Below are 144,179 nucleotides of genomic sequence, written 5' to 3' on the forward strand. Positions count from 1 at the left end.
ACACAGCTGTGTTGCTTTTGTCATCTTGTAAAACCACAATATCTGGCTCTTCTTGTAGTGACTGTATGGCAGCCATCTCCCTGCTGGAGATGTTTGGTTTCATAAGTCTAGCTTGCATCAGTGCACAACAGGTTTTGCAGTATACTTCTTCAGCTGCTTCAGTTGATAGTTGTATAGCTGCCCATTCCAGTGTGATGATGGCATCAGTGATAGGTGAGCATTTAGGAGCTGGTGCAAATTCTAGTCCTATCTAAAGAACTGAAGCCACATCCTCATCTGGTTTTTGGTCATGAGATTGATGATGATCTTGCAGGGAACATCAGAAAATATCTTTCTCATATACAATCAAATTTCAATGTTTGACATGCATTGGCTTGGTTTGTGCAGAGTGTGCTGTGACCCAGGTGATACCGTCAATATATATTCCCATGTCTAGAAACTGAACTGGTTGGCCAGATGTAGATGTAATTTCAGTAGTTCTTTGTTGGTTGAATCCAGGCACAAGCGAGTAAAGTGTACTCTCTCCTGTACCATGTCTAGGCTGACAAGTTCCTTGATTCTTATGGCTGCCATCAGGTCTATGTGATGCATTACCTTGGCAAATTTCGGCACCACAAATTCTTCACAGTTTCTCATACAGAATAAAATGACATTCAGCAAATGGCTCCTCTGATGGTGCAGCTTGTCAATTCATTTCATACTGTGATACATGTCCTCTCTGTAGCAGTATGTGATATAACTCTTCAGCTTCTCCCAGCATAATTCATGACTATAGTTCATGGGTGAATGGCTGGATGTTAGTCTCCAACAGACACAGTATTTCAACAAATGACCCCATGGGCATCATCAATTGCACTGATGAACTGAATGCTTAGGAACTGGCATGGGGCCTATACCTCCTCCCACCTCCCTCCTACATGGTGTTCTGTATGAGGTACATGTCCAGACATGGGCATGTGTCCAAATATATGTCTAGCACCAGCTCCTAGGCACTCAGTTCGCCAGCACACATGATGACAGCAATGTGGTCATTTGTTGAAACACCATGTCTGTTGGATACTGACATCTGGCTGTTCATGGATGAAGAATAACATTAAGCACTGAGAATGCTCCTCAGTGTGAAGATCATCACTTCGAGTGGTATGATAAGTGCTGGATGCAACACTCTGAGAAACATGTTAATGGTGATCTCAGTAGATCACTCACAAGAGAAGGATATTCACATGTGATTTGCATCAGATACTCCAAGAATGGCACTGAATACTTCTGGTAAGAGTATGCCTGCACATCCAGCTGCTAGAGGCATCTTGTCCAACAGAAGTAGTATCCATCCCACTGCAGGATTTTCCAATATGTTCTCTAGGACTTTTTAAGGTAAATTCATATGAGAGACAGGGCTGCAGGATAAATTAGCTGAAACAGTTACTTTCACACTAAAATACTGCAACTTGAACAAAACCAAGACTATTATAGTAAATGTATTTAGTTTCTTCCATCACAACATCAGAATCCTTGTTAACGAAGAGAATGAACTTCTCATATCCATACATGAAAACGAAAGGATAGATGAAGTTTCAGTAGACTTTTTGTGCATCACACATCACATGGAAATGACAGAAATTGAACAGCTTCATCCTGATGGATCCAAGGTAACCAACTGTGAAGTAATAAGACAAAATGGGATGTGGTTATATAAGCACAAAAAGGAGTTAAGTCTCATGACCTTCAGATTAAAGAATGCTGTATTGCAAAGTTTTTGGAATTCTGTGCCACAATGATGGATCAGGAAACACACAAGCTTGTAGTACTGACAGTTCATAGGCCACCATCACCTTCACAAGACAGAAACAGTTCTAATAAGGTTATGTAAATTTAATTGTAGAATCATCATTTATGAAGTATTGCTTTTCTGTCATATAGCACTTATTGAGAACACCTAGAGTGGTTGAGGCCCAGTCTTCAATTATTTTCAAGAGTTAAATTCCCTATGAAGAAGATTCATAAATATTGACAGTTTGTTTTTAGACCTAAAAATCTCCAGTGATTTAGCTTTAAAAACAATAGTCAGTGGATTATCTGACCTTGACGGTCAAATGTCAACAATAAAATGTACTAGTCAGTTAGGTGCAGATCACAGAAGGAAATTACCACAATGTGGAATCATAATCATGACTCAGTCATAGTGATTAAATGAAATTACAGGAAGAACATTGGAGAGAAATTTATAACACAAATATTGTTGATGGAAAGTTTAACTCTTCCTTAAACACTTACTTATAGCACTTTGAATCTTGCTCCCCCAAAACAAATAATGGCAAAATTGAAAAGAAACATGAATAAGCAATGACTACTTCATGGGATTAAAGTATCTTGTGTTAAGGGGAGAGAGCTGTCTGACAAAGAGAGCAAGGTATAGTCAAGATCTGAAACTCCATTGCCACCAGTATTGTAAAACCCTCCAGTCTGTAATTAAAAAAGCAGAATCATGTACACTCCCAGCATAAGACAAAAACTATTTGAAACAGTATTAAACAAGAAAAAAACATAAAAATTGAGACCCAAATGAAACAGAGCCCCTAGAAAAAAGTACCATCAGGAATAGTAACACTTTCAAATCATAAGCTACCAAATTCAATGATTACTTCCTCACAGTGGCAACAAACACTGCATCCAATAACAAACAACAAAATTCACATGCATTAGGTGTTCTTGTACAGACACTGCATGGACCACCCACATTTTCAAAAATACAGTGCCTAAGGAGGTTACTAAATTCAACAGGACAATAAAAAGTAATAATTCTTCTGGCCGTGACAATGTTTCCAATAGAATACTAAAACCTTATGCTCACTTGGTAGGATTCCCTTAAGCTAACTTTGTGACCAACCAAGAACTTGAGGCACACTTCCTGACAGACTTAAATATAAAACTGGTGATAAGAAAACCATCCCTCTATTTACAGATGTATTTCAATCTTTTCTGTACTTGAGAAAGTGACTTATGATAGAATTCTGACTCATTTAATTTATCAGAACTTGTTAACTGTCTCTCAGTTTGGTTTTCATGAAAGATTCACCACTTATCAATGTGAGACTTCAGAAATCAGATGCTAGAAGAACTTAACACAAAAATTATAATTACATCCTTCTTACATGGATGGGGCCTAACCTTCATAATAGAAAGCAGAGAGTCTCTTTAACAGAATGTGTTGCAGGAATAAAATTAACCTCAGAGTGGAGGAACATAACATGTAGAGTGCCACAAGGATTGGTACTGGGCCTATTCTTGTTTCTGTACCACACGAATGCTCTTCCACTGACTCTGAAAGGCAGTTCAAAAACTGTAAAGTTTATTAATGACACTAGCTTAATAATCAAGGCTCCAAACTCAGTCTTGGCAGACATAGCTCAGATGACTGCTGAACATGTCTAAAAATGATTCACAGTTCATAGTAAAGAAGACATGTTAAACTGTAGACAGGCACAATTAAAAGACACTTACATAGAGCTTTCGGCCACAGCCTTCATCAGCAGAAGAGGAATACACACCATTCATATGCACAAGCAAGCACACCTCATGCACACATGGCTGTCACCTCCAGAATTTCTGGCCAAAGATGCTGCAGGTGGCTGTCATGTGTGCATGAGGTGTACTTGTTCATGTGTGTGAATGGTATGTATTTTCCTTTTGCTGATGAAGGTTGTGGCTGAGAGCTCTGTGTAAGTGTCTTTTAATTATGCCTGTCTTCAACTTAAGGTGTCTTCTTTCCCACCTGGAGTTTCCACAGCTAATAGATTTAGTCTTACTCTCACCAAGATGCATATTACACAATTCCAAGATGGAAATAATAACCTGTAAGCATCAGAATAAGAGACTAATATCCATACACTAAATGAAACACATTTCATAAAATTCCTTAGGATGCAGTTGGACAATGAGTCAAAATGGAAACTAATAAAGAAGTTTGGTTCACTGTGTTTTGGCAAATTTTGTATATTTTCACACTCTGTTGTGTTATGGAATAAAGTTCTGGAATAGTGCACCTAAAGTAAGGAAAGTGTTTATTCAGCAGAAGCAAACAGTAAGAAGTAAAGTAGATAACCATATATCTTGCAAAAGCCTTTGTAAGGTTATTGGAATTCTTACACTCATTTCCTGATAGATTTACTCTTTAACGGTCTTTATTGCTAATAATAAGTGTCAGCTGAACTGTGGTTTACACAGTTACAATACAAGATGCAAAAATAATTTTCATGTAGACTTCACTTCCTTGTCTATGGTTCATAGTGAAATTATGTACTTTGATGGGAAGATATTGAAGAAGCTCCCATCCAACATAAAGCAAGAAATTAAGAATCTTTGTCAATTCAAAAAAAAAAAAAAAATATTAAAACATGTCTCATCAGCCATTCTTTCTACAAATTATTTGAATATCTAGATTCAAATCTGAAAAATCTCTGTTAGCTGTGAGGCAAGTAGCAGTGTTCATTGTAAAACTACACAATAAGACTCAGTATTTAGGACCATATTCTTTTGAAATATAGCATTGCAGTCAAGTAAATATTAAGCTATTAATAACGTAGTTTCTTTATAGTTTAACAGAGAAGGCAGCAGGTTTTTCCAAAGTAGCAGATTTCTTTCTAATTTACTGAAATAAGCAGTATAGACAATGTTGATTTTTAATACAGTATACAGATTAAGTTTCTATAGTTTCCTTGTGTTTTGTCAATGACTATCTTGGATTGACCCACATCCCTGGAATTTCTCCTTTTAGATGGGATCAATGGAACACAATGAATGAATGAACAAATGCTGGACACTGTACCACAAGATGCATATGGCAACCTTTGGTTCCAGCTTGATTGAGTGCTAGCATATTTCAGTGTTGATGTACAAACTACATCAACTGCTGCCTTGTGGAAAATTGGATAGGTCAGACAGGGAACATTTGCCTAGTTTCCTGTTCTTATCAGATGGCCTGCATATGATATCCACAGCTGGTAATAAAATTAGAGTGGGGGCAAAATTCAGTCCTTACCTGAGGTATCAATATAAGACCATTGACATTTGTCCTGCCCAAGTGGCTTATCATGAGGTATTATGGTTGCCCACATGGTCAGTGGTGTTTCTATGTCAGACTTTGAGGTCACTTTGTTAGCAGTCTTTCATCAGCTACTGTTGGCATACATCCATGCCATTTCCAAGAGTCAGGGAAGAGTGTATCAGCCTTTTCCAAGTGAAGCACCACTAGTTCTCTCAATGTGTACAGGATTTTCTCTTTAACAAGTTTCAGGTTCATTTGTCCCACAATGCAGCTAGTTTGTGGGTTTACTTGGTGGACAGTGCTGTAAATGGCAGTATGATGTAACTGTTGTGGCATTTGAGCAATTACAAGAGACATTAAACCAATTGTTCTTTCCTTTTCTAAAACTTATCCAGTTTCCTCACTTGGAAATGCATTTATCCCTGATTCAGGAAATTGATTGTGCCAATACTACATGTGATATTCACAACACTTTACACAATTCATAAACTCCACCTTGCATAGGGTGATAGAATGGTAAACTTTGACACGGTACCCCTCTTCACGTGGGTGCCACTGGATGAGTCCAATGTGGAGTCATGATGACAGAGTAGTTTTGAGCTTATGCTGTTTGTCAACAACAATTACAGAAAGGCAGACAGCATGATCATAGGACTGCCTCTACCACATGTGGAAGTGAATTTACTTGTAGGATTTATAGATGACATCCAGGAAAAAATATGCCATGTTGCCACATGGGCAGGAAACTTAAGACTAGTTTCTGTAACACATGAGCTCATTTCTTGCCTGCATATCGTTTGCCATGGAGATAAAACTCAGCCGAGTCTTCTGGTTCTTTGATGTCCTAAAGAAACAACAAGTTAATGCCACAATGGGACACAGGGTGTTAGAAAGCTTACACTGATTTGTATACATGCATCTAGCTGCTACCATATCCTATAGTATGAAAGGTCTTACACATATTAACACAAGGAGCTGAGTTAGCTATGTTGAAAAGAGCGTACTAGCAGAGCTCAAACATTTAAAGGTAATATGCAAAATATCAAATCTCAGATTTTCCATCAGATTTGCCAGAAGGGCAATGTCTACATTGACAAAACAGCATAAATAACTCAGGAAAGGTGCCATATATATACACTGATCAGCCAGAATATTATTACCACCAAGCTATTATCCATATAAACCCATCATGGCGATAGCAGTGTCACCTGGCAAGTAATGACTGCTCATCAGACACATGTTTAGTGCATTTAGTATCAGTAAGTGTGCTGACCATGTGTAGAATGGGAAAGGTGCACTATCCATGTGAGTTTGACCAAGTGCAGATTGTGATGGTCCCAAAACTCAGAATGAACATTTTGGAAACTGCATAAGTTGTCAGGTGTTCAAGGGGTGTTCTGGTGAGTGCCTTTAACAAGTGGTGAAACCACATCCAGATGTCATGGGATTGGACTTCACTCCTCATTACACATGTTGGTCATCATAGGATGAGCAGACTGGTAAAACAGGATGGCAGTGAACTGTGGTGGAAGTAACAACAGACTTTAATTCTGGGCAGAGCACAAGTGTGTATGAACAAACAGAGCAGCAAATACTCCTAATGATTGGCCTCCACAGCCAGTGATCCATGTTTGTGTCAATGTTAACACCATGGCATCGGCAACTATGACTCAGGTGGGCATGTGAGCATTGGCACTGAACATTGGCACAGTGGAAGTGTGTTGCATGGTCTGATGAATCCCAATACCTTCTTCATCATGCCAATGGGAGGATGCGAATCCATCATCTTCCAGGGGAATAGATCTTTGACACCTGTACTGCGAGATGGAGACAAGCTGGAGGTGGCTCCATTGTGCTTGGAGAACATTCAACAGGGTATCCTTGGGTCCAGTGGAGCTCATGCAAGGCACCATGATGGCCAAGGGGTATCGTACACTGCTTGCAGAACATGTACACCCCTTCATGACAATCAGATTTCCAGATGGTAGTGGTGTTTTTCATCAAGATAATGTGGTATGTAACAAGGCCAGGAGTGTGATGGAGTGGTTCAAGGAATACAGTGGTGAGTTCCAGTTGATGTGTTGGTCCCCAACTCAATAGATCTGAACCCAGTCGAACACATGTGGGATGTGATTGAATGTGTCATTAGAGTTCACTGCACCCTCCCTGGAATTTACTTCAATTAGGGGGCTTGTGTGGGCAGATGTGATGCCAACTCCCTCCAGCAACCTACAAAGGCTTCATTGCTTCCACGCAACAATCCATCACCAAGTGAGGTGGTGCAGTGGTTAGCATACTGGACTTGCATTAGGAAGGATGACGGTTCAATCCCGTGTCCAGCCATCCTGATTTATGTTTTCTGTGATTTTCCTAAATCTCTTCAGGCAAATGCTGGGATGGTTCCTTTGAAAAGGGCACGGCTGACTTCCTTACCCATCCTTCCCTAATCCGATGAGACAAATGGCCTCACAGTTTGGTCTCCTCCCCCAAAACAACCCAGCCCAACCCACAATGCATCACTGTTGTTTTCTGTGCCAAAGGTGAACATACTGACTATTAGGTATGTGGTCACAATGTTCTCGTTGATCAGTGTAAATGTCACACAGAACCAACCACAGAGGACATTACCAAGAATACTGACTGGAAAGTGGCCATGTCATTCAGTAATTAAGTGTGTGTGTGTGGGGGGGGGGGGGGGGGGGGAGAGGGCTGTTAAGGTAATTATCAATCCTCTTGCTTTTAGACAGTGTTAATAGCAGTAATTGTCTTGAATTGTAGTACCAGTAAGGGTACAAAATGATGCCCTGGTGGATTAGCTTGACACTCATTCACACTCGCCTCAAGATGACATTATGTCTTGATTACCAAATGTCTGTGTAGAAGTCATAAGTCAGAGTAGCAGAATGTCTAAGAAGACTGTAAGTTTTAGTGGGAAAACCTACACTTATCTCTTCTGGTTCCCTTCTCTATACATCTTCATTTGGACCACTGGATGTTACAGTTTCCAGTATTTATATGTTTCATTTTAAAATCTATATAAATTGTTCGTTGACTGATTGGGCAGGCCAAGGTATTATTAGTTAAGAATATGAGCTGTTTTTAAACTTTATGGCAGATTAAAATTATGTGTTGGTCTGGGACTCAAATCAGGAACCTTCACCTTTCGCAGACAAGTGCTGTACTGAGTGAGCTATCAAAGCGCCTCTTCCAGTGGAAGTGAAAGTATGAGGGTGGCTTGTGAGTCATGTTTGGATAGCTCAGTCAGTAGAGCACTTGCCTGCAAAAGAGAAAGATCCTACATTCAAGTCTTGGTACAGCATACAATTTCAATCTGCCACGTAGTTTCAGATCAGCACACACTCCACTTCAGAGTGAAAATTCATGTCAGAATGTGAGCTACTGTTTGAACACCTCATACGACTTAACAGTAGTATTTCATGTGATAGTTGATAGAGGTTGATGTTATAATTTTGATATCAGAAACAACTTTTTACACAGTTAAAATCAAACTGAAAGTCCCAGTAGGAATATCAACAATGTAGGAAAAAATAGATTGCTACTTACCATAAAGCAGACGTGTTAAGTTGCAGACAGGTACAATTAAAAGAAACTTACATAAAGCTTTCGGCTACATCCTTCACCAGCAAAAGAGAAACGCGCTCATTGATACATGCATTTGCGCTAGAGCTGTCACAGTTGGTAGTTATGTGTGCATGAGGTGTGCTTGCTTATGTGTAGAATGGTATGTGTTTCTCTTTTCCTGATGAAACTATGGCCAAAAGCTTTAAGTAAGTGTCTATTAATTGTGACTGTCTGCAACTTAAGGTGTAATCTTCACAGTAAGTAGCCATCTTATCTTTTCCTACATTGTTGATATTTTTACACAGTTAAAATTTCACATTGCCATGAACAAAGTTTTCAACCTAGCCTCTTTAGATGTGGAGTAACTTCATTTGGCACATAAAGTCCAACTAACTCAGAACTGTCAGCTTTGTATAAATGAAAATGCAAGAAGTCTTGAACTTCCATAAACAAAATTTCATTCAGGAGCAACAAGCAGTGGATAAAGGAAACTGTTTCAAAGTCATCAAAGCTGTGGGAGAAGGAGGTTCCACAAAGAAAAAAGGCTAAATGCAACAAGAAAACTAAATAATAACAAATACTGGTCAACTAGATCCATCCAGAGACTGTAGGTTAAATTTATCATCAAGAAAGAAAGGCCAAGCATATGTTTTTGTACTCTCCACAACTTTAGAACCTTCCTTATAATACATTTCTCTCTCTCAATTTTATCTGAAGTCTGGCTTTGAAACAAATTTTTACTGTTAATAACTTTTTGTGTTTATTTTTATTTCACAAATGTACATAGAAATAGCATGCATTCAGTTTTCATTACCACTTTGATTACAGTCTGCCGTTTATCAAGTTTGACTAATATTAATCTTATAGTCAAATTTAATTAGCTCATTATCACTTTCTGCCAACTATGTGGTGGATATAAACTGTCTGCTGAACTGACAAATGTGACATGTAACAAATATATCTCGTACAGCTGGTACTATATTTAATCATAAAATATGAAGAAAAACAAAATGTTTGCAGCCTTCAGATTTCTCTTCAACTTTCAGAGATGTATTTGCTATTTGCTTCTCTAACATTAAATCTCTTTCAGTCAGTATTCATCGCCTTTTATCATTAAATTCTTACAGTGCTTACCACTGCATGCACCAAGTTTAATTTACTTCCAACAACATATTTTATTCTCTCTGTCTCTGTCGGTCCATTATGACCAGGGTACATCAGCTGGTGCATACTTTTCAATTCAATAAACTTTACCAACAGCCGTATACTTTAGGTTATTTTATTTTGAACACAACCAGTTTCAGCAATTCATTTTGCCATCTTCAGGCGCCATACGCTTTTTTCGAATCAATGAGCTTATTGTATAGTGTATTGTTGATTAAAAAAGTGTATGGGGCCTGAAGATGGCAAAATGAATTGCCGAAACTGGTTACATTTGAAATAAAATAAAATAACCTGAAGTATATGGCTGTTGGTGAAGTTTATTGAGTTGAAAAACAGATTTTATTGGTTACAGAATAAGTTTTAGTTGCAAAATATAATTATATTGTGATTTGATCTATATTATGACTCTTTCTACTTGATTTTTCATTTTTAAAATAATATGCATATAATATAATGAGACAGAACAATAATCTTATAACATCATTTCACTAAACTCATTAAACAATGAAAACATATATGATACTGAAATTTAAAATTTTCAGATCTGCAGAAAGAATTTATTTCCAGTGGATATGGATCAAGTGAAACCAATATACAGGATGCCATAAAATCCATGCTGAAGGATCTTGAGAAAATATGTTTAATGTGTAAATATTTATGAATAATGTAGTTCAGTATTTCCTGTTCAGACATTTAATATTAGTAACCCAATCTGTTGTAAGCTCAAATTGCAGCAGTGTTGCACTACTGAGCGAAAAAAAAAATAAATAAAAAAATTACACCAACTTTTCATTACTACATTGACTCCATCAGCTGTTGTACCTTATGTCTGAATTTCCATGATGTTTCAATGATTTTGCTATTCTTTCTAAAGCTCTACTAGTAGAATTTTCTTCATGCTCACATATGAAGTGTGATTTCACACCACAGTCCATTCCCCGATAATTGTATGATCTCAGAGGAGGACTGTATGCCAGCTTAAGGCAGCGACCAGTTCCTTGTATATAGGATGCAGTTGTATTGGGCGATGATGAATTGGGAGACAGAGGACGTGCTGAATTAGCCCATATCCACAGCAATCCAGGATTGAGACCACCTGTCCAGTAATCCTTTCCTGCATGAAAAAAGTCAACTCAATAATACGTGGATTTAATTCACGTTAAAACTTACAAAAATAAATAATAAACTAGTAAAATAAATGTAAACATAAAGTAGCATAGGGATCTGTTTTACAGCACATTGTACTCCATAACAGCTCTTTTGACATTGTTTGTAGGTTTATAGTGTGCTCCTGATACTTTGTATGCTTCAGTTCACTATTTTTAAACAGAATATCAAAATAAATAAATGACAAACCACTCAGCAATTGAGCTGGAGTACCACAATACCAAACTGAAAAAAGATAAAATAGTATGTTGTATTTTAGTTATTGTAAGAGCTCAGAGTGTTTCAGCTTGGTTAACAAGACAGTTAAGAAAGATTGCAACAGTACAAAGTACCTGACTGTCTACAATAAAGAAACGGGAACTACTGATGCAAGTGTATCTGTGTTCATATTCTGGAACAACATCACCCACCAAGGATTTAACTGTCTTTCATCATACACTGAAATGAGGATCATCCTTCATACAAACCTTCTCACCTCTGCTGAAGTGATATGCCCTCACTCACCCTATCTTCAAAATCTCCTGATCGATTATTACACCAAGTGTACTCCCAAACCCTTAATACATGGATCATAACCAAGCAAAAGGCCCACGTATATGATCTGTCCTATTAACTAACTCAGCACATTCTATTCCAGTCCTGTTCAGGAATATCTGACCCTATCAAACATGGGACCATCTATGAAAGCAGACTACCAACCAACTATTCACTCAAATGAATAACCATTGCCAAACTGTGGGCAAGAATAAAGTTTATTATCCAGTAGCATAACATGCCATGAAGGACAATGTACTAAAATTAAATAGCTGCTTCATAAAGCATGTCACTTGTATTCATATCAAGACCAGCTTCCTTCAGTTATATAAATGGCAATTTTCCTTACAACATACTCTTCAATCCCACAATCCCCCTTGCCTCAATATCCTTCACAATCAGTCACTGTCCCAGGTGCACCTCCACCTGAAACTTCCTGGCAGATTAAAACTGTGCCGGGCCAAACCTCAAACTAGGGACCTTTGACTTTCGTGGACAAGTGCTCTACCGACTGAGATACCGAAGCATGACTTACTACCCAACCTCACAGCTTCAGTTCTGCCAGTATCTCATCTCCTACCTTCCAAACTTCATAGAAGCTCTTCTGTGAAACTTGCAGAACTATCACTCCTGGAAGAAAGGATATTGCAGAGACATTGCTTAGCCACAGCCTGGGGGATGTCTCCAGAATGTGATTTTCACTTTGCAGCAGAGAGTGTGCTGATATGAAACTTCCTGGCAGACTAAAACTATGTTGGTAGAGCACTTGTCTGTGAAAGGCAAAAGTCCCGAGTTTGAGTCTCGATCCAACACACAGTTTTAATCTGCCAGGAAGTTTCATATCAGTGACACTCCACTGCAAAGTGAAAATCTCATTCTGGTACCTCCACCTCTTTCCTCACATATACCATTTCACTACAGTAATCTATGCTTGTGATTTTCGCTCATTGGTCTCCCTCTTCCTGTGTCCACTGTTCCTTTGTTTCCTAATTTACAACTGAACTTCATTGTGTACCACACACCCCCTACCTGTGCCACAGCAAGATCATCATTCCATTCCAGAATGAATTTTCTCTCTGTAGCAGAGTGTGTACTGATATGAAATTTCCTGTCAGATTAAATCAGTCTGCTAGATCAGAACGCGAACCTGGGGCCTTTGCCTGTCATGGGCAAGTGCTCTACCAACTGAGCTACCCAATCAGCAGGACTCATAACACATCCTCACAGAATTTTTGGAAAAATAGGAGATGAGTTACTGGTAGAAGTAAAGCTCTAATGATGAGTTATGCATTGTGCTTCGGTAGCTCAGCTGGCAGAGCACATCCATGCAAAGGCAACAGTACCAGGATCAAATTCTGGTCCAACACACATTTTTAATATGCCAGGAAGTTTCATGATTCCATTCCCTTGGTGAATCTCACTCCTAACTGTCACTGTCTCTGTCTCCTCCCCTTCCTAACACCTAACATCATCTCTCACTCCATTTCAGTTGAAGTGGCATGACAGTGTAGCTAGAAAGGACAATCTTGTTGTATATGTGTGTGTGTGTATGTGTGTGTGTGTGTGTGTGTGTGTGTGTGTGTGTCTGTGTGTGTTTTAGCTGCCCCTGAAGAATGATATTGTCTGAAGGCTCAGCAACAATTTATTCTTGTTTATGTGTCTGTAAACTGCTCTATGTTTGAACTACACAGTGAGGGCTTACCTTTATTCCTTACATTATTTGCTATCATCATATACAAACATATTCTTTAAATGATTCACTTCCTTAGTACCACAGGCACTTTTCATATTTCTGGGTAAGCAAAGGTTCACCAAATAAAATGTAGCATGATCTAACAGATTTTGTTTGTTATAGGCATTTATGTTCTATGACAGAAACAGAATACTTACCTTTGTATTCTTTGTGTGCCAGTATAAAAGTGACAATATCTTGATTTTCCTCAATAGTCTCAAATTCTGCTAAATTGGAATCCAATCCTTTGCAAGCTGAATTTGCAGCCTTCCAATTAAGTTGATTATTGCTGAAGTGGTAACAGTTGTTTTTAATGCGTGTGAAATTTCTGGGGCAAGGATCTTTACCTGAAAATGTATAACAATTGTATCTGTTAACAATACTGCAGGAGGAAAGTCATGTTGAATTAATTTTTAGAGTTTGATCAGCTATTTTTTATTTTATTTTATTTTTTATGTTTAGTTTATTTATTTATTTATTTATTTTTCAAATAAATCCTCCTCCTTCTGTTTAACTTCTTCCCTCTCTTAATCTTAGCAATCACACTCTTCATTCTAAGACACCCCTTGGAGAAACTTTAAATCTTCATTCCATTCAGTCTGTAATTTTTGTTCATGTATTGTGCCTTCACACTTTTCAGACCTATACCTTCAAAGACCAGGGATATTGTCTTAGGCATCCAGAGTGACTGCCTTGCAAAAAAATTTTATTGTATATTTCAGCTTCAGTCCACACAAATATATAATTTTAAAAAACATGTCATCCAACCAATTAAAATTCTAATTTATTCTGCAAGTGTTGTAACTTACATTTCAGTCAACTTTTCATGTTTGTATTATTTGCATTCCTTGAGATGTTCAGTTCTTATAAAAATGAAAATACTCTGCAGGTATTATAACACCACAAAATAAATAAAAATCTGTAAGAGTTTTGTATATGTGGTTTTTTATTGATCCACAAAAGGTACAAGGATCAGGCAGCATTTAAAGAACTATTGACAGTAGTGACTTGACATAAATAGAATTATATATTTGATAATATTGCAATAAGAAACTCTTTGTATATGGAAATAAGTGGGCAAAGAGAAACATTCACAAGTAGATTCCATATCTGAAGTGCAATTTTGAAAGGCCTAAAAATATCTATCTGAAGAGATGCTGAGTCACAATAGGCACAACAAAGAGACTGTCAAACAAGTAAGCTTTCAGCCAAAAGGTCTTCTCCTGAATTTGACAGCAGATGCACACACATGCACAAACACAACTCACACACACATGACCACTGTCTCTGGCAGCCGAGGTCAGACTGTGAGCAGCTGTGCATGGTGGGAGAAGCAATCTGGGTAGTGAGGGTAAGGAGGAGGCTGGAAGGGAGGGGGAGGGGAAGGATTGCAGGGTAGGGGTGCGGGACTGTAAAGTGCTGCTTATAGGATCATACAGGGATGAGGTGGAGAGAGGGTATGGCAACTAACTGCAGGCAGAAGGTTAGAAAGAGGGCCAGGAGTGGGAGGGGGTGGGGGGGGGGGGGGGTGAGGGCAACCAGAAAAGGACAGAAGTAAGAAGTCTGTGTATGCATTTATGGAACAGAGGGCTGTGTAGTGCTGGAGTGAGAACAGGGAAAGAGATAGGTGAGTGAAGGACAATGTCTAATGAAGGATGAGGCCAGGAGGGTTACAGGAATGTAGGATGTACTGCAGAGAGAGTTCCCACCTGCACAATTCAGAAAAGCTGATGTCAGCAGGAAGGATCCAGATGGCACAGGCTGTAAATCAGTCATTAAAATGAATGTTGTGTTGGCCAGCATGCTCAGCAACTGGGTGGTCCAACTGTTTAATGCAGACAGACAGTTTGCTGGTTGTCATGCCCATATTCTTCATTTTAATGACTGCTTCAAAGCCTTTGCCACCTGTATCCTTCCTACCAACACCAGCTGAAGTGTGCAGGTGGGAACTCCACCTACAGTACATCCTGTATTCCCATAACCCTCCTGGCCTCAACCTTCATTAGTCATTGTCCTTCACCCACCTATCCCCATCCCCATTCCCACTCCAGTGTTACACAGCTATTCCACCAATGACCCACAGTCCTTTAACTTCTCTCCTTTCCCAACCCCCCTCCCTCATCCTCCTCCCTCTGTCTAAACTGCTGACTGCACCTAGCTGATCTATCCTCTCTCCACCTCATTTCTGTATGCTCCCATGAAGAGCACTTTACTGTCCCCCACACCTATGTTGCCATCCATCCCTCTCCCCACCCCTGCCTCCTCCTTACTCTCACCAATCAGATTGCTTCCCTATCATGTGCAGCTGCTCACAGTCTGGCCACGTTTGCCAGAGACAGGGGTCATGTCAGAAGAAGGCCTTTTGGCCAAATGCTTACTTGTTTGACAGTCTTTCTGTTGTGCCTATCTGCGACTCAACATCTCTGTTATCCCGTGAGTAGCACACTATTCTTTTCATAATATTGTCATTATTCCAACCTTGATTTTTTGATTTTATCTCTAATAGTTTTTGTACATAGTGCTGCACTGCTTCAGGATACTGAAATAACTCCCTTTTGAAAGCACCATAAGGTGTCTAATAAATATTGTCTTTATTAAATTACTATTTGCAGACAGAAACTAGTTGCCCAATATAAAATTATAATCACTAAGGAGTTTATGAAGGAGTCACAATGTAATTATTTCAATGCCCATTAGCATCTGCCATAACATCTTTCACTGAACTCAAAATGTTTTTTAGCCAGATTTCTTTAGATGTGGGAATACTAGAAAATCAGAGAGTGCCACAACTGTGAAGAGGGCAGGTGTTGTGGTAGCTTTGTACTTAAAATGTGTAAAATTTCCCATAGCCAAATTGGTTCAGAAGACTCCATAGTATTCACTGACTATTGATCCAACCTTTCCAAGGAAACCAACATAAGCAATGACAAGATTTTTTTTATCAGCCTAAAAGATAGTGGCCATATTTTTTACAGTGTACAAAACTAATATTGCCATGTTTTGGTACAGGGACACTGGCTTTCACCAACAGCTTCATTTGCTGTTTTGTTTGTGGCATGAAGTACTGGCCTTACACCTCATTCACAATAACAAATTTCAATGTCAATGGCATATTTATAATAAGGTCCAGACATATGTTTTCACATTTTATTTTGGTTTCTTTCAACAAATGTGGCAACCATCTTGCACAAAGCTTGCTTTATTTATTTAGTTAGTTATTTATTCTTTTCCCATGGACTTTAGCTGATAATTTTCAGCTGATACTATTAGTGTGCGTCATACAATTTTAAGTACACATTAAATGTACTGGATTACATTTTACATGCACATATGAAATTGTTACATTTTTCTGTTAAAATGTAACACCTAATATTTATTTGATATTGAATACTCACTCATACCATATATACACTTCTCTATAAGATACACTTTTAAACAATTTTCAAATAAATTTTATTCCTTTACTTGTTTAATTGATATTGGTAGCTTGTAAAATTTTCTGCGGCTTCATCAGGAACACACATCATCAATTTGAGATTAGATTGTCTTGTGTAATAATTTCCCAGTCCTCTTGTTGCATGGTCATGTACATCTTTATTTGTGAGATTTTTGTCACTTACTCTTCTAACGGTTTCGGTGACAAAAGAAGCAGTGCAGAACTGGAGTGCTAACTTCACACTTCTCTTATTACAGTTGACTTACTTGAAACCTTTAGCCGATTCTCTTCTGTGGATATGCAGCTGCGTCGATCTCCATAACTTCTTCTCTGAAGAATAATACTGGTTAGAGGAACCAAAAAATTACTATCTCTCTCACTTGAAATAACTCAGTACTCTCATACTTTCAGCTTAGCTCAGGTGTATTTTCCTTTTCACAAGTTTCATATAAACATACAAACTCTTGCACATCAACTACACCATGGCGTCGTTCGACTGCCCCACTTATCATCTTCTCATTACAAACTTCCAACCTGCACACAGAAACCAACGGTGCAGTAGATACGTTACCACTCCCTTATTTACTTTTAAAATATCAGTTGTTCGAGATGATGGAAGGCTGAGTGCCTCTAGAATTTACACCGAAATTCTTGAGTCACTACACTCTCTCTTCTTTTCCTGTAGAGGTCAATCCAAGGATTGGTTTGCAACGGCTACAATGGCAGCTTGTCTCCATTCTGTGCGTCTTTCAGCTTCTCTCTTCATTTCTTTATAGGTGTTACATCCCACATCTTTCATGATTTGATCAATGTACCTCAGTCGTGGTCTTCCTCTTGGTCTTTTTCCCTCAACATATCCCTCTATGATTGTGTTAGGAGTCCTTTATGTCTTAATAGATGGCCTGTAAATTGCACTCTTCTTTTAACAATGAAACTCCAGAAGCTTCTCTTCTCACCTGCTCTTTCCAGAAGCACTTCGTTTGTGACCTTCTCGATACATTTTATTTTGAGCATGCGTCTATAGCACACATTTCAAAAGAATTTAGCTTCTGGTCTTCCTCTGTCCCGAGAGTCCATGTTTCACACCAATAGCATGCCACGCTCCACACATATGATTTCAAAAATCTTTTCTTGATTTCAAGGCTGATGCTCTTAGATGTTAAGATGTTTTTCTTCTTGTTAAAAGCAGCCTTTGCTTGAGCAATTCTACTTCTCACTTCTGCCTTGCTCCTTCCATCCCTGGTAATATTACTGCCCAGATAAGTAAATTTATCAACTTGTTCAAGCAGTTCATTGCCTACATGAACTTGGACTTTCACTTGATCTTTTTTGTCGCATGCCAATACTTTTGTTTTTGCTTTATTAATTCTCATATTATATTCTTCCCCCATAACTTTATCCATTCTATTCAGTAGGACTACAAGATCTTCTTCACTTTCAGCCAGGACAGCAATATCATCAGCGTATCTTATCATATGTATTCACTGGCCATGAATTACTACACCTGTCTGTGAATTTTCCCTTACTTTTTTCAGCGCCTCTTCAATGTATATGTTAAAGATAACAGGGGATAGTGCGCAACCTTGTTGGATACCTTTCCGTATCTGCACCTCTTCTTGTTTTGTCCACCCATGGATAACTGCTGTCTCGTTTTTGTACAGTTTCCATATCATTTTTCCATCTTTATAGTTTATTCCTGCTTTTTTGAGTACTTCAGTTGTCAGGTTCTTATCTAGTTGTTTCTCTATTATTAGTTTTAGAGCAAATATTGCTTCTCTGGTTCCTCTAACTTTCCGGAATCCAAACTGGTCTTCGGAGAGTGTAGCTTCGACTTTTTGTTCTATGTGTTTTAAGATAATTGAGGTTACTATTTTAGAGGCGTGAGTAACTAGGCTGAGCGTCCTATAATTTTCACATCTTGTAGCATTTGCCTTCTTTGGAATGGGGATCATAATGTTTTTCTCAAACACTACACTCTCACTGCCATAATATTCTGATATATGTACAGTGAGTACACTTTCATAATTTTATGGTGCACAAGAGCTTGTCTTCAAGTATGTCTGGGTGGTATTTTGCCTATACATCTCACTACTCTTTCCTGAATTTTAGATATTCTTTTTAAATAGTTATCTTATGTGCTTTCCCATATGTGAATTGAGTAAGACAAATGTGGGAACACTAGTCCACAGTACACTGTCCTGAGAACTTTATCATCCACAACTTTTGCCTTTTTGCAATAAGAAAAATCTGTGTGTTAATCTTTACACAGTACATTGATGAGCTGCCCTCAAGACAAATGCTTATCTATAATATTTCCAAGAAATTTTGTGTTGCTTACTTCTTTAATTGCCTTGCTATATAATTTATTATATACATTAATATAACAGAGGAAACCTTTCACATGGGAAAAATATATCTAAAAACAAAGATGATGTGACTTACCAAACGAAAGTGCTGGCACGTCGATAGACACACAAACAAACACAAATATACACACAAAATTCAAGCTTTCGCAACCAACGGTTGCTTCGTCAGGAAAGAGGGAAGGAGAGGGAAAGACAAAAGGATGTGGGTTTTAAGGGAGAGGGTAAGGAGTCATTCCAATCCCGGGAGCAGAAAGACTTACCTTAGGGGGAAGAAAGGACAGGTATACACTCGCACACACCCACATATCCATCTGCACATACACAGACACAAGCAGACATTTGTAAAGGCAAAGAGTTTGGGCAGAGATGTCAGTCAGGCGGAAGTACAGAGGCAAAGATGTTGTGGATGACGGGTGAGATATGAGCGGCAGCAACTTGAAATCAGCGGAGGTTGAGGCCTAGTGGGTAACGAGAAGAGAGGATATACTGAAGGGCAAGTTCCCATCTCTGGAGTTCTGACAGGTTGGTGTTGGTGGGAAGTATACAGATAACCCGGATGGCGTAACACTGTGCCAAGATATGTTGGCCATGCACCAAGGCATGTTTAGCCACGGGGTGATCCTAATTACCAACAAACACTGTCTGCCTGTGTCCATTCATGCGAATGGACAGTTTGTTGCTGGTCATTCCCACATAGAAAGCTTCACAGTGTAGGCAGGTCAGTTGGTAAATCACATGGGTGCTTTCACACGTGGCTCTGCCTTTGATTGTGTATACCTTCCGGGTTACAGGACCGGAGTAGGTGGTGGTGGGAGGGTGCATGGGACAGGTTTCACACCGGGGGTGGTTACAAGGGTAGGAGCCAGAGGGTAGGGAAGGTGGTTTGGGGATTTCATAGGGATGAACCAAGAGGTTACGAAGGTTAGGTGGACGGCGGAAAGACACTCTTGGTGGAGTGGGGAGGATTTCATGAAGGATGGATCTCATTTCAGGGCAGGATTTGAGGAAGTCATATCCCTGCTGGAGAGCCACATTCAGAGTCTGATCCAGTCCCGGAAAGTATCCTGTCACAAGTGGGGCACTTCTGGGGTTCTTCTGTGGGAGGTTCTGGGTTTGAGGGGATGAGGAAGTGGCTCTGGTAATTTGCTTCTGTACCAGGTGTGGTGGGGGAAGGGGGGGGGGGGGGTAGTTGCGGGATGCGAAAGCTGTTTTCAGGTTGTTGGTGTAATGGTTCAGGGATTCCGGACTGGAGCAGATTCATTTGCCACGAAGACCTAGGCTGTAGGGAAGGGACCGTTTGATGTGGAATGGGTGGCAGCTGTCATAATGGAGGTACTGTTGCTTGTTGGTGAGTTTGATGTGGACGGACGTGTGAAGCTGGCCATTGGACAGCTGGAGGTCAACATCAAGGAAAGTGGCATGGGATTTGGAGTAGGACCAGGTGAATCTGATGGAACCAAGGAGTTGAGGTTGGAGAGGAAATTCTTGAGTTCTTCTTCACTGTGAGTCCAGATCATGAAGATGTCATCTATAAATCTGTACCAAACTTTGGGTTGGCAGGCCTTGGTAACCAAGAAGGCTTCCTCTGAGCGACCCATAAATAGGTTGGCGTACGAGGGGGCCATCCTGGTACCCATGGCTGTTCCCTTTAATTGTTGGTATGTCTGGCCTTCGAAAGTGAAGAAGTTGTGAGTCAGGATGAAGCTGGCTAAAGTAATGAGGAAAGAGGTTTTAGTTAGTTCACCTTTAGGTAGTTCACCTACTCCAGTCCTGTAACCCGGAAGGTGTACACGATCAAAGGCAGAGCCACGTCTGAAAGCACCCACGTGATTTACCAACTGACCTGCCTACACTGTGAAGCTTTCTATGTGGGAATGACCATCAACAAACTGTCCATTTGCATGAATGGACACAGGCAGACAGTGTTTGTTGGTATTTAGGATCACCCCGTGGCTAAACATGGCTTGGTGCACGGCCAACACATCTTGGCACAGTGTTACGCCATCCGGGTACACCAACCTGTCAGAACTCCAGAAATGGGAACTTGCCCTTCAGTATATCCTCTCTTCTCGTTACCCACCAGGCCTCAACCTCCGCTAATTTCAAGTTGCTGCCGCTCATATCTCACCTGTCATTCCACAACATCTTCGCCTCTCTACTTCCGCCTCGACTGACATCTCTGCCCAAACTCTTTGCCTTTACAAATGTCTGCTTGTGTCTGTGTATGTGCAGATGGATATGTGGGTGTGTGCGAGTGTATACCTGTCCTTTCTTCCCCCTAAGGTAAGTCTTTCTGCTCCCGGGATTGGAATGACTCATTACCCTCTCCCTTAAAACCCACATCCTTTCGTCTTTCCCTCTCCTTCCCTCTTTCCTGATGAAGTAACCGTTGGTTGCGAAATCTTGAATTTTGTGTGTATGTTTGTGTTTGTTTGTGTGTCTATCGATGTGCCAGCACTTTCGTTTGGTAAGTCACATCATCTTTGTTTTTAGATATATTATTATATACATTATATGTTTCACTCTGTTTGCTTTGGAACAATACATACATTGCTTTAGACTGATTTATAAAAAGATTGTTTTGTGGTAGGTATTTGTTTGCAGTTTCAGTATTTAGTACTGCTTCCTTTTCAAGCTCCTTCTTTGTCTCAGCTGCACATGCAAATGTAGTGCAGATGGCATACATTGTAAGCCTCTGTTGTACATATTCTGGGAAATCAATTACATAAAGAATAAACAGTACTGGCCTGAACCTTGTGGCACAACATGTATAAACATTTGTAATGCAGATCTGTGATTAATTATATTTCCCCCACTAGTATGTCTGACTTCTTTCCTACTCATTATGTACGATTTGACTGTGTCATAGCATTTCCCTTGAATCTCACACTGATACAGTTTCTCCATTAGCCTGTAATGATTTACGCAGTCAAATGCTTTAGACTGATCCATGGAAATCCCACACATCTTCTTTTGCCTGTCAAGTGAACTCAGAATATATTCAACTAAATCTGTTGATGCTGTAATAGTTGATTTCCCTTCTCTGGAACCATGTTGTGATGACTGTAGTGTTTTAAATTTATTTATAAAACTTACAGTTCTATTCTTCATTACCATTTCATAAATTTTAGCAAAGGTGGAGATCAATGGTATTGACCTGTAGTTCCCTAATTTACCTCTGTTTCCTTTCTTAAGTACTGGCTTTACTTAACTTGCTTTTTGTGACTCTGGAAATATATGTGAGGGAGATGTTCAGGTCAGTTACACCAAACAACCCCCATTCAGCAGTAGTTCATTTATTCACCCAAACACAAGCAGGGCTCAAAAAGAACTGGACATGGCAGAAGAGGCCAAAGATAATCTTAGCTTAGTTCAAAGATGGATGCATCGATGTTGGTGTCGATTTCATCGGCGCCACATAACCCCCCCCCCCCCTCCCCTGCAGTATGGAGTACTCTTGAGTTGAGAGGCTGGAGGGGGGGGGGGGGGGTGACTATGGTGTTGGCAGGAGTGGTCCGCGGTAGCTCAGTCGTCGGGGAGCTGTGTGGGTAGAAGTCATTGAAGCGATCCGGGCGTCGCACTGGGTGTGCTGGTCGTGCGGAGACAGGTAGGCTGGCGGTTTGCAGGTGGAATGGAGCGACAACGACGATGTCTCCATTGGGCGTGGTGAACACACGAAGCATGTCCAGGTCGACGTCGGGCGGGAGGGAAACACATTTCACCAGATGGCAGGGAATGGCGGAGGTTGTGTCATGAGCACTGGATGAAGAGAAACACACAACGAACAGTGTATAATCACACAGTATTATTGAGATGTCATGGATTATGTCTGGGGGACAGACACAAACACCTCGAGTGAGGGCACGTTCAAGATTGGGGAGGTGTGAGAAACCTCGACAGGGTGAAGCAGGCGACGGTGGAGAGGTCGTAGGGACCGGCGAAGGGCCCGGCAGCGAGGGCATGATCATAGGTAAGCTAGACGTGTGGAGCATGTGGTCACTCGACAGAGTGCGTGAGATCAGACTAGGGGGCGAGGTCGAAGGAGAGCTCGACGATTGGAGCTGGAAGTCACTCGACCGAGTGTGTAAGTCCGACGTGCAGGGAGTGGTCGGCAGGTTTGTAATAGCCGCAGCCAGGGGTTGGTGGTCCATTAAAACGTAGAAAGAGCGTCCCTCAACATAAGTCTTAAAGTGCTTGATTAATTCATAGACCGTGAGCAACTCCTTGTCAAATGCAGAATATTTCCGTTGTGCATTGGTGAACTTGCGAGGGAAGAACTGCAGAGATGAAGTTTGGCCATCGATTGTTTGGCTAAGGACAACTCCAATGGCTGTATCGCTTGTGTCTGCGGTGATGAAAAGCTGCGCATTGGGATGAGGATGCGCGGTGGCACAACAAGTATAAACATTTGTAATACAGATCTGTGATTAATTATATTTCCCCCACTAGTATGTCTGACTTCTTTCCTATTCATTATGTACGATTTGACTGTGTCATAGCATTTCCCTTGAATCTCACACTGATACAGTTTCTCCATTAGCCTGTAATGATTTACGCAGTCAAATGCTTTAGACTGATCCATGGAAATCCCACACCTGAATCTCCACAGCCCCAGGTAGATGTCGGCGATAATAATTAACCGTCCCCAGAAAGTGCCGCAGCTCCTTCAATGATGATGGTCTGGGTAGGTTTAGTATTATTTGTACTTTCTCAGGGGGTGGTGAAATGCTGTCAGCAGAGACCTGAAAACCAAGAAAAGTGACTGCGGGTTGATGTAGATGCAATTTGTCCTGGTTGGTCTCGATGCCTGCTGCCGCAAGAGTGTTCATAACAGTTTGCACATGTCAAATGTAGTCCTCGATGGAGGAGCTGAACACAAGAATGTCATCAAGATGTGCAAAGCAGAACTTTAGGTCGAATAACACTTCATTGATGAAGCGTTGCCAGGTCTGAGTTGTGTTTTTCAGACCGAAGGGCATGAATCGAAACTGAAATAACCTGATCAGGGTGGTGATTGCTGTCTTCTCGGTGTCTTCAGGTGCCATGGGGATCTGGTGGTAGGCCCATTTGCAATCAAAGACGGAGAACGTGGTCACACCTGTGAGGGAACTGGTAGTCGGCAATGTTGGGTATGGGGTAGGTGTCCATAATTGTTCGTGCGTTTAGTCGACGGTAGTCTTCACACATGCGCCAGGACCCGTCTTTCTTGGGTGTCATATGTATGGCCGTAGACCAGCTACTGGCAGAGGGTTCAATGACGCCGGAGCTTAGTAGTTCAGAAATCTGATTTTTAAGTTCAGAGAGGCACTCAGGACAAAGTTAACATGGTTTAATGGGGATCAGGGGACCTGGCGTGAGGCGAAGCTTGTGAACTGTGCCGTTGGTGATGATGGAAATGTTGCCAGCAGTGCGGGCGGCAGTTTGTTTACAATGTGTAGCAGGCAGGGCAGGTGAGGCGTGGTCGGGGTGTTCGGAGCCACTCAGCGGATCCAACGGAAGCCGAGGCGGCAAAGTGTCCCGGGAGTCAACATGACAAGATGGCCGCCAGCCTGAAGCAGTGGCACCATGGTTGAGTGAGCTCGGTAGAGCTCGTGAGCCGTTAGTGATTCCATTCTTCGAGGGTGTGGCCTGTGGCAGCACGGTCGCAGGCGAAACGCTTGGTGCGAGAGCACCGTTTGTGTTGTCAGTGGTGGTCACATGGCAGCGTGCAGGAGCCAAAGTTGCATAGTTTGAGGTGCTGTCTGCAAGGGACGGGGTAGGAGCCATCAGTTTGGGAACACGTGATGCTCGTCACGCATGAGCACTTATGTCTGGCCGAATGTCAAACACTGCCATGTTAGGAGTGTGGCCCTGCGGAGCTGTCAGTACATGTTATGACAGTCTTGATATCACAGTTGTGAGGGGTAGCGGGAGGTAAACACATGGAGGCTCAATTGCTGGGACTGCAAGAAAGTTCTGTGCACTTACTGACCTTGCTTTGTCCTTGCTGTAGTGTCTGTAATTCCTTTGCTGTATCAGAGAGCTGGAGGTGAGTTTTGTGGAGCTGGAGGGAGAGCTCGAAGTTTTCCTTGGATAGGTGAGTGACATTTTCAAGCTCGACAAGACACTTGTGTATTGTTTCTTGTAACGTCGTCGACAGAGACGAGCATGTATGGATGAGATGAGCCTGGACCGATGTGTCACGAGGGGTTTGCTCGACAGAGCACAGGGGAAGTGAGTCTTGGATGGGTGATGAAACATGGTGTTTCGCACTAGGTCCGGTGAAAGTTTGTGGTGTCACAAGAAGTCAATGCCTAGTATTGGTTCGTCAATTTCGCACACTAAAAAAGTCCACTCGAGTTTGCAGTTTGCAGAGAGTGAGATGACGTGGGAAGTTGAACCCGAGCATTGTAGTTTAGTTGAATTCACGGCCTGCACTGAAGTATGATGAGGGAGGATGTTCGATGACACTAAGGACATAAGCAGCAGCAAAACATCAGCGCCTGTGTCCACTAGGAAAAGATATCCCGACAAAATGTCTTTAATGTAAAGTTGTCCACAATTATCCGGTCGTTCCTGGACAGAATGGAGCACTGGGGGGTGCCTGTCATGTTGTGCACAGGAGACGGCACCTGGACCTACCTGCAATTGGCGTTTGGGAAGTAGCAGGGTGGTCTGCAATTCTGTGCCGCCTCACCAAACCGTGTGTGGAAGTAACAGTACGGGTAGTGCGGTTGCATTTCCTGTGGAACATTCATTGCCAGTGGCAGTGGTCGAGGTTCGGTGGCTGCAGCAGGCTCGGTTGCAGGAGGGGGTGTGGCCATGGGCGGAGCCGGTGACATCCCAGTAGTTTGTTTACTGCTTCCTGGAGCGAGTGAAACCATCGGCACAGTGTGATCCCGGTCGCGTCCGGCCACAGGACAATGAGCCTGAACCTGAGATTTGTCAGCCAGGCAGTGGCTGGCAAAATAGAGCAGTGATGCATCATGTAGCTTGTCAGCAATTGTCATTCCTTGCACAACAGGTTCGGGAGAACTCTGAGCCACAGCAAAGCGGATGTGAGGAGATAGTTTATCTGACCAGATGGCGAGGAGAGCTGTGTCAGAGAATAGACCAGCGCTGACCAGGGCATGTAGCCGTCTGCAGAGCTGGGAAGGTTTGTCATTTCCTAGTTGCTCAACGTGGAGTACTTGCCTTATTGCTGCCTCAGTTGAGTGTGCAAGCCTACGTAGAACTGTCTTTTTGGCTAGAGTGTACTGGGTAGATGAGTCCGGTGCATCAACCAGGTCAACAATCAAGTCCTCCTGGTCGTGCAGGTGGTTGATGAGGCACAGAAACCTGGTTGACTCATCGAGTTTGTAATGGTCGAACACTTTGTCCGCAATTTTGAACCAGGTTGTAGCTCTGTCAGGATTAAACGGCGGCAGCTGTTCGGAAGAACAGGTTGAGTTGAGTCCGTTGGGGCACTGCCTGAAACAAGCTGTTGTTGCTGTAGTATTCCAGGAGAGTGTGCCTCCAGGGGATGTTGCAACAATGGCTGTTTGGGTGGCAGCGTGAAGGTGACACGTTGTGGTTGAGTGCGATCCGTCGCGACGCAGAAGGCCGACGCGGGTGAGACACCGTAATGTGTCGATTGCAGTTGCGGAATCCAACACATTGTGGGTGTGTTTGGATTGATGCATTGCAGAAGACCGACATGGATGAGGCACCGAGATGTGCCGAGAACCATAGCGGAAGCTCGACTGGAGCTGGCGCGGGGGCGACAGGTGAGAAAATGTTCAAAGTTTGAGAACGCGTGTTAGTCCACGGAAAGTTCGATGTATGATCAGAGCTGGGGCCACCAGTGTTGCAGGGAAGCTGCGGAGGTGTGGGCTGTCCAGAAGAACAGTGTAGGAAATGATGTCGAACGTGGGACGGAATGTGTGAATGTTCACTGTTCATAGTCACTTCATTCAAAACGGTGTGTGGATAAGGTGAATGTCATGGCACAAAAAACTGAGGCGTAGCAGTGGGATGGAGGTGGAGGTCAGGCACAATAACAAGTTATTGTTCCTGTTGCAGGCCAAGGTATCGAAGTAGGAAGGCATGTGCTGATGCTGAACCGAAGTAAGCGCGGGCGTGGTTGGATGCTGAGTAGGTTGACCTGTGAACGAAGCAGTTCCGGCTACGTGGCAGGTATCCGCGTGGTACCGCACGGATTGTGGTGTGGCAAATCATTATCCAGGCAGTGGTAGGTTGTCCAACGAAGCATTTGCAGAAATCGGCATTGGTCCCACGCCGTACGGAGATCCATAAGAGGTAACTGCACAGTCGATGAGGGAGGGCGCATGTGGTGGGAACAAAGGCGTTTGATAGCCGGAGTCATGCACACTCCTAACCTCACTTATTGTTGCAGGCTCGAAAACGTCCAGTAAAATCGGCATAATCGTCAAGTAAGAGGCATCATGTTGCAGTCCTGGTGGGTGTACATCACCCACAACATGATGCATGTCGATCACAAAATCCGGCGTTAGGCGTTGGGCCAGATGAATGCTTAACTTTTAGTTTCTTTACTAGGTATGAAATTTCTACATCTATCAGTTGCTGGGATGAATGCAACAGTATGGTTCATATGTGGGATTTTTGGAATTGTACTTTCTTCGCTTGTTTTATTTTGTTTTATCAGTTCATGTGCTACAGTTATGCTGATCAGCCAAAACATTATCACCACCTACCTAAAAGCCATTAAGTCCACCTATGGCATGGAAAACAGCAATGACACATCATGGCATAGAAGCAATGAGGCTTTGGTAGGTTGCTGGAGGGAGTTGGCACCACATCTACACACATAACTCACCTAATTCCTATAAATTCAATGGCGGGGGCAATGAGCTCTGACATCATATTCAATCATATCCCAGATGTATTCAATCGGGTTCAGATCTGGTGAGTTAAGGGGCCAACTCATCAACTGAAACTTGCTACTGTGTTCCTTGAATCATGCCATCACACTCCTGGCCTTGTAACATGGTGTGTTTATTATCTTGTTGAAAAATGCCACTGCCATCAGAAAACATGATCATCATTAAGGGGGTGTATATGATCTGCAAACAGCGTACAATACTCCTTGGCCATCATCGTGCTTTGCACAAGCTTCTCTGTACCCATTGATGCCCACTTGAATGTTTCCCAGAGCATAATGGAGCTGCCATCAGCCTAGCTCTGCCCTACAGTACAGGTGTCAAGGAGCTGTTTCCCTGGAAGAGAATGTATTCACACTCCCATCAGCATGATGATGAAGGTATTGAGATTCATCAGACCATGCAACACTTTGACACTAAGCCAATATCCATTGCCATTGGTCACATGCCCATTTCAGTCATAGTTGCCGAAGTCGTAGTATTGACATTGGCACACGCATGGGCTGTCGGCTGCAGCGGCCCATTGTTAGGAGTGTTTGTTGCACTCTTTGTTCAGGCACACTTGTACTCTACCCAGCATTAAAGTCTGATGTTAGTTCCACCCCAGTCCATTGCCTGTCCTGTTTTACCAGTCTGCCCAGGCTATGGCTTATGATATCTGTAATGAGGGGTGGCCACCCAAACCCAAGCTGTTTGGATATGGTTTCACCTCAGTTTCACCACAGGTTGAAGAAACTCACAACAGCACTCCTCAAGCACCTGACAAGTCACTCTGTTTCCAAAATGCTCATGCCAAACCTCCGGGCCATCACAATCTGCCCTTGGTCAAACTCAGACACATCATGCACCTTCCCCATTCTGCACACAGACAGCATCCTCACTGACACTACATGCACCATGTGTATGTTTAACTAACAGTCATTCCTCACCAGGTAACTCTGCGATAACCTGTATGGGTTCATATTGATAGTAAGTCAAAATAATGTTCTGGGTACTCAGTGTGCACAGTATCTGTTAAAAGTGTTTGCTATTTTTAGATGATCTACATCATTTTTACCTTCCATCTTTCAGTGTGCAGGTGTCCTCTGTCAATTTTATTACTTTTCCTCTCTCTTCATTTACAAAGCACTGTCTGTCTTAGGCCTTTTTTTAAGATAAACTTTCAGTTTATTTCTTGCATGGAGTGCCTCTCTTAGTTGACTTCCATCTAAAATGTGTTGAAATATTTCATCTGATATGCATCTTTAATCAAGGATCATCCAGTATCATATCATGAAGTTTTTCCAATCTTTTATTTGTAACTGCAGTTTGGAACATCATTCATGTAGATCATCTTCAGAAGAAGTAGAACCATGATTAATTTAGCTGTATATTTAAAAATTTCTGCTACGATGAATTTACTTGGCAATGCACTGTCCAGACCAAAGAATTTTATAACAACACATCATTCCAATTTATCCAATTGAACAAATAACATACAACTAATAGAATTCAGTGTGTTAGACAGCAAATGTTCAACAGAAACCAAAATAATATTTAGCGTGTCCGAAAGAAGGAAGAAAACATCATTAATGTTCTCAAGATACATCAACAAATCACCAAATAGGGGCATCATCACTCTTAAATTATTTGCTGTATTGACTATATGGTAGTTTTATCAATCAGTAGTCATGCAAAAATGCAAAACAATTGAATTTTTGCTGAATGACAGTCTTATGTAAATTTTAATAAATAGAAGATAACCCACATAAGTAAGAGGAAGAGCCTAATAGCATCCAATTAAAATCCATTTCATACTTAAACTAGCTTTTTTACAGGCGGCTTCACCCCCCCCCCCCCCCCCCCCATGTATACAAGACATAAATTGCACTCATCTCCTCCTCCCTTCTCTGTCCATCGCCTCCTACCTCCACTCTATGTCTATTGATTCCTCTCTCTTCTCTCTGTCTATCAACCACTCCCTGCTTTCTGTGTCCATCACCTCCACCAACTCTCTCTGTCCATCCCCCATGCTTCCTCTCTCTGTCCATCTCCTCCTCCTCTTCCTCCTTCTCCTCCTCTTCCTCCTCTCTATGTTCATCTCCTCCCCCTCCCCTTTCTCTCTATGTCCATCTCTTTATCTCTCTCTATGTTCATCTCCTCCTCCCCCTCTTTCTGTCTGTCACCTATGTCACACCGTTTTCATGCCACTCCCACCCCATTGGGAATTAGGTGATTCTTACCACCACAGTATCTCTTTCCTGACAATAAGTAATACATATATTAGTTTCACTGAAATCAGTCCAGTGCCAAGTGAGATGTGGAACATACATACTCACACACATCCATTTGATATGTATACTAGTTTTTTACAGGGGGCTTAACTCAATAAGTATATATCCCTCTCTCTGTCCATCACCTCCTTTCCCCTATCTGTGTCCATCTCCTCTTTCCCCCTCTCATTCTGTCCATCTCATCCTGCCCTCCCCTCTGTAGATTTTCTCCTCCCTCTTCTCTCTGTCCATCTTCTCCTTCCTCTTCTCTTTGTCTACCTCCTCTTATCCCCTTTCTCCATCCATCTCCTTTTTCCCCTCTCTCTAACAGTCTCCTCTGCCTTTCACTACCCATCTACTTCTTCTCTCTCTCCCTGTCCATATCACCCTCACATCCTGTCCATCTCATCTGGGCATCCCATCCTCCCACCTCTATCTGTCCATCTGCTCCTCCCTCTCTCTGTCCATCTCCTCCTACTCTATCTCTATCATGCTAGCCCCTCTCTCTGTCCATCTCCTCATCCCTCCTGTCTCTGTCCACCAGCTTGTCCCCTCTCTTACTATCCATCTCCTCCTGCTCTCACCCCCTACCCTGTCCCTCTCTGCTCAGCCTTGCTCATCCACACATATACCACCTGGAAAGCAGTCTGATACTATCTTCACAACACACCAATCCTTTAGGCCAGCTAGATTTCAGGCATTATGTACCTTTTTCACTCCCATTCCCACCCCAATGGGGGGTAGGTGCCTGTTACCAAGACAGTACTTCTTTCAAGACAGTAAGAGTTATGTGAACCAATTTTGGTTGAAATCAATCCAGTGGGTTGGGAGGAGATGTGTAAAATATATATAGGATGTTTCGGGTAAAAGTGCAGATATCTCTTCTGATGACTGACAATAGTGTACTGAACAACATTACATCATTTGCAGACCAATAATTGTAGCTATTATGGGTGGTATATTTTTAGGTTGGTTAATATCTCTAAGTATGCATAGCACAAGCAAGCCATTAATGTTTTTCCCCTGGGCAGCAGGTGAGGTATTCAAGTTTGGACAGATGGACACAGAATGGATAGTGTATACTCACCGGTGTAATCAACTTTGTCATGTAGTTACAACCATGCAGGAAACATCAGACTGTAAATTATGTGATGTCTCTGTGGGGACACCATTAGATGCAGAGAAAAAAACAAGTAACAGAATGAAGCGGTTACATATTAAGGTACCAATGTTCAAAACATCTGTACCTATACCGCTAAAATCCTGTATATAAAACAGAGTCATGATTGTAAATGTTGTAAAACAGTTTGCAGGATCTGGGGAAAACTGTGGTGCATTTGTAATGGAAACAGTGTGCAATCAATGAGTGCAACCAACTTTAAAATGCTGTTCCAACATTTGGTGCCCTTATTAAGTATATATGGTACCATATGTCAAACAAATTCGAAGACATGCTGTCAGGTAATCTTACTTCATATTATAATGTAACTGGACAGATAAAAAATCTACTCACAAAACGGTGGCAGAACACACACATAAAATAATCTTATAATTAGGCAAGTTTTCGGAGCCAGTGGCTTCTTCTTCAGGCACAAGGGCTAGAGGGGAAGGAAGAGGGGTGAAGGAAAAGGACTGGAGAGGTCTAGGAAAAGGGATAGATTTTGGGACAGACACCCAGAACCACTGGTCAGGGCAGACTTAACAGACAGGATGAAAAGGAAAGACTGATTGTTGGGGACTGCACTGGATGAGATTTAAAAACCTGAGAGTTTAAAGGTGGAAGAGCAGTAGCTACTGTGAAGAAATGCTGGGACAGAAGAAAGTAATGTAAATTAAGGCCAGGTGGGTGGCGAGAACCAAGAACACATTGTAGCAGTAGTTCCTGCCTGTGTAGTTCTGAGAAAACTAGTATCTTGGGGAAGAGTCCAGATGGCACATGCGGTGAAACAAGCACTAAGGTCATGGTGTCATGTTGCAGGGTATGCTCTGCAACAGGATATTGCATGTTGCCAGTATACACCCACTGCCTATGGCCATTCATCCTAACAGATAATTTGGTGGTAGTCATCCTGATGTAAAAGGTCAAACAGTGTTTGCATAACAGCTGGTATATGATGTGTTGTTCACCCTTTGATAGTACATATTTTGCCAGTTACATGGCTGATTGTTTTCATCATTATTTAGTATTCTGCAATTTCTATTGCTGATTCATTCCATGATACTGTCTATCTTTGCCTGTGATCATAGAACATTTAAAGAATGATGCATTGTGGAAATAGGATAAGGAACATCAAGAAATGTTTTAAAAAATAAAAAAAAGTAAATAAAATATAAAACTGTATGAGGTGCCAATAGTTCATCGTCTGGACTGAAGTGAAAATTTTCATCTTGCTGTGGATAGCATTATTATTCTCTTGGTTCAGGAGTGTACCAATTGACTGAAGGTAATGAAGTCATTAAACACCATACTAGCACTTTTGTGAGCATGCACTTACTAATTGGGAGAGAAATGCAGAAATATGGAGTTTTGAAAATTTTTGCTTCTACTTTCTGGGAAGGAATTTTATCATCATTGCAGATCATAAGGTACTTTCATTCTTGTCAATTGAAGATTAATGCATAACAGGTTAGTTTGGTGGGCATTAGCACTTCAGGAACATGATTTTGAGATTCCGTATATATCTGGGTACCAAAATATTGTACCAGATGCTCTTTCAAGACTTCTTCATCTTTCATAAGAGTAAACCTTGTCTCTGCAGCCAAAGCTTCCTCTCTTCAGCAGACCCCTTTCTTCTCCATGTACAAAGAACATCCCATCTCATTAATGTATTTGTGGGAATATTGTTAGGTGCAAAGAAAAAACAACAAACACAATGAAGTGGGTGCATATTAAGGCCCCAATGATCAAAATATATTTTCCCATTCTCCTAACTCCCTGTGTACAAAATAGAATTATGACTGTAAATATTGTACAAAAGTTTCCAGGATCCTGGAAAAATTGTGGTATATTTTAAAGGAAAGTGTGCAAGACATAAGTACAGCCAATTTTATCAAGTAAATATGGTACCATATATCAGATGATTATATTACATTGATGAAAGGAGAAAATACAAAAATGCAGTAAATGAAGCAGGCAAAAAGGAATACAAACGTCTCAAAAATGAGATCGACAGGAAGTGCAAAATGGCTAAGCAGGGTTGGATACAGGACAAATGTAAGGATGAAGAAGCATGTATGACTAGGGGTAAGATAGATACTGCCTACAGGAAAGTTAAAGAGACCTTTGGAGAAAAAAGAACCACTTGCATGAATATCAAGAGCTCAGATGGAAACCCAGTTCTAAGCAAAGAAGGGAAAGCAGAAAGGTGGAAGGAGTATAAGAGAGTCTATACAGAGGCGATGTTCTTGAGGACAATATTATGGAAATGGAAGAGGGTGTAGATGAAGATGAAATGGGAGATATGATACTGCGTGAAGAGATTGACAGAGCACTGAAAGATCTAAGTCGAAACAAGGCCCTGGGAGTAGACAACATTCCATTAGAACTACTGACGGCCTTGGGAGAGCCAGCCCTGACAAAACTCTATCATCTGGTGAGTAAGATGTATGAGACAGGTGAAATACCCTCAGACTTCAAGAAGAATATAATAATTCCAATCCCAAAGAAAGCAGGTGTTGACAGATGTGAACATTATCTAACTATCAGTTTAATAAGCCACGGCTGCAAAATACTAATGCAAATTTTTTACAGATGAATGAAAAAACTGGTAGAAGCAAACCTCAGGGAAGATCAGTTTGGATTCTGTAGAAATGTTGGAACATGTGAGGCAATACTGGCCCTATGACTTATCTTAGAGAATAGATTAAGGAAAGGCAAGCCTATGTTTCTAGCATTTGTAGACTTAGAGAAAGCTTTTGACAATGTTGATTGGAATACTCTCTTTCATATTATGAAGGTGGCAGGGGTAAAATACAGGGAGCAAAAGGCTATTCACAATTTGTACAGAAACCAGATGGCAGTTATAAGAGTTGAGGGACACAAAAGGGAAGCAATGGTTGGGAAGGGAGTGAGAGAGGGTTGTAGCCTATCTGCTATGTTATTCAATCTGTATATTGAGCAAGCAGTAAAGGAAACAAAAGAAAAATTCTGAGTAGGAATTAAAATCCATGGAGAAGAAATAAAAACTTTGAGGTTCACCAATGACATTGTAATTCTGTCAGAGACTGCGAAGGACCTGGAAGAGCAGTTGAACGGAATGGACAGTGTCTTGAAAGGAGGATACAAGATGAACATCAACAAAAGCAAAACAAGGATAATGGAATGCAGTTGAATTAAATCAGGTGATGCTGTGGGAATTAGATTAGGAAATGAGACGCTTAAAGTAGTAAATGAGCTTTGCTATTTGGGGAGCAAAATAACTGATGATGGTTGAAGTAGAGAGGATATAAAATATAGACTGGCAATGGCTAGGAAAGTGTTTCTGAAGAAGAGAAATTTGTTAACATCGAGTATAGATTTAAGGGTCAGGAAGTTGTTTCTGAAAGCATTTGTATGGAGTGTAGCCATGTATGGAATTGAAATGTGGACGATAAATAGTTTAGACAAGAAGAGGACAGAAGCTTTCAAAATGTGGTGCTACAGAAGAATGCTGAAGATTAGATGGGTAGATCACATAACTAATGAGGAGGTATTGAGCAGAACTGGGGAGAAGAGAAATTTGTGGCACATCTTGACTAGAAGAAGGGATCGATTGGTAGGACATATTCTGAGGCATCAAGGGATCATCAATTTAGTATTGGAGGACAGCGTGGAGGGTAAAGTCATAGAGGGAGACCAAGAGATGAATACACTAAACAGATTTAGAAGGATGTAGGTTGCAGTAGGTACTGGGAGATGAAGAAGCTTGCACATGATAGAGTAGCATGGAGAGCTGCATCAAACCAGCCTCTGGACTGAAGACCACAACAACAACATCATATCAGACAAGTAGGATGTTCTCAGTCATCCCCTCATTTTCTTCCCTATTATGGTGCCTTTGAAGATATTTTGTAAGAGACTCACATGTCTAATTAAGTGTCCAATGAATCTTGGTTTATTTTGGCCTTTAACTCTTACATTCCCTGTAGAAATTAGTCTTACCTCCAAAAGACAGTTTGGGTTATAACATGGTAAAAATACTACTACTGTTGTCACTGAAACTGTTAATCAGGTGTTAGCTGCATTTTAAAACAAGGATCTGGTATCTGTTATACTTTGTGTTCTCAGTAAAGCCCACCTATGGCTCATGGCTACAACACTTTGAACTGCTGTAGAAAACAAAACTGTTACATATGTTATGGTTAATGATGGTTAGTGGAGGGTACATCATGCAATCAGTAAGTGTGCTGACTTGGGATTTATCACTACCCATGGTGCAAAGAAAGCTAAGAATAGGCTTTTTTTAATTATGAAATATACAAGTAACTTCATCCATGTCAGTAAATTTAGCAATACCTACATGTCCTTTAACCTGTATACATATCATCAGGACTCAGTTTATAAGTTTGGTTGATTAACAGTAACAGATAGAAAAGTGATGGCAAAATATGACCACATTGTCTCAGACAACATTGAAGCTTGCAGGCAATGAGACCACAAACAAGGAAGTTTTCCAAAGCTGTAATTCCCTGCATATTATCTTTATCCACATGAATTACTGCCAATGTGCCTCAGTTTTGATCATGATTGCTTATAAACAGCAATAGATGCAGCAATACTCCATATCACACAACTGTTTGTAATTGGTAGGATGCCAACTGTATGTCTGTAAGCACCTCAGTAACTCACTCACACTGGACTATGTGGCAGTTTATATAGCTATGCACAAATCAGATGATGTCATTCAAGGTCACAGACTTAGATGCAGGAACAGACTTTCTCTGACTGCTGACAGAAGTTTTTATCCTGGCATCATCTTTCTCAGATTGCTGTGCAGTGTGCCATAGCCATTAGCCCATGGTAGGTAGGCAGAGTTCGGTATTAAGTTTTCTATACCACGCATGGGATAAGCAGTCACAGCTGATAATCTAATCAACAGGATTGCGGGATTTCAACTGAACACAGCCTGGGACACTATTCTGTATCATTCATCAGTGCAGTAGGTTAGCTTCAGTTGTGATGTCATTTTCAGTTCTTTATCTGAAGTTGCTATTCTGTAAGCTTCTGAGACCTGTTACCGATCGGTCTCCCACCGATTTTTTAACAACTGTACTGAGAGGTTTTAGGCTTCAGTATGACCCATTAGTTTGGTTTGATGTGATTTACTTACACCTAGAATTTGTTATTTTAGACATATTGAGCAGTTTTGGCTTCAGATTTAGTGATTGTGTTACTGAAAAAACACCAGGACGAATCCAGGTGGAAAGTGGCTTCATAATAGACTGTTTTCCTTTGTTAGAAATATGGTTTGTATTGTTGTTGCTGTGAATGATTGTAATATCAAAAAAACTGTTTCAGTCAATATTCTTACAAAATACCTGGAATTTTTGCGTAATTAAGAGTTTAAAAAATCATTAAATTTCGAAAGGTTGGCTCTGTTTACATATATCACATGAGTGTTAGCTGAAATTACTAGTGACTTTGCATACTTTTTTTCCACAAATGGTTTACTTTTTCATTATCAAAATGCATTAAAAACTTCTAAGTAACAATGGGAAGGAATTTTGTGAAGCCTGATAGAGGAAACCTTCCAAAATTTCATGCATTTATGGCTTACGCCCTCATCATTCAGTGACAGCATTTGATCTTAATAACCCACTACCACAATTTACAGGAAACTTCGTGCAAATTATGGTAGTTATGAATGTCTTCTTGAAATTGTGCGGCTCTGTCCATTAAGGAAAGCTGACAGCAAAATTATAATTAAAAAATTGAAAGATGAATACTTTGTAAATGACGTCAAACCAGAGTGAATTTAATCAGACAATGGGCCTCAATTTCATTCAAATCTTTGGAAAGATTTTATGCAGGAGCAGGGGATTTAGCACATTTTGATTTTTGCTTATAAGCCATTATTAAACACAAAAGAATGGTTAATGGATGAGTTGGGCATCTGTCCTGTGCTCACTGTGGAAAAACTCGTAAAAAGCAGATCGAAAAATTAGGTGACTTTGAAACAGTTAACAATGATGTGCATGACTCAACCAGGTTAACACCATGCACAGCTCTCTTTGGTAAGAAATGAGACAGTATGTTCAATTAATACATTAATTTACCAGAGAGGAAAGAGCTAATGCAAGGAGAATGACTTAGAATAGTACTACAGACAGTGCAGCAAAGGGCAGAAGAAAGAAAACTTGCACATGACAGAATTATGAAGACAATTATGTATAAAGTAAGTGACTGAGTCTTTATGTTGAAGTTGTGAGAGCAAAGTCTGGAAAATGTTGTTTTCTCCAATATGTTGAAAACATAAAATCATACCATCATCAAGAAATGTGACAAGAGTATAATAATTAGTGAGCAGCAGTTTGTTTTCCATTAATATGTGAATTACTATGAGTTTGGATAAACAGACAATAGTTGGTAGCTATTGTGAACCTGGAGAGTAATAGGTAACTGCTGTGTTTGTTTAAGTGACTGTAGTAGTTAGATGAAGTGAACTTTCTGTGTTTTAGTGGATGACATCATCACATTCAGACAGTGTACTTCATGAGATGTTGCATCAGAAAACACTAGCAAATCATGTGGAGGTGTTTTTCTGTCAATTTCTATATAGGCAGCCAGGTATGTGAGATAACATGGGTTGCACAACTGTATATTTCACAGTCACACTGTTGTATTGTTCAACATGCTGCTGTAATTTTTGTTGTTTGTGGTTGCTTGTTGTTGTGTCACTGAGTGGCATGTGACGTTTCATCACACAGAGCCACAGGAAAATGAGGTGATCAGTTGAGCAACTTGCTACACATGCTGACAAACCAGAAGCATGCATAGGAGTATGACATTACTGCAACCCCAGACCTCTCAAGTTGCTATGCATTCCACAACATGTTCTTTAATACACAGTAGCATCAATGCCATACCCCATTGCTTCAAGAAATTGTGTAATTACATATGAATTATGGCCAAACATATAAGCAGTGCATAAAAAGCATAGCATCTAGTGACATGTTTATGACACTTTTGTGTTTTCTTTAATCCTCAGCAGTACTGATGTCACAGCCTAGAGCTTCAAGAAAATGTGAGATTGTGCATAGAGTATGGTTTAACATGTAGACAGGATCTTAAAAGCAGAGTAACTAATGATGTTTTCAGAAAGAAATTTTCACTCTGCACCAAACATCTTAACTAATGATGTGTTTACAACTGTATAGTGTAATGCATTACTTACCAGTGTTTTATGATGTCTTAAAAATTAATTTTTTGGCACTTGTTTGTGAAGATGTGAATATGAATATTCTTGTACAAGTAGACACAAATATGCTTGCCAATGAAATTTCTTTTTAGTGGTCATACAATACCAAAATTACATATGATAAATGTTTATAATTACCTGTACAACATAGCTGCATTTCCAACAAATATATTAATGTCCACTGCTTTTACTTATATAATTAAAAATGTATATTTACCCTGCAATCTGAAGTTGTTGCTATTTTATGCTGATGACACTTATTCAGTATACACATCTCAGTATTAATATACCTCAACATTACACACTTTCAGTCATTGTTTAACTGTATGCATCAATATACCTAAGTTGGTATGCATGTACCTAGTCTCAGTTGTGTGAATGCTTCTATTTTTTACCTCACATTCATTTTCATGATTATATGTTTTATCAACTCTGCACTTTTAATGTGTTAGTGCAACACAGATGCAATAATTCACTATTTACATAATAATATACTACAGCTGGCTGCTCTTTTTTGCTACCAAGCCAGTAGAGATAACATCTTGAATTGCGAAATGTAGAGTAATTTTGATTTGCAGGTATGTTGTATATATTATCCCTCTTATGAAAAATCCAAGTTTTTGACCTTCTCCCCTTGAGTGTTACCTGCTATCTTGAAAACACCACTAAGAAATGCCACTTTTTTCATTTCTCCTCAATAACTCACTTCCAGAGCATTCTGCGCAATAATTTGCCATTATGAGTTTTAAAGAGTGTCCAATTTCCTGCAAGTTTCATATTCATGGTGATTATAATTAAAATTAAACTTTCAAAAGGCTGTAGAAATAACACCACTGGTCAGAATGACGTCAAATTGCAACGGAATATTATCGGAGAAGGGGGAAAACGTATGGCAGAAGAAGAAAAATATTCTGAAAATTGATCAAGAGATGGCGCTGTATGTGTCATAAACAGTAACGAAATCCTAAACTCAGATTGGAATGTATACCGCAGAGACAGGCTGAACAGTGAAGGGGGAGGCGTGTTTATAGCGGTAAGAAGTGCAATAGTATCGAAGGAAATTGACGGAGATCCGAAATGTGAAATGATTTGGGTGAAGGTCGCGGTTAAAGCAGGCTCAGACATGGTAATTGGATGTCTCTATAGGCCCCCTGGCTCAGCAGCTGTTGTGGCTGAGCACCTGAAGGATAATTTGGAAAATATTTCGAGTAGATTTCCCCACCATGTTATAGTTCTGGGTGGAGATTTTAATTTGCCGGATATAGACTGGGAGACTCAGACATTCATAACGGGTGGCAGGGACAAAGAATCCAGTGAAATTTTTTTAAGTGCTTTATCTGAAAACTACCTTGAGCAGTTAAACAGAGAACCGACTCGTGGCGATAACATATTAGACCTTCTGGTGACAAACAGACCCGAACTATTTGAAAAAGTTAACGCAGAACAGGGAATCAGTGATCATAAAGCAGTTACGGCATCGATGATTTCAGCCGTAAATAGGAATATTAAAAAGGGTAGGAAGATTTTTCTGTTTAGAAAAAGTGACAAAAAGCAGATTTCAGAGTACCTGTTGGCTCAACACAAAAGTTTTGTCTCAAGTACTGATAGTGTTGAGGATCAGTGGACAAAGTTCAAAACCATCGTACAATATGCGTTAGATGAGTATGTGCCAAGCAAGATCGTAAGAGATGGAAAAGAGCCACCGTGGTTCAACAACCGAGTTAGAAAACTGCTGCGGAAGCAAAGGGAACTTCACAGCAAACATAAACATAGCCAAAGCCTTGCAGACAAACAAAAATTACTTGAAGCGAAATGTAGTGTGAAGAGAGCTATGCGAGAGGCGTTCAATGAATTCGAAAGTAAAGTTCTATGTACTGACTTGGCAGAAAATCCTAAGAAATTTTGGTCTTATGTCAAAGCGGTAGGTGGATCAAAACAAAATGTCCAGACACTCTGTGACCAAAATGGTACTGAAACAGAGGATGACAGACTAAAGGCCGAAATACTAAATGTCTTTTTCCAAAGTTGTTTCACAGAGGAAGATTGCACTGTAGTTCCTTCTCTAGATTGTCGCACAGATGACAAAATGGTAGATATCGAAATAGACGACAGAGGGATAGAGAAACAATTAAAATCGCTCAAAAGAGGAAAGGCCTCTGGACCTGATGGGATACCAGTTCAGTTTTACACAGAGTACGCGAAGGAACTTGCCCCCCCTTATTGCAGCGGTGTACCGTAGGTCTCTAGAAGAGCGTAGCGTTCCAAAGGATTGGAAAAGGGCACAGGTCATCCCCGTTTTCAAGAAGGGACGTCGAACAGATGTGCAGAACTATAGACCTATATCTCTAACGTCGATCAGTTGTAGAATTTTGGAACACGTGTTGTGTTCGAGTATAATGACTTTTCTGGAGACTAGAAATCTACTCTGTAGGAATCAGCATGGGTTTCGAAAAAGACGGTCATGTGAAACCCAGCTCGCGCTATTCGTCCACGAGACTCAGAGGGCCATAGACACGGGTTCACAGGTAGATGCCGTGTTTCTTGACTTCCGCAAGGCGTTCGATACAGTTCCCCACAGTCGTTTATTGAACAAAGTAAGAGCATATGGACTATCAGACCAATTGTGTGATTGGATTGAGGAGTTCCTAGATAACAGGACACAGCATGTTATTCTCAATGGAGAGAAGTCTTCCGAAGTAAGAGTAATTTCAGGTGTGCCGCAGGGGAGTGTCATAGGACCGTTGCTATTCACAATATACATAAATGACCTGGTGGATGACATCGGAAGTTCACTGAGGCTTTTTGCAGATGATGCTGTGGTGTATCGAGAGGTTGTAACAATGGAAAATTGTACTGAAATGCAGGAGGATCTGCAGCGAATTGACGCATGGTGCAGGGAATGGCAACTGAATCTCAATGTAGACAAGTGTAATGTGCTGCGAATACACAGAAAGATAGATCCTTTATCATTTAGCTACAAAATAGCAGGTCAGCAACTGGAAGCAGTTAATACCATAAATTATCTGGGAGTACGCATTAGGAGTGATTTAAAATGGAATGATCATATAATGTTGATTGTCGGTAAAGCAGATGCCAGACTGAGATTCATTGGAAGAATCCTAAGGAAATGCAATCCGAAAACAAAAGAAGTAGGTTACAGTACGCTTGTTTGCCCACTGCTTGAATACTGCTCAGCAGTGTGGGATCCGTACCAGATAGGGTTGATACAAGACATAGAGAAGATCCAACGGAGAGCAGCGCGCTTCGTTACAGGATCATTTAGTAATCACGAAAGCGTTACGGAGATGATAGATAAACTCCAGTGGAAGACTCTGCAGGAGAGACGCTCAGTAGCTCGGTACGGGCTTTTGTCAAAGTTTCGAGAACATACCTTCACCGAAGAGTCAAGCAGTATATTCCTCCCTCCTACGTATATCTCGCGAAGAGACCATGAGGATAAAATCAGAGAGATTAGAGCCCACACAGAGGCATACCGACAATCCTTCTTTCCACGAACAATACGAGACTGGAATAGAAGGGAGAACCGATAGAGGTACTGAAGGTACCCTCCGCCACACACCGTCAGGTGGCTTGCGGAGTATGGATGTAGATGTAGATACATAAATGAAAACACCTGTCATGTGCACAACCCATTGAAGTTGGTAACATGCCGAGTACATGGCTTTTCCTCCTTTCTCAACTGCGACATTCACCATGACTGCCTCAATGCAGGATCGCACTCTGCTTGTAAAGCTGTATTACAAGAATGATGACTGTGAACAAGTTGCTCTGCAGAAGTTCCAGACACTGAGAGTTTGAAAAAAGGTGTTAGTTCAATGACTGCCGTGGGTCTGGAGAAAATGATTTGGAAATTCGAGAAGACAGCTTCTTTTGGTGAGCAACCTGGTAGAGTGAGGAAACGAATTGATTCGACATCAGTGGAAGCAGTAGCCACAGCAATGCAGGAGGAGATGAGTAGTGGTGTGCAAATGTGTAGTGCAAGGAGAATTGCCTGAACATTGGAAATACCCATGAGCATGGTGCATAATATCCTACAAAACATCCTTCTTTGCTATCCATTCAAAATTACCCATGTGTATGAGTTGCTTCATCTGTCCACAAAATCTTCCATGGACAATCATTATCCATTTCCATATGAGCAAGAAATTCTAAAGCAAAGGTTCCTGTTAACTTGCTAGCAAGAGAGACCTTTGCTTTAGAATTTCTTGCTCGTATGGAAATGGTCAAAGATTGGCCATGGAAGATTTTGTGGACAGACAAAGCCCACTTCCATCTGGCAGGATATGTCAATACACAGAATTTTTGAACATGGGCAAAGGAAAATCCACACGCAAACCAAACAGTACCATTTCATCCTGAAAAGATCACTGTGTAGTGGAGGTTTACGGCATCATTTATCATAGGGCCATATTTTTTTGAAGAGACAGGTGCTTCCAATCCTGTTACCTGTACTGTCACTAGTAAGTGCTATGAGTGTCTTTTGTGCAACCACGTCGTTCCAGCTCTCCAACAGCGTCAATGTGTGGATGGGATAGTTTTTATGCAAGATGGCACACCTCTACACATTGTAAATCCAGTTAAACAGCTGCTGAAGCGCCATTTTGGAAAGACTAGAATTATCAGCCACCATTTCCCTACAGCCTGGCCATTCCAGTCACCTTATCTTAATTCACATGACTTCTGGCTGTGGAGCTATATGAAAGTTGTTGTGTTCAGTGTTCTGACTGCAAACTTAGCTGCACTGAAGCCATGCACTGCACAACACATTCTGAATGTGACCCTGGAAATACACTCCTGGAAATGGAAAAAAGAACACATTGACACCGGTGTGTCAGACCCACCATACTTGCTCCGGACACTGCGAGAGGGCTGTACAAGCAATGATCACACGCACGGCACAGCGGACACACCAGGAACCGCGGTGTTGGCCGTCAAATGGCGCTAGCTGCGCAGCATTTGTGCACCGCCGCCGTCAGTGTCAGCCAGTTTGCCGTGGCATACGGAGCTCCATCACATTCTTTAACACTGGTAGCATGCCGCGACAGTGTGGACGTGAACCGTATGTGCAGTTGACGGACTTTGAGCGAGGGCATATAGTGGGCATGCGGGAGGCCGGGTGGACGTACCGCCGAATTGCTCAACACGTGGGGCGTGAGGTCTCCACAGTACATCGATGTTGTCGCCAGTGGTCGGCGGAAGGTGCACGTGCCCGTCGACCTGGGACCGGACCGCAGCGACGCACGGATGCACGCCAAGACCGTAGGATCCTACGCAGTGCCGTAGGGGACCGCACCGCCACTTCCCAGCAAATTAGGGACACTGTTGCTCCTGGGGTTTCGGCGAGGACCATTCGCAACTGTCTCCATGAAGCTGGGCTACGGTCCCGCACACCGTTAGGCCATCTTCCGCTCATGCCCCAACATCGTGCAGCCCGCCTCCAGTGGTGTCGCGACAGGCGTGAATGGAGGGACGAATGGAGACGTGTCGCCTTCAGCGATGAGAGTCGCTTCTGCCTTGGTGCCAATGATGGTCGTATGCATGTTTGGCGCTGTGCAGGTGAGCGCCACAATCAGGACTGCATACGACCGAGGCACACAGGGCCAACACCCGGCATCATGGTGTGGGGAGCGATCTCCTACACTGGCCGTACACCACTGGTGATCGTCGAGGGGACACTGAATAGTGCACGGTACATCCAAACCGTCATCGAACCCATCGTTCTAGCATTCCTAGACCGGCAAGGGAACTTGCTGTTCCAACAGGACAATGCACGTCTGCATGTATCCCGTGCCACCCAACGTGCTCTAGAAGGTGTAAGTCAACTACCCTGGCCAGCAATATCTCCGGATCTGTCCCCCATTGAGCATGTTTGGGACTGGATGAAGCGTCGTCTCACGCGGTCTGCACGTCCAGCACGAACGCTGGTCCAACTGAGGTGCCAGGTGGAAATGGCATGGCAAGCCGTTCCACAGGACTACATCCAGCATCTCTATGATCGTCTCCATGGGAGAATAGCAGCCTGCATTGCTGCGAAAGGTGGATATACACTGTACTAGTGCCGACATTGTGCATGCTCTGTTGCCTGTGTCTATGTGCCTGTGGTTCTGTCAGTGTGATCATGTGATGTATCTGACCCCAGGAATGTGTCAATAAAGTTTCCCCTTCCTGTGACAATGAATTCACGGTGTTCTTATTTCAATTTCCAGGAGTGTACTTCGGTCAGTTGTGGAACATGCTGTTTCTCGATTTCACCTTTTGCAGAAAACGGTGGACAGCATACTGAACTTGTTTTGTGGCAGTCACATGGAAATTAATAATCTGATTTGATTTTGATTGATGCTTTTTATGCAGTTTCTGGTCTGAGAACAATTAAAAACCAATGTGATTGATGCTTTTTGTATAGATTTTGGACTCAGGACAATTAAAAACTGATGTGATTGATGCTGTTTTTGGCCTCAGGACAATTAAAAACCGATGTGATTGATGCTTTTTATGCAGTTTTTGGCCTCAGGACAATTAAAACCTCATTTTTCCCATCTGATGTGATATGACCTTGCCGTGGTGGACGGGCTTGCATAACTAACACAGCTGTACACCCATGCACACTGAGTAGTACAGTTTGTTTAACATCAAACATACACCTTGGGCATTATTGTATGATTCATTTGTCATTTTTATTTGACCACTCCTACATTATGATGTGTACAGTGCCATCTATCACTACATTTTGTAACTATTTATTTTTCTTCTGCCACACATTTTCTCCCTTTTCTGATACGGTAATATTCCATTGCAATTTAACATAATTGTGACCAGTGGTGTTATTTCTACAGCAGTTTGAAAGCTTAACTTTAATTATAAACACCCTGTATAACACTACAGAAAGTCATTAAGGTGAAATAATTGACATTGTAATTTTTTGCAGTTTCTTGACATTTTTGCAGGTTTTTACAGTATGTATCTCAGTAGCTCTTATGAATTTTCCAACATGCTAGATATGAAACTTACAGGAAATTTAACACTCTTTAAACCTGATAACAGCATATATTTGCCTAAAATGCACTAGAAGCAAGATGCTGAGGGAAAAATGAAAAAATTGGCTCTTCACAGTGTCTTTTTTTTCCAAGACAGCAGGTAATACAAAAGTAGAAGAAGGACTAAAACTTAGATTTTTTGAGAGATATGTATACATACTATGTACCTGAAAATCAAAATTTCTCCACTTATTGCAGCCCAACCCCTTTTTCAGAGCTCTCTATTGGGCTGTACTGTTGTTTAAGACAAATGCTTCACTAGTGCTAATACAGATTGCACACATACTTTAATAATGTGCCTTATATCATTTTACATGCACATTCTTGCACTCTGAGTGAAGATATGATAGGACAGTAATTATTTGCTGGGCATTCACTTTTTTATGTTTATAAAGATGAGTTGTATTAATGCAATTTGTACAGCAGTTAACTTCAACTTTGACAGATGATTTGTATTTTGCCTCACTAAGGTAACAGATCTTTCTTGTATGTGTTATAGTGGTATCTGTGCCAATGGTTAATATTTCTATATTGTATTTTTTGTATAGTTAGTGTTTATTCAGTCTCACACACACCATTATGCCAGTTGATATAATGCTGGCATAATCAATAATTAATTAAGAGTGATTAATTAATAGTCACTGACTAATTACTACATTTTATATTTATTTTAATTTCATATAACGTTTAATCCAAATTTTATTTTTGAAATAAATTTGTATAAAAAGATGTAATTTTGGCGGTTATATGTTAGGGTAAAGTACCACAGTATGTAATGAATGCAGTATAACTGCTGATGCCAACAATGCTGTGAAGTAGGTTCAGCACTGTATTCTGGAGAGTTGAATTCTGTTAATCAATAGTGTTCAACATTCAGTCAAGTTGACTTTTGTAATTAAATGGTGGAAAAACTTCATTCACAATACACTCAAGTGCCAAAGAAACTGGAATAGGCATGTGTATTCAAACACAGACATATGTAAACAGGCTGCGGTCGGCAATGTCTATATAAGACAAGTGTCTGGTGCAGTTGTCAGATGGGTTACTGCTGCTACAATGGCAGGTTATCAAGATTTAAGTGAGTTTGGGTGTGGTGTTATAGTTGGTACGTGAGTGATGGGACACAGCATCTCTGAGGTAGCAACGAAGTGGATATTTTCCCATACGACCATTTCACAAATGAATATCAGGAATCCTTTAAAACATCAAATCTCTGACATTGCTGTGGCTGGAAAAAGATCCTGCAAGAGCAGGACCAATGATGACTGAAGACAATCACTCAATGTGACAGAAGAGCAAACATTCCGCAAATTGCTGGGGATTTCAATGCTGGGGCATCAACAACTGCCAGTACCCTTGATGACCACGACAAAGTTTTATGCCTCACCTAGGCCCATCAACCCAGCATTGGACTGTTGATGACTGGAAACATGTTGCCTGGTCGGATGAGTCTCATTTCAAATTGAATTAAGTGGATGGACATGTACAGGTATGGAGACAATCTCATGAATCCATGGACTGCATATCAGCTGGGGACTGTTCAAGCTGGTGGAGGTTCTGTAATGGTGTGGGGCATGTGCAGTTCGAGTGATATGGGACCCCTACTATATCTAGATATGACCCTGACAGGTGACACATACATAAGCTTCCTGTCTGATCACCTGCATCCATTCGTGTCCAATCCATTCGTGTCCACTATGCATTCCAATGGAGTTGGGAAATTCCAGCAGAAAAATGCGACACCCCACATATGTAGAATTGATACAGAGTGGCTCCAGGAAAACTCTTCTGAGGTTAAACAGTTCCACTGGCCACCAAACTCTCCAGACATGAACATTATAGAGCATATCTGGGATGCCTTGCAATGTGCTGTTCAGAAGAGATATCCAGCCCATCATACTCTTATGGATTTATGAACAGCCCTGCAGGATTCAAGTTGTCAATTCCCTCTAGCACTATTTGAGATGTTAGTCAAGTCCATGCCACATCATGTTGCGGCACTTCTGCATGCTCACAGGGACCTTACACGATATTAGGCAGGTGTACCAGTTTCTTTGGCTCTTCAGCCTAAGAGTAAATATATTATTTTGAATGAGTGGGTCTTATCTAAGAAGATACAGAGAATATGAACTTCATTAGATAGGACACAATCCTTAGCAAAATTGCAGGGTATACTTTAAAAAGCACAAAGAATTTCAAGCTCTAAGAATAGGGATCTTTTTTAATAGCAGAAGAGAAGATGAGATAGGAAGAAACAGCACAAAATGCTGGCTACATTACCTAGGGAAATGTTGAAAGAAAGACAAAAATATTGAAAGTGGAAAGGAGAGTCCAAGTGAAATGCATAGCCAAGGAAAAAGCAAATGTGATTGTGTACTGAGATTAATTTCAGTTAACTTTAATAACAGTGTACAAAACTGTATTTGATGATTCTATTTTTGAATTCCAAAATATTTTGAAAGGTATATCTATATACAACTAATTTATCACTTAAATTTTTATTTATGAACTGCTAATGAAAAATAATGACCCATGTTTGGAGGGCTTACCTTGATTTTCATATTGTCCTGCACTGTCCATAACATAGTAAATAAGTTCCTCTACTCTGCGTATCCTCTTATCCATGAAATCCAAGCGGTATGCCAGCTTTTCTATAGCCCCAAGCAAATAGAGGTCTGTTTCTGACACATCCCTTGTTGGTGGTACACGCATAACCTTTTGGCCACGGTGGGTTCCAGTTACAGCAACTAAACTTTTTAATAATGGCGTGATGAGTCCTTGCAGCTCTGGATCCCAATCTTGTAATGAAGCAGTTTCTTCATCTGCATATAAGTGAAATGCATTATTTCTTTTTCATTTGTATGAAAAACTTTATTTTATTTATTTGTCTGTTTACTGAATATGTGTTTCTTAGATCTACACCAGTGATAGACCAAATCATTTGTGGTCTGCCGGCTAGTGACACATAGAGAGTAGGCATACATGATAAAGTCTGCTTGCCAGATTATCCACAACAGGTATGATACAATCAACAGTTTGAATGTGTTTTTAGATGGTTTCCACACTTTGCTAGGCAAATGACAGGCTGATTTTCCACCTCCACCTAAGAAACACAACACACAGAAAGTTAAAATACACAGTTCTTTATTTTAAAAAATTTTCCTTGTAGACTATACAGACCTGTGTAGGTTTCAGAGGGCAGCTTTATGTTCTGGGACAAAAATCTAATAGATTGCCAGTAAACATCAGGCAAGAATTTGAAAATTCCCAAGTATTCAAAAACAAAGCAAAAGAATACTTCATTAGCCACTCCTGTGATTAATCAGAATATTTAAACTCAGGTGTAAATTTCTCATGATTCAGTGTTTGCCTTAAACAGATTTTGACTTTACCAGTACACATGCAGTAGATAGTGGTCTGTGCAAAATTATATAAATGCTTTGTTTCAAGTATTAGATAAAATATAGTGTACAATACAAAAGGAGGAGCAGTGGGATTTTTCAGAGTACCTTTTTTCCATTTGTCTCTGTCACCTTTCCTGCTTCCAATTCATTCTCTCACATGCCTCCTGCTCATCTTCCTCCCCCTCTCCAAAGCAAACATTTGTAGTCCTTTCCATTTCATTACTTCTCTTCCCCTCGCCCCTCCCTCCTCAGCACAGCTATTCTGATGCTGCACCTAGCAGCCCACCATTCTGCCACTGCCACATCTCTACACCTTCCTACAGGCATCACTACACCATCTTCCTCTTTGTATATGATGCTGGAGCAGGTAGGCTCCACACATTATATCTGTGCTTGAAGATGTGGTGGTGGAAACAGTCAAACACTCTCCAGGAATCTCAACAAGGAGACTTGTCACAAAAATTCCTGGAATGTGCCACAGTAGTGTTTGGAGAATAATGCATCACAATGCAATGTACCCGTACCACCTCCAATGAGTTCAGTGTTTTAATGATACAGACTTTGGTTGTAGACTTATATTCTGTCATTGGATGCAACAACAAACTGTAGGCAACCCTACAGTCAATAATGACTCTTATTTACAGATGAAGCAGAGTTCACTCATGACGGTGCATTTAACTATCACAATTCTCATGTTTGGAGTCATCTAGGCTTCAATCCATACGCTATGCATGTTTCCAATTCAGTGTCATTTCTAATTGCATGAGTGGTTACGAGTACTAGATGACTTCTTACTGGGCCATATATGTTACCAGACAAACTCAATGTACAGAATTACCTGCAGTTCCTGCAGCATCATCTCGCTGGGTCACTTGAGGATGTTCTCTTTGAGCAACAGCAGAGGATGTGCTGCATGCATGATGGAGCCTTGGCACATTTTGCTACTATGGTTAGACAAATCCTAACACATCAATATGGCCAAAGATGGATAGGGTAAAGAGGACCTGTATCACGGCGTCCAAGATCACCTAATCTGAGCCTCATGGATATCTGTGTTCAGAGCCACCTTAGAAGTGTAGTGTATGCCACTCACATTCACACGGTTGAAGAACTGAAGTGGACTTGCCAATGCTTGTCAAGGATTTTGAAATGGTCCAGGAGGGTTTGAAAGTATTTGAAACTCATTGTGGAAATGTGTATAGGCCATTGTTTAGATACAAGGATAACACTTTGAACATCTCCATTAACTACAAGAACAGTCATGTAACTGTTGTCATGTTCCAGAGACTCTCAGTGAAAATATCAGAAAACTCTTACATATCATTCTAAGCAAAAGCTGTGCACTTATACTACTAGGTAATCTAAGAATAAAGACATTACAAGATTCCAGTGACAATAGACAACTATTTAACACAATGAAAACATACAGCTTAAGCAATACAATATCAAATCCAATATGTACAACTGCAAACTTCTGTACACAGATAAGTCACATATTCTCAAATCTAGGTCCCTTTCTCAGTACAAAAGTGAAGTTATAGAAATAGCTCTGTCAGACCACTATCCAAGAAAATTATTTTTAAATCACACCACCACAAGAGAAAAAGTAAAAAAAAAAAAAAAATAGAAAATGAAGCCTAAATTAGCAAAATCTAGCAACCATCAGGCATGAACATAAGATATAAGAATGGGAAATGTTGGATAATGACTCTTTACTGGGTCATAAATGTCATTTTATAAATATCTTCTGTCTCAGTCAAAAAGTCTAGTAAAAAATACTAATGCCAAAATCACACATAAGAACAAAAAATATATAACAAGAGATATTTTGGTCTTCAGGAACAAGATAAAATTGTATTTTATTGAAAGTCAGAAACAACAGCGCAGCCACAATGAACCAAAGTTTGTTCTTCTTCCTCATACAAGCAAACAGTTGAGAACACAGAGACAAACACAGAAACAATCCACTTACTAATATTACTAATATAGAAGCAATCCACTTACTGAAACAAGCAGTTCCTGAAAATAATTGTGAACACAATATGAGGGCAAGTGGCTGCTGCACTAGTTGGTTGTATCTATTTACAAATGTTAGCAATTCCTACCCACCACCTTTTACACGTTACAGCAATAGAAATTCTTCTACGGACTAGAGGGAGTTGTGACACAGAAACTTCCTCAGTTTATTTTCAAATTTTACTTTGCTGTCTGTCAGACTTTTATATCACTGAGGAAGTAATCAAAAATTTTTGTCGCAGCATTGTGCACCATTTTCTGTGCTAAAGGCAATATTAATGTGGTGTATTGTAATTAAGTACATCATTGCTCATTTTGAACTGTAGCAGGTTGTTAACAACAAACTTCAAGAGGGAATAAATATGCTGTGCAAGATGATCTTGGGTGAGCACCACATATTGTTCTTACATTTTTGCACAATGAAAATTTTCTTTCTTGAAAATGAGTTACCCCAGAATATTATTCCATATGACATTATTGAATGAAAACATGCAAAATATGTCAACTTACTGATTTGCTTTTCCCCAGTATTTGCAATGATTCTGTATCTACACCTATTCTCTGTAGACAACTGTGAGGTACATGGCAGAGAGTATGTCTCATTGTACCATTTTTAGGGTTTCTTCTGGTTCCATTCAAATATGGAGCTTGGGCAGAATCATTGTTTGAATGCCTCTGTGCATGCAGAAATTATTCTAATTTTATCCTCATGACACCATGTGAGCGATACATGGAGGATTGTAGTATATTCCAAGAGTCATTGTTTAAGGCCAGTTCTTGGAACTTTGTTAATAGACTTACTGGAGACACTTTAGATCTACCTTCAAGAGTCTTCCAGTTCAGTTCCTTCAGTATTTCTGTGACACTTGTAAGGGTCGCCTGGTCGTAGATATTGCTACTTGCTATAATCGCACTATTTCACTCCCATTTACAGAGCTTGTTAGCACTTGATGTTAGGTTGGCGCCATTAAAATGCATTGTGTTGTGGTAATCGCTGCTACTTGCTGGATCGCTGCTGTCTCTCAATGCTGATGCTGGCTCTACATCTGGTTGTCTAGGGTTAAAAACATGAGGTCCCGCATTTTTTATGTGCTTTTGATGATAAAGAACGAGCGAAACCAACAAATATGTAAACTTCAAATATTTATTACTCTGGTGGCCATCTTAATTCCACTATCCACCAAAGACCATGACTCAACACAAAGTAGTACTTCCGTTACATGTTCTTTGCATTGTTTATCCACCTCAAACAATAACACACAAACACACTTTACCAAAGTGACATTCCGACTACCTCCAGAACCGTTCTTGCTGCTTGTATTTATAACATTGTCAAAGAACTACTAAAAAGAGATATAGTTTACAAGTCACATGTACATCTGTTATCATAATTTGTGCAGAAAAGTTATTAATTTGCATCGAGTGACATAATTTAACATGTTATTAAAATGACAGACAGATTTGTTGACTTGACAGAATAATTCTTTGTTACGAAAAGGCCGTTTTTTTAGAAGTTTGTCAATTGACTTCTCTAATTTGCATAAATAAGTAAATAACATGAATTATTAAGAATTACATTGGTTTTCGTCTAAAATAGGATTGCTTACGTGAATACTGAGTAAAAACGCTCCTAGTGAACAAATAGGTTTCACTGGGTGATTTTTATTTAAGGAGATCCAAAATACCTAAGTTGGCCACTATTTTTCGTACTTCATATTAATTATTTAAGATGAACTTAGTGTTTTTACATGATGACATTTGCTGTATCAGTGATCAAGTGATATAAACTTTTGTGTGGGTCAGTTACTCAGTATAATTTAATGGGTTGACTGTTTATGCAGACATGTTATGCAATCATTGTTAACATACACAATAACTTTTCTATAATCATAAATACTCGTTAAACTGGTTGAATTTGAAGGGTATCGCATACTTCGGTACAGTAAAGCCTTTAATATGTTCCGTTACAATACCCCCCTCGTTAATGATATTAGCCAACTAGGACAAATGTGTCAAATGGTTAAAATTTGGGAAAGTACTACTTTAATAATTTTTTTGTTTTACTATGCATAATGTGTATGTATGCAATGACCGTTACACCATTTCAAAATGACTTTTTCCTGCAAATATTTTAGTTGTGTTGTTTCAAATGCACTTTGTGTTATGGCTCTCAGTATGACAGCATAATAAAAATATATTTAGCAATATATGAAAGTAAAAAAAAATTTTAATCTTTGCTCCCAGTGAGCCACATGGAAAATGATCAAAAACAGACACAAATATATCACATGAGATTTTAAGATATATAAAAAATATATGTAAATTATTTCAAAGTCAGTTCTCATTGAGTCACAGATTAATCAAGATAATAGAAGGAACATAAATATATTACATAGATGGACAGGTCATATGTCCATAGAAAAATATTGCAACTGTCTGCTCTTTTTGAGCCACATAAAAGAAATGAAAACAAAGAACATAATTATATGTATGGACATGATATATAAACACAAACACTAGAGAAGTCACATGTATGAATATAATATGCATTTGAAAAAAAAGGAAATATTTAAAAAATGTGTCTCCCATTGAGACACATAGTCAAGACAGTACAAGAACATATTAATACTAAAATTGGACACTTAAATTGGTCACAACATAACACAAACATCAAACTTGGTGAACATCTGATTAGCTGTAGAAAATTGTACACAAATCTCATGCCTAAGAACACAATAGTCACAAAATGATGGGTCTTGCACAACAATTTTTACATTGTCTTTTATTTGGTGCAAGTATGTCTCCTATTCAACAATACAAAAGGAAAGTAATAAATGTTTGTCACCTTCTTGCCCATTGCAAGTAAAGAAGATGTCTCAAAATTTAATATTCAATAGTGACAATAAAAATATAAAAACATTCTCTCAGAGATCTGGAACTTCTCCAGGGTCTGTAGGATGAGTGGTAGTTGCTATTTGACACACCCAGTAAAAACTTTGCTGATAACATGCTTTATGGAAAATGGGTAAGTAACTGTATTCAAACAGGGAAATGTGCTTAATTATGTTTATATGGTTTCAATTCAGTGATGTTTCTTAATCCAAATAACCTTCTTGATCTGGGAAAGATAAGTCTATACGCATTAGGATGTGGGCTTTCTTTTATTTCAAATGGACAAATGTCAATGTTTACTTTAACATATGGACAACCTAGCTCAACATCTTTGTCTATTTCAGTATTTTAAACAATAGATCATTTTCAATTTCTTTAGTTCCTAAGTCTAATGTCTCTTTCCTACACTTCGACACATCCCTCTCTGTTTGCAAGGCATTGACATTTAAACATAATCCTTTGTTTTCATCTGTTCCTTTTAACACTGTGTTGTCACTTAACAAACTACTGTTTTCACCCCCTTTTTTATAAAGTCCACTACGGATTCTTGTCCACCATGTAGGATACAAGGTTGCACTTACCTTTGCTGATTCTTTCCAAAAGGCATCTTTGTTTATACAGTGTCCATAGTTGTTCCCCAAAACTTCTAAAAACTTTTCCCCTTTTTCTTGAAAACACACATTTACATTCCATCCCTTTATATTTTCTTTAATATTATTATTACTATTATTATTACCATTCCCATAGATTAGTGTTTCATAGTTCCCAATAGGCAATAGCTGGTCCTCAGATACACCTTCCCTAGTCTGCATTTCACTTAAATTAACCTCATTATTACCCATGTTTGTCACATCACTTACCTTTACCACATAATCACTTTTCAATTCTACAAATACTTTTATTTCTTCCTCCACACTCTCATCAATAACATCACTTGATTTAAGATCATTATTTAAATGTCCCTCTATTACTTCTTCCTCCTCCTCCACAACAACCCCATCTTCAGTTTCCCCCCCATGTATCTGAATCTCAGCAATTGAGTCTTTGGCTCCATTAAACACTTCGTCATCCCCCTTCTTATCAAATAAACCCCCCAAAATAGATTCTATTTGTGGTGTGTCTGACTTGTTATTAACACCAGTATCTTTTTCAACCCAACTATGGAACTCTGCAATACCTTCAACTTCTGCGCTTTCACTAACTACCTGTGCTTGAACACGGTTTTTACTCATAGTATCCCAAAACCTTTTATTAAATTCTAATTTATTCATTCTAACAACATCAGTATTTTCATGGTACTTACTCTTTACATTGTATCCTCTCCTTTTCCAGTTCCGGTTATGTGTTGTCCTGTCATAATATTGTCTAGCCCCAAAACTACGGACATCTAGTGGGACTGTCCGCCGTTTCCCGGCTGGTTCCCTCGGTCTGTCCGTTTGTAGTTGTCGTTTTGTTCACTAGTTTCAGCAAACCCCCTTCTATCTTGTTCTCTTCCCCAATACCTATTTCTATCATTCCTGTTATCTATCCTCCATCCTCCCTCCTGTGTATTGTTTCTGAAATCATTTTCATATCTCCTATCTCCCCTATTTGGAGCATTATTTCCAGAATTTTCAAAGTCTCTCTTCCCATAATAATCTCTATTTACATTCCTGTTCCACCCCCCATACTGATTGTTGCCAGAGCCAAAACTTTGGCTATTTTCTCTTTCCAAGGCCCTATCTAATCTATCTACAAATTTCAGGAACTCTTCCATTGAATCGTCTGGTCCATGGACCAATTCCCACTGCAGTCTCTCTGGTAACCTTCTTTTTAAAACATCAATTTGTGTCATAATATCAAAAGAGTTATTCAAGTGAGCAAGTTTTTTCAATTGATCTCTGCAAAATTTTTGCATTCCCCCTACTTTCCCTCTATACACTGGTCGATTTAGAAATTCTGACTTTAATCTGGCTTGTATGGATTGTGACCAAAATTTGCAAATAAATTTAGCTTCAAACTCTTCAAAAGTATTCCAAGAATCATTATTCTCATTTGCCCAGGATAGGGCCTCCCCTTCTAGAAACCGTTTTACTAACTTAATTTTTATGTTATCTGACATTCCTACAACAAACATATCCTTACATTGGTGAATAAAGTCAATAGGGTGCAGATTTTCACCAGGAAAGCATTTCACTTGGATGTGCCCATACATTGTATTTTGATGGTAAATCGTTTGTTTGGACATCAATGCGTCCTCCAATTGTGTATATTTAGTGTGTATATTTTCTACTTTTGTATTTACATTAGTGGTATACAGGTTGTATTCTTGTTTAAGGTTTTCTGAAGTTTTGTCTATTCTCTGATCTAATCTTTCAACTTCAGTATCTACTCTGTTGTAGATGACAGCAATGCTGTCTGTGTTAGCTTGTATGTTTTCATTTAAACTTTCAACTTTAACTTGAAATTCTTTTCTGAAGTGTATCAACTGTTCTCTAGTGTCCTTACTGAGGGTAGTTTTAATTTCCTCACACTTCTCATTGAGATGAGTACTTAATAGATCAAAATCCAAACTTAACTTATCCTGTCTATCTGTGAGTTTCAAACTTACTTGTTCACTTGATTGTTTAACATCCAAACGTACTTGTTCACTTGATTGTTTAAAATCCAAACTTACTTGTTCAATTGATTGTTTAAGTTGTAAGCTTATTTGAGTTGCAAACCCTGCTAGCCACTCTGTTAAGTTTAATTGTTCACCATCCCCTGGTTCAATTTTTACATTTCCTACGATCTCATCACTCTCAGGTAGAGACATGTTAACTAATAATTATTTTAAATGACAACAACAACAAAATACCTTGCTATATGTAGCTATGCTAAGATGTCGTGATGGGTGTTCCTGTTGGCTTTCTTCACTTCTATTCGGTTTTATCGAAGCTGAAGTCTTGATTGATGAATTCCATTGACATAATCCAGACGTTAATCTTCCGAGCGGCGTAGTCCCACAAACACACTTTATTTATTGATTTATTTTTGACATATTTTCACTGTTGCCACACTGCACAAATAAGCTTTTTTTTGGAATGATAAGCACTTACGAAATTTATCGCTGTACTATTATCATCGATGCACTTAAAGATCCCGGCTGAGCCCCCACTTTTGTAATGGTCGCCTGGTCGTAGATATTGCTACTTGCTATAATCGCACTATTTCACTCCCATTTACAGAGCTTGTTAGCACTTGATGTTAGGTTGGCGCCATTAAAATGCATTGTGTTGTGGTAATCGCTGCTACTTGCTGGATCGCTGCTGTCTCTCAATGCTGATGCTGGCTCTACATCTGGTTGTCTAGGGTTAAAAACATGAGGTCCCGCATTTTTTATGTGCTTTTGATGATAAAGAACGAGCGAAACCAACAAATATGTAAACTTCAAATATTTATTACTCTGGTGGCTATCTTAATTCCACTATCCACCAAAGACCATGACTCAACACAAAGTAGCACTTCCGTTACAAGTTCTTAGCATTGTTTATCCACCTCAAACAATATCACACAAACACACTTTACCAAAGTGACATTCCGACTGCCTCCCGACCGTTCTTGCTGCTTGTATTTATAACATTGTCAAAGAACTACTAAAAAGAGATATAGTTTACAAGTCACATGTACATCTGTTATCATAATTTGTGCAGAAAAGTTATTAATTTGCATCGAGTGACATAATTTAACATGTTATTAAAATGACAGACAGATTTGTTGACTTGACAGAATAATTCTTTGTTACGAAAAGGCCGTTTTTTTAGAAGTTTGTCAATTGACTTCTCTAATTTGCATAAATAAGTAAATAACATGAATTATTAAGAATTACATTGGTTTTCGTCTAAAATAGGATTGCTTACGTGAATACTGAGTGAAAACGCTCCTAGTGAACAAATAGGTTTCACTGGGTGATTTTTATTTAAGGAGATCCAAAATACCTAAGTTGGCCACTATTTTTCGTACTTCATATTAATTATTTAAGATGAACTTAGTGTTTTTACATGATGACATTTGCTGTATCAGTGATCAAGTGATATAAACTTTTGTGTGGGTCAGTTACTCAGTATAATTTAATGGGTTGACTGTTTATGCAGACATGTTATGCAATCATTGTTAACATACACAATAACTTTTCTATAATCATAAATACTCGTTAAACTGGTTGAATTTGAAGGGTATCGCATACTTCGGTACAGTAAAGCCTTTAATATGTTCCGTTACACACTCTCCCAAGGATCAAACAAATCTGTGACCATTCCTACTGCCGTTCTCTGTATACATTCAATATCCCCTGATAGTCAGTATCCCCTCTTTTGTAGAGTCCCACATACTTGAGCAATATTCTAGAGCCAGCTCCATGAGTGTTCTGTAAACAATGTCCTTTGTAGATTGATTGCACTTACCCATTATTCTACCAGTAAACTGAAGTCTACCACCTGTTTTACTCATGACTGAGCCCATGTGATCATTCCATTTTGTTACATCCAGGTATTTGTATGAGTTAGGTGATTCCAGCAGTGACTTACTGATATTATAGTTACAGGATACTATGTTTTTTCATTTTGTGAAGTGCACGTATTAGATTTCTGGACATTTAAAGCAAGTTACCAATCTTTGCAACACTTTGAAATCTTATCAAAATCTGACTGAACCTTTATGCAGCTTCTTTCAGATAATACTTCATTATAGATAACTGCCTCATCTGCAAAAAGTCTGAGGTTACTATTAATATTATCTACTGCCTCATCTGCAAAAAGTCTGAGTTTACTATTAATATTATCTGCAAGGTCATTAATTTACAACATGAACAGCAAAAGTACCAAAACACTTCCTTGGGGCACACTTGGAGTAACTTCTACATCTGATGATGACTCTCCATCTGAGATAACATGCTGTGTCCTCTCTACCAAAAAGACCTTAAACCAGTCATTAATTTCACTTCACACCCCATATGATCATACTTTTAACAATAGGCATAGTTGTGGCACTGAGTCAAATGCATTTTGGAAATCGAGAAATACTGCATCTACCTGACTGCCTTGATCCAAAGCTTTTAAGATGTTGTGTGAGAAAAGTGTGAGTTGGGTTTCACATGATCAATGTTTTCAAAATCCATGCTGGTTAGTATTGAGGAGGTCATTCTGTTCCAAATTCTAAGTGGAAATGTGGCTGAACTAAATTGTTTTAAGTGTTCCAACATGTGCTTTTTCCAATTTAAATTATCAGCAGTATGGACACCTAACAATTTAAAGTTTCCATCCTCCTTATTATTTCCTCACCATGTGTTACACATACCATTGATTTTGTACCCCTAGATGTCCAGAACTAAATTTGTTCTGTCTTTTTAAACTTAAAGTGAAACCATTCAGTGAAAACCAGTCAATTTTGGGACTTTTAAGAACTCCATTTACCATTGTTTCTGTAAGTATGTGAGGACTGATTACAATACTAGTGTCATTTGCAAAAGAAGTATTTCTGTTTGTTGTATATTAGACAGAAGACTGTTTACATTTATGAGGAACAACAGTGGACCTAAGATTGTGCCTTGGGGAACACCATGCATGATTTCTCTCCAGTCAGACGTATGTCACCGGACAACATTCATTGAATTATTAAGAACAACTTACAAAGGGGAGGGCTCAAATAGGTGGTGCGGCAGATGCAGTGTCATGTGCACAAGCCATGTGGCCCACCGCAGCAGCCTCTGTTGGCCAGCTTGTTGCAGGATTGATGTGAATGCTGGACAGGAAGTAACCTACCCATTGCTGTGTGTGAGGAGAAATCTAGGGAGAAAACTGAAAGATGTGAGTGGATCCACTCCCACACTGCTGAATGGCTGTACCCTTGTTGGTCCAGTTGGCTTACAAGAGATCATAGGTGCTGGTTAATGTGCACAAGCAACTGTCAACCACATCAGTGTTGTGACTGAGATTTGTAAATTGTTAGCCAAGAAATGATCCTGTATGGAGAATTCATGGAACTATTTGTTTAGAAAAATCATCAATGGCATGGACAGTGTTCAAATGGTTCAAATGGCTCTGAGCACTATGGGACTTAACTTCTGAGGTCATCAGTCCCCTAGAACTTAGAACTACTTAAACCTAACTAACCTAAGGACAGCACACCCATCCATGCCCGAGGCAGGATTCGAACCTGCGACCGTAGCAGTCACGCGGTTCCAGACTGTAGCACCTAGAACCGCTCGGCCACTCTGGCCGGCTGGATAGTGTTATTTCACATAATAGTATGTTTTTTCAAGTAGGGGGATTAACTTCCCAATACATTATGTAACTTTAAATCAGTATGTACTTTTTATCAATTGCAAATGATTCTTCTAGGCCTCTTTGTATGTAGGTTAGTTTGTATGAACAGTTAGCAAATAGTGTGGAAGTATAGACAGTTGAACAAGATGTATACATTTCTGATTTCACACAGTGATTTTAGTCCTCAAGCTACTCCATAATGTCATCATTCAAAGCTATTTATGACTCTGTTTACCTGTATTTATCCTGATTATTGTAATAGTTATGTATCAGATGCTTCTATACAACTGTATTCTATCTTTTGGCATGATTTTGAACACCATTTGGTACACCTAATAGTACATCACAAAATATTGTAAAGACATTGTCTCCAAATTTTGTGAGGGGGATATTGCAAAGAGACACTCTCCTCTAGCATCACTTTTCCTCAACAGAAGTAGTCGATACCAGAACAAATTTTTGAACTTTGGACAGGTCAGTATTATCTCAACTGTTTATCTCAAAAATTTCATATAATTTTATAAACAATATGTTATATTTCAAGCTAAAAACTATGAAATCGATTTGCTTTGTTTTCATTGTTACAATCGATATGTACTAGCTCTGTATGTACAGTTTAGAAACATTTGAAATTACGAAACATTTGGCACACTTATAATTATTATTAGTAATTGTGCACTATGGCATTGTTTAATACATCTATTTCTGCATTCATTTATACATTAATAGAAATTCTTTTGTCAAGAAAATTCGCAAGTCCCTTGGAATATCGTTATTACCACAGAGTGAGGAAGTAGTAGTGGGAATGCCTCTGATGTGATCAGAATTTTTGTATTTTGGGAGAACAATGTAATGTAGAAGCTGACCTAGGGGAAGATCAGTTTGGATTCTGCAGAAATATTGGAACACATTTTCTACCATTTGTAGACTTAGAGAAAGCTTTTGACAATGTTGACTGGAATACTCTCTTTCAAATTCTGAAGGTGGCAGGGGTAAAATATAGGGAGCGAAAGGCTATTTACAATTTGTATAGAAACCAAATGGCAGTTATAAGAGTTGAGGGGCATGAAAGGGAAGCAGCAGTTGGGAAGGGAGTGAGACAGGGTTGTAGCCTATCCCCGATGTTATTCAATCTGTATATTGAGCAAGCAGTGAAGGAAACAAAGGAAAAATTCAGAGTAGGTATTAAAATCCATGGAGAAGAAATAAAAATTTTGAGGTTCACCAATGACATTGTAATTCTGTCAGAGACAGCAAAGGACTTGGAAGAGCAGTTGAATGGAATGGATAGTGTCTTGAAAGGAGGATATAAGATGAACATCAGCAAAAGAAAAACGAGGATAATGTAATGTAGTCAAATTAAGTCGGGTGATGCTGAGGGTATTAGATTAGGAAATGAGACACTTAAAGTAGTAAAGGAGTTTTGTTATTTGGGGAGCAAAATAACTGATGATGGTTGAAGTAGAGAGGATATAAAATGTAGACTGGCAATGGAAAGGAAAGCATTTCTGAAGAAGAGAAATTTGTTAACATCGAGTATAGGTTTAAGTGTCAGGAAGCCGTTTCTGAAAGTATTTGTATGGAGTGTAGCCATGTATGGAAGTGAAACATGGACGATAAATAGTTTGGACAAGAAGAGAATAGAAGCTCTTGAAATGTGGTGCTACAGAAGAATGCTGAAGATTAGATGGGTAGATCACATATCTAATGAGGAGGTATTGAATAGAATTGGAGAGAAGAGGAGTTTGTGGCACAACTTGACAAGAAGAGGGGACCAGTTGGTAGGACATGTTCTGAGGCATCAAGGGGTCACAAATTTAGCATTGGAGGGCAGTGTGGAGGGTAAAAATCGTAGAGGGAGACCAAGAGATGAATACACCAAGCAGATTCAGAAGGATGTAGGTAGCAGTAGGTACTGGGAGATGAAGAAGCTTGCACAGGATAGAGTAGCATGGAGAGCTGCATCTAACCAGTCTCAGGACTGAGGACCACAACAACAACAATGTAATTTCAGCTTTGTTAGTGTGAAAATTCAAAAGCCAGTGTGATATAGGCCTAGTAAAATGTGAAGCAAATAAACATCAAAAAACAAAATATCTGCACAGGCATTTATCAAATTTATTTACATCAATTGGAACATGGGAACCTACTTTGTGAAAATTTCTGCTTCAAGAATCAGACCCACAGACATGGAGATCTGGAACCAGCTGGGAGAAAAGACAATAAGTAATAAGTTTATTGTAAATCTTACTCCTCTCATATTTATTGAAAAGACTTTATCATTGATAACAGTAGTAACAACAAAAAAGGAGGGAGGGTAGATTACAACGCCAGGAAATGGAACCTCATCCACAAGCCCATAAACAGTGCCACAAAATACAAATCAAAGGCATCATAAACAGGACCAAAAATCCTAGAAAAAGTCCCTTCAAATTTGAAAGGGATAATTAATAAACATATTTTCCAAATATCTCTAAAAACTTTCCTGTCAGAATACTGCTACCATAGTATAAATATTATCAATGGAACAGAAACCTTCCATCACCCATTGCCTGCAGTGTCCATGAGTGGGTGAACATTTACAAAACAATTAATCCTGGAGCTCATTAAGGAACAACAGCTTCACTGTATATGTTACATATAGTCAACCACCAAATATATTTATAATATAATCCATGGGTGACTTACCATTTGATTTTGTACTAGGTATGGCAACCAGTAGTGTAAGCCAGATATGAATTCTTGAAAAGAAGACCATTGCTGTTTCAGATGGCTGAAAGCAAAGAACTAACTATAAAAATAATGTACTTTATTGACCCATAACTTTAATAACATATTTCCAGGAAATATATTTAAAGGACAAAGCAAAAATGGTATGCAGCATTATTAATCAGCAAAAAAGTAACAGAACTGCTTAAATTAAGTTACCAAATAACAGCTGCTGTAAAAATCATGACACACTCTAATCAGTGACCACCAGTTTCAATGATTATTTGCTCACAGTAGCAGCAACCATGCCATACCATTTTGTGCTAGGTCCACGCCCACCAGGTGTGTTCCTAGCACTACTGTCATGATGGTGCAGGCATTCCTTGTGCTGTTGGAGACTGCTTTGGCTTTCTGTCATGCCCTTGTCATTCTCCTGGCATTATAGGTTCAGTACACACCTATGTGGTGCACGAGGATGCTTTGGGAATTGCATATTCTTTCCATGCATGCCGCAGCAATCTCTGGAGTTGCATTCTGTGCCTGTTCCCAGGTTTTGGAGCAGACACAGGCATAGTACAGAATTCCACATGGTGGTCACTGCCACGAGAGATTGCTTTGGCTTGCATGAACAGAATACACAATTCCCACAGCAGCCTAATTTGCATGAAGTGCACCTTTTAGGCATGTACCATACCCACAATAACAGGAAAATGACAGAGAGATGACAGAAAGCTGAAGTGGTCGCCAGCAGCATAAGAAATGTCTGCAGCATGTCGATAGTGGTAGTAATGCATCTGGTGGGTGCAGACATAGTAGAGAACACTTTGATATGGCCGCCACCAGGGAAAACCATGGAAACGGTCATGGGTGGAAGACAGAATGCCTAGAGACAAATAGTGCCACCAGAAACAGCCGCAGAGGGCATGGATGGCATAGGGAACACTGGACACCACCCAGGCATAGGTATGGAACACAGTCAGCTTGTCAATCAGTCACAGGAAGCACCTGACAAATACGCCAAGTTAAAACATCATATTATTATGTTGAGACGACTGAGACCACAGGCAGTACAACCGATCCCACAAGATAACACCGAATCGCTGGGAAAGTCTAAGAAATTACATAGTCTAATCCTGTACCAGTAGTCCCTGTGGGAGTGACATGTAGGCAGCTGTAGTACATTTCTAATTTCATCACTTAGTACTGGTTCTTCAAGGTCTTTTTTTTCCCATTGTACATTCACATCTATGTGTATGTCCATACTCTGCAAATAGCTGAAGTGCATGGAAGAAGGTATTTCCAGTTGTACCCTGTATTAGGGTGTTTGGAATGCCCTGTATTAACACTTTTTTCTATTCGACTGATGTATGGAATGCAAGAAGAATGACTCTGTGCACACTAATTAGTGTTTCAATGGTCCCTATGAGAGTGATGTGGAGGAGGCTGTCTTCAGGAGTCAGCCAGTGTAGGTTTTCCATGGATTCCATCAGTCAAACAAAGTTGTGAATATAATATAATGAAAGCTTTCATGGCCAGTGTTTAATTTTGTTAAAACTTCTGGGTTGAGAGTCTTTAGTTGGCAAATATACACATCAAAAAGAGTTTTGCATCACCTCGGTTATGAGAGTTCTGCAAAATGTACAGAAAATTGGAATAGAGATCAACATAAACATCATTTTTCCCTTTTTATTGCTCATGGAAACCACTCATTGCCTGTTGTACCACCATACAACGAGACCTTCATAGGTGGTGGTCCAGACTGCTGTACACACTGGTACCTCTAATACCCAGTAGCATGACTTCTTGCATTTATGCATGCCTGTATTCATCATGGCATCCTATCCACAAGTTCATCAAGGCACTGTTGGTCCAGATTGTCCCATTCCTCAATGGCAGTTCGGCATGGATCCCTCAGAGTGATTGGTGGGTCACATCATCCATAAACAGCCCTTTTCAATCTATCCCAGGCATGATCTATAGGGTTTATGTCTGGAGAGCATGCTGACCACTCTAGTCAAACGATATCATTATACTGAAGGAAGTCATTCACAAGATGTGCATGATGGGGGCATGAATTGTTGTCCATGAAGACAAATGCCTCACCAATATGCTGCCGATATGGTCACACTATCGGTCGGAGGATGGTATTTAAGCATCGTACAGCTGTTACGGCACCTTCCATGACCACCAGCATATGTCGGCCTCAAATAATGCCACCCCAAAACAGTAGGGCCCCTCCGCCTGCTATATACCATTACAGTTGCCCGGCTCCTGGTGTCTGTTACGATTTCTATTGTGACCTGTTTGTTCTTCAACCAATCGCTCTAATTAATGAGTTTAGCACCTTTTAGAGGTCAATCTTAGCCTTTCTTTACCTGCCTCAGCCTTAGGAAGGGGTTTAATTCCTCAAGCTAGCTTTAGGTCAGCGCTGGTCCAGTAGTATTCCTTTGATCTTATGATAGTTTTATATAGCTCTAGAAAGTAACTTATTGTGGTCGAGTTTATTAAGTTGATTTTACACGGCCAATGTGATTCCAAAGTGATGGTTTTAAGAATAATTTGTAACCCCTTTTATATACTGAATTGTTCAGGTTGAAACAAAGTTGAGTTAGAAGCCTGTTTATATATATTTATGATAGCTTTAAATTTATTGTGCTATTTCCATGATTTAATATATATGCCCCTTTTAATGGGTGCTAGATTTATTCTGTCTTATTTAGTGTTTAAGTAAGCCCACTGAAATTTCACTCTCAAATTAAACTAACTGATCAGGTTTCTTGTAACACATGAATTTGCTTAGTTCTCCATGTTCTATGATTTATCTCATCAAAAGATGTTTCAGTGCTATAATGTATACCAGACAAATCTGAGCCAAGTTGTTCTCCAGTTTAACTGTTTATTCCCTAATTTTCGTGGAATTTAAAATTTCTAAATTTGTAAGCCTTAATCTGTTTTGTGTACATTGTTGTCAGTATAGCTGTGACCTACCTAATCAATTGCAACATGTAATTGTTGGTGTTTTAACTGGCTGTGTTGCAATAAATGCAAACTTAAAGTGAAGCTCGTGAGTGATTTATATTCCCCGGTTCCTCATCCTCAGTAATGCTAGAATCACATTTTTTTTTTTTTTTTATTAAAGCTTGTGTTAAGATTTTTCGGTGAGTTACTGGGAGAAAAGAAAAGGAGGGACTACACACTCCACAATTCCAGCAGAGAGAGATGAAGTCTGAATTTGTTACCGAATGATGTTTGCGTAAAACATAAATGCATGAAATTTTGAAAGGTTTCCTCTGTCAGGCTTCATAAAATTCCTTTCCATTGTTATTTAAAAGTTTTAAAAGACTTTGGATGACACTACAGTTTCAGTGCTAGAGAAGGATCTGAGTTAATGAGCATTTCGCTCTCATTTAAGTATATGGCCAAAAGAGTCAGCCTTCAGGAACTGTGAAACAAACCCAGTCGTCCAGGACTGTTTGCCACAAAGGGCACAGATTCACCAAGAGATGGGTAAACTAACAGGCTTCTATTGTCTATTGAGGCCTAAGCACTGTAATGTGCGAGTGGGACAGAAGAGAACCTAAGTCACAAGGAAAACCAGGGAAGCATAGCAGTGTTAAATATGGCGGACCTGAGATCAGTCATAAAGGGAAACATTTATGAAAACTATTTAATTCTGTAGTAATTCAGGGAATCAAGCCACAGTAAATTTAATGTGCCATCCTCCACAAATTTTCATGGTGATCCCAATAAAACCTGAATATTGATCATATCTATAATAGTTTAGGATTTACTGTTAAAATGAAATTGACAAGTTTTGTAACAAAGACCTGAATGCTAAAATCTGAATGCTTTGGTCGAGCCTAAGGATCAACATTTCATATAGAATTGCAAAATTAAAATGACAAACGTTGTAAATATCAACTCTGTAACTTCATTTGTTTAAAAGATATAGTAAACTTATATTATCAGTATTTTCAGTTAAACATCAGATCATCATTTCCTCCACAAAAAAACACATTGAAAAATGACACATGACACCTTATTGAATCATTAGGTAATAGAATATTTGCTGTCATGTTTAGTGCATAATAGTGACTTTTGTTCTTATTTATCAGAAAGCACATTGGTGCAAGGCTACTGGCCATGACGTTCAAAGTTAAGAAGGAAATTGTATTGGTTTTATGTAAAAGAATTTAACATTTATTATGTAATTGATATTATTGTTACTTTATTTAGAACATGGAAGTGGTCAAGCTTTGATTATTTAACTATGTTAAAATGTAGAGTAATGTAGAATAAGCTGTAGCCAATCAGATGGACAGCTTCAGGAAAGGGAACTGCACTAGTCAGTTGAGTGAAGGTGTTCGGCGTGCAAGAAACGCGGTTGGAGACAGGCAGAGGGCAGTTCTGGTCCAGACACCAAAGGGGACAGTTCGGATGGAGATGCAAAAGCGGACAGTCAGTCTTTAGGCAGCTAGGAATTGAAACGACTTAGAAAATTTCATGTTGTGTGGTATCATGGGACAGTCTCTGAGCGGTGAGCAGCCGCATGCCTGGAGTGAACTCTAACTTTTCGTCTAAATATCAAGGTGGAATATTGTGTTTTGGGATGAAATTGTGAATGTTCAAACTGTGTCAAATGGACATGTGCTCGAGTGTAATAATAATTCTAAAATGGCCACATTCACTATTAGTTTTCTTTCTGAATAAACATTATAAACCAAATCGCAACTGTGTGGCCTACATCATTTATGGGTCATTAATTTAGTTCCCAATGTTATTATTACTGTTATTATATGTTATATTAACTTTGTATTTAGCAAACTTGCCATGAGCCAGACAATTTAACCAATTTAACCCTGATTTAGGGCGTGTAAAGCGACACGTGCAGTTCAACCCCGAGATGAGTTTGATCTTACCTGCTGACAAAGGAAATGATACTGTGCTTCTCTCATACACATAATATAACAGCAAGATATACAAACTGCTTGACGATCCTGAATACAGTAAATTAAGAACTGATCCGATGGGTAGGATCCACAGAAAGACTTTGGAACTCATCAGCAAGGGCTCAGTTCCAGTGCAAGTCGCCAATGGTTTGAGTCAACAGGCTGCAGTTCCTCCTAGACTCTATGGCCTACCTAAGATCCATAAGAATGAGGTGCCCCTCCATCCCATTGTGAGTAACATAGGAGCACCTACTTATTTTGTCGCTAAATATTTGACATCACTATTGGGACCTCTCGTGGGCAAGTGTGAGTGTCATATTCGAAACTCTGAAGGTTTCATAGGTCATGTGAAAACTCTTGGATTGCAATTGGCTGATTTCTTAGTAAGTTTTGATGTTGTGCCTGTATTCACAAACTTACCCTTTCAGGGCTCTTTAGAGCTCATTAGCAACACATTTCAGGAGGACATTGTGGCATTATTTATATGCCTGCTTACTTCAACATATTTCTTATTTCATGACCAATATTTTGAACAAGTAGACTGTGTCGCCATGGGAAGCCCTCTTTTTCCTATGGTGGCCAATTATTTTATGGAGGACTTTGAAGAAAAAGCACTACAGTAAGCCACTGTCAAACCCTCTTGTTTTCTGTGGTATGTAGATGATACATTTGTGGTATGGCTACATGGACTTGATACTCTACCTACGTTTCTTCAGCATTTAAATTCACTCCATCCAACTATAAACATCACAATGGATGTGGAAAAAGTTGGTACTTCACCTTTCCTTGATGTTTTGGTGCAAAGGAAAACAGATGGAACCTTGGGACACAGCCTCTATTGCAAGTCAACGCTTACAGATTTTTTCCGCTGTTCTGTCAGGATGTATCAGTCATGTGACATAGTCTGCATTCAACTCGTATACAACCACATGTTCTGTATGTTATGTAGAGCACTGTCTACTTGTCATCGTTAACAGAAAACCTCTTGGTCATCAGAGGACTTCCATCTCATGTGTGATGAAACGTGACCATCCTCTTTCGACACTTTCCTCTAAACGAACGAAGATTTATGTGATGTACTCCATTCCCCTGTCACATCTTGGGTGTAAAATCGAGACTTCAGCTTCATAACTAAGATGATTCTAAGTTAGCAATGGGTGTTTGTAAGACACTGGAATCTCCGTGTATACATCTGCTTGACACATGTACTGTTTACAGAATTAGTGGTGGTAAAACTTGTAATTTCGCATGTCGGATGCTGCTGCTGTGCATTTATCTGTTTTCTTGTAAGAGATATTCTCTGTTACTAGCAATCATTTTATATAGGACTGATGTGGGCATAGTATAATTTCTGAATCATGATCAGATGTGAACAGTGGATGCTATATATTTCTGGAAAGCTATATTGCGCATGTATCACACAGAGACAATGTTTTAAGAAAGTAGTTTTTTCATTTTACAATTTTTTACCATAGTTTATCATAGGGAAACCTGCAAGAAGGATGCCTGTCATGCAGCGGAAATATGTTTCTTACATTGAAATATTAACAGTGCTGCATTCCACACGAGTGATAGGTTGGAAACACAAGCGATCTAACATTATAGCCTGTTTTAAGTGTAGAACCATGTAGCCTTAGGGATGCATGTGTTTATATTCTCTCTTACAAATACCCTCCTGGTACTGATCCCAGACACTAGAACAATACTTTAAAATTGATAGCATAGTTGATTTATGCAAAATGCTTCGAACTCCATCCGCCTGGAGCTCCATCAGGCATAAAAATCACACGTTTCCTGTTCTTCTTAATCATCTCCTATTACATCACAACACTTTCAAATCTGTTACTATACACCAGTAAGGAGTGCTAACTTCCTTGACATGGGCGTATCTGGAGAAATCTTGTGCACTTGGGAGAGTGAGGACTCGGCAAGATCCATTCATTCACAAGACTTAGAATGTAGCGGTCTGCCTCTGGTCAGCTGCAGATTAAATCAGTAACGGTGTTGCAAGGTGGATTGGAAGACAGAGTGAGGGGGTCTTTCAGTCTCTAGTTTTATGCTAAGACAGCGAAAGTGCTCTGCGACTCCCATCCACTCAGAAACAGATCGTAAATTAAGCACTATGCAGGAGGAGCTAGAAATATGTAGAGTGTGGTCTGGTATACTTTGATGATGTATATGTTTGAGAACTAACAATGAATGGACATACTGCACAGTCATTTATCTACATTCACAATTATACTTGCAAAACAGAGAACGGGCAGTTTACCAATGATACCGAAATTGGGTAACATGCTGTCACATCATTGGTTGATATTGAAATTACTGTAAAATTGCTAAATTCGTTTGCACTATCAACTGTGATGGTTATTATTACAGTACATCGACGGTGTCTTTTACACTCCAACCATCCACTGGTACGCTGTTGGTTACCACGTAATGATTGACTGACATTGTTTGTTTGAGATGTTGAAAGAGTTTTGGTGGAGGGGCAACACCTTCTGGGGATGGCTAGCACCGTAACAGTGATCACGCACATGACTGCAATATGAGGAATCAGTGAAAACGGGATGCTGAGCCATCAGCTATTCCGTCACCGTGACAAAGCAGTTTAAATGTAAAGGTCGTCAATCACCTTCGGACTGCAGTTTGGAAATGCTCCACAATGCTGCCAATTTTTTCCCAATTTCCTTATGTTGTAACTGTTTTTGTTTAAAATCATCCAGTGTGTGTGGTGTGCTATGGTAGAAGCCGTGACAACACATTTTACACCATGCAACATCTAGTTTACTGTGAGAAGCAATGGATCAGAACTTGTTAATGTCAGTTTAGAACCTGACACAGACATCGAAGTCATGGAGGGAAAAAACAAATGTATGGCAGTGTACAAAACCTGTTACGGCAGAAAAAAAATGTTTCAAACAATGACACAGGGTAACAGGGAGCGTGTCTTGCCACTTATAGCGTAGTTTTGGGATACAGTCATCCTCCTACAGTTGAAACTTTACAGGGGTCTGTGCAGTGGATATTTAATAGGATCATCACATGTGCTCGATGCCTGCAAGCAAATGGTATTTGTTTTCAATATATGGGAGGAAAGAGATGCAGTAAAAATCTTATGGAATTCTCCATCAGATGAAGATAGTGGAGCTTTTATAGTTTGTAATTTTTCTCTGTTGGATGGTACAGAATAATGATGATAGCATGTACAAGAGAAATTAATCTTACAACCAACAAATGTAATTGGCCCACTCAGTATCTCCTGTTGAGACACTGGGTTTGGTGTCTCATCAAAACTGATAACAGTCTTGTACACTGGCATTCTGGTCCTCCTTGCATATCTTCTACGTCGGTACGGCATGGCTGTGTGCTCCGTGCGGCTGCCTCGAGTCGAATGAGCTTGCTGCTGCCTGTGCGCCGAGACCCCAGCGCCAAGCGCCGGAAGACCCGATAAGATAGCGCGGTCATGTGACTTTTGATTTTCCAGCAACACGGGCCTAGTAATACTAGGGCCCGTGTCGCGCGGCTGCCTCGCTGAGCAGCTAAGTCCCACTCAAGGTCACCCGCCTATACGGCAGCGACATGCAATGAATGCACACAGCCATGGTTGTGTGCATTGACTACTGGGCAGCGCTCGGCGTATGACCTTGAGTGGGACTTAGCCGCTGAGCGAGGCAGCAACACAACATGAGCTCTAGTATTACTTAGCCCGTGTTGCTGGAAAATCAAAAGTCCGGAAGTTGTGCAACACTGATAAGGCACGCTGGGGTCTGTGCGCACAGGCAGCAGCATGCTCAGTCGACTCGAGGCAGCCGCACGGAGCACACAGCCATGCCGTACCGTCGTAGAAGATATGCAAGGAGGAGCAGAATGCCAGTGTACAAGACTGTTATCAGTTTTGATGAGACACCAAATGATGTCGCCCAACAGGAGACATGAATGGGCCTTGAGTGATGCGGATCTGCTTCGGACTATAGTATATGTATGTAGTTTGGGACGCACCACAATGCAATAGCAAAATCGTCTTCCTCCCAGTTCCCGTACTGTCTTTTATACTATCTCATTTTGCATGATCAGGCTTCATTTGGCGCTGACCTTACACATTGTTCAGTGTTGGCAGAGGTACAACAACTTGTTCCCATTTCCACCAAATGGTCAAAACATGGTCCTGTTGCACTAATGCAGGTCACTCTGTTTCTATACAGGTTGCAGAAGGTGGTGGATATAGCTCTCTTCAACTTCTGTTGAATTCCGTGTTAAATTGGAATGATCACATGCGCAAAGCTGAACAAATGGTAGCAGTTGCAAGAGGAATAGAGAATATCTGAAATTTTACTATAACAGGAGGTTCAAAAAAGGTGACTCGTTTCTAGATATGAGAGTTCCAGAAATATGATTCAATAGTGGCTGTAATCATTAAAGGACTTCTCCATCAGTTGCAACGCTGGTATGTGGTTGAATAGAAAGACTTGATTCCAAATCATAGACATCATTCCTACTGGAAAGTGTAGCACTAGAGATCTGAAAAGCTAGTGTACATTTCTTACAACCTCAATCAGTACACCATCTACTGTTTGTGGTCCTTCTCAATCAACCATCGCCTATAAAGTAGGTGATATATCACCAAAACTCTGATGTGGCATCGAGGCAGAATGCATTACGAATACTGGAGAAATATGTAGTGATGGCATGAGGGAGTTGCAAATACCGGCTTCATTCCACGTTCCTGAACCATATCACTTTCTTAATTTTAGTGATGTTATTATGAGGTTGCACCGTCAGCGATGTGTAACTGTACTGTTGGTCTGATAATACACATTCTGGCGATCACCGTCTATATTCAGTGTCACGGTATTTGTCTGGTTAAAACCACTTCATTCAGAGGTAATCTCATACCTCAATTTATAAAGGCAGTATAGCTTTTGACATGGATAGTTGTGTGCACCTGTAGAACAAAGACTGATTGTGACAGTAATATGGTCACTGCGATCATGTTTTTTTAACATCTGGTGGTTTGTAAGACGATTACACTTCTCTTTCTAAGACACAGTGGTACGACTAGCAAGAGAAACTTATGAGACATGTCCACCCATCGCTGATTTTCTGTCAGTATTGTTTTGTATCACCAGCAATCAGTTATTGGCGAAGTATTATGCTTAGTAGTAGGGGATGCGTGATAGGTTCACCCCGAGCATCAGCCTTATATAGTACATGTGTACGTGTTCCGACATGTGCACGGTTAATGACTTTGTCCAGTTGTAAGGAAGGTATGGATTTGACGTGGAATACTGTGACAGCAAAGGGAAGACTATGTCAAGTTATAAGAATGGTACAGATATGTCTATTTCCAGAGCCACGGACATCAGCAGCATGTATTTCCGATACTTTGCTCATTGCCCAATGTCATCCAATTGAGACCACGATCATAATATTTAATTGTAAGTACAGTGATTTTATATATAATTAGTTTACTAGGATGATGCTGTCTATATGTGCTTGGCGTCTCCAGCTAACGGTAGGAGCTGAGAGAATGAAGAGGCCTGTTGCGATGTGGGGATGTAGGTAACTTAACCATGTCGCCCTCTAGACGGCTGAATAGTGAACTAATACTTAGTATGTGTTGGACAGCTTTCATGGTCATGTGGAAATTTCAGAAGATTCAATATGGATGTGTGTTTGTGTCTGACCATTATTCCCTCCCATGTAAATTGTCTGATTGACTGCTGCTGCACATTTCGCGAATTTATTTAGCTGAGAGGAAATTGATTGTGGTGTGCACATCTAGCAGGTAAAAGATAGGTGGAAGACACATCTGCTGGTTCTCTAGACATGAGAAATACCTTGGTTCACTTTGTAAATTTTAGGAATGATTTGGAATATGTTACGTCACAGAAATCAGTATTCATGAGCGGAATCAGTTTCCTCTATTTTTTTTTTTCTTTGAGTTCTCGCCTAAAAGTCTTTGCAGATGGGATACGTTTCTAGTTACTCAGTGGTTTACAGCACGCTACACCTCACTAAAGTTTCAGGTTTCTAGAGAAATAATCTTCAGAACTATACTGTGCAAGTGGTACTACTGCTATGCAAGCGATATTCCTGTGTGCTTGATATCGAGAAGTATCGCGTAAATGGTATAATATTTCGGCAAATGGTTAACTATGTCAAATTATATAGTCTGGAGAGGGTGTAGAAAACAAGCAACAATGCAGGTCGGGGCCAGAAACAGTAACGTCTTTGTGCCGAAGGGAAACGTGCCCTTCTTTGTGCAACAGTTCCCAGAGACTTCGGTACACTGAGGGTGCTCTGCTGATGTGTCGGGAGTGGATGACTTGCGACCGCCCAACCTCATGGGAAATATTTGGTGCTGCGAGGAGTATACACAGTGCCGTCTGTCTTCGCAGTACATGTACGAGTGTCTGGTGGCCGATAGCTATATAAATGATGCAAAAGGGGCAATTTTGTACGGTGCAGGATACGAATTGTATGTTTACTACATCAGCATTGTATGCAGTGATATATTGCTGGGTCGAAGATTGGTTTCACGCCCTAATATTCAAGCTTCCATTGTCAATGGCAGAGCAGTGTAATTGAGTCCTATGGTGCATGTGCTTATGCTGTCTGTCTTCACGGTGTATGTACATGTTGTGGCAGTTGATAGCTATATGAATGCTGCAAATGGGGTTATTTTGTATGGTGCAGGGTACGAATTGTATGTTTACTACATCGACACACTATGTGGTGATATATTGTTGGGTTGGAGATCGGTTTCACACTCTAATATTAAAGCTTCCATCCTCAGTGGCAGAGCAGTGTAATTGAGTTAGAGTCTGTATTTGACGATCTGTAAGCCACTTTTGCATGGTTTAACTGTCAGTGCAATATGGTGATCTGTACAAAATAGTTTTGCTGCTGAAAGTCTCATCTACAGAAAGAAAAAGCGCAGAGTTCTTTCACACTAGCACCATCAGTAATTTGGCAGGTAAATTCAGTAAGATTCGATCATAATGCTCCACTCACTCACAATATATCCATTGTGCTGGGGTGTAGAAGGCTCTGTATAGCGGTGAGAACGTTTGTGGTTTGGAGATGTTTGTTGTTAACAAGACTTAATAATTTCCAGGAAGGGTAACATGTGACAGACAGGGAGCCACGTTAAGAACGTCAGGAGGAATGCATTAGGCGTTATTCTGGGCTATTTTGGTAACAGGTTCTGTTAGGACAAGAATTTCCATGCAGACAAGCTGAGACATCACGAAAGCTCCTACAAAAGCGCCCATTAACTATTTATGTGACATCTTACAATTTCTGAGAGGTCAACTTGGCTCTTATTTACATAGCCAAGTGACGTCAGTATAACATTGAGAACCCATTAGATGCACCTGCACGGTTGAGCCACTATGCAGACATCTCTCGCTTGATGGTGGAATTTTTTTTTATTCTCGAATCAGAAACATACAAATTTACAGTAGCCATACACATCAATAAATATGTACATATATATATACACAAATTGCATGATAGTAGAATTGCAGGTAGACATTAGTCACAGTTAACACATGCATGGCAGGAGGCATCTCACATTTCCCATTAGGATCGCTAGGAACAATTCACCCTGTGTTGTTCTGGGAAGCATTGGAACAGATTTTTATGGCACAATCTGTGATGTCAGTATAGCACTGAGAACCTTTTAGCTGCGTCTCTGAGGTTGAACCACTCAGAAATTAGGTCTTCACTGGACCACAGGTAGAGAGGCATCATGCCAGGAACAGTAAACACGTGTGTGTCCAGAGGGTGACTTGGCTCTTATTTACATAGACATATGACATCAGTATAATGCTCGAAGAACTCTAACTGTAGCCATTACTTTCACGTACTAGCCGTATGTGGTAGCAGCCTGAGAGCAATAGCTCACACCCCTGCATTCATCTGCCTGGTGGTGGCCCGCGTCAGTGCATGCATGCATTGGAGCCTCTGATATGTTGCAGCTGACAACAGTTCGAAATGTAAAATGGAATCAGTGTTTGTGCAGTGCTGTTTAAGGGCTGTGAGCATGTTTGCAGAGCCTTTTACATGCATTATTTTTTGACAATTTACAAGTTTTTTGTGTGTCTATACTCCAGTGTACTGCTTATTTCGTTGATTTACGAGTAGTTTGCTGGTCTGTAGGCTATGTACTGCATTATTTCGACAGTTTACAATTAGCAAGCGTGTCTGCAGAGCATTTTACATACATTATTTTGACAATTTTCGAGTTGTTTTCGTGTCTGTATGCTGTGTACTGCATTGTTTCGGTAAATTACGAGTTGTTTGCCTCTCTACACATCAGTGTACTGCATTATTTCGGTAATTTACGAGTAGTTTGTAAGTCTGTATGCTGTGTGCTGCATTATTTCGACAGTTTACAAGTTGTTTGCGTGTCTGTACATCAGTGTACTGCATTATTGCGATAATTTACGAGCAGTTTGCAGATCTTTAGGCTATGTAGCATGACCCTAGCATGTCAGGGTGAGTGTTTTGTATCAGTGTATTAAATGAACTCTGTGTAATCTATCCTTAAATAAACTGTTCCAAAAAGAAAAATAAAGTACACTCCTTCCTCTCTTCCTTTTCCTGCCCCCCCCCACCCCCCCAAGACTACCATCTTGGATTACGTCATGGAAGGGACAACAGCACCCTCTGGTGGCAGTACTGTGTACTTGATCATTTGGACTCCGAACCTCATAGTTCACACTGGATGGAGCTACTGCCTCAAATCGTTTAAATAAAGACTGCCTGCAAAATAAAGACATCCTATCCAGGAGCCCAGCACAGGTTGAGTCCTTTTCCCACCAGTTCCAAGGAAGAGGTGGCAGTCGTATGACTTAGGTTAGTGGAGGTAGGCCAAGTGACCTTTTTTACGACATTTTCTTAGGTTAGTGGAGGTACCCCAATTGACCTCACCAAATTTTGAACTTCCCACCATTTTCTGTGGGAGGGAAGTGGGGATCAGAGGGGAGGGGGTTTACCAAATGGGGAGAGGTTAGTTAATTGTTCAATTTAATTAAGTAGTCAATCAAAATTATGAGAGTGAGAGGGGCTATTCCAATAACTGATACCTGAAAGTGTACCTCTGGCAGCAAGGGGAAGGGGTGGGTTGGAGGTTTCCTGACAGGTTGGGGGGAGGGGGAGGGGGCGGGGGAACAATAGGTTAAGTACCTGTCAACCAATAGGAAGGATTCTTTTAGCAGAACAATATGTTAAGGACCTGTTGATCAAAAGGGAGGACACTCTTAGCAGAACAATAGGATAAGGGCCTGTAAATCAAAGGATAACATTAGGTTAATGACCTGTCAATCAAAGGAAAGCAATAGGTTTGCCCCTGAGCGCATATCTATCCCTGATGTAGGCAATCTGCACTAACAAAATGCACCAAAACGAAGTGTGTCCCACTACTGACACTGTGTTCTGTTACTTCCAGAAAGCCTTTGATACAGTTCAGTGCTGATGCCTAGTAAACAAAATAAATGCATACAGAAAGTCCCAACATCTACAACTGAACCGAAGATTTCCTAGCAGAAAGCATTCAATCTGCCAATAACGAGTAGACAACGTCAGAAGCAAGGGTTACAGCCAGCATACCTGCATATAGTGTCACAGAGCTGCTGCTGTTATACAGCATGAACATTAATAAAACTGACAAACTGTAGAGACAGATTCCTGACTGGAAATGGAAGAAGGAAGGTTCAGTGTACCCAGAAATGCATTGTTGCCATGTTACACAGCACTGACGAATGACAGTTCCTCTGACCACATGCCATGTGTTCCTTGTGTGTTGCAGGCTGTGTGATTGACACAGAATACTTTAAGCATCAGGATGGTCTGGTATTCGTATCGGGAACAAGCCGAGATAGTGTTTGTGTATGGCCAAGCAGGTGGAAATAGTCGACAGGGAGCATAGCTATATCTAACAAGTACACTCACAGACACCAGCCACATCACACAACATTTCAAGCCCTTTTTGGATGTTTGTGTGATTTTGGGTCCTTTCGGACAGATGAAAGTGCAGGAAGGCGGCAGTCTGGGCGTACACCATATTTGGAGGACCAGGCTCTACAGGATATTGAGATGAACCCTAGTACAAGCTCCTGACAAGTGGCCCGCCAACATGGCGTAAACCAAAGCACGATGAGGTGTGTCCTGCATGACAATCGCTACTGCCCCTATCACCTGCACACCTTCATTCATGTGGAGGCCACATTGAACATCTGGTGTGATGTGGATGCAATGCAGCTCTGTTATGTATCCCAGGATGATTTGTTGTCCTTGCACACACACCGTCCATTTTCAGACACACGTTCATTGGACTTTTTCTCCCCCATTTCCAATCATGAATCCGTCCCTGCAGTTTGTCGGTTTTATCAGTGTTCAACTTTATATGTTGTTGTTGTTGTGGTTGTCAGTTCGAAGACAGTTTGATGCACCTTACCACACTAGCCCATCCTGTGCAAATTTCTTCATCTTTCTGTAAACAATGCGACCTATGTCTATTTGAATCTGTTCACTGGACTCACGCTGAGTCCTACCTCTACAACCTCCCTCCCCCCCCCCCCTCTCCCCACACATACAAACACACTTCTGACCACTACCAAACTGACTACTCCTTTAACGTCTCAGAATGTGTCCAATCAACCGATCCCTTTATTCGGTAGAGTTGTGCCATAAACTTATTTTTTCCCCAGTTCTATTCAGTACCACCTTATTAGTTATTCGATCTACCCATCTATTACTCAGCATTCTTCTGTAGTACCACATTTCAAAAGCTTCTATTACTTTTTTTCTGAATTGCTTATTATATGCATTTCAGTTCTTTAAAAGTTTACACTCCAGGTAGACATCTTCAAAACAGGCTTTCTAAACACACAAATTTATATTAGGTGTTAACAAATTCATGTGTATCGGAAATACTTTTGGTACTACAGTCAGTCTCCACAGCGCTAGGCATTAAAATAGCAACACCTTGAATGAATTGTCAGGAAGTCTACTATACTACTGGCCATTAAAATTGCTACACCAAGAATAAATGCAGATGATAAACGGCTATTTATTGGACAAATATATTACACTAGAACTGACATGTCATTACATTTTCACGCAATTTGGGTGCATAGATCCTAAGAAATCAGTACCCAGAACAACCACCTCTGGCCATAATAACAGCCTTGATACGCCTGGGCATTGAGTCAAACAGAGCTTGGATGGGGTGTACAGGTACAGCTGCTCATGCAGCTTCAGCACGATATCACAGTTCTTCAAGAGTAGTGACTGGTATACTGTGACGAGCCAGTTGCTCGGCCACCATTGACCAGACGCTTTCAATTGGTGAGAGATCTGGAGAATGTGCTGGCCAGGGCAGCTGTCGAACATTTTCTGTATCCAGAAAGGTCCGTACAGGACCTGCAACATGCGGTCGTGCATTATCCTGCTGAAATGTAGAGTTTCGCAGGAATCGAATGAAGAGTAGAGCCACGGGTCATAACACATCTGAAACGTAACGTCCACTGTTCACAGTGCCGTCAATGCGAACAAGAGGTGACCGAGACGTGTAACCAATGGCACCCCATACCATCACGCTGGGTGATACGCCAGTATGGCAATGCGGATACACACTTCCAATGTGCGTTCACCGTGATGTCGCCAAACACGAATGCGACCATCATGATGCTGTAAACAGAAGCTGGATTCACCTGAAAAAAATGAAGTTTTGCCATTCGTGCACCCAGGTTCGTCGTTGAGTACACCATCGCAGGCGCTCCTGTCTGTGATGCAGCGTCAAGGGTAATTGCAGCCATGGTCTCCGGGCTGATAGTCCATGCTGCTGCAGAGGTCGTCGAACTGTTCGTGCAGATGGTTGTTGTCTTGCAAACGTCCCCATCTGTTGACTCAGAGATCGAGACATGGCTGCATGATCCGTTACAGCCATGCGGATAAGATGCCTGTCATCTCGACTGCTAGTGATACAAGGCTGTTGGGATCCAGCACAGCGTTCCGTATTACCCTCCTGAACCCACCGATTCCATATTCTGCTAACAGTCATTGGATCTCGACCAACGCGAGCAGCAATGTCGTGATACAATAAACCGCAGTGGCGATAGGCTACAATCCGACCTTTATCGAAGTCGGAAACATGATGGTACGCATTTCTCCTCCTTACACGAGGCATCACAACAACGTTTCACCAGGCAACGCCGGTCAACTGCTGTTTGTGAATGAGAAATCAGTTGGAAACTTTCCTCATGGCAGCACGTTGTAGGTGTCACCACTGGCGCCAACCTTGTGTGAATGCTCTGAAAAGCTAATCATTTGCATATCACAGCATCTTCTTCCCGTCGGTTAAATTTCGTGTCTGTAGCACGTCATCTTCGTGGTGTAGCAATTTTAATGGCCAGTAGTGTAAATGCCCCAGGACCACTGTTGTTCTCTATATACGAGTGTTGGAACTTTAATAGTGGCAACTATTAATTTACAGCTCGTACAAAATAGATACGTGATTTAAAGATTTACAGACCTTCCAAATAGTCACCAGCATTGTGTATTGTGTATAACCCATTGCCAGCGATGTGAAAGTCGTAGGATTCTCTTAGCAGTGCCATTTGTGTTGACAGTTCGAGCAGTGCAGTCTACTGACCAACGAATTTGTAGCAGCTCTGAAGCGAATGCCGTGAAGTGTTTCCTTCAGTTTAGAAATCGAGTTGAACTCATGAGAGCATAAGTCAGGGGAGTGCAGTAGGTGGTATAGCACTTAGCATGCCCCATCAGTCAAACAAATCAGTAACAGCTTGCACTGTAGGTGCTTGAGCATTGTCCTTCAAAATGATGGTCAGGTCCTGCAGAAAGTGTCATCACGTCTGTCTCTAAGGTGGTCGTAGGTTGTGTTCCAAAAATAAACAGTCTGTGGCTGTTTGCTGTTGCTGCTGTGGTGTACAGGAAGGTATCGAAGATAAGTGACTGTAGGAAGAAACAAGACGACTTTCACAAAATTTCTAGTTGTTGTGATGAATGGCAGCTACTTCTACGTGTGGGAAAATCTAAGGTAATGCGGATGAGTGGGAAAAACGAACCTGTAATGTCCGAATACAGCATTAGTAATGTTCTGCTTGACAGTCATGTCATTTAAATATCTGGGAGTAACGTTTCAGAGCGACATGAAATGTAACGAGCGTGTGTAGGGAAGGCGAATGGTTGACTTCGGTTTATGCGAGAATTTTAAGAAAATACAGTTCATTTGTAAAGGAGACCGCATACAGGACACTGGTATGACCTATTCTTAAATACTTCTCGAGTGTTTGTGATCCGTACCAGGTCGGATTGAAGGAGGACATCGAAGCTGTTCAGAGGCGCGCTGCTAAATTTGTTACTAGTAGTTTCGGACAATACGTAAGTGCTATGGAGATGCTTCGGGAATTCAAATGGGAATCCCTGCAGGGAAAGCGACGTACTTTTCGAAGAACACTATTGAGAAAATTTAGAGAACCGACTGACCGCCGAATAATTCGACCGCCGTCAACATACACTGCGCATAAGGACCACGAAGATACGAGATATTAAAGCTCGTACGAAGGCATATGGACAGTCGTTTTTCTCTCTATCTATTCACGAGCGGAATGGGAAAAGAAATGACTAATAGTGGTACAGGGTACGCTCTGCCACGCACTGTACGGTGGCTTGCGGATTATCTACGTATGTATGTAGATGTAGATGCTTGAGTGTGCAAATGATTAGCGCTTCTGCACAACCTCACGAAGTAGATAGGAATAATGCCATCTATACTCTGTATGTAAGGAAATATTTCGCAGCGGGTTTGTCATTCAGAAATCGCATTTGAATATTGTTTGTTTGTGAGAAGGTCTTGTTATGCCTAGCCTAAGAACAATAAATGTCTACCAGTGTGTGTAGAATTCCCCAGCCATTGTATCGTGGCCTATTGAGATTGTGAATTATCGTTCTGCGATATTGCTGCTCTTGTTGGTTGGAATCGTACGACTGCCAAGCGAATATTGAATCGATGGCTACAAGAGCGCCACACTCATCGCCATGACGGATCTCAAAGGTCCCAAGCGACTAGCGCCCAAGAGGACAAACATATCATTCACTCGATTGCGCAGAACGTACAGCCACATCGCATACTCCTGAGTCGGGAAATGGGCTTCTTTGCAGCAACGTGAACAGACATTTCAATCTGTAGGAAGTGCTGACAAGGACAACAGTCGAACATCGTCTGTATCGAGCTCAATCAGGATGATATAGCAACCTATCGTCTTGTGTTATCTTCCTGAAAGCTAACGGTCAGTTCGACGTCGTTTGAAGCTCCACGGATTGACAGCACGGCGACCATTGCTGCAGCTTCTCTTGAAGAGTCGGGAGAGAAAAGAATGTCGACAGTGGTTCACCCAGTGGGAAAAACTAGACACAAGAATGCCACTTCGTCGTCTTTTTCAAACAAATTCGAGTTTGTGTACAGCATCACAAAGGACGCATACGTCTGTGGAAGCTCCGTGGAGAATGAAGGTTGCCAGATTGCATTCATCTTCATTGTATGGTCCAGCGCCTAGCGTGATGGTATTGGGTGCCATTGAGTGCACAATACTGTCACCTGTGGTTCACATAACAGGTGCTTTGGACAGCAACCGCTACATTTATGGCGTGTTTCTCTAGGTGGCTGCGCCCTACCTTAGGTTTCTCTGTGACGTTCTTTCAGCAAGATAACACAAGACCATAGTTGCTGTGCTGTCCCGACTGAGCTCAATACACAGGATGTTAGAGAATTGTCTTTGCCACAACTTTCTCTAGATATCTGGTCATGGGTTGCTGAGAGATTGATATGCCGCCACTCACCAGCTACTATAATTGTTAAACTCCAGCTTAGAGCTAGAGGTCTAAAAAAATAATGTCTTCATTAATGTTAGCACTAATCATGTGTAATGTAAAGTGACTCATTATACATCATTTCGCTGAAAGAATCGAGCAAATGGTGTATGAAAAACGTAACTGGCTAACAAACTAACATACATGGAATGACGTACCCGTAGCAGTCATTGAAGTTCAGTTTGACTCGATGGCCAATCGGGTTGGAGGTATTGTTGCTCCGAAATAACCTCCAGGTCTATCTATGTGTTCTTCTCGTTGTACCTCTCAAGACAAATGTATGAAAACTGCAGGCCTTATAGAAAACAGACACACATCGCAGGATAGACTATCTCTCCATGTTCCTAACTCATATTACAAGTACATCATATAGGCACTGCCTGTGACGCAGAACACATCAATACGCTAACCAAGCTCTCGCCAAGTACGTCCCTACACGTCTTCGTCGACATCAGCGACTGCATTAACTATCGTTCCTTGTAGTTCTTCCAAAATAAGTGGCAGCGGAGGCAAGAACACATGATCTTTGACATAACCCGATAAGAAGAAATCACATGGAGTTAAGTCACGCGACCATGGAGGCCACTGAAGAAGAGAGTCATGATGCGAAGCACATCCTGTCCTACTCTCAGGCAGTTCAGCATCGAGGTAATGACGAATATCTGAAAGAAAGTACATTGTGCATCGTCTTGTTGCAAAATGCGGTCTCCACTGCCTTGCTCTACTTGTCGCATAAGCCATTGCTGTAGCGTGTCCAGGTACACGAAATGTCTCGCAGTTTTCTCTGCAAAGAAAAATTGTCAGTGAGCTTTTGAGGAGGACACAGGCCGAAGACGTTAACCTCACATTGAGATAAAAAAGTTATGGGATAGCTACATGCACGTATACACTACTGGCCATTAAAACTGCTACACCACAAAGATGACGTACTACAGACGCGAAATTTAACCGACAGAAAGAAGATGCTGTGCCATGCAAATGATTAGCTTCTCAGAGTATTCACACAAGGTAGGCGACACCCACGACGTGCTGACATAAGGAAAGTTTCCAACCGATTTCTCATACACAAACAGCAGTTGACCGGCGTTACCTGGTGAAACGTTGTAGTGATGCCTCGTGTAAGGAGGAGAAATGTGTACCATCATGTTTCCGACTTTGATAAAGGTCGGATTGTAGCCTATCGCGATTGCGGTTTATCGTATCGCGACATTGCTGCTCACGTTGGTCGATATCCAATGACTGTTAGCAGAATATGGAATCTGTGGGTTCAGGAGGGTAATACCGAACGCCGTGCTGGATCCCAACGGCCCCGTATCACTAGGAGTCGAGATGACAGGCATCTTATCCGCATGGCTGTAACGGATCGTGCAGCCACGTCTCGGTCCCTGAGTCAACAGATGGGGACGTTTGCAAGACAACAACCATCTGCACGAACATTTCGACGACGTTTGCAGCAGCATGGACTATTAGCTCGGAGACCATGGCTGTAGTTACCCTTGACGCTGCATCACAGACAGGAGCGCCTGCGATGGTGTACTCAACGACGAACTTGGGTGCACGAATGGAAAAACGTCATTTTTTCGGATGAATCCAGCTTCTGTTTACAGCATCATGATGGTCGCATCCGTGTTTGGCGACATCGTGGTGAACGCACACTGGAAGCGTGTATTCGTCATCGCCATACTGGCGTATCACCCAGCGTGATGGTAGAGGTTATTTGGTTACACGTCTCGGTCACCTCTTGTTCACATTGACGGCACTTTGAACAGTGGACGTTACATTTCAGATGTGTTACGACCTGTGGCTCTACCCTTCATTCGTGCCCTGCGAAACCCTACATTTCAGCAGGATAATGCACGAGCGCATGTTGCAGGTCCTGTACGGGCCTTTCTGGATACAGAAAATTTTCGACAGCTGCCCTGGTCAGCACATTCTCCAGATCACTTACCAATTGAAAACGTCTGGTCAATGGTGGCCGAGCAACTGGCTCGTCACAATACGCCAGTCACTACTCTTGATGAACTGTGGTATCGTGTCGAAGCTGTTTGAGCAGCTGTACCTGTACACGCCATCCAAGCTCTGTTTGACTCAATGCCCAGACGTATCAAGGCCGTTATTACAGTCAGAGGTTGTTGTTCTGGGTACTGATTTCTCAGGATCTATGCACTCAAGTTGCATGAAAATGTAATGACATGTCAGTTCTAGTATAATATATTTGTCCAATGAATAGCCGTTTGTCATCTGCATTTCTTCTTGGTGTAGCAATTTTAATGGCCAGTAGTGTACACATGGCGGTAGTATCGCATACACAAGATATATAAGGGCAGTGCCTTGGTGGAGCTGTCATTTGTACTCAGGTGATTCGTGTGGAAAGGTTTCCGACGTGATTATGGCCGCACGACTTTGGACATGGAATGGTAGTTGGAGCTAGATGCATTTCGGAAATCGTCAGGGAAGTCAAAATTCCGAGATGTAGAGTGGTAATAGTGCGCCGAGAATACCAAGTGTCAGGCATTACTTCTCATCAGGATCAACGGAGAGGCCGATGGCCTTCACTTATCGACCAAGAGCAGCGGCGTTTGTGTAGACTTGTCAGAGATAAAATACAAGCGACAGTACGTGAAATAACCGCAGAAATCAGTGTGGGACGCACGACGAACGTATCTGTTAGGATAGTACTGAGAAATTTGGCATTAACGGGCTGTAGCAACAGATGACCGACGCGAGTGTATTTGCTAAGAGCACGACTTCACTTGCAGCGGCTCTCCTGGGGTCGTGACCATATCGTTTGGACCCTAGACGATTGGAAAAACGTGGCCTGGTCAGATGAGACCCGATTTCAGTTTTTATGAGCTGGTGGTAGGGCTCGAGTGTGGTGCAGACCCCACGAATCCATGGATCCAAGTTGTCAACAAGGCACTGAGCAGGCTGGTAGTGGCTCCAAATAGTGTTCGCTGAGTTTACGTGGAGCGGACTGGGTCCTGGTCATGTTCGGCTACTTGGAGACCGTCTGCAGCCATTCATGGAGTTCATGTTCCCAAACAACGATGGAATTTTTGTGGATGAAAAATCGCCATATCACAGGGCCACAGTTGTTCGTGATTGCTTTGAAGAACATTCTAGAAGTTCGAGCGAATAATTTGGCCACCTGGATCGCCCAACATGAACCCCATCGAACATTTATGGGACATAATCGAGAGCTCAGTTCGTGCACAAATTCCTGCACTGGTAACACCTTCGCAACTATGGACAGTTGTAGAGGCAACATGGCTCAGTATTTCGGCAAGGGACTTCCAACGACTTTTTGAGTCCATGACACTTCTAGTTGCTGAACTACGCCAGGCAAAAGGAGGTCCGATACGGTATTAGGAGTTACCCATGACTTTTGTCACCCCAGTGTAGGTTAATCACGAGCGTGTTCCACAATCTCGAGCAGATATGCTGTGCTCCAAACACGCTTGTAATGACGGCCGCCTTTCCAGATACTTGAAATGTGCCTTCGTCACTAAAAACTAACTTCTGGCAAAAACTTTCTTCCTCCAATAGCCCCTGCAAATCATTGCGAAAGTCAGAATGAAGCTCATTATAATCCTTATTGCGGCCGGCATGATTTTACACGCAGACGTTTCCACCTGACAGTTGATTACGGTATCTGCAGTTACCTGTTCGCACGTATCGACTATGTCTTTGGGCTGCTGACGAATGATTTCCATTTTCCACACATGCTCCACCTTCTGTGCCAGTCGACCTGTTTCCTTTGCACCACAGAAGTAACCGTCTTGTTGTATCATCCCTGAATTTTTCGTTTGTTGGGGTTTCAACCAAATATTTGGTTCTAAATCGTCGCTGAACTGTCACAAGTAAAACGCAAGCATAGTTCGCATACGGTGATCCAGAATTTGGTAGAGTGAAACGCCGTTGAATTCGTCTCTTTTAGAACCAGGACACCAGCTATAGAAATCTATAGAAATTACACCATTTCTATTTTAAGAAATTGATACCGTTACCTCTGTAGTCAATATAGCTATGAGAAGAGACTATATGTCATTAGCGAGGACATTTTCACAATCAATTGGGTGAAAGCAGTATTACCATATTTTAAAGGGCGCAGGAAATATCTGAGATGAACAGCTTAGCTGAATCATCCTGCACACATCTAAGGTGGCGGATACTGTCTATAGCTTTATGAGGCTGGTCACAGACGATGCAGTTGCGTTCAGGGCGGCTATATTGTTAGTCAAATTTTTATTTATTTATTTTTTTATTCAAGTCTTTGATCACAATATAAATTCCTTCGACGATGACCGGTTTCAGTCAGTAATGACCATCTTCAGATCTACAATATAAAAAAATTATACACCTAGTGGGCAGTCTATCTTCGAAACAATACAGCATTTCATATCACAATATACTCTCATACAAACTGGGAAATGTACAGATAAAATAATGTAAAGCGTACCTATTCTACACCATGTCCTAACGTGATAAACCCGTAATAGCGTCGTCAAAACATATAAATACACTCAGCAAAGCATTGTCATGTAGAGCTAAAATATGGTGTAAAATAGACCACATCACCCACACAGTCATTTTGCAACTGGAGTTACTGTACAAAACCTACTAAAGTCCAGTATCTACCAGAAATCTGTCTGCCTATATGCCTCATAGACGTCGCTACTGTGGACTTAGATGTATTCTTGGTTTTGGTAAGAACCATAATCTGATAAAAGCACATTAGATAAAGTACATGTAGCAAACTTTTAAACTTTGATAGCTATTAGACTTATAGAAACCAATTGTGATAAAATACAGGAACAATACAGTTAACCATATAAAATTATTAAAAGGAAATATATAAAGGTATTAGGTCTGGCACTTCAATGATGAATTTATGGTTAAAAATAAAATATACATAATACACTGCCTATAGAAACCTATACTATAGAAGATAGACTGTCTATATCACAAAATGACTGAAGAAAAGACAGATCAATGATCAGCACCCTCTGTTGGCTTGGCCGACAGGATGTTACGATGGCGGGCAGTGATCATAAGAACTTAACCACTAGAGGGCCTTTCATACATCGTGATATGTCCCACAGAAAACGTTTATACAACATACTAACAGGCAATAAATAAAATTATATAGTCTGGCCATACAATCCATGAATATGTAGGACATAATCAGTTACAGGATTAGAGCGACGAATCTATGGAAGTAAGGGAAATGCATACTGTTCTCGAAATGAATCAGCAAGAATGCTTGATATAAAAAAGCGAGGCATTAAATGATTATCCAGGCAATCATCGTAGGTCGTACCACTCGCTGCTTCCGGCTCCTGGATTTCTCCCTTACTGTCTGCGCACGTCCTGTCCGCCTCACCCCCACCCTCACCTACCTTGGCCTCACCATTGACCATCACCTCACCTGGATCCCTCATCTCCGCTCCATCCAATCCAAAGCCCACAACTGCCTCCGACTCCTCAAACTCCTCTCTGGCCGGACGTGGGGGTTGCACCCCTCTACCATCCTCCACACCTACAAATCCTTAATCCGTCCCATCCTCTGTTATGCCAGTCCTGCCTGGATATCTGCCCCCCCCCCCCAAATTCTATAAGTCCCTCCAACTCCTTGAGCGTCATGCACTCCGCCTCGCTTTCCATATATGCCTCCCGTCCCCCACGCGGATCCTCTATGATCTCATTCCTTTCCCCCATCTGCTCCTATTCCTCAAACATATCCGCATCCTCTACACCTCCCGCCGTCTTGAACCCCCTCACCCCCTGGTTGCTCCTCTCCTCTCCCATCCCCGACCCCTGCCACGTCTTCACCGTTGTGTCCCCCCTACCCTCCATCTCTACACCCTACATCTCCTTTCCCAAGGTGGCTTCCATCAACTCCCCCTCCCGGATGATGCCCTCTCTCCCTCCATTTATCCCTCCTATCAACTCTGATCCTCACTCCCCCTCCTTTCCTCTGTCCTTTTCCCGGGCTCCCTCTCCCCCCCTTCCATCCTCTTTCTTCCCCACCTCCCCTCTCTTTGCCCCCTTCTCTCCCCCGCGTCCTTTTACATTTCCCTCCTCTGCCTCCTCTCATTCCCTCTCGCGTCTGCCCTTCTCCCCCTTTATTAGTCCTCTCCCTCCTTGGTTTCCCCCCCCCTTTTCGTTTTTTCCTCTCCTCCCTCCTTGTTTTTCCCCCTACTCCAGGTCCCCCCCCCCATCTGCCTTGGGTCGGGAGTGCCATCTTTGTGCCGCCTTTTTCGTGCAGTGTTTTACAGTGTGTTTTTCCAGTGCATGCTCCGTGTTGTCTTTTGGGAAGTGTAGCGAACAGCCATCATACTGTCGCTGGGTGTGCTTTTTATTACTTGCGAACAGAAACCAGACTGTCGCCATGTTTTTTTTTTTTTTTTTAATTGTGTGTCTACTGTGTTACTTGTCGGATTCCTGTGTCTTTTATCTACATTGCCAACCCCCTTTGCTTTCTGTTTTAACTTTCCGCAATTTTACGCCATTTTTCACTTTAAATCGCCATTTTATCGCCTGTTTTTCCTTGTTTCTTTCTTCTTCCTTTATTTACAAAAAGTCTGTAGGCTGTAGAGCAGCGTAGTAAGCTGCTGCTGGCCCGCCCCCTTCGGGGGGAATTGAAAATCAATAAAGAAAAAAAAATGATTATCCTATCTCCTGTACACTGCTGATATGCCCAAACCTGCCCCGCCTGTTCATCTCCTCCAATTTGCTTATGACACCGCCTTCCTAGCCCTTTATCCTACCCTTCAATGGTCCCTTGACCAGTTCATCACTTGGTGCAACCAATGGTTCCTTCGTATCAACCACTCCAAGACCCATTCGAACATTATAGGCCACACCACCTGCTCCTTCCATCTCGATGATTTCTACCTAACCATTTATGGCCATCCTATCCACCTCACTCCTACTCTCAAATACCTTGGCCTCACCCTCGACCACCACCGCACCTGGACTCCCCATCTCCTTACAATTCAACACAAAGCCCACAACAGACTCCACCTCCTGAAACTCCTGTCCATTCGGACATGGGGGCTGCATCCTTCCACCATCCTTCACACCTGCAAATCCTTGATCCACCCCATACTTTGTTATGTCAGCGTTGCCTGGATTTCAGCCCCTCCCAGGTTCTATAATGTTCTCCAAATCCTCGAGCGCCATGCACTCCGCCTCGCCTGCTATATCTGCCTTCTGTCCCCACGCGCATCCTCTATGACCTCATCCCCTTCCTCCACCTTCTCCTTTTCCTTGAACACATCCGCATCCTGTATATTGCCCGCCGACTCGATCCCCCTCACCCCCTTGGTGCCCCCTTCCTCTCCACCTCCAGCCTGTTGCCGCACCTTTACCGTTGTGTCCTGGCCTCTCTTCACCTCCACACCCTCCACATCCTTTCCCAACCCAACTTCTTCCGGCATCTACCCCTTCTGGATGATGAACTTCGCCATCAGGGATCCCTCTCCTCCCCCTCCCTTCTCCTGAGCGGCCTTAGCCTCCCTCTCCTGTGCTCCCCTTCAGTGTCTCTGCACTCCCTCCTGCCTTGTGTTCTCTCTTCATCTATTGCCCAGCCCATCTCCTGCCCCTTGGTGCGCCTCCTGCCCCCTTTTTTTTCCTCTTCTTTCGACAGCCCCCCCAGCCCCTACCCCCCCCCCCACCGCATCTGCCTCCCCTCTTTTTCCCTCCTCCCCAGCCTCCAGGTTGAGAACATATTTGATTTATGAGTGGTGGTTCTGGGCTCGTAAACTGACGACAGCTGCGAGAGCCGTGTCCCCTCAGCATTCACATCCTATGACGCTTACGGGCTGAGGATGACCCGGCAGTCGGCACCGTTAGGCCTTCATCACCTGTTCGGACGGAGTTTTTATTCTTCATGAGTGCTCCATCATTTCCAGTGGTTTTTTAAAGTGTCGCACTCTGTGTGATTTTTATCCTGTGGCCGACTTTTAATTTGTGTTTGCCTCCAGTGATTTTTAAGTGCACATTGATTTGCCAGCTGTGTTATGACGACTTTTTAACTGTCCCCAGTACATGTCCCCATCTTAGTGTATATTTTAACTCAGATCATCTCCATTTACTATGTTTTCTATGTCCCCCTTTTAATGTAATCGCCCTTCTGTATTTTTATAAAGCCGATTGGCTGAAGAGCAGTGGACTGTCCACTATCAGCCCTCCCCTGCCCATATGGGGCAGGGGAGGGCTGATTACAATAAATGAAATTACAATAAAGAAAAAGAACGGTTATCAGACAAAGCAAAGTACGTGTTGGGCACAAAATCGTTTTGTTCACTGAGTACCCTTGTGGGCTCATACTTTTTGAAATTGTAAATCTGCAACTCCTCCACCAAGTCGAGGGCGCGACCCTTCTCTGCCTTGTTCTGGATCACTGTTTATATTCACAACCACATCGCAGATGGTATACATCGTTAGTAACTAATTACAACATGGAGAGGAACTTGCAGATGATCTGCAGCTGGTGCTACGAGTCGCAACTGACGCCGAACTTAAATAAATATAATCAGTGCCGGTTTAAGCCAGTGGAGCGTTCTTAATAAATGCTAAGATGAGGGCCTTGGTTTGCTTTAGATCTCAAAGTTTAGGATATAAAACAGTACTTTATAAAAAAAAATCCTCGATTTAATTTGGGCGAATTTAGAGATAACGCTAGTCAAATAAACATCTCTAAACAAATCACACTCTATGTTCATTATGGTGAGGTCGTTTAGACGATTTTGTCCCCTGGTGTTCCTTAACTTATTTTTAGTGAGCTTTCATGCTGAAAGAGAACATTCTCCACTGCAGCTGCTGATCACCAAATACAAGTAATTTTTACATTTGGCAAATACAATTCCAATGAGTTTTTCATCAAAAGTTTATAAAACTAGAGCTTCAGGGGCTCGAGCTTTTTTCTGTAAATATCAGCAGCCACATCTGTTTTGAGCAGCTCAGCAAGCTGCACCAGTTCATCACCTGGGCTTCCCTCCAGATCGTAAGGTAAGCACTGACAATAACTGCAGCTCTTTTCAACACCTCTTCTGCTGTTAAAGGCTTATTTTGTCGAAGTATTTCAGATACACTAGTCACTTGATGGCACGCTTCCATGCATTTAGCCATTGTGTACAGCACATTATCAGTTATGACAATAAGCATCTGAATTTCATAATGTTGGCAAGATGTTTGATTTTCTCCAACTTCATCGAGTGTAGTAAAGTCACTGAAATGGTCGTGCTTTGCATTTCACTTGCGTCGTTTTCAAGTCTGTTGCTTCTATTCTTCACAGTTGGTCAGTGCTTTGGCTTTTGCTCCAGTATATGAAAATGTGGACTGCATTGCTTGGACGAGCCCGTGCAACGTTTTATAAGGGGTGTATCCTGTGTTACGGTCCTGATCAGACGACTGCTGCGACGTGCTAGTCGCTTGCAAGCGTTCTAGGATTTCGGACCAAGTGATAGTCATTATTCCTATTTCCAACCTCCATTTTTGAAACTAATCCATAAGCCCGATTACGACACTCTACCTTTTGACCCACGTTAATGTCATCCAAAACGTGCTTAATAATGGCAAAACAACATGCAAGTGCCTTCCTAACGTCTACTTGGGCCAACAGCCTAGTGTCCGGCAACCTTTTGAAATAGGAATTTTTGAATTGGTTTCTTTCAATGCTTTGAAAAGCAGACCCATTGATAAATAGAAGCTTTCAACAAAATCGAAGAAAAATGTACAACATTCTGAAGGGCACTTGGCAAAATAGGGAATGTATTCTGTACATTTATTTGTCTCCTTAATTCGTGCTTCTAAGCCACTATACGTCACACTTATGTTGCTGGCGTTGTCGTATCTTTCCCCTCCACAATCTTTAGCACCAATTTCATTCTCAATTAAAAAACCTAGTAAGTTTGGGCGAGTTGCTCAGCAATATAGCCTTCCAAGATCAAGAACCTTACAGATCTTCTCACTGGGCCAGATGTTAGGACATAGTGCTGTATCAGAGTCAGCTGGTCTAAATGGATCTAGATTGGAATCCAATGAGACAGAATAATATTTGCATCTCTTAATTTCTCTAATAACGTGATTTCGCATGCTCAATGCAATTAGATGGATAAATTCCCTCATGATGTTTTCGACAAATATGAAATATGTCCCTTTCCTTTACTTGCATGAACATGGATATGTTTGGCAAGAAAAATGTCAAATTTGGCTATTAATTCTAATAAACTTAAATAATTTCACATGCGAGGTGATCCAACAATTTCATCACTACTCCGAAACGCAAGACCTCGTTCTGTTAAAAAGGAATAGTTCGAGTCCGCAAAGACTTTTGCTTGGACCCAATTTCACATACAAGTTGAGAATCCACAGGTGTATCCTTCTTTCTTGTTTTGCCGAACTAACAACAACGTTACCTGACAGAACTTCGAGAGCTCACTGTTCAAAATGATCACCGATAGTCACTTCGTTTTGAAGATGAATTGCTCGATCAGAGTTACGTCACCCGCATTCTGGTAACTTAGGAAAACATTGCCTTCCGCAGGCTAACATTGAAGGAAGCCTAAATTTTCCCCTTGCTGTACACGATTTAAATAGCGAAGCAAGCAGTGCGTACACAATTCCCGAAATTACAGCTAGTTATTGATAATGTACACTGATGCGCCAAAGGAACTGGTATAGGAATGCGTATTCAAACACAAAGACACTGTATGTAAACTCGCGGAATACGGCACTGCGGTCGGCAACGTCTGTATAAGACAAAAAGCGTCTGGCACAGTTGTTAGATCGGTTACTGCTGATGAAATGTCAGATTATCAAGATTTAAGTGAGTTTGAACGCGGTGTTCCCTCCGCCACACACCGTTCGGTGGTTTGCGGAGTATAAATGTAGATGTAGATGTAGTCGGCGCACGAGCGATGGGAATTAGCATCTTCGAGGTAGCGATGAAGTCGGGATTTACCTGTACGACCATTTCACAAGTGTACCGTGAATATCAGGAATCCGATAAAACATCACCTCTCCGACATCGCTGCTGCCGGAAAAAGATCCTGCAAGAACGGGGCCAACGATGACTGAAGAGAATCGTTCAGCGTGACAGAAATGCAACCCTTCCGCAAACTGCTGCAGGTTTCAATGCTGGGCCATCAACAAGTGTTAGCGTGCGAAACATCATTCAACGAAACATCATTGATGTAACCCACTCGTGTACCCTTGATGACTGAACGACACAAAGCTTTATTCCTCGCCTGGGCCCGTCGCATCGACATTGGACTGTTGATGACTGGAAACATGTTGCCTGGTCAGACGAGTCTTGTTTCAAATTGTATCGAGCGGATGGACGTGTACGGGTATGGAGACAACCTCATGAATCCATGGACCCTGCGCAGGGGACTGTTCAAGCTGGTGGGGGGTCTGTAATGGTGTGGGGCGTGCAGTTGGAGTGATATGGGACCCCTGATAGGTCTAGATACGACTCTGAAAGATGCCACGTACGTAAGCATCCTGTCTGATCAAGTGCATCCATTCACGTCCACTGTGCATTCCGAAGGACTTGGGAAATTCCAGCAAGAAAATGCGACACCCCACACGTTCAGAATTGCTACATAGTGGCTCCAGGAACACTCTTCTGAGTTTAAACACTTCCGCTGGCCACCAAACTCCTAGACTTGAACATTATTGAGCATATCTGGGATGCCTTGCAACGTGCTGTTCAGAAGAGATCTCCACCCCCTCGTACTCTAACGGATTTATGGATAACCCTCCAGGATTCATGGTGTCAGTTCCCTTCAGCACTACTTCAGACATTAGTTGAGTCCATGCCACGTCGTGTTGCGGCACTTCTGCTTGTTCGCGGGGACCCTACGCTATATTAGGCAGGTGTGTTCTTTGGGTCTTCAGTGTATTTGCTTACTGCCAATGGATTTGTAAACTTGTGTCGCGCGGGGTAGCCGTGCGCTCGAGGGCGCCTTGCCACGGTTCGCACGGCTCCCCTTGTCGGAGGTTCGAGTCCTCCCTTGGGCATTGGTGTGTGTGTTGTCCTTAGCGTTAGTTAGTTTAAGTTAGATTAAGTAGTGTGTAAGCCTACGGACCGATGACCTCAGCAGTTTAGTCCCACAGGAACATACCACCAATTTCCAATTTTTCCTATACAATATCTGTGACGCTCACTCGTCAGTTGTAATCATGTGCCATGTACGCTGCGCCAGACATATTGTGCCTGGCATATGCAGCTGTTTTGGCATTCTGAAATGCCAAAGGTGAATGGGTCATCTAGGGACTATTGTCACTATTTATTACAACTAGCCGTGAAATGTGACCCACACAACGCTATTACGTGACGAAACTCGACCCACAGAAAATGTAGTTCCATGGATTTTACCATTCAGTCAGAACTTAATAACGTTTCGAAGTGGTACAAAGATGGGCAAAATGCTTTAAATATTCAGTAATGTGAAATTCTGCACTTCACTAAACGCAGAAGCTTAGTATCCTAAGACTAAAAAACAGGTATGTCGCAACTGGAATAACTGGAATCAGTCAAATCACACAAATACCTTCGTGTAACAATTTGTAGGGATAAGAGATGAAATGGTCACATAGGTTCAATCGTAGTTGGTAGGTGGTAGATATGGGTTCTTGGGCAGGATACTGCAAAGGAAATTGCGTACAAAACACTTTTGGGACTTATCGTAGAATATTGCTAAGTGTATGGGACCCACACCAAATGGGACTTACAAGGAGTACTGAAAGTGTACAGAGAAATGCAACTCGAATGATCACAGATTTGTTTGACTCACAGGAGAGTATGACGGAGATGCTGAAAAACTTCGGTTGGCAGACACGTTAAGACAGATGCAAACCATCCCGAGAAGGCCTACTTAGAAAAATTCCAGAACCGGTATTAACTGAAGAACCTAGCAGTATACTACAACAGCCTACGTAATACTTGCCCGCTACGTAATACAGCGCGGACGGATGCACTAACAATCATTCTTCCCGTCCTCACCACGCGATTAGAACGGGAAGAAACCTAATACGTGCTAGATGGCGAGTACTTTCTGTCGTGTTGCGGGAAGCACTCCCTGCCACGCACTTCACAGTGGTTTGCAGTGTACAGATGTAGATGTAGTCTGGAATTATTTTTCAAATGATCAGGTGATTTTTTTCTGTTTCTTCGTTTTCACCTGAGCACAAACTTCTCATTTTCGCTATCTGTGCCTACCTCTCAGTAACGTGATTGTTAATTCGTAACTGACTAGTAAGTCAAAGGTTTGCTTAGTTATTCTGTCATTATTTATCTTGTATTTGTCTCCGTAAGATTCTAATCTCCTTTCTCTCATTACATTTGTTAATTTTTCATCTTTCAGATATATTTCTGTATTAGATCTTAATCTGTATTCTGAATCACTGCCGCTTATGTTTCCTAATAATTTTCTTAAGATTCTTCATGCAGTTTATTCTTAGGATTCTTCTTCCAGTTTTTTTTTAATTTTTCGAGCTCTCTTTTGCAGTCAGTTTAAGAATTTCCGCTGCATAGATTATTTCTGGTCTTTTATTTTGTTCTATACTACTTTCTCACATCTACCACTATTAAAAGATGCTAAACGCACGCCGTCATTGATCTCAACTTTCTTATCTGTAAAGTATGCTAAATACACTAACTACTACCACTGGTAAAGGACGAGTGTAGCTTAGTTTTTGAATGAGTCTTGCATCACGATGACAGCGTCAAGAATTACACACGCGAGACCACATTGCGTTGTTGACTATTTTTTTGTGAAATGAAGGTGTTCAAAAGGATGAAACTCTGAAGAGTTTGTGTGCAAAGTTTGGTGCTGGGAACTTCAAACCTCTGAAATCTACAAATGTAGTATTTTTTGGGGGGAGGAATGGCGTTTCTAACATGATTCGTTAGTTGTGGCTATGAAGGGACCCTACCTTAGAATAAGTTCAAAAGCTCATTCGAAGAGGCGGGTGACCTACTTTTAACAGGAATATTAGCACCACTTGAAATTCGGAAAGACTGTTTAGCATATGCTTCAATCCTTTTGAATGTCCCTCAGAAGACCGAAAGTATTGAAAGTGCTAGTTCCTGGGGCCGCTAAATTTAAGGAACAGTTGCATTTTGGCCTTATATTCTTACTTTTGACGAATCATGGACGTACACCTGCATACAAAACAAATTTGTCTCATACACAATGGTAATCGAAAGAAAAAATGAATTCGACCAAGAACGAAACACAGATCGCCTGCTAGCAGTTTTCTGCAGTGTCAACGAACTTCAATTCTTTCTAGAGAGGCGGTCCTGCAGCCGTAATTTTTTTCCGAGAGCATGGTTAAATGATAATGGGATCCTCTTGGGTAAAATATTCCGGAGATAAAATAGTCCCCATTCGGATCTCCGGGCGGGGACTACTCAGGAGGATGTCGTTATCAGTAGAAACAAAACTGGCGTTCTACGGTTCGGAGCGTGGAATGTTCTACGGTTCGGAGCGTGGAATGTCAGATCCCTTAATAATCGCGCAGATAGATTGAAAAATTTAAAGAGGGTAATGGATGGGTTAAAGTTAGATATAGTGAGAGTTAGTGAAGTTCGGTGGCAGGAGGAGCAGGACCTCTGGTCAGGTGAAATGTACACCAAAAGGTTTCAGATTTATTATATAATGGTAACAGAGATTTCGGAACCAAATTTTAAATTGTAAGACATTTCCTGGGGCATATATGGACTCTGACCAAATTTTATTGGTTATGAAATGTAGATTAAAACTGAAAAAACTGCAAAAGGGTAGGAATTTAGGGAGATGGAACCCAGATAAACTGAAAGAACCACAGACCGTAGAGTTTCTAAGGGAGCATTAGGGAAAGATTGACAATTACAGGGGAAAGTAATACAGTAGAAGAAGAATGGGTAGCTTTGAGAGATGAAATAGTGAAGGCAGCAGAGGATCAAGTAGGTAAAAAGACAAGGGCTAGTATAAATCCTCGGGTAACATAAGAGATATTAAATTTGACTGATGAAAGGATACAATATAAAAACTGAGTAACTGAAGTAGGCGAAAGGGAATACAAACGTCTAAAAATGGGACTGACAGGAAGTGAAAACTTGGCTAAGTAGGAATGGCTAGAGGACAAATGTAAGGATTTGGAAGCATATATCACTAGAGAAAAGATATATATCGCATACAGGAAAATTAACGAGACCTTTGGAGAGAAGAGAACCACCTGATGAATGTCAAGAGCGTAAATGGAAAACCAGTCCTAAGCAAAGAACGGAAGGTAGAACGGTGGAATGAGTATATAGAGGGTCTATACAAGGGCGATGTAGTTGAGGACAATATTATGGAAATGGAAGAGGACATAGATGAAGATGAAATGGAAGATATGATACTGCGTGAAGAATTTTAAGAGCACTGAAAGACTAAGTCGAAACAAGGTCATGGGAGTAGACAACGTTCTGTTGGAACTACTGATAGCTTTGGGAGAGGCTGCCATAACAAAACTCTTCCATGTGGTGAGCAAGATGTTTAAGACAGACGTAATACTCTCAGATTTCAAATAGAATGTAATAATTCCAATCCCAAAGAAAGCAGGTGCTGACTGGTGTGAAAATTACCTACCCATCATTTTAATAAGTCACAGTTTCAAAATAGTATAAGTAATACGAATTCTTTACAGAAGAATGGAAAAACTGGTAGCAGCCAACCACGAGGAAGATCGGTTTGGATTCTGGAGAAATGCAGGAACACGTGATGCCATACTGACCTTACGATTTCTCGTAGAAGATAGTTTAAAGAAAGGAAAGTCACCATTTATAGAATTTGTAGACCTAGGAAAGCTTTTGATAATGTTGACTGGAATACTCTCTTTCACACTCAAAAGACGGCAGGGGTAAAATACATAGAGCGAAAGGCTATTTACAATTTGTACAGAAAACAGAAGATTCGAGGGGCATGAAAGGGAAGCAGTGGTTAAGAAGGGAGTGAGACAGGGTTGTAGCCTATCCCCGATGCTATTCACTCTTTATATTGAGCACGCAGTAAAGGAAACATAGAAAAATCGGAGTAGGTATTAAAGTCCTAGGATAAGAAATAAAAACTTTGAGGTTTTCGGTGACACTGTAATTCTGTCAGAAACAGCAAAGGACTTGGAAGAGCAGTTGAATGGAATGAACAGTGTCTTGAAAGAAGGATACAATATGAACAAAGACTAAAGCAAAACGAGGATAATGGAATGTAGTCTAATTAAATCAGGTGATGCTGAGGGTATTATATTAGGAAATGAGACACTTAAAGCAGTAGATGAGTTTTGCTATTTGGGCAGCAAAATAACTGATAATGTTCGAAGTAAATAGAACATAAAATATAGACTGGCGTTCCTGACGAAGAGAAATAAGTTAACCTCGAGTATAGATTAGATTTTCAGAAAGTCTTTTCTGAAAGTATTTGTATCGAGTGTAGCTATGCATGGAACTGAAACATGGACGATAAATAATTTAGACAAGACGAGAGTAGGAGCTTTTGAAACGTGGTTCTACAGAAGAATGCTGAATAATATATGAGTAGATCACGTAACTAATGAGGAGGTACTGGATAGAATTCGGGAGAAAATAAATTTGTGGCACAATCTGACTAGAAGAAGGGATCGGTTGGTAGGAAACATTCTGAGACATCCTGGGATCACCAGATTAGTGCTGGAGGGAAGTGTTGGGGGTAAAAATCGTAGAGGGAGACCAAGAGACGAATAAACTAAGCATAGGTGCAGGTTGCAGTAGTTACTCGGAAATGAGGAGGCTTGCAACGGATAGAGTAGCATGGAGAGCTGCATCAAACCAGTCTTGGGACTGAAAGACCACAACAGACAGAGAAGCGAACTCTTTGAAAATCGTGAAATAAGTTGAGTACACTGTTGCGGCGAAAAGCAGCAAAGAAATCCGGATTCTGAACCGCTCCTTCACGGCAGCGAAGTGTGCCAGGTTGCTGCTGCCGAGCAAGAGAAAACATTCAACAGGACTCCACAGCAGTTCTACTTGTCTCTAGGCGACTATTGCCTTTTTACCTCGGGTGGAAACAGCATAATTTGTGAACTTTCACCACTAATTTAGTGTCCACATGGCTGAGTCCGCGTAAAATATTTACGAGAAAAATGGCAAATGCGGATTAAGAGTTATCGAGGGTAAGTATGAAGTGCTTGGCGCTTTTCTTACACTATGTGATCTACATCTACATGATTACTCTGCAATTAAAATTTAAGTGCTTGGCAGAGGGTTCATCGAACCACAATCATACTATCTCTCTACCATTCCACTCCCGAACAGCGCACGGGAAAAACGAATACCTAAACCTTTCTGTTCGAGCTCTGATTTCTCTTATTTTATTTTGATTATCATTCCTACCTATGTAGGTTGGGTTCAATTAAATATTTTCGCATTCGGAAGAGAAAGTTGGTGACTGAAATTTCGTAAATAGATCTCGCCGCGACGAAAAACGTCTTTGCTTTAATTACTTCCATCCCAACTCGCGTATCATATCTGCCACACTCTCTCCCCTATTACATGATAATACAAAACGAACTACTCTTTTTTGCACCCTTTCGATGTCCTCCGTCAATCCCACCTGGTAAGGATCCCACACCGCGCAGCAATATTCTAACAGAGGACGAACGAGTGTAGTGTAAGCTGTCTCTTTAGTGGACTTGTTGCATCTTCTAAGTGTCCTGCCAATGAAACGCAACTTTTGGCTCGCGTTCCCCACAATATTATCTATGTGGTCTTTCCAACTGAAGTTGTTCGTAATTTTTACACCCAGGTACTTAGTTGAATTGACAGCCTTGAGAATTGTACTATTTATCGAGTAATCGAATTCCAAAGGATTTCTTTTGGAACTCATGTGGATCACCTCACACTTTTCGTTATTTAGCGTCAACTGCCACCTGCCACACCATACAGCAATCTTTTCTAAATCGCTTTGCAACTGATACTGGTCTTCGGATGACCTTACTAGACGGTAAATTACAGCATCATCTGCGAACAACCTAAGAGAACTGCTCAGGTTGTCACCCAGGTCATTTATATAGATCAGGAACAGCAGAGGTCCCAGGACGCTTCCCTGGGGAACACCTGATATCACTTCAGTTTTACTCGATCATTTGCCGTCTATTACTACGAACTGCGACCTTCCTGACAGGAAATCACGAATCCAGTCGCACAACTGAGACGATACCCTATAGGCCCGCAGCTTGATTATACGATCAAAAGTATACGGACACCTGGCTGAAAATGACTTACAATTTCGTGGTGCACTCCACCGGTAATACTGGAATTCAGTATGGGATGTTTTACCATTGTGACACACTGAATAATTAAGGGTCAGTTACGCAAGTCCCATATGTGGTGTTCTCCCTAGGCCGATAACTAGTACCGGTGCTCCGAGGTTCCTCCAGGCCAATCGGTTGACGCAGCAGATTACCCCGAGCATAGTAAGCGCCAGAAAAATAATACGCTATGTGATCAAAAGTATCCGGACACCCCCAAAAACAAATGTTTTTCATATTAGGTGCATTGTGCTGCCACCTACTGCCAGGTACTCCATGTCATCGACCTCAGTAGTCATTAGACATCGTGAGAGAGCAAAATGGGGCGCTCCGCGGAACTCACGAACTTTGGGCGTGGTCAGGTGGTTGGGTGTCACTTGTGTCATACATCTGTAAGCGAGATTTCCACACTCCTGAACATCCCTAGGCCCACTGTTTCCGGTGTGTTAGTGAAGTGGAAACGTGAAGGGACACGTACAGCACAAAAGCGTATAGGCCGACCTCATCTGTTGACTGACAGAGACTGCCGACAGTTGAAGCGGGTCGTAATGTGTAATAGGCAGACATCTATCCAGACCATCACACAGGAATTCCAAACTGCATCAAGATCCACTGAAAGTACTATGACAGTTTGGCGGGAGATTAGAAAACTTGGATTTCATGGTCAAGTGGCTGCTCATAAGCCACACATCACGCCGGCAAATGTCAAACGACGCCTCGCTTGGTGTAAGGAGCGTGAACATTGGACGATTGAACAGAGGAAAAACGTTGTGCGGAGTGACGAGTCACGGTACACAATGTGGCGATCCGATGGCAGGGTGTGGCTATGGCGAAGGCACGGTGAACGTCACCTGCCAGTATGTGTAGTGGCAACAGTAAAATTCGGAGACGGTGGTATTTTAGTGTGGTCGTGTTTTTCATGGAGGGAGCTTGCACCCCTTGTTGTTTTGCGTGGCACTATCACAACACAGGCTTACATTGATGTTTTAAGCACCTTCTCGCTTCCCACTGTTGAAGAGCAATTCGGGGATAGTGATTGCATCTTTCAACACGATCGAGCACCTTTCCATAAGTGGCGGAGTGGTTACACGACAATAACATCCCTGTAATGGACTGGCCTGCACAGAGTCCTGACCTGAATCCTATAGAAAACCTTTGGGATGTTTTGGAACGTAAACTTCGTGCCAGGCCTCACCGACCGAGATCGATACCTGTCCTCAGTGCCGTACTCCGTGAAGAATGAGCTGCCATTCCCCAAGAAACCTTCAAGCACCTAATTGACTATACAGGGTGATTCAAAAAGAATACCAGAACTTTAAAAATGTGTATTTAATGAAAGAAACATAATATAACCTTCTGTTATACATCATTACAAAGAGTATTTAAAAAGGTTTTTTTTCACTCAAAAGCAAGTTCAGAGATGTTCAATATGGCCCCCTCCAGACACTCGAGCAATATCAACCCGATACTCCAACTCGTTCCACACTCTCTGTAGCATATCAGGCGTAACAGTTTGGATAGCTGCTGTTATTTCTCGTTCCAAATCATCAATGGTGGCTGGGAGAGGTGGCCGAAACACCATATCCTTAACATACCCCCATAAGAAAAAATCGCAGGGAGTAAGATCAGGGCTTCTTGGAGGCCAGTGATGAAGTGCTCTGTCACGGGCTGCCTGGCGGCCGATCCATCGCCTCGGGTAGTTGACGTTCAGGTTTCATAACTAACCTTTTTCGTAGGACTCTCCATACAGTTGATTGTGGAATTTGCAGCTCTCTGCTAGCTCTGCGAGTCGATTTTCCTGGGCTGCGAACAAATGCTTGCTGGATGCGTGCTACATTTTCATCACTCGTTCTCGGCCGTCCAGAACTTTTCCCTTTGCACAAACACCCATTCTCTGTAAACTGTTTATACCAACGTTTAATACACCACCTATCAGGAGGTTTAACACCATAGTTCGTTCGAAATGCACGCTGAACAACTATCGTCGATTCACTTCTGCCGTACTCAATAACACAAAAAGCTTTCTGGTGAGCAGTCGCCATCTTAGCATCAACTGACGCTGACGCCTAGTCAACAGCGCCTCAAGCGAACAAATGTACAACTAAATGAAACTATAGCTCCCTTAATTCGCCGACAGATAGTGCTTAGCTCTGCCTTTTGTCGTTGCAGAGTTTTAAATTCCTAAAGTTGTGGTATTCTTTTTGAATCACCCTGTATGCCTGCGAGAGTGAAAGCTGTCATCAAGGCTCACGCCATATTGAATTCCAGCATTACCAATGGAGGACACCACGAACTTGTCAGTAATTTTAAGCCAGGTGTCCGGATACATTTGATCACATAGTGTAAATGATTAAAACTGGAATATCACAAGTGGGAGATACGTTATAGGAAATGTGACATGCTGGTACATTGATGGAAATGGAAATGTCGCGTGGCTAGTGCCTCCCGTTGCGTAGACTGGTCACCTGATGCAAGTCTTTTTAGCTGACGCCACTTCGGCGACTTGGCTTGTCGATGGGGATGAGATGATGATGATGGAGACAACACAACACCCAGTCCCTGAGTGGAGAAAAATCTTCGACCCACCCGGGAATCGAACCGAAGCCCCACGGCATAGCATTCCGCCGCGGTAACCATTCAGCTACCGAGGCGGACGGTACAGCAATAACAGTTGTAACCGCTAGAATGTTGAATGCAAGCGTGCAGACGTGCATGCACGGTGTTGCACAGGTGTTGGATGTCAATCTGTGGGATGGAATTCCGTGCCTGTTGCGCTTGGTCGATCAAAAGGGAAAAGCACTGCGGAGGATGCTTATCAATTCAGAGCATCTCGTCTTCGTAATCCTAAGAAGTCTTTTCAGAAAGTAAGTCTTAAACTTCAGTTGCCAAAGACGACAGTGTAGAATATTTTTAGAAAATTTCACATGCATTCATACCAGTTACAGTTAGTGTACGCTTTAAAGGCAGACGTTTACGGTGTACATTATAACTCTGCAAGTGAAGTGTTGCAGTGGGAAGATGACTTTCTTGATCATGTGGTGTTCAGTGCATGCATGTCTGAAGGACACTGCATAGTTCATCATTTAACATAGACATACTATTTCATGCCTAGACAAGGCCCCGATAATAATAATAGAACTTCCTCCCTGTGCGCAAATCACAGTAACTGCTCAAGTAAATGAGGTAGACATACAATGATGTATGGAGGTTTGGGTTCGTTCTGGAAGCATGAGCGAGGAGCGTAATTGGTGCTGGCATGATAGCTCAGCGTGTTTGGCCAGAGTGTTCGCTGGTCTCTCTAAAAAATAACCGAGTGAAAAGACCAACAATGGACTTCAGCAGATGTCATGTGACGTCCGCTACGACCAAATACAACAAAAATTACAAAAAAAAAAAAAAAAACGAAAAAGTGGTTGAGGTGACTGCTCGTGATAAGCGGTTTCAAAATGGTTCAAATAGCTCTGAGCACTATGGTACTTAACATCTGAGGTCATCAGTCCCCTTGAAAATAATGGTTTACGTTCAATGTGATGTATGACCAGTTGTAAAAAATTTAAATTTAACTGTTATAATATGCCACTGAAACTGAGTCATTCTTTTATGGACACACTGTAGAAGCAGAAACGTTGTGGTAAACATAGGGCCGCAAATACGTCGTTAGCACTATAATTACAAATATGTGATTACGAGCTACCACTGAGTTCAGTATGAAGTATTGTTAAAGACAGTAAACAGGTATTTAAAATACAAATATTTCCATTGAGTCCCCATCGAACTGGGGCCAAATTTCAGCCATGGCTTATAGTTGGGAAATGTGGTAAACGTATGATGTCGCAGCGGCACATTTTGTTGCTGGTGTAAAATGATAATCAGAAGCGCCAACGTGGTCCGACATAAATAGGTCCAAAAGGGCCATTTACCTTCGGCTCCAAGATCATATAGCCTCAATCCTCTGCATATTTTTGTCTGGGATCATTTCTAAAGTGAAGTACAGAGTGGTTATAATTAAAATATCGCTGCTTGACAGGGTCCCCACGAAAAACGAGTAATCGTAGGGCAATGAAGCTTTTGCAAACATTTGTAAGGACATACGAAAGAGAACGAATAAACCACTGAAAGAAACACGTTTTAATTTCCACATGAGAGGGTTAAAATGTGGAGATCTTGGTGGTTACGCATTTAGGAACGCTCAGGCAATGAATCGTTTTATCCTGGGAGAGGCTGATGGCCAACTGTGCCGCAAATTGCTGAAGTTACTATTGCCATGGCTCCGAATGCTGGACGCAATGTGCGATCAATCAAGCAATGCCCTGAGCTGCGTCACTATATCTGAACATTCCATGGTCCATCGTTCGAAAAGTGCTGCAAACATCTGTGAAATGGTACCTGTACAAACTTCACATTACCCACCAACTTTTGCCACGTGGGGCAGACGTTCGAGTAGAAAAAAATGGTTCAAATGGCTCTGAGCACTTCTGAGGTCATCAGTCGCGTAGAACTACTTAAACCTAACTAACCTAAGGACATCACACACATCCATGCCCGAGGCAGGATTCGAACCTGCGACTGTAGCAGTCACGCGGTTCCGGACTGAAGTGCCTAGAACCGCACGTCCACTACGGCCGGCCGTTCGAGTAGACTTTGCTCTTACGTTTCTTGCAAAACTTGAAGTTGTCGACATGTGGACTACTATCACCAGTTTTTCATTGGAGCCCTCTCCAATAGCGAAAGTTTAATTATAACCACCCTGCATACAGCACTCTCATTAATTACGTTCAAGTACTGGAGAAGCAAATTGTAGCGTCTTGTCAAGATTTACGAAATAATCTGCGAGAGTTTGAAAGAATTCGTCAGTCATTGCAGAGGGGAGGGTACCACTGCAACCAAATACGAGGACGACTAATGGAGCACCTCATTTAAAAAGTACGAGCGTACAGAGAACTGTAACATGTGACGTAATGAATTACTACTGTAATTTTTGTTAATGCACCCACCTCCGAGCCGGGGTCTGCAACATATGTCTATGTGATGCTGCTCTACTCGGAGTTAAGCTTGTTCAAATCCCGATGGAAAAAGAAATTTTCACAGCCAGAATTTGGCCGGCAAGGGGAGGAGAGATGGTGGTGTTAAGTTCCTGGTTACCAGATTTTGCGCCAATAACCCCATGAACCATGGACCTTGCCGTTGGTGGGGAGGCTTGCGTGCCTCAGCGATACAGGTGGCCGTACCGTAGGTGCAACCACAACGGAGGGGTATCTGTTGAGAGGCCAGACAAACGTGTGGTTCCTGAAGAGGGGCAGCAGCCTTTTCAGTAGTTGCAGGGGCAACAGTCTGGATGATTGACTGATCTGGCCTTGCAACACTAACCAAAACGGCCTTGCTGTGCTGGTACTGCGAACGGCTGAAAGCAAGGGGAAACTGCAGCCGTAATTTTTCCCGAGGGCATGCAGCTTTACTGTATGGTTAAATGATGATGGCGTCCTCTTGGGTAAAATATTCCGGAGGTAAAATAGTCCCCCATTCGGATCTCCGGGCAGGGACTACTGAAGAGGACGTTGTTATCAGGAAAAAGAAAAATGACGTTCTACGGATCGGAGCGTGGAATGTCAGATCCCTTAATCGGGCAGGTAGGTTAGAAAATTTAAAAAGGGAAATGGATAGGTTGAAGTTAGATATAGTGGGAATTAGTGAAGTTCGGTGGCAGGAGGAACAAGACTTTTGGTCAGGTGAATTCAGAGTTAGAAATACAAAATCGAAAAGAGATAATGCATGAGTGGGATTAAAAATGAATAAAAAAATAGGAGTGCGGGTAAGCTACTATCAACAGCATAGAGAACGCATTATTGTGGCCAAGATAGACACGAAGCCCATGTCTAGTACAGTAGTACAAGTTTATATGCCAACTAGCTCTGCAGATGACGAAGAAATTGAAGAAATGTATGTTGAGATAAAAGAAATTATTCAGGTAGTGAAGGGAGACGAAAATTTAATAGTCATGGGTGACTGGAATTCGACAGTACGAAAAGGGAGAGAAGGAAACATAGTGGGTGAATATGGATTCGGGGAGAGAAATGAAAGAGGAAGCTGTCAGGTAGAATTTTGCACAGAGCATAACTTAATCATAGCTAACACTTGGTTCAAGAATCATAAAAGAAGGTTGTATACATGGAAGAACCCTGGAGATACTAGAAGGTATCAGATAGATTATATAATGGTAAGACAGAGGTTTAGGAACCAGGTTTTACATTGTAAGACATTTCCAGGGGCAGATGTGGACTCTGACCACAATCTATTGGTTATGAACTGTAGATTAAAACTGAAGAAACTGCAAAAAGGTTGGAATTTAAGGAGATGGGACCTGGATAAACTGACAGAACCAGAGGTTGTACAGAGTTTCAGGGAGAGCATAAGGGAACAATTGACAGGAATGGCGGAAAGAAATAGAGTAGAAGAAGAATGGGTAGCTCTGAGGGATGAAGTAGTGAAGGCAGCAGAGGATCGAGTAGGTAAAAAGACGAGGGCTAGTAGAAATCATTGGGTAGCAGAAGAAATATTGAATTTAGTTGATGAAAGGAGGAAATATAAAAACGCAGTAAATGAAGCAGGCAGGATCGACAGGAAGTGAAAATGGCTAAGCAGGGATGGCTAGAAGACAAATGTAAGGATGTAGAGGCTTATCTCACTAGGGGTAAGATAGATACTGCCTACAGGAAGATTAAAGAGACCTTTGGAGAAAAAAGAACCACTTGCATGAATATCAAGAGCTCAGTTCTAAGCAAAGAAGAGAAAGCAAAAAGGTGGAAGGAGTATATAGAGCGTCTATACAAGGGCGATGTACTTGAGGACAATATTATGGAAATGGAAGAGGATGTAGATGAAGATGAAATGGGAGATACGATACTGCGTGAAGAGTTTGACAGAGCACTGAAAGACCTGAGTCGAAACAAGGCCCCCGGAGTAGACAACATTCCATTGGAACTACTGACGGCCTTGGGAGAGCCAGTGCTGACAAAACTCTGCCATCTGGTGAGCAAGATGTATGAGACAGGCGAAATACCCTCAGACTTCAAGAAGAATATAATAATTCCAATCCCAAAGAAAGCAGGTGTTGACAGATGTGAAAATTACCGAACTATCAGTTTAATAAGTCACAGCTGCAAAATACTAAAGCGAATTCTTTACAGACGAATGGAAACTGGTAGAAGCCGACCTCGGGGAAGATCAGTTTGGATTCCGCAGAAATGCTGGAACACGCGAGGCAATACTGACCCTACGACTTATCTTAGGAAATAGATTAAGGAAAGGCAAACCTACATTTCTAGCATTTGTAGACTTAGAGATAGCTTTTGACAATGTTGACTGGAACACTCTCTTTCAATTCTAAAGGTGGCAGCGGAAAAATACAGGGAGCGAAAGGCTATTTTCAATTTGTACAGAAACCAAATGGCAGTTATAAGAGTCGAGGGGCATGAAAGGGAAGCAGCGGTTGGGAAGGGAGTGAGACAGGGTTGTAGCCTGTCCCCGATGTTATTCAATCTGTATATTGAGCAAGCAGTAAAGGAAACAAAAGAAAAATTCGGAGTAGGTATTAAAATCCATGGAGAAGAAATAAAAACGTTGAGGTTCGCCGATGACACTAACCTAACCTAACCTAACCTAACCTAACCTAACCTAACTTGTAATTCTGTCAGAGACAGCAAAGGACTTGGAAGTGCAGTTGAACGGAATGGACAGTGCCTTGAAAGGAGGGTATAAGATGATCATCAACAAAAGCAAAACGAGGATAATGGAATGTAGTCGAATTAAGTCGGGTGATGCTGAGGGAATTAGATTAGGGAATGAGACATTTAAAGTAGTAAAGGAGTTTTGCTATTTGGGGCGCAAAATAACTGATGATGGTCGAAGTAGAGAGGATATAAAATGTAGACTGGCAATGGCAAAGAAAGTGTTTCTGAAGAAGAGAAATTTGTTAACATCGAGAATAGATTTAAGTGTCAGGAAGGCGTTTCTGAAAGTATTTGTATGGAGTGTAGCCATGTATGGAAGTGAAACATGGACGATAAATAGTTTGGACAAGAGGAGAATAGAAGCTTTCGAAATGTGGTGCTACAGAAGAATGCTGAAGATTAGATGGGTAGATCACATAACTAATGAGGAGGTATTGAATAGAATTGGGGAGAAGAGGAGTTTGTGGCACAACTTGACAAGAAGAAGGGATCGGTTGGTAGGACATGTTCTGAGGCATCAAGGGATCAAAAATTTAGCACTGGAGGGCAGCGTGGAGGGTCAAAATCGTAGAGGGAGACCAAGAGATGAATACACTAAGCAGATTCTGAAGGATGTAGGTTGCAGTAAGTACTGGGAGATGAAGAAGCTTGCACAGGATAGAGTAGCTTGGAGAGCTGCATCAAACCAGTCTCAGGACTGAAGACAACAACAACAAACAACATCCAGCATTAAATTCGAAATCTCTCGGTAGTGTCGCCTGAAGTGAGGCCACGAGGCACTGTTTATGGTGTTCCATCCGTCGGATGGGAACGTTAAGCCTGGTGGCCACACGCTAGCTGAGAGGTCTACAATAGGCTACGAGCCGGCACGGGGTTCCAACCTCTCCGTTCCTTCGTCACGACACACAACACGTACATGACAACAGACTGTGACAAAGATGGACTAGCCCACACCATCCTACTTTATCTACACCCCTAATTTAAAAGTTAAAGCATATATAATTTTTTGCTAATATTCTTATTCAAATATTAATGGTAATATTACGATAGTGAGCACATATTGTACAAAATGTGGGTTTTGCATAAACGGCTATCACCTTCAATACCTCATTACTGAGATCATGCTACTTACTGTTCTGATGGTATTGTAATTATTAGTTTCACTAGAAATCAGTAGTTCAAAAATTGTTGTAATCATAAAATTCTGTACAGCCAGCTAGCCCTAAAACAACTGTGAGCTAATATGTTAAATCTAAAGGAAAGACTCCATTCGCTACAAAGGGCAATTTACCCTGAGTTCAGTAAGGTAACTATATTTGTCCAAACTTAGTTTATCAGATATTGTTAAGTAAAGATTTAAATTAGCCCAAACGTTCGGAATAGATCATGACCAAAGTGCTGTAACATTCCAGGATTTATTCACAGACTTTTGTTAATCTGAAGTTTGTGCCTCCAGTGACACCCGTATAATTTGACAACGTTCACTAATTAAGAATTATGTGATTTTCAGTAAATTTCAACATTCAGTATGATTGCCTAACTTGTAATCCTGTGAATCCCAGTCTGTATACATAATTTGGTTCTATACATTTTAATAGCTACCGGCCATGTCCAATATTCGTTAAATCAAACTTACCATAGTTTCAGCTGCCAATTAGGAATGACAATTTTAACCCACGGGATTTTCAGACTGTAACTTAATAACCAAAATTGCTTAATATTCTGGCGGGATTCCTTATGAGGCCAACGCTCGCGCCATTTCAAACAGTTGTCGGTTCTTAGTTTTGACTTCATTTCGGTCAGTACGTGTTAAGTCTCAGCTTTGATTTCAGAAGTCTTAGCATTGCAATATCGTGTCATTGGGTTACATTTGTTATTCCCTCGGCACCACGTTTCGGTTACAGAAAAGTATGCAGTGGTTCTCGTATCTGTGTTTATTTACATCAGCCTCGGAAAACGTTATATTACAATTTAATGTTGAATAAGCAGTGTCGTATGAACTCATTTGCAGGTTGTAAGCAGGGCCTGTTGGAATGCGAGTAAAATTCTTTGCGTAGATGTACAATTATTGTCACTGGATACTGTGGGAAGATTATTAAAATCTCGTGTACGTGTAATATACTTCAGAACTGTTGAGATTGTTGTTAATGAACTGCAGATTCCCATTATCAGTTTTGATTTTTAATAGTTACTTTGTAAACACTAGCAGAAAACGTGACGTTTAATGTTCTTTTGCATGATTCGCTATTTTCTGTTCCCCTTACCTGTTAGAAACAATTAAACTGCTTGAAACCTGGTCATCATCTACACGAAATCAGTGACATAAATAAAAATAGGAAGAATTTTCCGTGTGTAACTATAATGCACCTGTCTGACTTTTCATTTAGTGGTCACAGAACGCTCTCAAGTAAGTTTTTAGTTGATGGTGAACCAGCAGCGTGTGCGCGCAGCTACCGAGTGCAGATACTGCTATAAGTAGGTTGCGGAAAGTGACAATATTGCGCACACCCACTACAATCGCCTACACTCAATAAGTACACTTTAAGACAACTCTTGGGAAGGAAAGGTGACATTGTGTGAGGGAATGAAAAACGTTTCCAATTAGGAGGAATCATGCCATACAATAACTAGACTGAAACTTCCTGGCAGATTAAAACTGTGTGCCGGACCGAGACTCGAACTCGGAAAGTTTCATTTCAGCGCACACTCCGCTGCAGAGTGAAATTCTCATTCTAATAACTAGACTTTTTACGGTAAACCATCGGTGAATTTTAAGCCCAATTAGACGGGAATTTAACCGAACAGTTTACATTTCAAATACATTAGGACAATACTTCATGCTGAAGGCAGTGGTGGCTCGTAACCACAAATTTGTAATAATCTCGAAACATTTCATTTGCGGATACGCGGAACTGCTTGTATTACTGAATGCTTTCACCCGTGTTAAGTTTTCGCCGTCGACTGTGATACACCATGTTAACGTAAAAATAAAACTGTCAACTACTGAGGAACATGCTCTGATATGAAAGGCGAAACGCGTCAGGAAAATTAAATACCAATGTTCTGGCAAGAAAAGAGCGTTTTGTTTATAAACGAGTATCTATGTAGATACAACGACCACAGTCAATTCATTCACGCGTAATCTACTCGCTTGTTAAACGCACGGTACTTCACGCTCACTTACACTTTTTGTGAGTCGTATTATTCGTGTACTAACAGTTCGGTACTCGAGTAAATGCAGGTCAGTGTCAGCCGAGAGCTTACCTGCGCTCGGTGGAGGAGACGTCCGTGCAGCAACTGTGGGGGCTGCTTATTGTGCGGCGCGAGTCTTTCCGTTGACCCACTGAGCCCCGGAAAGTCCACCAGGTGGGGGGGGGGATCGCCGACCCTAGCCTCGGCAGGCTCCGGGAACGTGATTCCGGAACGCCGGTTTTGTGCAGCCCACGGTGACGCACGCACTTCGCACTTTCTCCGCCTTCTCAGGATGCGCCACTAATGGAGCAGTGAGAACAGGAAGAACGCAGACGACCAGCACCTTCGTCTGTATGGTTACTCTGCAATTCATACTTAAGTACTTGGCACAGCTTTCCTAGAACCACTTCTCATTACGCTTCTTATTACGTCCACCTCCATACTACCGAGTTTTCATTTATTATTACGGTATACTGATAATTTTTACTTATGGACCGACTGACAGCAACTGAATAAAACACAATTTTAGTGCCATACGCGTTTCGCCTTTATTTTCTGCAAGGCATCATCAGTGGCAAGTTGCGTGGACAATTTCTTACATATTACGCTCCTGTTGCAGTTTTGATGTTGTTCTTCTTCTTATGAATGCCAATTTGCGGTTTTTTTTTCACATTCAACAGCACTATGAACTGAACGCTTGTTTCAATGCAATGTTTTGGTTTCTGAACAGAACAAGCGCTCAGTTCATAGTGCTGTGGAATGTGGGGAAAAAAACCGCAAATTGGCATTCTTAAGAAGAAGAACAACACCAAAAATGCAACAGGAGCGTAATATGTAAGAAATTGTCCACGTAACCTGTCACTGATGATGCCTTGCAGAAAATAAAGGCGAAATGCATATGGCACTAAAATTGTGTTTTATTCAGTTGCTGTCAGATGGTCCATAAGTAAAAATTATCAATATACCGTAATATTACACGCAACTGAGGAAGACAGGACTACAAAACTAGAAGATTTCATTTGTTTATTTATTTATTTCTTGAGTCATCAGTCTTTTGTCTAACTTGGCGCGGCCGCCCATAAATTCCTCTCCTGTGCCAACCTATACATCTCAGATTAGCACTTACAACCGACGCCCTCAATTATTTGCTACATTGTTTTCCCATCCCTGTTTCTTCCTCTACAGTCTTTACTCTCTACAGCTCCCTACCGTGCTAAAGTGGATATTCTTGTGCCGGCCAGAGTGACCGAGTGGTTCTGGGCGCTACAGTCTGGAACCGCGTAACCGTTACGGTCGCAGGTTCGAATCCTGCCTCGGGCATGGATGTGTGTGATGTCCTTAGGTTAGTTAGGTTTAAGTAGTTCTAGGGGACTGATGACCTCAGAAGTTAAGTCCCATAGTGCTCAGAGCCTTTTGAACCATTTTTTGAACCTTCTTGTCAGTGTTTACCATATATTCATTTCCTCGTCGATTATGTGGACTACCTCCCATTTCGTATCTTATCAGTCCATCTAATTTTCAACATTCTTCTATAACCCCACATCTCAAATGCTTCGATTCTCTTCTGATCCGGTTTTCTCATACTCTGTGTTTCACTACCATACAAGCCTGTGCTCCAGACGCACATTCTCAGATATTTCTTCCTTAAATTAAGACCTATGTTTTATACTAGAGAAGCTGGCCGCAGTGGCCGAGCAGTTCTAGGCGCTTCAGTCTGGAATCGCGCGACCGCTACGGTCGCAGGTTCGAATCCTGCCTCGGGCATGGATGTGTGTGATGTCCTTAGGTTAGTTAGGTTTAAATTCTAGGGGACTGATGACCTCCGATGTTAAGTCCCATAGTGTTCAGAGCCATTTTTTGTTACTAGACCACTGATGGCCAGGAATGCCCTCTTTGCCAGTGCTATTCTGTTTTTGTGTCCTCCTTCCTCCTCCCATCATGGGTTCTTTTGCTGCCTAGGCAGCAGAATTCCTTAACTTCGTCTAGTTCTTGATCCCCAGATCCGCTACTTTTCATTACTTTTGTCTTCCCTCGATTTACTTTCAGTCCATATTCTGGACTGTTCATTCCATTTACAGGTCCTCTAATTCTTCTTCGCTTTCACTGAGGATAGCAATGTTGTCAGCGAATCTTATCACTGATATCCTTTCACACTGAGTTTTAATCCCACTCTTGAACCTTTCTTTTATTATCATCACTGGTTTTTCGATGTATAGAATGAACAGTAGTGGCGAAAGACTGCACCCCTGTCTTTCAGCCTTTTTAATCCGAGTACTTCGTTCTCTGTCTTCCAGTCTTATCTACCGAGCTGTTGAGAGTAATTTCCTCGATAATTTACAATAGGGAGTGCTCCAGGAGGAGTTATTATTCAGGAATATGACAGAAACGCTCATTCACACCAAAAAAAGTCTAAAAATCCAGGAGGAGTTATTATTCAGGAATATGACAGAAACGCTCATTCACACCAAAAAAAGTCTAAAAACCATGGGCTCTAAACTGTACATCTTAAGTGCTATGAACACTTTTTCAGCTTCGATTCTGTGAAACGCATCTCTTCTATTGAATAATTGACATAGCTCTTAAGGTATGCATTTTAGAGCTAATGTTTAACAGACTTTTTTTCTCTTTTTGGTCTGTACAACCTCTTCTCAAAATATGGTATGCGGAAGAGCTGGAAGCAGAGGAGATTTGTTTCACAGTATCGAAGATGAAGAGCTCAGAGCTCTTAAGCTATGCATTTTAGTGCCCGTGTTTACTCGACTTTTTTGCTTCGAATGATCGTTCCTGTCGCATCCCTGAATATTGACCATTCCTCTGAGGACACGCTGTACATTACTTTCCTAATGTCATTTCTCGTGGATTTGTCCTATCATATATCAGTTACTTGTTGTAAGACCTTCTGGGTCTGGTTCATTCTGTGCTCTGTATTTTTCATCGTCTATTTATTTCATTTTTTCTAATTTAACCTTTTTGATTAGGACCATCAGGTCCTCTCTTACATCAGATCAGAGTTTCACACATACGGTACCTTTTCGACAACATAGTTGCCTGAGAAAAAAACAGTTTCATTATGACAGCTAGTATTACAATGATTTGAGTGCCTGAAGTGGCAGCGTGAGTAAATTACACAATGATGAATTAAAAATTAATGTTGGCAGTACTTTTGTTACAGCAGCTGCTGCCAATAATAATAATAGTAATGACAATAATAATAATAATAATAATAATAATGACAATAATTATGACTTCAATAACAATAATGATAGTGGAAGATATAACAAGAATTTACAGGTGTACGAAATAGATGTGTTCTGATACAGCGAGTTCTAGGGAAAGGAAATATAAGGTGACTGCATCGGCTAAGAATACTGGGAAATCAGGAACCTCAGGTTGGAAATAGGGGTGTACAATAGCAACGATTGGGTTGGTTCTAATGGCTCTGAGCACTATGCGACTTAACTTCTGAGGTCATCAGTCGCCTAGAACTTAGAACTAATTAAACCTAACTAACCTAAGGACATCACACACATCCATGCCCGAGGCAGGATTCGAACCTGCGACCGTAGCGGTCGCTCGGTTCCAGACTGTAGCGCCTAGAACCGCACGGCCACTCAGGCCGGCAACGGTTGGGTGCAGGGAAAACTGTAGTCCTTATTATTGCTCCAGTAGATAAGTCATTTACTGTCTTCTGGTGCTGCAGATGTTATTTAGTTCTCTAATTAATGCGGGAGGTTGTTCCAGAGTCGGGTTTCTGATACTGAGAAAGACCTCGAGAAGGTTGCTGAACGATGGAGTGGAGCAGAAAGGATTTGCCCTGGCGGAAGCGGGTGTTTCTGCCGTGCTGTTCAGACAAGAGCGTTAACATCGAGGAGAGACATGAGGGACAGCGTTCATTGATACAGATTTCTGCGCTTGTCCGCGCCAAGGATAGCGAATAATACTAAATAAGTCTGCACGCAGCCAGGATAGCTGTGCATATAATGGTGAAATGTGATGAAAGGGTCGAACATCACAGATATAACGAACACAGGAATTCATAACCAGTTCTAGGCACTGCGAGCTTTCCTGAAGGCATTGTAGGTTAACATGGCTGTAATTTAGCTGGATATCAAACGTAGATTCAAGACATCTCAACTCTTCACAAGGTGTAACACTATGTCCGTCAGTATCCAAATTTTCTCCTCTGGATCTTACAATCACAATTATTTATACGAACAAAGCTAGTATTTTGTAGTAGTAAAACATTTTTTACGTAAATGAAGCCTGCTGCGTCTCACAATCAGTTAAAAACTCTGTCGAGGAAGATCGATTGAGATTCCGCACCAGTGCTAAAGACAACTTACTAATTCATAAGTAAATTTTAAAAATTTTAAAATTTTTGATCGTAGAAGCATAGCAACTATCGTACAATCTTGGTGGATTATTCTGAAGAAATGGTCGATAAAATTCATGATATTCTAACAGAAGATGTGACAGTATATTTCAGTCAATCACTGAGACAAAAAAGATATATATATATATATATATATATATATATATATATATATATATATATATATATATATATATATATTTTAAGTCAAAGGGACAATGTGTGCAATGCAGAGGATTGATTAATTTATAATGTCATGCATCATTAAGTTTTAAGAGCATTTTTTGTTTGGCAAAATCTATTCCCTTGCCTTCTTGATATCATTCTAGGTTTAGAAGATTGATAAGCTATGTATAAAATGCTTCAACTGTTAGTACGATTTTATAAAACATGGAATTTATCGTATGTGGTAAATTAATGATTCTCTTGTACTAATATGTGTAAAGGTTGTGATTTATTGATAAGCATTACTGACTAATGCCCGTAATACTAACAAGGCGACCGCGTCCATTCGTCGCCACCGATTTTGTCCAAATTTACGATATGTGCAGTTCTTGGCCAGAAATGAAATGAAAGTGACACAAATGAGAGCTCCACATAGCCAACAGATTTTTTTAAGTGAAGCATTTTTAGCACGGGTCGGATAAGGCATGAGCCACTATGTTTGGGTAGTTTCCAGGCAGTGGTTGGCGCAGCTTCAAAAGAGCAGAATGGTAATGCGAGGGTCGTGTGTCGACTCCATGTACGGAATATTTTTTGTTGTCTTCAGTTTTTACGTTACTTACACTGCAAGTAGGCCGAAATAATCCTCAATATATTGCATGTATCACGAAAAAGAATGGCAATGGAAAATATGGAACTGTATAAATTTCCGGGAAGAGATTGTAAGGCGTGCACGAGAACTCCGTATATAAAGAGAGTTTTATTATTTTACATTGATGATTTACACATGCTGGGATGATATTCATTGTAAAAGTAGGAGAAGCAGAAATACATTCATTAAAGGTTCTCTCTAACCGCAAAGTTTGATGCCAAACCAACCGTAACGCACCATTCCGCCAAATATTGGTGAGGCTAGCTGGCGATGCATAATACAATACAATACAGTATAACGGAGTAGAATGTATTCTAATGCACTCTCTGGAGGCGATTTATTTTTGTCCCTCAACAAGAGAAGTTTCCGAACATGTTGATCAATTTCTTTACCTGACGACAAAAATAGACATCACGGGGCTGCACTAGCCCAGTGCCTTTGGGGGCGGGGTGGGGGGGAGGCGGGTTGGTGGGGGGGGGGGGGTTACTTCAAGACTTCACGATGACAATCCTTCTTCATAGTGAAAAATCTCATCGTATTGTTGTGGATTTGTTTGTCACCCCACGAATCAGTTAACGAAGAAAATTTGTTCTCCTGCCCGAAGGTATTTGTTTTGAATCCTTTATTTTCCTGTGCCTTCCCATTTCATGCCTCTTATGAAAATATTAATAAATACAACATACTGAGCATCAATTCGGCTTACTTGCAGTGTAAGTAACGTAAAATAAAAAAGGTTTCAAGTAGGGACACGACCCAATACCCTCAGATTTTCCACTTCTGGTGGGGGGGGGGGGGGGTTACTTCAAGACTGCACGATGACAATCCTTCTTCATAGTGAAAAATCTCATCGTATTGTTGTGGATTTGTTTGTCACCCCACGAATCAGTTAACGAAGAAAATTTGTTCTCCTGCCCGAAGGTATTTGTTTTGAATCCTTTATTTTCCTGTGCCTTCCCATTTCATGCCTCTTATGAAAATATTAATAAATACAACATACTGAGCATCAATTCGGCTTACTTGCAGTGTAAGTAACGCAAAATAAAAAAGGTTTCAAGTAGGGACACGACCCAATACCCTCAGATTTTCCACTTCTGTGACTTTTATTTTTGGGCAAGACCTGCATATATCATAAATAATTCATAAATTTGGAGAAAATCGGTTACAACGATTGGGCCAAACAGATGGAAATCGGAAAGTGCGAGATTGTGAGCTCCTCTTGTGTGAGGCCTTGCGTTGCCATGGAGAAGGGGAAGTTCATTTGCATCACCTCGAATGAGAGTGCCCGCACGTTTCAACATTGCTGGAGTCACAGCTGTGTGGGAAGATGGTGGTTAGTGTAAAGATTCGATGTGTGGTCCCGCGAAATAATGTCAGTTGTGCTGTTGAAAAGAAAAACTGTGACAGTTGTAGGGGCGAAATAACAAAGTTCAAAGAACGTGTGTCTAGTTTACAATTTATTATCAGTTCGTTGCAGACGGATATCAAGAAACTTGAACAAAAAAGTGTGCTGAATACGATAAAATCGAGGCATAAAAGTTCGACTTTGTGGGAGAATTGGATGCAAGCAAGGTTCAACACACGCAAACAGATAATACAGGGTATAGAAAGCTGTGAAGGGGACATAAACGTAGCGGACGAAAACAACTTTCAAGCTCTTTCTACTATGTATTGTTATAGTGTTGTTAACAGTTCGAGTGTACCAGGACTTTGTTAATAACGTAGAACATGGAATATTTCAGTCGCATTTACTCGTAAGTAAAAGATCATATACGAAACTGCTCTCAAAAATTTGCCACCAAGAAGCTGTTCGCCTGAGACATTATCAACTTATGTTAACAAAAAAGACAAAATCAATACTGCCAAACAAGACCTCGCTCACAGGAAAGGTAGGCAAAAAATTGGTAAGCTCCGAACAGAAAGTACACGTAAAACTGAACTGTATGTAGACAGCCTAGGCCCTAGGGCGAAGAGTAACCACTGAATTTCGGGGGACAAGCAGTCAAAATTTTAGTTACTTAATGAAGCCAGGAGCGAATTTCAGTGCTTCTACGTCAATGAGCTAGGAAAAAATTTCCTCATTGAGCAAAAAGGACTTTTCCGTTTTCCTGGCAGGATCAAACGATATCACAAGGAATGAAAAAAATCCCTTAATCTTGTTAAAAAGAAAATTGTATGAGCTGAGAGGAACAAATGTTATTGTTTTTTCAGTGTCACGTCGTTATGACTGGGGAGAAAGGTCCTGTGTAAACAAAGAAATTGAAAGTGCAAATACAGAGATGCAGAATATTAGCGGGCTGTCTGAAAATGTAACATTTGTGAATGTTAGCATTTTGGGGAAAATATTCCACACAACACACGGTTTTCATCTAAATAAACTTAGAAAAAACGTTATAATAACAAAAATATTGGATGTAAAAAATAAAATCTCAAACGTTCAGTGTGATGATGTAGGAGCACCTCTCATGAACAAGAATGTGTGTTACCCGGAGATGCAAATGTGAAATATGCTGTCAGCGAAGTTACACCCCTCCAAGACAAATGTGAGATTTTGTTAACGCAAATGAACATCCCAAATGCAAGCAGCTCACAGAAAAGCGCAATAGTTGTGGAAGGGGAACTCGAGAAATAAGTGAAACAGCAGCAGCGACAACAACAGTAGCGCAGTAGCAGAACCAACAACTGGAGCAGCAGTACAGCACAGCTTAACCCTCGTTAAAAAATCTCTATGAAATATAATCAGTTGGTACCACTGTGTTCTTCTCTCATGTATTCCTTCATTGTGTTCTTGACTTCTGCTGTGAACAATCGTTCCTATCTGTGATTGTTACCAGTGGAGTTATATTTCTTCCGCCTGTGTGTAGTTGGCTCACTAAGTGAGCCGCACGTCTGCTGTTGTCCCGATACCACTAAGTATTTCTTTTTTTTCGTTTTATTTGCTGTACAAAACTTAACGTTATAGTACTTAATTGTTTTAAGTATTTTGTAATTTTGCTTTCACTAGTACTGAAAGATGCCTTAATGACGCCGAGGTTGAGTGGCTACTCAATGAGGATCCAGATTTTCTGGTTTCAAATTTCGAGTTTGATGATTGTGAAAATGAGGACGATGATGATGAAGAAGAAGTGATGACACAGAGTGACCATGATTAAACAAGTGAACAAGAATGTACCTCTGAAGCCGAAGAAAGTGGTGTCGAGTCTGTTTCAAATGACGAGTATTATATTGGAAGGGATAAAACATTTAAGTGGAAGAAATCTTGCAGTACAGCAGCAACAAATACAAAAAGTAAGAAAAATGTCAATATACTTCCCGGACCTAAAGCCATAGCCAGGGATGTCAAGGATGGTATAAGTGCATTCACTAAAATAATCAGCATTGACATGACCGGTGAGGTTCTCAAATGTACTAACATGTACAGGGTTATTACAAATGATTGAAGCGATTTCACAGCTCTACAATAACTTTATTATTTGAGATATTTTCAAAATGCATTGCACACACATACAAAAACTCAAAAAGTTTTTTTAGGCATTCACAAATGTTCGATATGTGCCCCTTTTGTGATTCGGCAGACATCAAGCCGATAATCAAGTTCCTCCCACACTCGGCGCAGCATGTCCCCATCAATGAGTTCGAAAGCATCGTTGATGCGAGCTCGCAGTTCTGGCACGTTTCTTGGTAGAGGTGGTTTAAACACTGAATCTTTCACATAACCCCACAGAAAGAAATCGCATGGGGTTAAGTCGGGAGAGCGTGGAGGCCATGACATGAATTGCTGATCATGATCTCCACTACGACCGATCCATCGGTTTTCCAATCTCCTGTTTAAGAAATGCCGAACATCATGATGGAAGTGCGGTGGAGCACCATCCTGTTGAAAGATGAAGTCGGCGCTGTCGGTCTCCAGTTGTGGCCTGAGCCAATTTTCCGCGGGCTACGCGTGAAACTTGCCCGCACACGTTCAACCGTTTCTTCGCTCACTGCAGGCCGACCCGTTGATTTCCCCTTACAGAGGCATCCAGAAGCTTTAAACTGCGTATACCATCGCCGAATGGAGTTAGCAGTTGGTGAATCTTTGTTGAACTTCGTCCTGAAGTGTCGTTGCACTGTTATGACTGACTGATGTGAGTGCATTTCAAGCACGACATACGCTTTCTCGGCTCCTGTCGCCATTTTGTCTCACTGCGCTCTCGAGCCGTCAGAGCGATGGCAGAAACCTGAAGTGCGGCTTCAGCAGAACAAAACTTTATGAGTTTTTCTACGTATCTGTAGTGTGTCGTGACCATATGTCAATGAATGGAGCTACAGTGAATTTATGAAATCGCTTCAATCATTTATAATAGCCCTGTATATTCAACATAAAAAGACTGGTGTAAATTATGTGAAAGAAAACGGTGCCAAAGACACGACGAGAGATGAAATAATGGCGGTTCATGGATTGATCTATATCTTAGGAACGAAGAAGGCTAACCATAAAAATGTGAATGAACTTTGGACGACTGATGGACCAGGCATACAGATACTTAGAGCTGTGATGAGCTCCAAACGATTTCTGTGTCTCAGATTTGATGATAAAAGAACACGACAAGCGAAACAAGAAACGGACAAGTTAACCGCTATTAGAACAGTTCTTGACGAATTTATTGAAAATTGCAAAAACAGTTACAACGTGAGCGAATTCCTGAATGTGGATGAAAAGTTACCAGCCTTTAGAGGACGCTGTGACTTTATTCAGTATATCCCAAATAAACCAGCGAAATATGGTAAAAAATATTTGCTCTCTGTAATGCGAAAACTTTTTACACCAGTAACTTGGAGAACTATTGTGGCAATCAATACCTCAAGGGCCATATGCTGTTTCAAATTCTCCTTCAGATGTGGTCAGCAGGCTTACTAGTCATATTGAAGGAAGCAATAGGAATGTGACTATGGACAATTGGTATACCAGTTACGCACTAACACTCTCCTTACTCACCAGGAAACTCACATGCATTGGAACAATGAGGAAAAATAAACGTGAGATTCCGCCAGAATTCCTGCCAAAGAAACATACAGTACAAACCGGTCTTTATTTGAGTATCAAAAAAATATTACTTTAGTGTCCTATGTACCTAAAAAGAATAAAGCTGTGATTCTCTTATCTACGATACATGATATTGGAGCTATCAGTAAGGAAACTATGGATTATGATGAGAAAGTACGCCAGCTTCTGGAGGACCCTGCATACAGAATTCTGGAGTGTGACCCCACGGACAAGGTGGCCAAGAAGACTAGTGCTCTCTTGAAGGAAACAGGGATGTCCGATAAGATCATCAGACAACTACGGGAAAAAGCGCCACTGCCACCTAGACTGTATGGTCTGCCTAAAATGCACAAGGAGGGCGTGCCCCTACGTCCTATTGTCAGTAATATTGGGGCGCCTACGTACACAACAGCCAAGTACTTGAAAGGTCTCCTGTCTCCATATGTGGGGAAATGTATTCACCACATCCGCAACTCAGAAGATTTCCTGCAACGCCTCAAGCAACTGCACATCACAGATTCGGACATCATGGTTAGTTTTGATGTGGTATCGCTGTTCACCAGGGTCCCACTGAAGGACTCACTAGAACTGATTGCAGAGAAATTTGACGGTGCTCTGTTGGACCTATTCAGTCATACACTGACATCCACGTATTTCCTGTACAGAAACCAATATTACGAGCAGACTGAAGGTTGTAGCTATGGGCAGCCCACTGTCCCCTGTGGTTGCCAAAATGTTTATGGAGAGTTTTGAGGAGAGGGCATTGGAGACAGCCACATTTAAACCCACATGCTTCTTTAGGTATGTGGATGACACCTTTGTGGTCTGGCCACATGGGATGGACAGGCTCAATGAGTTTCTTGAACATCTTAACTCATGCCACCCTAATATCAAGTTCACCATGGAACTGGAGAAGAATGGCCAGCTGCCATTTCTGGATGTACTAGTCCAGAGGAAATCAGATGGATCAATTGGCCACAGTGTGTACCGAAAACCAACACACACTGATTTATATCTGGCCAGTAGCTGTCACCACCCTGCACAGAATAATGGGGTTCTGAAGACTTTGGCCCACAGAACACGTGCCCTGTCAGACCAAGAGAATCTACCTATAGAGATAGAACGTCTCCAAACAGTTTTCTCCAAGAATGGATACACGGACAGACAAATTGAGAGGGCACTCCAACCAGCCAGTATACCACAGGTTCCTGAAGAAGACCAAGATGAAGCAAAGAAGATGGCATATCTGCCCTATGCTGGCTCTATTTCTGCCAGAATCAGTAGGATCCTCCGTAAACACAATATCAAGTGTGTTTTCTGTCCATCCAACAAGATCGGGGGACTGCTGGGGAGTGTCAAAGATGACCTGGGGTTACGAAAACCAGGGATTTACAATATACCTTGTCAATGTGGCATGTCCTACATTGGCCAGACGACAAGAACTGTGGAGATCAGGTGCAAAGAACATCAGAGGCACACTAGATTAAGACAGGTGACTAAGTCAGCCATTGCTGAACACTGTCTTGAACTAGATCATGCCATGAAGTATGAGGATACCAAGATTTTGGGACAGTGTTATAAGAGAATCGATAGAAATTAAAATGGCTGACGATCTTATGAACCATGACACAGGGTACCAGCTAAGCAGAGCCTGGGATCCGGCTCTGGAATTGTTAAAGGAGCAACGGGGTCAGCTGCAACACTACACAAACAGAAGAACCAGAGACATGGAGATGGAAAACGAGCCCCTGACGGACTGCCAGGCGCACCAGACCGAAGATGGAACACCCAGAAGTGGGACTGGTGGGCGCGGACCGCAGAGGGAACATCCAGAGCCGCAGCGGACGAAAAACGGAGCGGCAACGCTCCAACAGGTCGTGGTGAGCGGGCGCGGACCGCAGGGGGAACGCTTGGTACCCCAGACCGTAGATGAAACCCCCAGGAGCGGGTTTGGTGGGCGCGGACCACAGAGGGAACACCTAGAACGGCAGCGGACGGAAAACGGAGCAGCAACGCTCCAGCAGGTCGCAGGGAATGGGCGCGGGCCACAGAGGAAGCGCCTGCAGCTGTTGGTGGAGGGGGAAGGCCATAGGCATAAATAGTGGACCAGGTCCACTCGAGGAGCAGCGGCAGAGCGGCCTGAGCTGGCGAGGCGAGCGCATCGCTGCCATTGCGCGCTTAGCCTACTCGGCCGTTGAGAGCTCGTGAAGAGGTTTTCTGTGCTGTGAGCGACGCGGAGAGCAGATTGTCGTGCGTTGTTCTTACAACGCGTGCAAATTGTCGTGTTCCGCGCCTCGCAGCATGGGAAAGAAGGGTGCGCAGAGGAAACCTGCCGCTACGAAGTGTCCTTCGGTTGTGCAACTCACCGAGTCTGCCGACCATGCGAGGAACTCCCGTGAAGACGAGTCGCGGCCTGCTCCCCCTTTGTACGTCAAGTGCAAAGGCGCGTGGACAGCGCTGTTCGACACCATCACGAATTGCGCTCGGAACGAGGTGGTCTACGAGTCTGTCGATACAAACTCGCTGATCTGCGTTCGAGCCGCAAACGTGGCCGACCACAGGGCGATCAAGGTCGCAGTGGCCGACCACGTCGTCGACGCGCCGCCGGCGCGTGATAGGGCACCTTCCGTCGGAAGGATGAAGACGACCAAGGCACTCCTCAGGGGGTTGCCTTGGTGCTGCGACGAGGCAGCGGTCCGGGAAGGGCTGCTGCGAGCCGGGTTTGGTTGTGCAACCGCAAGGCTGCACAACCGGACCAACAGGAAGAGGGCGCCGCTCTATGCCGTGACCGTGCAAACGGTCGACGGCGGGAGCGACATCTTCGACTTGCGGAAGTTGCTGGGCTTCCCGGTGACGACGGAAGCCCTCCCAACCGCCATGGACCCTCTGCCCCAGTGCTTCAGGTGCCAGGGCGAGGCCCATGTAGCGAAGTATTGCCGCAACGCGGCGCGGTGCGTCAAGTGCTCAGGCGAGCACGACAGCCGCGCCTGCGATCGCGGCAGCAACGCTCTGCCGACTTGTGTCCGGTGTGGCGGCCCGCACGTCGCCAGCTGGCGCGGTTGTGCGGCTTTCTCAAGCCGCACCCATGCCGGGGGCGGCGAAGCGGCCGCACCGACGCAGCAGCAGAAGAGAAGACGACGTCGGAAACGGCGTAGGGCGCAGAGCATCCCGGCGCAGCTGAGGGACGGCGCAGTAGCAGATCCACCTGCCAGGGGCAGGGACGACCGCTCGGAAACGGGCAGCCAGGACGCAGCTCGCCCTCTCGTGAAGAAGTGCGACCTCCAACTTGGCGCCGCCGTGAAGGAGGCCACAGCAGCCCTCAAAGCCGTCATGGCGGCGGAGAGGGCTGCCTTCGCAGCCGCCGTGGCTGCAGAGAAGGAGGAGGCCTTGAGGCAACTGCGAGCAGTCTTCGCCCAGGGCCTCAGCGCAGTCGAACCTGCGAACACTCCTGCGACCTCGCAGAAGGACGTTCGCGCGCCTATCCCAGCGGTTGTCCCAGCAACACCGCAGGTGAGAGGCGCAAAGAAGACAACCGCCGCCCCAGCGGAACCGGTGGCGACGCCGACCGCTACGGGAGCGTCCATCCTCGCGACAGCGAGAGCAAACGGCGTACATTTCTCCGACGCTGAAGCGGCGCAACTCACTGAGCAAGCGGCGCGTCTCGAAGCTGCAGTGCAGAAGGGCTGCGCCGTGCAGTAGAGGAGAACGCTGAATGGTAGCCGATCGCCGCCATTCTGCACCAGCCTGATGAAGCTGCACCAAGTCACTGACGACAAGGCGCAGCAGAGGGCCTAACAGCAGCGCATGCGTTGCCGCACCGAACTTTTATGTTACAGGGAGGAAGCCACTGCGGCCGGCCCAGGAGACTACAAGCGAGCCCAGCCGCAGCAACCGGACTGACCCAGCTAACGACCACGCAGTACATAGGTAACGTTGCACGATACCTCACGCTAACCTTCCCTCACCTTGCATGCTCTGTCGCAGCTAGCAAGCCGCTACTGCCCTTACTACCCGTCCTACTGTCGCAGAGGGTTTTTTTCCCTTGGCGCTGGCCTTGGCACTTTTTTTTCCTCTGCCCTTGAAACCGCTACCCTTCAATCGTTTTCGACCACTTCTATCTCCTGATGGACCATGTTAATGAGTAGTCTTACCCAGACGCATGGACAACATCACAGCCCGCATCCTGTGACGCCTGATTCAAAAACTAACATGTTTATGGAGGTGACAGTAGAACTTTTGGTTTGGTCACCACGTTGGTGTGGGCGTGGAGGGGCCCCATCCTTAACTCGAGGAGCAGTCTCAGGTCGCACCTGCTGAAGGTCACGAGCTACGTGACCGAAATATCGTGCAAGTACGACGCTGATATCCGGCAGAACACCCGACAACCCAAGATGTCAGTAAGGAAACTAACAAACCTGAAATCATTATGGACTATAATGTCACAAAAGAAGACGTTGACACTGTTGATCAAATGTGCGCCTCCTATTCTGTAGCAAGAATTACGAGAAGATGGCCTTTGGTAATATTTTTTTGCACTGATGGAGATAGCAGAAATCAATGCCCAAATAATCTACCATAAAAACTCTAAGCATCCTAAAATCCCAACAAGAATATTCCTGTAAGACTTGTCATATACCCTAATGAAACCATGTCTGCTACAGAGATCTAAGATCTGACATTTCAGCTTTCTTTCGAAATTACAAAGAAGCAGAAGTAGTAAAAGTTGGAGAATCTTCTTCAAAAAGCGTGGACGATGTGTAAACTGTGGACGTGCTAAAATCATAAACACTACAATCAAATGTGATTTTTGTCGCAATTTCGTCTGCAAACGGCATGTGACTATCAGATAGACATGTGAAAACTGTAAACATGTCGACTCAGAATAAGATGTTACAAAGAAATCTGTGTGCATTGTTCACTTTCATAATAATGTAAAGTCTTATAGCTGATTATTACGATAAAGAAATAACGTTACACTGTCTCTGTGTAATATTCAGTGTTTTACACCTAAGACATGGAATACAATCTTCTGCTAACCCACATATATGTCTTCTGTTTTTTGTCATTCATAAATCCATGTAAATAGCAATAAAAATACAAATGAGACGTAAGAAACAGAAAAAAGCGCAATGGTGCACAGAGTGAAAAATCAGCCTGCTAACTCACAGATAAGTCACTGAGACACCTTATTTTTAAACATTCAGGGTGTTGAACGTAAAGTTGAAATACTGGAGGAGTCATTTCCACAAAATAAGTATTGTTTCCTATGTTTATCTGAACTTTGGCTTAGACCAGGCCAAATAGAATACTACGTACCAGAAGGTTATAAACACGAAAACAGCTATGGCAGATCTCAGTAACGTCATTGTCGTACTGTTATCTATGTTTCAACTGTAATAGAGTTTAGAGCACTAGATTTTAGTTGGGCATGTATAGAGAAACACTTTGAAATTACTGGATTCATAAGTGATGTAACGAAACTTATCTTGGTATGTGTTTACCATTCCCCTGAATCAGATGAAAAACCTTTTTTTAGATAATGTAGACAGTGACTCTGCTACATAACAAAGTGATAACAATATGTAACTATAATTGGGGGAGACTCTAATTCAAGCCTTGATGTAACAAAGCCAGTGTAAATAAGTTACTGCAGATGCTAAGGCAGCGCAACTTCCATCATGTAAATTGAGAACCGAGAAGACTAAAAGTGTGCTTAGATAATGCTTTTGCCAACTGTGCTCATGATATGTGCTCCATCAGTGTAAAGGAATTTGATTTCTCAGACCACTCCACATTAACAGCAAAGTTAAGACATTTTATAAAAGGGAATGGGAACAAGGCTTACAAAAGTTTTAAGAATCTAATACCTTAATACTAACAAAAACCAATCTCAGAAAACTAACACACCAGTTGAGCGTAACAAACTGGGGTGAATTATTTCAAAGATGTGATTCCAATGCCCAAACAGTTTGTGAAACAGTTCACAACTACTCAATAGGTGTGTTAAAAGCTCATCTTGTTCCAAAGAAATAACATAAAACAAGAGAGGGTAAATTGTGATACGCCGAAGAGTTGGAGAATTTAAAAAATAAGCTACTGCTGTTCAAGCGCGTCGGCAAAGTAAATAATTCTAATGAAATTACGGAGTTCAAAATACACACTAAGATACTGTATAAGAAAGAGCTACAACTGGCTAAGTAAAGCAACAACACTAATATCATAAAAATAGTAAAAACCAGTACAAAACAGCAAGATCAGTAATTAATATTGTTAAAGGTGAAATTCGAAATTTTGATAAAATGGTCCTAATACCAACAGATACGTTCAATAAATATTTTGTAAGATGTGCTGATGAAACCAAAAAGTTGATCAGTAAACCCAGTGGAAAGTTGATCAGTAAACCCAATGTAAGACATATAGAGTATCTTAAAATCGCAAACCTACATCATGGTCAGGCCAGACCTTCACTGAAACAGTTCAAAGAGAAATACCAAACTGAAGTTCTTAAAATTGTCAATGAAATTCATATAACACAAATACTTTTAAAATGCCAAACAATCAAGTGAAAGAAATAATACATTACATTGCACCACCATTAACATATTCTACAAACTTGTGTCTCATAGAAGGGGCTTTCCCTGATCCTCTCAAACTATCCAAGGTGTTTCCAGTCTTTAAGAAGGGTAGCAAATCTGATCCAGGAAACTACAGGCCAATTTCACTATTTCCAGTACTAGCAAAGTCTTTGAAGGCATAATGTATTAGCAACAGATGTATGAGTACCTAGAACTAAATGGTATGTTACATACATCATGGTTTGGTTGCAGAAAAGGAAACTCAACTACACATGCCATAGAACTCTTAGTGAGAGACGTTTTAGCAGCATTTGAGGTAACTTTATGTAATCTGAGGAAGGCCTTTGACTGTGTTGACCACTCTGTTTTGCTCTCTAAACTTAAGTACTATATAATATGTGACAAAAGTTTAAAACTCGTCAAATCATACCTTGATAAAAGAAAGCAGGTGGTGAGTTCAGGAAGTCATCTGTCAAACACACTTGAAATTCAACACAGAGTGCCACAGGGATCTAAATTAGGAACACTTCTATTCCTTGTCCATATAAATGACTTACAAAAAACATAGATGTACATGTATGCAGATGATACAACTTCTCCTTCTGTAAACCATATATCTGATAACCTTTTTAATAGTGTGAATTTGGCAAAAGAAAATGCGACATCATGGTGTAATGCAAATAGTCTACTATTAAACGAGAAAAAGACTCAGAATATGTAGTTCAATCTATAAAAGACTGGAAAAATAGAAAGAGAATAATGCAAAATTTTTGAGTATCATACTTGACAATAAGCTAACATAAAACTCGCGCACTGAACACATAGCGCATAGGCTGTCAAGAGTTGCATACTGGCTGAAGAGATTGATGTGCTGTGTGACATTTGAATATGTAAGGACGCACTCTTTACTTTTTTTGTTTCAATCCATTTTAAGGTATGAGTTAGTACTCTGGGGAAACAGCAAAAAAATAACTGAAATTCTTGTGATCCAGAAGAAAGCAATCACAGTAATGGCAAAGGTAGATAATAGGACACATTGCAAACCATTGTTCATTAAATATAGAGTATTAACAGTTATTAATATATATGTTCTTGATAGTATTAACTATATACTTGCTGAACTACCGAATTTAGGTGTAACAACACCACAAAAATCTCTGCTCTTGCCACAAAGTATATTAACAATAAGTAACAGCAGTCGTAAGTACATGGCAATTAAAATACGAGGGTTGTCAGAGAAACTAACTTCTGATCGGTCATGAAATGGACACCACAGTGAAAACGCAATAAAGCTTTGCAAAGGTGTATTGGGTAGTGTCTTTAGTATGGCCGTCGATCGCATCAAGACGCTCTTTTCAGTTGTGAGCGAGTAAAGGTGCCTAGAACAACGAACCCTCCCGCCAAGTAGGTGGGCCCGCTGAGAGTCTTCACCGTAATGATTGCAGCCCACCTAACACAACTGCCACGCACTTCCTTCTTCATGGCAATTCTCAGCTGCACTCTGCAGGGGCAGTGAAGACGCTCCTGCAACCTTTTCAATGGGAAGTGTTCGATCACCCACAACACAGCCCTAATTGGCTCGTCTTGAGTATCATCTCTGTTCACACGAAACGCTGAATACGAAGACAACAGTTGGGCGCAGGCTATGCGCTGTAGACCAGCGTAGAGAATTATTGGAAAGCACAGGCGGGCCCCTTCTATGACGATGGTGTTGGAAAATTGGTATAACGCTCCGAAAAGTGTCTTAAGTCGGAGCGGCGACTATGTAGAGAAGTATCTGTAAAGTGTAACTAACCACTGCAGATAAAATGTTTCTCATTTTCACTGTGGTTTCCATTTAGCTACCGATCGGAACTTACTTTCTGGACAACCCTCGTATACAACAAATTGTCTAATCGTGCCTCAAGAATGGCAGTGAAATTATTTAAGGAAAAGTTACACAACTTCTTGTTAACTAACCCATTCTATTCATTAGAAGAATATTTAGAAATATCCGAAGTTATAAAAATGTATGTTATAAATTTAATAGGTTAAGTGAACTAACGAAGTCTATTGCATGTAATAAAGCTGAATGACTAAAGATGAACAGACGCCTCGCCCACCGACTCACCGTCCTTTCGTTCACTGCCAGGTCTCCGTAGACATTCTACAGGCGCCTGTAAATATCTGCGATGCTCTAGTTTTCCGCCAAAAGTAACTCAGTGACTGCCGCCTGCTAGGAACGAATTTCCATTGAGGTCCCATCACACATGTCTCATTACCGAGAGTCGGACGAGTGACGTTCGTGCTCCAGCCCGTTTCTCTAGGAACCACAGATAACCGAGGCTTGCCCGCTTTTCTCTTGTTGCTTGTAGAGATTCGGAAGTGGTGGTCAGTGTTCCTGTCTGTGAAAGTTGTAAACATGTTCGCTAATTCTCATAACAATGAATTAGAACTTAAAGACTTGCTTTAGAGGAAGAAGAAGAAGCAGCAAAGGGAAAAATTAAGAACTATGTGGATCCACAGTGCTTGGAAAACAAGAACACTACACTCAGAGTCTTATGAATATTTTAAGATGATGCAGCACACGTTCTGTGAACTTTTGAACAAACTAGAACCAAAACTAAGAAAAAACACTTTCTAGAGACTATTGCCTAGCTGTTTTTTAAGGTAGACTAAAAAAAGACTAAACAGAAGGAAAACAAAAGATAAGGTTTGTGAATAGCATTACTCTTTTATTCTTTTAGCAATTAGAACATAAGTACATAACTTAGTAAAAAATATACTCAAATTTCTACAATGCTAAGGAAGACAAATAAGGACAAGTCAGTGAATTACTTTCCACAGGTGGAACAGATGATCCTGATGAGGATGTGGGGAAGCTTTGGTTGTTTGTAAAGGAACTGTGTGAATCTCTTTGATGATGCAGAAGCTGCTGAGTAGGGTTTAATGACTCCTTTTACACATGTGAAGGATTTGGTGTTGAATCAGATCTTGGTGAGGAATTCGGGGATGATGGAGAGAATTGATGGATTCGCTCGTTATTCATGAGTTGCTTCACTTCAGACTCCTGTATAATTGAAAAAATCCTACTTTTAGCTTGATAAAAAGTAGTGGGTGCAACGATTTTAGGGTTGGTGTTACACCGGCCAGAAAAGCATCGACTGGGTTTTGTACTTTCCTCTCCATCACCTGGCAGAGGAACAGCAACCTTTTCAGTATTTTCAGGAGCAACAGTCTGGATGATTGACTGATCTGGCCATGTAACACTAAGCAAAACGGCCTTGTCGTGCTGGTACTGCAAACGGCTAAAAGCAAGGGGAAACTACAACCGTAATTTTTCCCGAGGTCATGCAGCTTTACTGAATGGATAAAATTATGATGGCGTCCTCTTGGGTAAAATATTCCGGAGGTAAAATAGTCCCCCATTCGGGTCTCCGGGTGGGGACTACTCAGAAGGACGTCGTTATCAGGAGAAAGAAAACTGGCATTCAACGGATTGGAGAGTGAAAGGTCAGATCCATTAAGGCGCAGGTAGGCTAGAAAATTTAAAAATGAAAATCGATAGGTTGAAGTTAGATATAGTGGGAATTAGTGATGTTTGGTGGCAGGGAGAAGAAGACTTCTGGTCAGGTGAATATAGGGTGATAAACACAAAAACAAATAGGGGTAATGCAGGAGTAGATTTAATAGTGAATAAAAAATAGGAGCGCGAATAAGCTACTACGAACAGGATAGTGAACGCATTATTGTAGCCAAGATAGACACGAAGCCCACGCCTACCACAGTAGTACAAGTTTATATGCCAACTAGCTCCGCAGATGATGAAGAGATTGAGGAAATATATGATGCGATGAAAGAAATTATTCAGATAGTTAAGGGAGACGAAAATTTAATAGTCGTGTGGGACTGGAATTCGATAGTAGGGAAATGGTGAAGAGGAAAAATAGTAGGTGAATATGGACTGGGGGTAAGGAATGAAAGAGGAAGCCACCTGGTAGAATTTTGCACAGAGTATAATTTAATCGTAGCTATCAATTGGTTTAGGAATCATGAAAGAAGGTTTTATACCTGGAAGAGACCTGGATACACCGGAAGGTTTCAGATTGATTATATAATCGTAAGACAGAGATTTCGGAACCAAATTTTAAACTGTAAGACATTTCCTGGGGCAGATATGGACTCTGACCAAATTTTATTGGTTATGAAATGTAGATTAAAACTGAAGAAACAGCAAAAAGGAGATTGGACCCGGATAAACTGAAATAGGCACAGACTTTAGAGGGTTTCAGAGGGAGCATTAGGGAAAGATTGACTAATACAGGGGAAAGAAATACAGTAGAAGAAGAAGAGGTAGCTTTGAGAGATGAAATAGTGAAGGCAACAGAGGATCAAGTAGGTAAAAAGCCATGTATGGAAGCGAAACATGGACGACAAATAGTTTAGACAGGAAGAGAATAGAAACTTTCGAGTTGTGGTGCTACAGAAGGATGCTGAAAATTAGATGAGTAGATCACGTAACTAATGAGGAAGTACTGAATAGAATTAGCGAGAAGAGGAATTTGTGGCACAACCTAACAAAACGGAGGGATCGGTTGGCAGGACACGTTCTGAGGCAGCAAGGAATCACCAGTTTAGTGTTGGAGAGAAGCGTGGAAGGTAAAATTCGTAGAAGTAGACCAAGAGACGAATACACTAAGCAGATTCAGAAGGATGTAGGTTGCAGTAGTTACTCGGAGATGAAAAAGCTTGCACAAAATAGAGTAGCATGGAGAGCTGCATCAAACTAGTCTCTGGACTGAAGACCACCACAACAACAACAACCACTGTGGGGGTAGCAACCCCTACCTCTCGGAGTGGAGGGGGGGGGGGGTGAAAAATGGATCGTAGCTCACGACGCGCAAATAGCCCGGCTATATTCATCCAGTATTTGAGAATGAGAGTACTTAATAACTGGCAACCAACTTTACACATAATTTCAAATCTTTACGAGACTTTTTCTCTCTGACACCCCCCACAAAATGATGAAAGCAAAAAGGCTTATTAGTAACTACATTTTCGCTGTTCATGCAGTAAAACTGCCTCGTCGTGCATGACGTTTTAAGTCATTACTTCTTTACTATTAACTCCATTTGCAACAAAACTTTGCTGACAGTATTTACATATACCACTGAATGTATTTACAAAAATATACCACTGAACGACACACAGTTCAGGAGATATGACATCTCAAACACTGAGATGCGTGAAAAACTGCCACATCATGCATGAAGTTTAAATTTATTATTTCTTTACTTCTAATGATATCCACATGTACCACTGATTGTATCAGCAAAATTATATCATTGTACAACAAATAGTTCAGGAGATACGACGTCATAAATATTGAGCTACGTTAAATGGAAGTACAGGGCGGAAGTCGCTAGACATATAGAACAGCTGTGGAATTCCAACCTAACCGTCACCCGCCATACGGCCGACAACCAGGAGTGAAGGTCCGGGGTGCCATATCTTTTCATAACAGGGTGCCTCTGATTGTCATCTGCGGCATCCTAACAGCACAACGGTACGTCGACGACATTCTTCTACACCCCGTTTTGTTGCCCGCCATCTTGGGCTTACATTTCAGCAAGATAATGCTCGTCCGCACATGGCGAGACTTTCTACTGCTTCTCGTCGCGCTTGCCAAACCCCACCTTAGCCAGCAAGGTCGCCGCATCTCTCCCCAGTTGAGAATGTTTGGAGCATTACAGGCACAGATGACCAGCCATTTCCCGATATTGACGATTTAACCCACCTCCTCAGGGGGATATCAAATAACTCCGTCAACCATTGCCAGGCAGAATAACTGCTTGCATAAGCCAGAGGTGGACGAACGCTTTACTGGCTTGCTCAATTTCTAAAGTTCTTTCTCCTTAATAATCCATCCAATTTTTCTGAAACTGTGATCATTTGTTTATCTGTACACGAACATCACATCTACCGAATTACGTTCCATTCCCATAATTCATTCGTGGTGCGTCTTTTGTTTTGTTTTCTTTTAGACTGTTATTCTAGTGAATTACCCGCACTTTTTGTCTGTCTAAGGTCAACTGCATGGTCTTGACCTACATCAGAGCCGGCCGTTGTGGCCGTGCGGTTGTAGGCGCTTCAGTCTGGAACCGCGTGACCGCTACGGTCGCAGGTTCGAATCCTGCCTCGGGCATGGATGTGTGTGATGTCCTTAGGTTAGTTAGGTTTAATTAGTTCTAAGTTCTGCGCGACTGATGACCTCAGAAGTTAAGTCGCATAGTGCTCAGAGCCATTTGAACCTACATCATAGCAACTGCGTTAGGTGAAAATTCCATTGTAACGTATAAACTAAAATTTTCCGTGGTACAAGTTAATTCCACAGACGCTTTCGGCCACTACATAAAATTGCTCGAAAATGTCTGTCTCTTTCCTTTTCAATGGTTTTACTTACGTTTACTCTGTAAGCTTCCTTCGTGTTGTTCAAGTTTTCGTATTTGGTTTCTCTTTTAGGAATTATCCTCTGTTTTACAAACATTTGTGGGTAGTCAGAACCATCACTGATTCACAGTGACATAAATTTTTAGGGGAATAACTCCCATGCACTAACCTTGATATGAGAACGCGGCACATCTTAATTTTGACAGGTTTTTGGGAAAGCATTTTGATAAAGCGAAAATTCTGATCAATCGATTATCCTAGAGAAATTTTCGATTAGCTTGGTGGTAACTGCGGTAATTGCATACGTGACCTCTGTTAACTCCAGACGTAACAGGAATGGATCAGACTAAGGACTGCCGGCACGACAAAAACAGGTTACACATGTAATTTTAGAGAAAACCAGGAAGAAGCGCAAGTTGACATTTCTCAATGTCATCAACGTATCTACGTATCCGCGCACTGAACCGAATATATTGGCGCTCCGTTCCAAATGGTTAATAACAGTAGCTTAAAACAACAATTATTATTATTATTGACCACATGTAATGAGAATAGAGGCAAATTGTAATACTGACACTGTCCTTTAACATTTAATTACAAATTAATTACGGTTGTGGATATTCAGAGTTTAAACCCGTGAATATACGCCAGCTTTTATCCATAGAGTTGGTATTACTTACAACGAGGAATCCGCGGATTTCTTTTTCTACGCCCACCTCGAACGATAACAGTGATTACCACGCACAGTTACCACACATTTGGATTTGATCGATTTGGGGGAAGGGACCAAATAGCGAGACCATCGGTCCCATTCCTTCGGATTAGGGAAGGATGGGGAAGGAAATAGGCTGTGGCCTTTGAAAGTGAAAATGGTTTGTTTGTGTCTCAGTAATCGGGAGTAAGCAAAAAGCTGGAAATGATCGCAGAGACCCACTAACATGGAAACCTAAAATGAATAGCTATTTGGTGAAATGGCAGATGTCACTTTTTTATGATTTTCCCTTTTTCACTGATAATGAAGGCTTGCAACAACTTAACTGCAAGTATGTTTATGTTTTCATTTGTATTTCCTGCGTACTTTGTTAAAAGGTCGAATGTTATGGACATCTTTCTTTTCAATAAAATACATAATGTTACCTCGTTATTGAGTTGGCAAAGCATTTTGGGATTTGTTAGCGGAGAGTACAACAATGCATTATAGTTGACAGTACTTGGCCCCTGTTAGTTCACAGCGCAACAACGCATTATAAAATCTGCATTACTGCGTACCGTAAAAATTTTGCTGTTTCAAAGCACACTAAGAACCGTGGTTCCCTCAGATGAAGATGAATGTGTTCTCGAAGGGAAAACAAAATCAACCCCCCAAAACTATAAGGGAAATAATAATAAAGTAATCACGATTGAGATGAACATCTTGAAAGAAATGCATGGAAAGAACGTAGATGCCACAATAATGTGTGGGGAATGCTGGTGCTTTTTATATTATTCAGCGTTTTTGTCCTGTAAGCTAAATCATTTCATTAAGAGGACAGCTGTCTCCCAAGAAACATCATTCAAACAGAGAAGTGAGAGAATTCATTTCTGCATAATTTCACTACATACTTCAATTATGGTTCCAACAACCTTGGCCATATTGTGGGATTGCCATTCATCAGTGGTTTAGTCAACCAACCTTTAATGTTGGCCTAAGCCAGCAGGTTGAATATCTATAAATCTGTGCTATTCTACTGGTAAAGTGCTCATAAAAAAGGAAAAGAGGGAGGACCTTCACAAAACCATTCAATGCGAGGAAGATAACTGCAGTAAATTTTATGTGGACGTTCTGAAGAACGCTTTGGTGGAAGAAAATACCGAATTAGGGGACTAATATGAAGTTTTTACAATTTTTTTTAATTTCCTTTTCCAACCATAAAAAAATGTGGAGCCACGCACAAGCACAAAAATCAATAAAACAGCCATTTTTTAAATTTATATGTTTGTTATTTTTTCCAAATTTGTTAACAGGGCATAATCCCTGAGTTTCTAAAATGTGATAACGTTATCATTCTGCTCAATATAAGAGATTTCTGATCAACCATCTTCTTTAAGAGTGGTAGTGCTGTGTTCTGGAATGGAAAACGCAGAGAAAACTCATGAACTGTAGTAATAAATGTCTTTCGTTTTTCCCGAAAATTCATTCTGATGGACGTCTAGCCTTTTAACAACTGACTCTTCAAATGTTTATTTCATGATACAATCATGGCAGGAATTGTGCAGCTAACTTTTAACACTTGAACGCAAGTAATTACGAAATTTACGGTAAAGTAGTGCCAGGAAGTCTCATAAATGCTACGTAATTGTAGTGAGTTTCTTAAATTAACAAACTAATTTTGTAATGTTGTTTGACGTTCCTTTTGTCTGTCGAGGAAGCTACCGTGGCGCCGCACGAACTTACACCAAGTTTGCGCAAGAACCCGTGCGAGATGCGACAGACGAGGCCGTTGATGAGAAAAACTGCTCCCGGATTTAATGAAACGGGTTAACTGTTTAGTGTGTCACACTATCCAGACAATCTAAAGTACAACTCGCCTGCTTCGCTTTACCTGTGAGACACGGTCTACCGCCTCATTTTCAAAGTCAATAATTAAAAGCTCTATCAATTTTACTAAACGACTACCCTGGGAACCGCGACACGGACCTGAACCCATTTGCAGGTTGCCTATCTAACCGCTTCCAGCGGCTAACAAAAATTAGATTTTCAGTACTTCGCGTAAATATTGACCGAATTTAAAATTTTCAAATTCTGTCATTACCTCTTCATTAAGAGGTATAATCTTATGTTAAAGGCAAGTATTACAGTTAGAAACTGTATTTTAGAAAATGTGTGTTAACTTTGCTGTATTGAATTTAACATACTTATTCCGACGGGTTTCGGTTCTCAACCAGCATCCAGAGAAAAGCAAAAAAACAATATATCGTTTAAATTCCATATGTCATGCTTTTCCCCAGATGATGGTTGAAACCCGAAGCCAGTCGAAATTAATGTGTAAAATTCAATACAACGAAATCAATATGCATTTTCTATAACATATTCATGCTGTAGATTGTCGTCTAAAAGGAATATTAGAAACTGCGTGTTTATCTCGAGGCAATTTGACTGATGGCGCGTAAAATTCCCGGAATTTTGATCCAGTATTTGAGAACACTTAGCGACTTCTACCAAACTTTGTACACAATTTCATACATTTTAGAAACTTTTTCTCGCTGATCTCCCCACACATTTCCGCTGCTCATGCAGTAAAACGGCAACCTCAGGCATGACACTACAATTTGTTACTTCAATACTACCGACTCGATTCGCAACACGGTTTGCAGACAGTGTGCTAATATACCACTGAACTCACCTGTACAATTATCTCATTGTACGCCACATAAATGAGACGGCATGAAGTCATAGACGTGTAGATGCGTGAAAAACTAGCTTGGCTTGATATGGCGAGCAGTAAAATCTCACCGTATAACGTTTTAATTTATCACATTTTTACTATTAACTCTATTGGTAACACACTTTGCAGACTATATCAACACATATCACTGAACGTACCTGCAACATTATATCTTTTTACAACACGTACGAATCCTGTTCAAAAAATTCAGGGGCATTCGTAATTTTGCGCCAGTGTTTTGTTGGAGCGAAATGCTGTTGGCGTGTGCACGCCTGTATTTACTGTGTAGCGCCGGAACTTTCATTGTTGTATCTCTATTAGTTAATTGTTCAGTGCTGTATTGAGTAGAAAGTAGTGCCGCACAGTAGAGTTGGGCAAAACGATTCTTTTTCCCGATTCGATTCCTACGATTCAATCTCACATTGCGAATCGATTCCTACGATTCGTTCACGATTCTTTCACGATTCATTCTAGTCTGCGATGGCACGATTCTTACGGAATACAAAAAGTTCTACATCTTACTCACAGATGGCAGGACATGTCTGAAACTGTCAATGGGGTTAGAATCGAACTGTGTCATGATAAGATATGCCAGAAATAGTTTATTTATGAGTAAACATGCAAATGACGTTACAAGTGTGATTCTCGATTTATACGTCACATTTGATTTGATTGCATCTATTGTTTTATTTCAGTATGCCAGGAAAGAGGAGTCGATTTGTGCGAAAGGTGGTGCAAAATTACGTGGTATGCCAGTTTGGTTGTGTGGCTTGAACGTATCTTACTACGGACGTCTGTTTTATATTAACAAAATCTAGCAGTGAGGGAGACATGATTTGGCTCATATCATCCTATGTTTTTCTGTGCTAAGATGTCTTTCCAAGTCCACAACATTCTTGCAATTCATAACGCAGCTAAAGCAAATTTAGCTTAACTTTCATTTCTTCTACATACGAAGCATAGGTATTTTGCTTTTAATTTGTCTGAGAACTTGCCGCTGGCACTACTATTTACATGAGAAGATGACACTGCCAAGTGTCAGCTTGGTTTTCACGAGTAATATTACGGCCCACGAACTTCGTTTGTTCGTTTCGAGCTTCCTTTGTTGACACGCATCGTCCACTTAACTGCCATCTGGCGGCCGTAATCATTCGGCACGACTCGGCATGATTCGGAAGTAGCCTTCGAAGCATAGCGTACTGAGAATCGATGAATCGTTGGAACTTGGAATCGTCACGACTCGGAAACACACAATCGTTCTTACGATTCTTTTGAACGACGATTCGTCAGTATCACGATTCGATTCTTACGATTCTTTATTTAGAGTCGTTCAAATGAACGACTCATTCACGAGTCGCCACAACTCTACCGCACAGTTTGAGGCTTTCCAGATGGCAGAGTTAGAGGAGCAGCGCGTCTGCATTAAATTTTGCATGTAACTCCAGATAATGTTTACAGAGACACAGCAAATGATGCAGGAAGCCTACAGTGATGAGCGCTTAAACCGTACTCGGTGTTATGAATGGTTCGCACTCTTCAAAAATGGCCAGAGGGAAGGTAAAGATGACCCTATTCAGGACGCCATTCGACGTCTACCTACAACGCTAATGTCAGGAACGTCAACGAAATTGTCGGAAGACTGACTGTCCGAGAAGCTGCAGAAGAATGAAACATTTAAATTGGATCATGTCACGAAATCCTGGCACAGCATCTAGGAATGTATCATGTTGCCGCCATGTTCGTCCCACAGCCCATTAGTCAAGACCGGAAAGATCTTCGCCTCACACTCTTTGAAGAGCTTTTGGATCGCGCAAATGAGAACGAGATGTTCCTTTAAAAGAATCATAACTGGTGATGAGACATGGGTCTACAGTTATGATGTTGGGACCAAGGTTCATTTTTCACGATGGGTCGGGGAAGGTTCTTCAAGGCCAAAAAGAGCTCGTCAGATCAGGTTAAATGTCAAACCCATGCTGATAGTTTTCTTGAAGAATTAGTTCATCAAGAACTCGTGCCACAGGGGCAAACAGTTAATCGATGGTTCTATGGGGACGTGTTGCGACTCCTGCCAGAGAATGTGAGAAGGAAACGGCCTGAAATGTGGCGAGACAATTCATGGCTCTTGCATCACGATAATGCACTCCCACATTCATCCCTGTTGGTGCGTGACTATTGCGCAAGAAGCGAAATCACTGCGCTGTCTCATCCTCCTCACTCTCCAGACCTGCCCTCTGAAGATTTTCTTTTATTTCCAAAGTTGAAAACTCCATCGAAAGAACTAATATTTGCAACGATAGGCGAATAAAGGAAAATTCGCAGATAGGGCACCGCGCGGTCCAGCAAGGGGAGCGGTGCATCAATTGTGGAGGAGAGTATTTCGAATTAGACCATTCACAATAAGTAAAAAGTAAGCGTAGGAAAATTTCGTGGGCAAAGTTCCGGTATTTTTTGAACAGACCTCGTAGTTGAGGAGTATGACATCATGAACATTTAGATGCGTAAAAAACTACCTTTAGCTTGAATTAGAGCGCAGATTACCCAGTGTATATACATCCAGTGTTTCATACTTAGTGTCTTCCAACAAACTTGAAACGTAATTTCAAACCTATTCTAAAATTTCTCTCCAATACATGCTTAAACCATTTTTTACAAGAGGGTCCGATTCTATAAAGAATCGGGGTTTACAGGTAACTACCCCTTCCAGGTAAGAGTCCCAGATTCGGTCACCTAACTGGAGTATGTACACCGTTAACAGTCCATTCACCGCTTCCAGCTGGTCCCACACAACATATCGACAATACAGTTACAAGTCAATAGGGTAAGACACACATAAAAACATCACTCTCAAATCTGCACCTAAAGCAGTGAAATTTATGCCTAGCGAAATCCTTCTCGTTCACTAAAACACTACCGCCCAGCCAGCTACTGCTTCCGAGCTGTTCTGAGGTGTCTGTGTACCAAACAAGACCACGATCGCTAACACGCAACACCCGCAAAAAAAAGACAGAAAGGTGCCTGAGCAGAGCAGTACTTTCGCGCCCAGGAACTGTTGATCACAAAGGATCATCTACTCTCGGTTTCAGAAGCCCACAACGAAAACATCACCTTTACCTCAGAGGACACACGACTTCTACACCACACTAGGCACCCAAGCCGTCTCCTTGATTTCATGAGCTGCATAACCGGCCCACGAACTTATTTAAAATATCTGTCTTTCAGCCAATCAGGGATCAGGTGCAAAAAGTAAGTATTGTTTTCCATTCCCTTGCCTCTACTTACAGCGCTCCTGCACCTAGCAGGACATAACAGCCCTTTCTGCAACGGCCAACCCAGTCGGCTCCAAACGGCCACAGCTTAGAGGATTAGGGGAAATCCAGCCGATCCTCTACAAGCCAAACTCAAACCCACTTCTAGTAGCTGGAAACTGGATGAGGCGACTACAATACTGAAAGGAGGCTAGAACACCTGGGCAGCTAGGAAATGAGGTGTTACAGTGCTAACTAAGTTGCAAAAAATGAGGCCAAAGTTGCTGTTCGCTCATTAAGGAACATTCTATTTCCTTTAAAAAAAAATAATTTTGTTGCGGGAACACCACATAGACACGACCTGGAGCATCAGTTACGTGTAATTCACGAAATTCAGCGTGTGAATAGGACACTAAGTAAAACAGTAAAAGAGCATTACCTCAAGACAGAGAATTATACACAGAACTTGGACTTCATCTGAATGGGGCAGGCAAAGAATGAATGGCCAAATACAGTGAAGAGCCAAAGGAACTGATACACCTGCCTCATATCGTGAAGGGCACCACGAGCACGCAGAAGTGCCACAACGCGACATGTCATGGACTGGACTAATGTCTGAAGTAGTGCTGGAGGGAATTGTTACCATGAATCCAGCAGAGCTCTCCATAAATCCATTAGAGTATGAGGGGTTGGAGATCTCTTCTGAACACAGGGTGTATAGAACCGGGATATCCGGGGAAAAACCGGAAATTTTTTTATCCGGGAGAATTTTTCATTGTTTCAGTCTCAGCTAAATTGTTCTAATTTTGACTCGTAAGAATTGATAGTCTGACAAAGAATTTTATTGTATCCCGCTACTGCAGAATAATATTGCAGCAGTAAAACGTAAACGAGAAAATAAAACCAAAATAAAACACTAGTAGTAAAGGAAATGCGCCATTTACAACATCAAAACAGTGCACACAAAAGCGCCTGCCAAAAGCAAAATGTGTCAAAGGCTTTAGGACGAAGACTGTGGAATACTTCATTAACAGCAAACTGCTTCCGATAAGTGTGACGTCATAACCCTTTACTTTAAGTTCGTTTTCAGCAGTTGGCAGCGGGCGCGTGCGCAGTTGAGTTGCGTGTGAGCAACACCTTCAGCTTCTGGCTACTTGATGGGTGGCTGCAGCGGTAACAAGAAGCAAACGTGCTACCCAGAAAAAATTTTCTGGGAGGCCCTAGCTAGGGTGACCAACTATCCCGTATTTCCCGGAATCTCCCGTATTTAGAGATGTTTTTTCAAAATCTCCCGGCTCCCATATTTTCAGGCTCAGTGGCCGTTTATCTCCCGTTTTTAACTTTATTTTTCTTATCACGTACCGGTATGTAAAAATATTCGTTATATTCATACTTAGGTAGTAAATTTGATAATAGTTTAAAGAGTTTAATCCCACTATGTCTAAAACGGGAATTGACATTCAATGACATTTATGAAGTTGCAGAATATCTTAAGCTGGATTGTATTAATGAAGATGAATTATATGAGGAGTTTTGTAGTTCTAATGATGCAATTAAATGTACTGTCTCTTTAGATGGTAATGTTAGCCAGAAATGGATACAGGTTTTTACAACTTTGAAATCAAATAATGTTAATTTTGAAAACTTGGGTAAGCTGGTTTGTTTTGTTATGAGTATACCAGGAAGTAATGCTCACACTGAGAGAGTATTTTATCTTAAGAATAATAAATGGACTGATGTAAGGAACAGAAGTAGCACAAACTTAAACAAATCTGAACTACAAGTTGCCATGAATTTTCCTTATTCATGAAGTGACTTCTTTTATTTTGCAAAAAATCATGTAAAACTTCTGACTGAGGCAAAATCTGTTGCAAAAAATACATACATAATTGTGATGTGCAAATAAATAGTCTACTTTTACAAATACTGCTTTGATTTTTGGCGAAATTTTGCCTTGCTATTAATCTCCCTTATTTTTTGTCAAGGATATAAGAATCTCCCTTATTTTCGTTTAGAAAAGTTGGTCACCCTAGCCCAAGCTGCCAGATTCGCACATGCACAGAGCGGTATGGGTTGTAGTGGGAAGAGGGATAGTGACTCGTGTTTGCGTTCAGTGATTTTACTGCTTCCTCTTCGTTCACAGTTCACACATCAAATGAAAACAAAACGTATTTCTGTGGCCGGGAGCTATCAAATGAATTAAAATACATCCATATAATTGTATAAGGCCAAAATAAGTTAGTAATTTCAGTTTTCTCGTTTTATTTTATTTCCACGTTTTTGATGGTCAACAAAAATGA

At 41.4% G+C, this 144,179-nt stretch overlaps 1 protein-coding gene across 1 annotated transcript; it reads right to left on the reverse strand.

The window, feature by feature from the left end:
- Positions 1-9,410: 9,410 nt before the first annotated feature.
- On the reverse strand, positions 9,411-112,167 carry LOC126148753 (oxidized low-density lipoprotein receptor 1-like). Its single transcript, XM_049915774.1, has 5 exons — positions 112,069-112,167; positions 62,889-62,973; positions 48,157-48,429; positions 13,382-13,570; positions 9,411-10,904 (listed from the first exon to the last, which is right to left on the reverse strand). The coding sequence occupies exons 2-5, from the start codon at positions 62,956-62,958 to the stop codon at positions 10,600-10,602; spliced, it is 837 nt and encodes a 278-aa protein (XP_049771731.1). The 5' UTR covers positions 62,959-62,973; positions 112,069-112,167; the 3' UTR covers positions 9,411-10,599.
- Positions 112,168-144,179: the final 32,012 nt, after the last annotated feature.

Source organism: Schistocerca cancellata, chromosome 2 (assembly GCF_023864275.1).
Source record: "Schistocerca cancellata isolate TAMUIC-IGC-003103 chromosome 2, iqSchCanc2.1, whole genome shotgun sequence".
NCBI lineage: Eukaryota > Metazoa > Arthropoda > Insecta > Orthoptera > Acrididae > Schistocerca > Schistocerca cancellata.

What these genes read in the sequence shown, in the direction of transcription:
- LOC126148753 (XM_049915774.1), bottom strand. Translation starts at nt 62,958, where the DNA reads ATGGTCTTCTTTTCAAGAATTCATATCTGGCTTACACTACTGGTTGCC. An exon ending in AGGACAATATGAAAATCAAG is followed by an intron (nt 13,571 to 48,156) that starts GTAAGCCCTCCA and finishes ATACATTTTCAG; the next exon opens with GTAAAGATCCTTGCCCCAGA. An exon ending in GGCACACAAAGAATACAAAG is followed by an intron (nt 10,905 to 13,381) that starts GTAAGTATTCTG and finishes TTTTTCATGCAG; the next exon opens with GAAAGGATTACTGGACAGGT.